Genomic DNA, 144,179 nt, shown 5'->3' on the forward strand with positions numbered 1-144,179 from the left:
TAAGCTTTGGTATAGGTCAAACATAACTGACGAGCTCGGCTGACTATGTGATTAGGGTATAGTATAAGAAGCACAGAGTCCTTTTAGTGAGATGTTTCGAGACAACCTAAGAGGATCGGAGGCTGCGGGCCTACAAACCAGTCTCTGTCAGCCCATGCCGGTTCGTGGCAGGTTGTCGTCCTGGGCGGGATGGCTCAAGGTTTCGGAGCGGCAATCTTGGGGTGAGGATCCCCTCCAGCCCCAGGCCTGTATAGAGGGTGGCATCTTCTTGCCACTGGCTCGAGAGCTCGGCGAGTTCAAGGCAGACCCTTTGTGGGTGTAGCGGACGCAGCCGGTGTTCAGTCGCCGCCAGCGGCGGGCAGTCTTCCCGCAGGGTGGCGTATGCTTCGGAGGCTCTCTCCGTGTGGCCCTCAGCCTGGGCGGGCAACGTGTGTGTGTGGTCAGCTTGGGGTTTGTCGTTCTGCCCGGAGTAGGGTGCCTCTTCCCCCCGACCACAGCCCCAGACTTGTGTGCTAGCGGGGGTAGGAGGTGAGAGCTCCGAGGAATCCATGTTCAGGGTCGTTAGCGCAGGGAGCGGCCGTCTCCCCATCACTCGACTCCCGTTAGGCCTCAGGGTGTGATGTGGGGTCCCCGGGGGTTGCATGCTCGTTCTGGGTATCTATGTGATCCTCCCGGTGTCCCTTTCATCATAGCTCCACTCCAGGGAGTAGGTGCGCCGTTCTTTAGGGGGATTATCCCCGAAATGTGCATGTGTAAGCGGGAGCTGAGGTTCAGCACAACCACTCAGCCTGGATGCTAGGCTCCGCCCCCAACACATTCCATTTTTACATTGTAGTAACGTAGCGACCCTGCACAATGCTAGTGAGCAGCTCATTTACAAGAGAAAACTTGAAGCAGGGGCGATGATTGGTGATTCAAGCTAATGTTTCAAGACGTTGCATTATAGGTTTGCTTAAGACCTAGGTTTCATTAGGCAAGTGAATAAATTGCAGTTATACAGGCTTATGCTTATATGGAACATTAGCTTATCTTAAGGTGAGTAGTGCCCTAACAAGTATGACTACATAATCTTAGTAATGCACTGGCTTGGGTATATCATAGTTTGCAGACTATGCTCGGCACATCACTTAAACTGTAGTTAACAAAGAGGAAATCATATTTAACACTTGTAAGGCATAGAACATAACTTTAGCTGTATACCAGTCAGAGTGTGAATTTTAAATGCTGTGGAGAGTAGAGGGGAGCAATATATCCGCTACTTGCACTAGATTACCGGGAAGACATCATCACTGCATTTGTGCCTGCAAGGGCACGTCCTGTCTCTGGTGTAATCCACCCCGTTCAGCCGATGCCAGCCCTGGAGGCTTGCTGAGTGGGCCAAGGACAGTAGTAGCGTAGGTGTTGCGGCAAAGGTCCTTGTCCCGTGTGCCCCTGAGGGGTTCTTCGCCCGTGCCTTTTGCTAGGAGGAGGCTGTGCTACCTTCCGGGCAACCTTACGGCGGTCATCGTGAGTTCTCGGTTGTGGAGTTGCGCTTCGGTGGTCGGAGGTTTCCGGTGCAGCCGAGTGGTAAGTGGGCTCTCCCTGGTATGTGTGAGGTCGTTCGTCGGCGCCTGAGGGACCAGTTGCCTCTTCCCACCCGTTTGTTCCCTGATTCTGGCTGGTGGTCGCTCTCGGGGCTCGAGGCAGATATCTGCCTAGGTGGCGCCGGGTAGCTAGGCGAATCCATGCCGCTGTCGCTCTCAGTGCTTGGCGGAGGGATCGGCCCATGTTACTGAGCTTTGTCCTTAGGCTGTGACTTAGCCGGGCAAAGAATTCTAGGGTGTTCCTGGGTGGCTTGGAGAGGGGGCTTTTTGGCGCCATCTTGCCTGGGCCCCTACAGTCCCAGTGAGGTGCAGGTTTGGTCGCTTGATTAGGCTGCTTTGCAGGGGTAATCGTCCCCAGCGAGGACCGGGATGACCCCCGCCGGTCCGGGGGGGGGGGGGGGGAGCAGGGCAGTACTCAGCGCTTGTTTTTCTTTGTTGTCGGCCGCCTCCCCCAGGCCTCGGGTCCCGCTTCAGTGTAGGCCGCGTGGTCGGTGCAAGTGCCTGTAGCGTGCAGTGGAGCTGGTTGAGCATCCTACTGTTCCTTGTGTGGTCCTGCACAATTTTGGGGGTAGTGTGCGTCAATATGTTGGTTGGTTCAGTCGTGATTTTCAGTTTTGTGCTTATTGCTGCAGGAGCTCTCCAAGAGCACGTCCGACCATCTTGGCTGTCAGGCCCCGCCCCCCATATAGGCAATTTTAAGTTGTCGGAAGCAACCTAACTTGTGATTTAATGCCTACTTTTGTGTAACGCTCAATTGTTGATAAGATGGAAACAACTGCAGATTTCTGAGTTTGATAATGTTTATTACTTTAAATAAAAAAGATAATCAAATTGAACTGTCTCTTTAATTCCTGGCAGGTTATAACCAGCAGCGGTGTTTGAAGTTGTTTTAGGATAAGGTAAATTTAACACAACCAGCGAGAAGTTCCAAATTAGGATGCAGATAATTAATAAGTCGGTGTTGGAAACAAGATTATGAGTTGATGTGGAGCAGATAGCGAACCACTTAGATTTAGGATGGTTATATATTAAGTTTGAGCCAATCTGGTTTACTTAACTTATGAAGGAGTGATAATCCAAATTGGTGATGGAGATTCCACAGAGAATCGAGGTTGCAGCAGGCAAGAGAATATCCAAAAACAGTCCGAGGTCGTAGGAGAGGAGAAGGAGGGTAATTGATTAAACAGTCCGGGTCCGATACACAGTAGAAGTAAATATTCAGGTTGAAGTTCGCGGGAGCTTTCGAGTTGATCAAGCACTGTGGTGTTGACGCGGACTCTCTATGAACCCTGGGAACGACCACGTCATAGGAGGGGGAGTGGCCGCGCTCCGAGAACCCGGAAGTCCACGGTTAGCGAATGTCGGAAGGTCTGACAGAACCCCCCTCATAAGAAGCAGCCACCGGATGCTGTCAACGAGGTCTGGATGGGTAGCGAGCATGGTACGCGTTGATAAGTCGACGAGCATGCACCGCGGAGGACGACACCCATGAGTCTTCGTCAACTCCGTAGCCCTTCCACCGGACAAGATATTGTAAGGAACCACGATGGATTCGTGAGTCGAGAATCCTCTGAACCTCGTATTCCTCTTCACCTTGTACCAGAATGGGATCAGGAGTGGTATGAACATCCCTCATGAAAGGGTCGGAGTGGTGTGGTTTAAGCAACGACACATGGAAGACGGGATGCAGTTTCATGGTAGGTGGAGGTTTCAATCTAACCACGTTTTCGTTGATGAGTGACAATATACGAAAAGGGCCAAGGAAGAGTGAACTTAGTTTCTTTGAGGGACGGTTGGTAACAATGTTTTTTGAAGAGAGCCATACTAGATCACCAACCTTGTAAGTAGGGGAAGGTCGTCTACCAGTATCGAAAAACTTTTTCTGAGCAGATGATGCATTTTTAAGGTTATCACGTAACCTGAGGAAGAGGGCAGACATGAACGAGTTATGGTTGGAGACGTATGGATTAGAAGAAGGAAGTCCTTGATCGGGGAATGAAGAAGGATGGAATCCAAAATTTGAGAAAAATGGAGTCATTTTGCTACTAGTGTGTACCGAGTTGTTGTATGAGAACTCTGCCATTGGTAACCACGTGATCCAATCATCTTGTAAATGAGAGCAATAACACCGCAAGTATTGTTCAAGACATTGGTTAACTCTCTCTGTTTGTCCGTTGGTTTGAGGATGATAGGCTGAAGATAATTTACGTTGAATGTTGAGGGAGGAACACATCTCATTCCAGAATTTGGAGGTGAACTGTGTTCCTCTGTCTGATATGATTTCTTCAGGAAGACCATGGAGTTTCACGATGTTGTTGATGAATACTTTTGCAAGTTCAGATGAAGAGGGTAATTTCTTTAAAGGAATAAAATGGGACATCTTGGTGAAACGGTCTACCACCACCAGAATGGTGGTATGATGTTGCGAAGGAGGGAGTTCTACCAAGAAATCCATTGAGATGGACTGCCAAGGTCTTTCTGGAACAGGTAGGCTCAGTAATTGACCGAATGGTGGATGATGGTCAGATTTTGATCTCAGACAGGTTGGGCAGTTTTTGACATAAGATTCTATGGTTCTGTCCTGGCGAGGCCACCAGTAATATCTTTTAGACAGCTCCAGTGTTTTTCTTGTACCAGGATGACCAGCCAGAGGGGAATCATGAATCAAGGAGAGTATTTTATTTCTAAACAAGGGAGGAATGTATAACCTGTCTTTGAAGTAGTACAACCCGTCCTTTTTTGATAGATTGTCTTGTTTGGGAAGTTCAAGATCTTCTTCTTTAAGATGTTTAATATCATCAGTTAATGACGAAATAATACCTATGATTTTAGGAGGTTGAGTTTCGTTTACAGGAAGATCTTGGTGAATTCTGGACAGGGCATCTGCCTTTTTATTTCTGGATCCAGGTCTGTAGATGATTTGAAAATTGAAACGGGAAAAGAAAAGATTCCAGCGTACTTGTCTGGCAGAGAGTGTTTTGTTGGAATGAAGATATTCAAGGTTCCTGTGGTCGGTATAAACAATTACAGGAGTGCGTGTGTCTTCAAGAATGTGACGCCAGTTTTCGAATGCAGCTTTAATACTTAATAATTCTTTTTCTCCTACAGGATAATTTCGTTCAGCAGGAGACAAAGATCGTGAAAAAAAAGCTACTGGATGGAGAGGATCTTGAGGCGTTTGGTGTTGAGAGAGGACAGCCCCGATAGCTGTATCAGAAGCATCCGTTTCCATGACGTAGAGAAAAGCAGGATTAGGTAGTTGAAGAATGGGAGCACTTGTGAATCTCCGTTTTAATTCATCAAAGGCTGCTTGAGCCTCTTCGTTCCAAGCAAAGGACCGTTTACTGCTATTGAGCAGGTTGAGGGGATGAGCAACCTTAGAGTAATTTTTAATGAACTTCCTATAGAAGTTGGCAAATCCCAAAAAACGTTGTAAGTCTTTAGTATTAGTAGGAGTAGACCAGTTGACAATGCAATCTATTTTGGAGGTATCCATACTTATTGAATGAGGGGAGATAACATATCCCAAAAAAGTGATTTCATTGACTTCAAATATACATTTTTCTGGTTTTGCGTATAATTTGTGTGTTCTTAATCTGGATAATACCCATCTCACGTGTTTTCTGTGTTCTTCAAGGTTGTTGGAGTAGATGAGAATATCATCTAAGTAAATGATGACACAAACGTCTAGGAGATCTCGGAAGATATCGTTGATGAAATGCTGAAAGGTTGCAGGGGCGTTACATAGCCCGAAGGGCATGACAAGATATTCGTAAAGACCATATCGGGTTCTGAACGCCGTTTTCCATTCATCATTGGCCTTGATTCTAACAAGGTTATATGCCCCACGAAGGTCAAGTTTAGTGTAGATGGTAGCTGTTCTTAATCTTTCAATCAACTCATTGATCAGGGGAAGAGGGTAACGATTCTTAATAGTTATTTTATTTAAAGACCTGTAATCGATGATGGGGCGTATAGTCTGGTCCTTGTTTCTCACAAAAAACATGCTGGAAGCGGCTGGTGAACAGGAAGGTCTAATGAACCCCTTCCGGAGGTTTTCATCTAGGTATTCCTTGAGGGTTTTTAGCTCTGATTCAGAGAGGGGATAAATATGTCCAAAAGGGATAGGAGCACCAGGAACAAGGTCAATCGGACAATCATAGGGTCGATGAGGAGGAAGTGTCTCTGCTTCCTTTTTACTGAACACATCAGCGAACTCCGAATAGCTGGAAGGTATAGTGGATTCCCTAGTAACATGCAAAATGGGGATGTGTTGTAGACATGTTTTCTGGCAATATGCAGAGTTAAACGTGAGAGAAAAAGGAGCCCAGGTAATAAGTGGGTTGTGAGTCCGTAACCAGTCTATCCCTAATATTATAGGATAAAGAGGAGAATTTATGACATCGAAAACAAGAAATTCAGAATGGACATCATTAGTAGTAGTCCTTAAAGGGACAGTTTCAAGGCGAATGGGCCCCGAGGAGATTAAGGAGCCATCAATAACTCTGACAGAGACGGAATTACGTTTTTGAACACAAGGAATTTTATTTTTTGTAACAAAGGATGAATCCAGGAACACCCCATTAGCACCGGAATCAATAATGGCCTTAGTCGTAATTCTTTCTTTGTCCCACTGTAATATGAGAGAGACAGAGGAGAAATGAGAGGTTGGTTTAGAAGGAAGTACACTCATTATAGTCGTGGTAGAACCATGCTTACCGCCTCTTGGACGTTTCAATAGGGGACAGTCTGGGACCACATGTTCTTGCGAAGCACAGTACATGCAGAGGTTCAGTTGTCTTCTTCTGGTTCTCTCTTCTAGAGTAAGAGGACTTCTCACAACCCCTATTTCCATAGGTTCAGCGGGAGTTATAGGTTTCTCCGGTGCCTTTGAAGAGGTGAAGGGTTTTTTCCATAGAGAGCTAGTGAGTGATTTCTCAGCTTTTCTTTCCCTAAGTCTTCTGTCGATACTGATTGACAGTTGAATAAGTGTATTTAGTGTAGTAGGTAGTTCAGTTCTGGAGAGCTCATCTTTGACAGCTTCAGATAACCCAATACGGAACTGGTTACGTAGAGTTATGTCATTCCACTGAGTTTCAGGTGCCCATCGTTTGAATTCAGCAATGTAATCTTCAACAGGCCGGTTTCTTTGCTGCAGTGTTCTAATGGTTAAATCTGCAGTCGCTTGTTTGTTTGGGTCTTCGTAAAGGAGAGACATGGCTTCAAAGAATTCATCCAGAGAATCCAATATGGGATCATCATTCTCAAGAAAGGAATGAGCCCAGGCCATGGGTTCACCTCTCAAAAATGAAATAACAGAACAAACTTTAGATCTTTCTGTGGGATATGATCGGGGTTTTAATGCAATCAACAACTTGCAGGAATTGATGAACTCTCGGTATTGGGACCTGTCTCCAGAGAATTTTTCGGGGTTGGAGACAGCAGGGTCACTAGCCGAGTGTGTAACTGTGTGAGGAGTATGGGTTTGCAAGTCCCTTACATAAGTAAGGATTCTTTCATTGGTGATCTGTAGATCTTGCATGCCTTGAGTGAGAGTATCCACCCTTTGGTTTAATCTGGTGATTTCAGAAGTGAGATCTGCTGTATCCATTAATTAGGCTTGATCAATCTGTAACGCTCAATTGTTGATAAGATGGAAACAACTGCAGATTTCTGAGTTTGATAATGTTTATTACTTTAAATAAAAAAGATAATCAAATTGAACTGTCTCTTTAATTCCTGGCAGGTTATAACCAGCAGCGGTGTTTGAAGTTGTTTTAGGATAAGGTAAATTTAACACAACCAGCGAGAAGTTCCAAATTAGGATGCAGATAATTAATAAGTCGGTGTTGGAAACAAGATTATGAGTTGATGTGGAGCAGATAGCGAACCACTTAGATTTAGGATGGTTATATATTAAGTTTGAGCCAATCTGGTTTACTTAACTTATGAAGGAGTGATAATCCAAATTGGTGATGGAGATTCCACAGAGAATCGAGGTTGCAGCAGGCAAGAGAATATCCAAAAACAGTCCGAGGTCGTAGGAGAGGAGAAGGAGGGTAATTGATTAAACAGTCCGGGTCCGATACACAGTAGAAGTAAATATTCAGGTTGAAGTTCGCGGGAGCTTTCGAGTTGATCAAGCACTGTGGTGTTGACGCGGACTCTCTATGAACCCTGGGAACGACCACGTCATAGGAGGGGGAGTGGCCGCGCTCCGAGAACCCGGAAGTCCACGGTTAGCGAATGTCGGAAGGTCTGACATTTTGTTTCATACTCTTCATGTCTAGTCAGTACTTTCAGAATGTTCAATTCAGCCTTGACGAACAAGTGCAGACTTAGACATGTTTGTTTAACCCCTTAAGGACCAAACTTCTGGAATAAAAGGGAATCATGACATGTCACACATGTCATGTGTCCTTAAGGGGTTAATGCTTACATTAAAAACCAAAAGTGTTGGATTTTCACAATGTCACATACAATAACTTTTCCGGTTATACCTGAATTGTTTGTTTTGATATGTTTCCGGATGCAAGTGCTGTTGTGGCATTGCAGGATTTTCTGTACTTTTCCATGCACAACCAAAATTAAAATAAAATTAAAAAGACTACCAGGATGATCCATTGAAATAAAAATTCAAAGTAAATTGAAAGTGAATTTCATATTTAAAATTTTAAGACTAAAATAGTCAAATTGGGAAAAAATTCCAAGTCACCTATCCAGTTTGGCAACTCTGGCCCTAAGTTTGAAATACACTTTAAAGTCTCACTTTAGTAAATAACGCCAACAATTTAAGCAATTACAGCGCTGTCGTGATTGGTTCAGTGACCCGTTAGGGGGAGTTAAACAGTGTTTGGAGTTAGACCCCTGGTCTTATATAGCTGGCAATATGGCTGCAGGCATACCTGGCCATTGGGTGAGTTTTCCTTCCCTTGCTTTAGGAATTGACTGAGTGTAGGAAGGCATGTCTCTTATTATGAGACACTTTGGCAGTTGTAGCGTCTATGGATGAGAGTAGTTTGTTTTGGGCTAGTGGGCTTGTATGATGGGTGGGGTTACTGTATCTTGGCCCCACCCCCTGACTTTTCTAATTTTCTAATTAATAGCCCCAGTAGAAGACTTTTTTTGTTTTTTTCTTTTGTAAAAAAAATGGGTGATGGGTGGTAATGGGTGATTAGAGTTTATTCTTAGATAGGATTAGGTAGTGAGACTGACCTGGTATGTAGGGGCTCCAGGCAGGGCAGTCTTCAACGTGGGGCAAACGGGGCAGCTGCCCCGGGCCCAGTCTTGGGAGGCCTGAAGCAGCTGCCCCGTGGGCCCCGCTGCCCTCAATGGGGCCTCCGACCCGCATATTAAAGAGGCCACCGGGTGGGTATTTGTAAGCAGGGGCCCGGTCACATGCTGTGGCCCTTCAACAGCGCGACTGGGTCCTTTGCTTTTCGGCAGTGCTGGGAGGAAGTGACGGCCACAAGTCACTTCCTCCCAATAAAGAGAGGAGCCACGCGGGAAACGAATGAGGGGGCCTGGGCCGGGAGAGGCAGATCTCAACTCCAAACAGCCTCAGCTTCCAGTCAGGACACTGGGGAAACCACCCTCCAAGTTAGGAAACTAGAAGGTGGGTTTAAAAGTATAAATTTATGTCAGTATGTCTGTGTGTGTATGCCAGTATGTCTGCGTGTGTATGTCAGTGTATGAGTCTGTGTTTTTGTCAGTATGTCTGTCAGTGTATAGGTTTATGTCAGTATATGTGTTTGTCTGTGTCAGTATGTCTGTCTGTGTATCTCAGTATGTCTGTCATTGTATGTGTGTCAGTATGTCTGTCAATATGTCTGTCAGTGTCTGTGTGTGTCTCAGTATGTCTCTCAATGTATGTCTCTGTGTATGTGTGTCAGTATGTCTGTCAATGTATGTGTCTGCGTGTGTGTCAGTATGTCTGTCAGTGTATGTCTCTGTGTATGTGTGTTAGTATGTGGGGCAGAGTCCAGGGGCCCCAAGCAAATGGTTGCCCAGGGTCCGGTCAATATTGAAGACGGCCCTGGCTCCAGGTGATCTATTTCTCTTGGTTCTGAGGTAAACTGTGTGTTCCTTTAGGGTACGGAAAGATCTGCAGTTTAACCAGCGAGTTACCTTGATCATGCAATTACCGATCAATTTCCCAGTTGTGCTTCTACTACCATGGCGATTAGTATTAAGGCATTTTCCCTGAAGTATTAGATTGTTGCCAAGGAACTTTACCAGGTTTGTTAATTTTTGCTACATTGTATTTTTTAAGTGTACCTTTGATCCACTGAGTTTTTTCTCAAGTATTATAAGTTTGATTGTAAGCAATTGGTTACAAAATGGATCCCGGGAGCCACCCAGCATGCAGTACTTGAACCAACACCTGTCCTTTAACAGCGGTATACAGGGTAGAAGTGCAATACTGTCAGGAATATATAGGGATCCAACACGCAGTGTTTAGTAAAAAGAATAACGTGTACTGGACCTTAGAGTGGCCGGGCTAATGTCACAAGGACAGAGAGTAAATAGGGACAAGCCGAGGTCAGGGAAGCCAGAAATCAGGAACAGCGAGAGTACAGAAGAGGAGTCAAAGAAGGTAGAATCAAACAAAGCCAAAGTCAGAACCAAGAATATACAATAGAAATAATGTGCTATTTGGAACAATAATGAACCACAACAGGTCAATGACTTATGCCCTTTATAGTGTGCTCTTTAAATTTGTAGCCATGCTCCCAAAACGTACGAATTTGACAGTTTTGGCGTGCTGTGACGCCACCAACATCATGACATCGGCGCACACACGCTGCATCATAAAAATGGGCGGGGCTAACGCAGCCAGAGTGAGAATTGCTGGAGAGAGAAAAGGGACTTCAGAAAAGGTCCCTCTCCATGTGCAGGACGTCTTCAGGTTGTGGTACAGTCTATGCCAGCACGCAAGGTACCCTGACAAATACTGGCATTAAGAGTGTTCTTGTGATTATATGCATGGTGTCTAGCTTTGTGTGCCTCTTATTGTTTATGTGCCTGTAACAGTGTGTGTGTCTGTAACTAGGTGACTGAGTGTATGTCGTGTGTGTGTGCACTTGTCAGCTTGTGTAATTGTATGACACATGTTGTATGTGTCTGACTGTGTGCACCTGACTCGTTGCGTGGATGTGTGACCGTGTGTGTGATTGTATGGCTGTGACTGTGCATTTTTGTTTGACTATGTACGTGTGACTGTGTGTGTGTATGTGACTTTTTGTCTAGGTATATGTACGTGTAAGTGACTGTGTATATAATCATGTATGTTGCGACGGTGTGTGATTATGTGTGTGTGACTGGGTGTGTCCATGTTTCTATGTGAGTGCATGTATTATTGAATGCATGCATGTGCATGCGCGTGAAAAGTGATTAGGAGAAACACACAAAAAGGGTTAGGGGGTACACGCAAAGGGATGAGTGAGTGCGAAAGTGGCAATTAAAAGTGTAAAATGGGGGTACAGGTTGTAAGGTTGATAGGTCAGCTTATGTTACCAGTCTATTAGTGGCCGCCCAGCTAACACTTCCTCATTTTGCACACCAGAAATAAACCAAATCCAGGAGTAAAGCTAGTTGAGAAGGAGGGAAGGGAGTGCGACTGTTGTGAGTGACAACAATGAAGGTGTTTCTATTACCAGGTATAAATCACCACTTTTATAAATTGTCACAAATAAGACAGTGTTTATTTAAAGCATCACTATAGTGTCAGGAAAACAAACCCGTTTTCCTGACACTAAGTCATTCTTGGGGCACCCTCAGGGTCCCCCTCCTCTGGCGCTAAAGGGGTAAAAACCCCTTCAGCAGCTTACCTTAATCCAGCGTCGGGCTCCCTCGGCGCTGGTGACCTCTCCTCCCCCACCAACGTCCGCTCCCGAGTGGAGCGGAATGCGCATGCGCAGCAAGAGCCTCGCGTGCATTCTAACAGTCCATAGGAAAGCATTTCTCAATTTCGCATCCAGCGTCGCAGAAGCACCGGTCAGGAAGACAGCCACCAGAGGTTTTCTCTGAAACTGCAATGTTTACATGTGTTGTAGAATTATTAACCCCTTAAGGACACAGCTTCAGAAGCTTGTCTTTCACTTAATGACACAAGCATTTTTTTGCATTTTTTGCTGTTTGCGTTCAACTGCAATTTGCATTTGACTAATTTATTGCACCGACGCATATTATATACCGTTTTTTAAAGGACAGAAAGGGCTTTAATTTGATGTAACATATATTTACATAAATGCTTATTTATTATTAAAAAAATACAGAAAAATGCAAAAAAATGAAAAATCTTGATTTTTTTACAGTTTTTGCAATAATAATGTGTGCACAATTAGTGCAGGTTACGGAAAGTAATTAAAAATAAATTCATTTAGTTGTTCTGAATTACAGAATATATAATGTGTCTGGGATTTTAAGTTTTTTTTGGTAGTTACAGGTCACAAAGCACAAGGAGTAAAATAAACTTTTAATGTGGAGCGATTTTAGAATTTGGTATGTTTGTCTTTTAAGCTTAATTGCCATAAAAGAAAACAAAATTGCCACACAAAAGTATATATTTATATAAAGTAGACACCACAGGCTATTTACCTAAGGTTGTTTTGACACTTTCTACGTAGCCATTTTACCGCCAACCTCTGCTAAATATTGGAGTAAAATTGTGTTTTTTGGGGGTTTTCGCACACAAACTTATAACAAAGAAATTCTCATGTGTATTTTGTAAAGTTGGTGTGTGCTATTCCTGTACAAAGTTTTATTATGTGTTCAGTTACTTCTGCTGAGTACAACGGTACCCCCATTGTATGTCTATGCCACTATTTCGTGAAGCTACAGTGCCATACAGGAGACCTGTCCTTTTCAGTATTAACAGTAGAATTTTGAGAGACGGATTTAATGAGCCTATGCTTCCATTTGGGGTATTATAACAGTTTGACTGTTCAAAAAAAACTCCACAAAGGCCTACCATTTGTAAAAGTAGACACTCCAGGGTATCTCATAAGGTGCATATTGTGCCTTAACATGCCCCCATTTTTTTACCATTACATGCCAAAGTATGTGGTAAAAAATAATTTTGTGATTTTTTTACATACGGATTGCATTTTTGCTGGGCATTTTGTATATTTCATATGTGCCACTAAGTTCAAAACCTCCAAATTATGCTCAGCTAAGTCTTCTGAGTAAAAAGACATCCCCAATGAATGTCTTTGGCACTATTTTGTGAAGCTACAGGGCCATATTGGAGACCAAGCCATATCAGCTTTTACAGAACTTTGAATTTTGACGCTGGGCCTATGTGCAATTTCCAAGCATCTTCGCAGGTTTTAAATTCAAACTACCCCACAAAGGCCTACCATTTCTAAAAGTAGACACCCCAGGGTATTTCAAAAGGCATATTTTGAACCTTGGCGTGGGATAATTTTTCCGCTAGCTTGTACCAGGTGTAGTGGTAATAAGCGTTTTTTCTGCCTTTTTGACACACAAAGTGAGTTTGCACAGTATATTTTGCAAACCTTATGTGTACCACCACTCTATAATACTTTATATGTTGCTCAGCTATGTCGGCTGAGTACAAAAATACCCCCGTATGTACCTTTGCCAGGTATATGTGGACATCGGAGGGGCACATTTGGGACACAGCCATTCCATTTTTTTCAAACTTTAAATTTTTACGCTGTGCCCATGTCCCATTTTAGAGTATTTTACCAGGCTATATAATCCAAATACCCCATAAAGCCATACCATTTCTTAAAGAAGACATCCCAGGGTATTTCAAAAGGCATATTTTGAACCTTAGTGTGGGATCATTTTTCCGCTAGCTTGTACCAGGTGTAGTGGTAATAAGCGTTTTTTCTGCCTTTTTGACACACAAAGTGAGTTTGCACAGTATATTTTGCAAACCTTATGTGTACCACCACTCTATAATACTTTATATGTTGCTCAGCTATGTCGGCTGAGTACAAAAATACCCCCGTATGTACCTTTGCCAGGTATATGTGGACATCGGAGGGGCACATTTGGGACACAGCCATTCCATTTTTTCATATTTTGAACCTTAGTGTGGGATCATTTTTCCGCTAGCTTGTACCAGGTGTAGTGGTAATGAGCGTTATTAAATGTATTTTTTTAACTTTTTAAAACATTTTTTACTTTTTAAAACTATTTTTTAAACTTTTGTTTTGCTTCTTAATTTTTTTTAAGTTTCCTAAACTTTCATAAAACTTTTTTTACAGATTTAAAATTTTTCTAAGCTTTTTCTTTTACTGTTAACCCCTAACTAGCAGTAAGCAGCACTAACAGTAAATTCCCCATTTTCCCATAACTCCCACCAACCCCAGCTAGCAAAATATTTAATTATACAATATTTAAATTAGTTAATTAAATAAATTTAACCCCTGAGGGTTAAAAAATAAATAAAAGTTCATCGTCAGGGGTTAAAAAAAAATTAGATCACAGTATAATACTGTGATCTGTATTTTGATCACTGTAGGCAGTGATAGACTGGCAGGGAAGGGGTTAATTTTTATTTGGACTGGGTAAAGGGTTTATTTATTTTTAATTTTTAACTTAAACGTTATTAAAACTTTTTTAAACTTTTTTTTTTTACTTTTAAAAGCTTATTTTAAAACTTTTTTTAACGTTAACCCCTAGTTAGCCTAACACTAAATCCCCCAATTCCCCACTAACTTCCACCCTCCCCAGCTAGCTAAATTTATAATTTTAAAATATTTAAATTAATTAATAAAATAAATTTAACCCCTGAGGGTTAAAAAAAAAGAATTAACCCTCAGGGGTTAAAAAAAAAAAATCAGATCATATTAAAATGTAATCCCTGCCAATTGATCACTGTAGTCAGTGATCAATTGGCAGGGAAGGGGTTAATTTTTTATTAAAATGGGTAAAGGGGGGTGGGATTTTAATTTTACTTTTTTTTTTTACAGCAGGGGGCAGGATCATCACTGATCCGTCTCCCTGCACTTCACAGTGAACCCGGAAGTGCAGGGAGGCGGAGGTAAGTATACAGAGCACATGTGCTCGCTCTGACATGCTGTCAGAGCGGGCACATGAGCTGGGACAGCCCGATCCGGTGCTCCCGGTCTGCCTCTAATGCAGAGGCAGACCGGAGCACCATTAACCCCGCGATCGCCGCGATTGCGGCGATCTGGGGTTAATTTTACCGCGTGACGGACGAGGTCCGTCACCCGTCATTAAGGGTATCCCCTGGATGACGGACCTCGTCCGTCACCCGTCCTGAAGGGGTTAAAACCTGTATTAAATTTCTCCATTAACTCCATCTAACTTCATTATATGACAGATTTTCCTAACAACATTTAGAATATTAGAAAGAGAATGTATTTTCTAGAAGAATATGACTAACACCGGAATTGTCAAGTTCCTGTAATATGAAACATTGTATGCCCTAGTTAGATCATGAGAAACTGCACTAATGAAATGTCCATTCACTAAAAAGCCTTGAACCTGACCTCGAATCTAACAGCACTAACTACTCAAAATGGCTGGCTGCCAGATCCCCCCTCCCATCGAGCGAGCCTCGTGCTAAACAGAATGGCGCTTGTATTTTATGTCCACTCCCTGTCAGAGATGACAACATCCCATGATGGGAGGATGCCCCACTAGCCACTTAACCCCTAAGCCAATTAATAATATAGATGGGAGGGCATTTAACTTACCACTTAACACACAGACCAATTAATGATGTTTATTTGTTGTTATCTTGATATTCAATGATGATGTAATATTGCTCTTATAAGGGTCTGCGAGCCCGCTTTTTAACCAGATGCCATTAAATTTTCTCGAAGTTCTTTTAACCTGAACTCCATGTGTCAGTGTGAATTTACTTCTGCGTATACGCAATTTAATCATCTCAGATTTGGACAGGAACAGATAGTCATTCAAACATATTTGTTTGCTTAAAATAATCTATGTCAATTTGGCGCATCCAACGTGGAGCTCTGGGTTATGACCTATCTGGCAGCCGTCCAAAGAAGACGCTGGGTGGATGAATCCTGGGGGAAGGAAGGAGATTGATCACCTCTGAATACACGGTAGAGTCTGCTGCAGCACCTTGGCCGGTATGTTCCTTTTCCCTGAGATTTAGCTGTCCCAGTGTCTGTGATTGGCTGCCAAGAGGACATCAAAGACAGGTAATATCTTGCCCAGAGAACCTATACCTTATTTGTTAATACCCATTTGTTACAAATCGCTATATGTAACTGGCCCTTTAAATGGAAAATTGCCCTGCTTCCCTGGATTGTGGAGAAGCCTATTTGCCAGCCTCCTTCCTCATGACTATGGCCCCTGGAAGATCGTGCCCCTGAAAACTTAACTTTTATTGGGTGTGTATGGCCCTTTAAGAACCGTCTGGGGACATATTGTGACTTTGCTGAACAATGCCCCTTTAAGACTATGTCCCCAGACCTGTAAAATAACTTGCCCCTGGCTCTCTTCCACTTGGTTCAGTAAATAGGGCTTACTGAACCAAGTACCACACAGGCGGACCACCCAGAAGTTAAAGTGTGCAGGCAATTTACCTCCCAGGCTGTGAGGTTACTGCAGGTTAATTGCACGTGGCGGCGGCCATCTTTGTTCATTCGAATGCGGTCAGCGGTGTATGCTAAAGATTCTGTGGAACTGAAATCGGCTACACATTTTGCCGAACACCGCTGACCCTTACCTTCTCCTACACTTCGTTTTTCAGCTCGAAATGGGACTTAGTCGTTTTTCGGCATGAAATTGACCGACCGCACAGCCCAAATCTATGGAACTGTTTTGGGCAGGAAATTGTGCTTGCGGTCGGTCATAAAGGGACCTCCAGCTAACTTTTGATTTTTGGAAGTGTTTATGTTTGATGTATGCTGAGTTCAAATATGTAATTTTTTTGGAGATTGGATGTATAGTTTTAAAGTTACAGTGTATGTGTGAAAACTGTATTTTTACTGTATGCTATAATTATGTTATATGTTTATCTGAGGGGAGGAGACGTGGGGGTGGTACCATGTATGTGATTGGTTAATTTCATCCTCCCCCTGGGAGTGTCCTGTATGTACCTTTTTGTAATAAAAAGCAGGCTGGGTGTTCCAGTCCTCAGTTCTTCTTCTCAGACCCTTCAAAACGTAGCCTTGTCTCGTTATTGGAGGGAATTGCTGTATCACACTGGGGATTGCTATGCTCTGCATATTCCCCTGAGCTTAATCACTTAGCTCTTTTAAGAGCTTGTCCCGGATACGCTCTCCTGGAGGAGAGGTCTTCCCCACACGGTCCTGGAGGACAGAAGCCGATCCAGGGTGGAAGGAAGACGGCACAGCTCCAGTTAAGCTACGGCGGTTGTGGAGTCTGCGGTGGTTGTGGTGTCGTCTGCAGTGCTTGGAGTCCTCTGTAAGCGCTAGGAGCATCCATCAACGGAGGGTACTCGGTTGGAGTACACGGAGCTCCGTTACACTATTTTACCTGCATTTTGACTATCTGTTGCCTGGGTGTGTTTGCCTTGTTTTGTTTTTAGCTTAGTGCCCGGGTAGAGTGAATGCCTGTTTACCCCTTTTAGGAGCCATGTGGCTGTGGCTGTAAGGAAAAAGGGGGGTGGACCTGTGGAGGTTTTCCTGGGGGTCCTCTGTTGCCTGTTTACCCCTTTTAGGAGCCACGTGGCTGTGGCTGTAGGGAAAAAGGGGGGTGGACCTGTGGAAGTTTTCCTGGGGGTCTTCTTTTGCCTGTTTACCTCTTTTAGGTGCTGGGTAGCTGCAGCAGTAAGGAAAAAGAGGTGGGGGGAGTCTGTGGAAGGGTGTAGACTCACTGCTTCCTGGGAATTCCCCATGGTGTCACTTTGATAGCCTAGCTAGCCTCATTGTGCACATTGCTCTGCTTGCATTCCAATTTTATTTGTGGCGCGTGGATTCGGGCAGGCATTGCTGTCTCCATCACCACGTGGTAGTGAGACTTACGGGTGGGTCCGTAGGGGCGCTACGGGAGTGAGGGAAGTGGTGGTCACGTTTATCGGACCGCTGTAACGGGGGAGGCATACGGATCTCGGGCCGGTGTTAGCCGTTTTCCGTGGCCGCTGGTAGTGAGACTTACGAAAGTCGTTCTCCGAGCGGGGACACTACGAGGTTGAGGGAGGTGGCTTTGGCCACATGAGTAAAGGAAAGGGACTACTGTTGAATTTATTTAACTGTGATGCATGCACTGTATTTCAATTGAATTGTTGTCTTAATTGGGAGTCATTCAAACTCCTGTGTCTGTCTATACTTTCACTTTTTACTTTTACTCTACTTCCTGTGCTATTTACACTTTCCCCTCCTATTTCTCTTGTGAGAGAAGTGATTGGTCACACACTTCTCACCTCGCTCCAATCCGTGGCTACCTCGGGTAGGCGGAATAAGTGACTAGTCTACGTTTTGGGAAGACGCACGTAGGGACCCACCCCTCACGTGGCAGTCGAGCATTGTAGACCCTCTGTTTCATTTCTTCCTCTATATCTGGGACGCCTTTTATAGGGGGAATGGGTCAGGGGTTAGATAAGCCCAGTAAGGGCTGGTTAGCGTGTGATCTAGTTGAAGACAGAGAGGGTGAAGAGATGGTTAAAGGAGTTGAAAATATTGTAGAATTGCTGTGCCTTCATGTGGTAGATTACAGCCAGAGAGCTGGCGCAGATTAATAACAGAGAAGAAAGGCAAGCTTACAGGGAAAGCGGATGAAGGGATTAAGAGAAGGGATTAAGAGATTCCGGGGCCACCATCACTCTGGTACGGAACCATCTAGTGGCCACAGAACATCTCACAGGGGACTGTATTGCAGTACGAGTTGCAGGGGGAGCTATTTACAAAGTGCCCACGGCTAAACTACATTTGGACTGGGGAGCGGGGGCAGGACAAATCGAAGTGGGGATGATGCAGGACTTGCCTGCGGATGTTATTTTGGGGAATGATTTGGGGGAGCTAACCTCCGCTTTTGTTACACGACCCCCTCCACAGGAGGCTTACCCAGTCGTCATCAACAGGCTCGCGCCACGGCACCACACATCGACTCTGAGGCTCAGGTAAGCCCGGCCCCTCCTAATCACAATGTGTTCCCCTGGGATGCCCCATTAGCCTTTGGTAGCGAGGTCGCCCTAGACCCGTCCTTACAGGTTTACAAAGACCGGATAGATAAAAACCAGAATGGCATAGAGGGGGAGAGATATGGTTGGGATAAGGGGTTATTATACCGGTATGCCGAAAAAGTAGTAGCCGGATCGATTCCCGTCCCCATCAAACAGTTAATTGTGCCTCGAAAGTATAGGCAAGAATTAATGCGAATTGCCCACGACATTCCCCTGTCCGGCCACCTAGGGATCAGCCGAACTAAACATCGGCTGCTGCAGAATTTCTTCTGGCCAGGGATATCCCAGGATATTAAGCATTACTGTAATACCTGTGATACCTGTCAGAGAGTGGGAAAAAGGGGGGACCGATACAAGGCCAAACTCCACACCCTACCCATAATCGAAGAGCCCTTTAGCAGGATAGCGGTAGACATAATCGGACCGCTGAAAAGACCGAGCCCCTCTGGTAAGAGATACATATTGACCGTAGTGGACTACGCCACCAGGTACCCCGAAGCAGTAGCCCTGACGAATGTGCACGCCGAGACCATAGTAGATGCCCTTATGCGCATATTTACCCGTATGGGGTTACCCCGGGAGATTATTTCGGATAGGGGTACCCAATTTACGGCCGAGGTCACTCACCAGCTTTGGAAAGTATGCAGGGTCCAAGCTATCCTTAACTCCCCGTACCACCCCCAGTCCAATGGCCTCTGCGAACGTTTCAATGGAACGCTAAAACAAATGATCCGCACGTTCGTAGACACCCAGAAGGACTGGGAGCGGTTTTTACCCCACCTACTGTTCGCCTACAGAGAAGTTCCACAAGAGTCCACCGGGTTCTCCCCTTTCGAATTGTTGTTCGGAAGGAGAGTAAGGGGTCCCCTAGACCTAATCAGAGAACACTGGGAGGGGGGAACGACCACTAACGGCACTCCTATCGTACCCTATGTGTTGGAGTTCCGGAACCGCTTGGAGGAATTGACCCAGGCTGTGCGTAACAACCTCCAGGCGGCTCAGCAACGCCAGTGCCGATGGTATGATAGGGGAGCCAGGGACCGCAGCTTTCAGGTCGGCCAGAAGGTGTTAATCCTACGACCCGTCCCTACTGATAAGCTGCAGGCTTCCTGGCAGGGCCCATTCAAGGTAGTAGAGCAAGTCTGCGATACCACCTATATAATTGGCCCCTGCGCCGGGACCGGAGGCAGACGCATGTTCCATGTGAACATGCTGAAACCCTACCGCGAGCGCACGGAGGAAGTATCCGCCATCTGCGCCTCGGCCGCTGAGGACGCAGATAACCTACCTCTCCCTGACATGCTAGCCCGAGGGACCCTACAAGAGGATCTAGCAGCCGTACAGTTAGGAGAACGCTTAAACCCTCAGAAGAAAGCCCAGGCCCAAAGTTTAATTAGGGAAAAAGGAACCACTTTTTCCAACCTCCCTGGATATACCCCGTTAGCTACCCATCGAGTGGAAACCCTAGATCCGACCCCGCTCCGTCAACCGCCCTACCGCATTCCCGAAGCAGTGAGGGGGAACATGTACAAGGAGCTGAAGGAAATGTTGCAGTTAGGGGTAATTGAGCCTTCGGATAGCCCCTGGGCATCCCCAGTGGTACTCGTGCCGAAGCGGGATGGAACTACCCGCTTCTGCGTAGATTACCGGAGGCTCAATGATAAAACCGTGTCCGACGCCTATCCCATGCCCCGGATAGACGAGCTATTAGACAAAATGGCCAGGGGTAAATACTTAACCACCATCGATCTTTGCAAGGGATATTGGCAAATCCCGCTGGCCGAGGACGCTATTCCCAAATCGGCCTTCGTCACCCCATTTGGCCTGTACCAATTCAAGGTCATGCCATTTGGGATGAAGAATGCCCTGGCCACCTTCCAGAGAATGGTGGACCGACTATTAGATGGATTTCAGGAATACGCTTGCGCCTATTTAGATGACATAGCCATCTTTAGTTATTCCTGGGCCGATCACCTGAACCATATAGGGGCCGTACTAGACCGCATCAGGGAAGCCGGACTAACCCTCAAACCCAGTAAATGTCATATAGGGATGGCAGAGGTCCAATACCTAGGACACCGAGTAGGCAGTGGCCAACAAAAACCCGAACCAGCCAAAATAGAGGCCGTAGCTAAATGGCCAACCCCCCGCACTAAAACCCAGGTACTAGCCTTTTTGGGGACTGCAGGGTATTACCGAAAGTTCGTACCTAATTACAGCGCCCTGGCCAAGCCCCTTACTGATTTAACCCGCAAGAACCTACCTAAGCTAATCGTATGGGCCCCAGAGTGTGAACAGGCATTCCAACTCCTGAAAAATGCTCTTGTTAATGCTCCGGTGTTAGCTGCTCCTGATCCAACTAAACGCTTTCACGTTCATACAGATGCTTCAATGTTTGGATTGGGAGCAGTACTGAGCCAGGTCGGAGCAGATGGCGGCGAACATCCGGTAGCTTACTTAAGCAGAAAACTTTTACCCAGGGAAGTAAGCTACGCCGCCATCGAAAAGGAATGCCCTGCCGTGGTGTGGGCCCTCAAGAAGCTGCAGCCCTATTTGTATGGGCAAACTTTCTCGCTGCTCACAGATCATAACCCGTTGGTCTGGCTGAACCGGGTGTCAGGGGACAATGCCAGGCTGCTGCGCTGGAGCTTAGCACTGCAGCCATTTGATTTCACCATCCAATATCGCCCGGGGAAGCTAAATGGAAATGCCGACGGGTTATCTCGACAAACTGAACTGGACAAGTGATCTGTGGGTACTCCTCCAGACATCCCCAAACCGATCCGTTGGGATCAGACTGTGTATGCTGGCTTGGTTCTGGGGGAGCATTGTGGCGGCAGCAGCCTTATTTAACCTGTATTTTTATTAAAACCTGTACGTATCCCTTTAAGAACCAAGGGTACGCCGTAGTATTGTACTGTATGTTTAACGTGTTCGCATGGTGGCGGTGTAAAACCCGTCGACATGCAGGTAATCGTTCCACGAACAGGGATTTCCATCCCTGTTCGTGAAACAAACAAACTGCCGAATGGAGACCACCCTCAGAGGATCGTGTGGCTCTCATTAAAGGTTGCAACATTGTTGCAAACGGTAAATTAGGAGGATTCCGGGTGGCCGTCGTTCGGCTACCGACCACGCGGCGGTCGGCCATCTTGGATCCTTTGTTAGCCCAGCGGTGTTCGGTCGTCGAGTGTCTGGAACTAAAATCGGACACTCGACGGTACGAATATCGCTGGACTTCCAAGCCGTTCGGGAGCCCCGGTCTTTCGGTATTGGGGTCTAGGGGCCCATTCGGTAGTTTAGGGAGAACTTTGAAAATAACTGTAATATGTGCGGCGTTCGGTTATTTAAGCTGGGATCGGAGCGGCACTTTCAGGGAATGTGCGCCCCGACCCCAGCTATCTGCCGAACGCCTGGTCGCCCAAATCTGCCGAATAATATTCTAAATATGTATTTTAGTGTAAAAGTATGTTTCTGCTGCACGAGGGGATAAGGCACTTATCGGTATATCCTGGTGGGAGGGTCCCTCTCGTGCAGCAGTGTATTATGGGGGAAAGGTCTCTCTGTTCCAGTTCCCCACGTAGTCCCCTGTTCCTTAACCCCTGTATTGTCTGTAGGGAAACCCCTTGCATGGGAATTCTCATAAATACTGCAAGTGTGCGAATAAAACCTCAGTTGACCTCCAAGCTATGTGTCGTCTAGTTCTTGGAGGGAAGGGATTGTAACTACGCTACCTGTCTTGGTTTACTGTTCCTTTCTACCAGCGGAGATACCGTGGATCGTACCTCTACTCCGCTACACTACCTGTCACCATGACTTGTTGTGCCTATACTCCAGATAACACAGGTCCATATGGTAATGTAAGCTTGCCTATTTTATGATGTCCCTCTGAAGAACTAAAAAGACTTTAAGAACCGTTACTTCATAGGGTTTTGTGCCTTTGGGCTAACATGTCTTCTGGAACTAACATATATAGTTTATCTTTTTAGTGCCTAACATTTCATAGGGGGGACTGTTGTACAATTATTAAAACCTGTATTAAATTTCTCCATTAACTCCATCTAACTTCATTATATGACAGATTTTCCTAACAACATTTAGAATATTAGAAAGAGAATGTATTTTCTAGAAGAATATGACTAACACCGGAATTGTCAAGTTCCTGTAATATGAAACATTGTATGCCCTAGTTAGATCATGAGAAACTGCACTAATGAAATGTCCATTCACTAAAAAGCCTTGAACCTGACCTCGAATCTAACAGCACTAACTACTCAAAATGGCTGGCTGCTAGATCCCCCCTCCCATCGAGCGAGCCTCGTGCTAAACAGAATGGCGCTTGTATTTTATGTCCACTCCCTGTCAGAGATGACGACATCCCATGATGGGAGGATGCCCCACTAGCCACTTAACCCCTAAGCCAATTAATAATATAGATGGGAGGGCATTTAACTTACCACTTAACACATAGACCAATTAATGATGTTTATTTGTTGTTATCTTGATATTCAATGATGATGTAATATTGCTCTTATAAGGGTCTGCGAGCGCGCTTTTTAACCAGATGCCATTAAATTTTCTCGAAGTTCTTTTAACCTGAACTCCATGTGTCAGTGTGAATTTACTTCTGCGTATACGCAATTTAATCATCTCAGATTTGGACAGGAACAGATAGTCATTCAAACATATTTGTTTGCTTAAAATAATCTATGTCACATGTGAAGGGTTAAAACCTGAGGGACCTGGCACCCAGACCACTTCATTGAGCTGAGTGACTATAGTGTCCCTTTAAGTTTGACAGATTATAATATATAAGAAACCGAATATCACCAGAATGACACCATTGTGCTTTATTATGTTATTACCCTAGGATTCATTAATAGCATCTGTAATTCTCTTGCAGCTGATCAGCACTCGTTACATGCTTCTCAGTCTCTCTTCAGCCTGCTTTCCTCCTTCTGGTGCTGTGAGTCAGCCCCAGCGTTGTGATAACACAACTGCCTAGTAAATTAATAGTTGCCTCATCGAGGGGTCACTGCCAGCAAGCCTGGATTCGAAGTATCTGAGATCCAGAAGTACCAAGAAGCAGAGTGCCAATGCCAGGTCCCAGAGACACCATGTAACCGTTTACCTTGGTTGGGAGTCTGTAGCGCAGATTATATGCTCACCCTTGCAATTAAACACAGGCCAAGGTGGTCAGGTAAGAACTCACCTGGCCTGTGAGTCTGTGCACGGGGGCTGTGCAGGTTAATGCTCCAAGTCGCAGTACAGATAGGACATAAACAGGAGAATCGTCGTGGGTAAGCCAGAGGATATCAGAAATCAGGATATAAGCCAAGGTCAGGAATCAACAGGAGAACACGAAACCTCAATACGAGAACCAGAGTCAATGAACTGCCACTGCCCTCTTATACCTGGCTAATGAGGCCATCAGCTTCAGGTGTGCTTGAGAATGTTGGAGAAGCCACAGAAGAAAGTCCAGCACCCAGTGCTGGATACAAGGCAAGATTATACTTCAGGCAATTGCTAGAGCTGTATAGTGGCTCAGAGGCAAAGCAGCAGGTCCAGGACTGCAAAGTACCCAGGTTCAAATCCCTCATTGGACACTTCTGGGGCGACCTTGTCTGGATGTCGCAGTGAGAACCGTGACACACCATCAACCCAGGTAGATAGAGTGAGGCACTGTTAAAGGGCCCCTGATCAGAGATATTCATCAAGTGTCTCCGATCTCTGGTGGGAGCTAAAGGTTTGAGTTGCTAAACGTCAGCCTTAATGACTTGGAGATTATCTGCAAAGAGGAGTGGAATAAAATCCCTACTGAGATGTGTGCAAACCTGGTAGCCAACTATAAGAAACGTCTGACCTCTGTGATTACCAATAAGTGTTTTGCTACTAAGTCGAAGAGGTCAGATACTTATGTCACTCATTGACATGCAAATCAATTTATAACTTTTTTGACATGCATTTTTCTGGATTTTTTTTGTTTTGTTATTCTGTCTCTCACTGTTAAAATACACCTACCATTAAAATTATAGACTGATCATTTCTTTGTTAGTGAACAAACGTTCAAAATCAGCAGGGGATCAAATACTTTTTTCCCTCACTGTAGATCTCTAAAATTGTACCAGTCAAAAATCTGGCAGTGATTAGTCATGTATTTATTATACATAGATTTCTACATTTTCAAATTAATGAAAAAATTATTGAGCCAATATTTCTCACAAGCCTGACTACTGCTTATAGTGGTAAAATTCACCTATTCAGGCGCACGTATAGTTTTGACAAAAAGTACAGTGATCTATACAGTTACTTAACTCTGTCATGAATCATAAATGTATTCATTTGGGGGGAATTCAACCTACTGAAGCAACACAAACATCTATTCATTGTGTTTCTGAATACAATGGATGTATTTTACGCTAAAAATCTGTAAAACGTGTATGTCCTAAATACTTTAAATATTAATATCTGACGTGTTTGATAGATCTGAATATTTGTCTGTTATACCACAGTCAAAGTTTTCATATCTAAAGAGTGTTCCAAAATAAATATAAAATTAGCATTATCATTTTAATGTTCATCACCTGAATTCAAATCATTGGTTCAATTTTAATTTTTTTTTTTAAATTCTTTATTTTTGCACTGATAGACATGCAATAATATGACAAAACAAGCTTATGCAAAAGTCATAATAAAGCCGTGGTGTCTTGTGTGTTACAGAAGAGAACGTTGTGTAGTTAGTATAATAGTCATCTTACATACATTGATCATCAATTGTTTGCAGTGTCATCAAGTGTTTTTTTTCCCCTCCAGTCTACATTAATTATATACAATGGCAGTATCTCGAGGAGTTGGCTGCGTCGGCTAATTACATTTAACAGATGCATACTTGGAGACAGGAATTATACAATTACAAGTGATCATGGCACATTCCTTCATTACGCATTGATTACAGCAGTCATTTTATGGAGCTTTAATCAGCGTACAACAATTTAGCTTAAGCCAACCGTATATAAAAGTCAGATTTCTGCCATTCCCCGCATCCTGCCGGGTTGCAAGTCTATTTTACTTGCGAAAAGAAGAGATTGGAAGAAAGAGAGTAACGGAAAAAGAAAACGTGAAGAAGAGAGACATGTGATCTCTTAGTTGGCCAAGTCCAGGATCGTATTGATGTTTCCTGTGAATCTTATTGGCCTGCGTCCTGAGTCTTAGCCTTGGCCAGATACCCTTCTATTAGTGGTGCCGCTGCCACACTTCGGGATCCTGGTGTGTCTATGTCAGCGTGATTGTATCCCAGCTGTTCTTGCTGTTAGTTGTTAGTGTGGATGCCGCCTCGCGTTGCGGGCCCGAGTCCCTACATATGGTATTGCTCCCGTAGATCCCATACCCTATTGAAAGCATTCAGAGTGTTCCTGACTTGGGCGGTGAGCTTGTCCGTCAGATAATTATCCCTTAGCTTTGCCTTAACTAGGGATATTTGGGGGAGTTCCAGGCACAACCACTTTTGTGCCAATGCTCTACGAGCTGCTAGATGAATCATGTTAAGGAGCTTTGTTCATGTTTGGTGAGACCCTCTGTGGGCCGTGATAACAGGCATGCCCACGGGTCTAGGGCCATTTTCCTCTGTAAGATCTTTGGGCTTAATTCCACTATTTTGTGCCAATATCCCGTCACCCGCGGGCACCCCCACCACATGTGTGTATATATGTGCCCCTCCTGCCGCATAGGTGCCAGCAGTTGTCTGAGGGGTTCAGTTTCATTTGTTTTTGTTTCACTGGGGTTGTGTTCCATCTGAATAATGTTTTGTATGATTGCTTCTGGAGCGTTACACATATTGTAGTTTTGGTACAGGCTTCCCAGATGTCTTGCTACTCTGTTCCCTCCAACACCTCCCCCAGGTCGGCCTTCCATTGGTCAGTGTATCGTAGCGCGCCCTCTTTGTAAGTAGCTGTATTTAGGTGATTGTATAGTAGTGTGATAAGTTTGGTTTGTGTGGTTTCGGTATAGCATAGTTTTCCAAAGAAGGTCATTGGTGTCGTGGCCGCTTCCTTGACTTCAGCTCTCTGTGCAAAGTCCGGGATTTGTAAGTATCTAAAGTAGTCCTGTGTCCTGAGTGTGGTTTTGGTGTTTAGGTGTGCGTACGTGACTATGTCTTTATCGACATACAGGTGGACATATCTCTGTAGCCACGTGGCCTCTATTCCTCCAAAGTCCCGGGCCCTCAGCCCCGGTGGGAATGCCCTGTTCCTTAGTACTGGTGTCATGGGGGACAAGGGGGTGCTTAGGGAGTATTTCCTTTTAGTCTGGTCCCATATTTGTATTGAGTGGAGTATAGCTGGGTTTGCAGTTCTCAGGATAGCGGTCTGGGTCCTGGGTACCCATATAAAGAATTGCGGAAGATCTACCCCTGTCATCAGGGACTCAAGATCTACCCAGCGCCTCCTGTCAGGCGGTGTGTGCCATTGTATAATCTGGGTTAATTGTGTTGCTAGATAGTAATTATATATATTGGGCAATCCCAGTCCCCCCCTCAGTTTGGGCCAGTATAGGAGAGTGCGTGCTAGCCTCGGGTGTTTATTGTGCCATATAAATGAATCTATCGCTCTCTGTATGCCCATAAGGTCTCCCCAGATAACTTGCACCAGGAATGATTGAAATAGGAATAATAGCCTTGGTAGTACGTTCATTTTAATGGAGTGTATATGTCCTAGCCAAGAGTTAGGTCTGTCCGTCCATTGGTCTAACTCTTTGATAAGGGTTTGGATCAGGGGGGTGTAGTTATGGGTGAAGAGGGTTGAGGTGTTCGCTGTCAGTCGGATGCCCAGATACACGAACTCCTCCGGGTTTATCCTTAAATGGTGTCTGCTGCGTATGAGCGCCACGTCCGGAGCTGCTAAATAAAAGGGCATAGCTACCGACTTGGTAAAGTTTACCTTGTAGCACGCTAAGCATCCGAACCGCTCCAGTAGGAGCCTTAAGTGGTGTACGGAGTTTATAGGGTCTCGAAGGTTTAATAGAACATCGTCAGTATAGGCGGACACTGTGAATAGTTTTCCCAGTACTTCCACTCCCTGGATGTGTGGGTGCTGCCTTACAGCTTGTATGAGCGGCTCCATTATCAGGGCAAATAGTAAGGGGGACAAGGGGCACCCCTGTCTGGTTCCTTTTCCAAGGGAGAACGGTGTATTCTTCGCTCCTGTTATGAGCGCCTGTGCGTGTATGTCCGTGTATAACGCATGAATCACTGTCACATAGTGACTGAAAGTGGAGCAAATGTAACAGGTACAGCCACAGCACCCTGTTAAACGCCTTCTCTGCGTCTAGAGAGAGCACCAGAGAAGGCATCCTGGATTCCCTCATGTACCATAGAATGTCCACCCCCTGTCGGGTGTTCTCATATAGCTGTCGCCCAGGCATGAAGCCAGTCTGGTCTGGGTGGATCAGGTGTGGAAGGAGGGGTGTGATTCTGGAGGATAATATTTTAAGTCAGTGTTTAGGAATGATATTGGCAATTTTTTTTTCATTTATAATTGTATCTTTGTATCTTCCAGGCTTAGAATTAAATAGCAAATGACTATACCATTAGATAATTGACAGTTTATTTTTTTCATTGAGCAAAAATAAATTTTCACAATGGTTTTCTAAAGAAGTATAATGTAAATCCAAATCTAGATGTAGAATGTAAATCCCAAAAGATGACTTTGATGAGAGGTGCGACCAATAGCCTTCTTGCTTAATCTTGAGCCATAATCTTGCTTTCTTCAATGAGCAGTCCAGTTAAATCTCTTCTCTTTCAATCCACAAATCTCTTGACTCAGCTCCCTCTGTGTATATAATTCTGGCTGTGTTTGATGTAGTTGTCTCAAATTTCAGCAGTGAAGTTTAGGCTTTTCTCCTTCAACCTATGAATCTCTTGACTCAGCTCCCTATGTGTATATAATTCTGGCTGTGTTTGATGCAGTTGCCTAAAATTTCAGCAGTGAAGTTTAGACTCTTCTCCTTTAACCCATGAATTTCTTGACACAGCTCCCTATGTGTACAGGATTTTGGCTGTGTTTGATGCTGTTGTCTCAGATATTCAAGCATAAGGATCCAGAGACTGGTAGTAAAATATATACACAGAAATTTACTGTTTACATAAACTAATTCTGATAAACATTTGATGATAACCACACTTTTTTAATATACCTAAAACATTCTGATAAAATGTTGTCAGAATTTTTCATTTGGAAGGCTAGATACTATTTAGATATCTGGTCTTAGGTTACACCATCAATTTAATCATATAATGAAATACAACAATTTGAAGAATGGACTTCATTCATTCATTATTATTTTTAATTCTGCAAACAAAATAAGCTATATATTAACATTATGTATATTATTTTTACTAGCATTTCATTATTAGCAGAATCAATTTTGTCCAAGTTTGAACACCATTCGATGGCTGAGTGTATCAAGGGCCAATAAGCAAAAAAGGATAATGAAGACTAATAATTTGGTTTCTAATATAGTAACAGAGAGACCCTTACCAGTTCCAGTCTCTGTGCAGTTAAATTGACTTCTCTCCTCTGGGAAACATTCCACTAAAATGGCAATAAAATAATCATATTTATTGATTGTGCTTGTTTTAACCCCTTAAGGACCGGACTTTTTTTGCGATGTTGTACATTTGCGACCAGGCATCTTTTTGACACTTTTGTGGTGTTTGTGTTTAGCTGTAATTTTCCGCTCTCTCATTTACTGTTCCCATACAAATTATATATTGTTTTTTTCAGGACAAAAGGGGCTTTCTTTACATACCATTATTTATATAATCTCATGTAATTTAATTTTAAAAAAATGAAAAAATATGATGAAAAATTGAAAAAAATACAAGTTTTTTGAATTTTATGTGAAAAATCTTTTACTCATCTACAAAAGTGAATGAAAAAAACTGCTAAATAGATTCAAAATGTTGTCCTGAGTTCAAAAATACCCAGTGTTTACATGCTTTTTGCATGTTATAGGGCTATAAGTACAAGTAGGATATTGCGGTTTCAAAACATACATTTTTAAAATGTATCAATAGTGACATTGTAACACTATTATCTGTCATAAATTGCTAAATAACACCCCACATGTACACATTTTTTTAAAAGTAGACAACCCAGGGTATTCAATATGGGGTATGTCCAGACTTTTTTAGTAGCCACTTAGTCGCAAACACTGGCCAAAGTTAGCGTTCATATTTGTTTGTGTGTGAAAAAAGTACAAAACTAAATTGAACGCTAATTTTGGCCAGTGTTTGTGACTAAGTGGTTACTAAAAAAGAATGGACATACCCCATTTGCAATACCTTGGGTTGCCTTCTTTTGCAAATGGTATGCCATCATGGGGGTAATTCTCATTCCTGGGCTACCATACGCTCTCAAAGGCAACGTAACCAACCTGGCCATTTTCAATGTAAAAATATTTGACCCTGTAACTTTCAAAAACGCTATAAAACCTGTACATGGGGGCTCCTGTTCTACTCAGGAGACTTTGCTGAACACAAATATTAGTGTTTCAAAACTGGAAAATGTATCACAACAATTATATCATCAGTAAAAGTGCTGTTTGTGTGTGAAAAATGCAAAAAAAGTCACTTTCACTGACAATATCATCGCTGTGATATGCTTTACTGTTTTGAATCACTAATATTTGTGTTCAGCGAAGTCTCCCGAGTAAAACAGTACCCCCCATGTACAGGTTTTAGGGTGTCGTAGAACGTTACAGGGTAAAATATAGTGATAGCAAATTAAATTCTCTGTACTTTCGGCCTGGGTTGGCAGGCAGGTCCCTTAAATTGCAATCAATAAAATAACTTAATTATGTAAAAATATTACATAAATACGCACGTAGAATTTAAATATATATATGCATATTTATATATTTGAAGTCTACGTGTATATTTATATAATTATTTATGTAATTTTGTATATGGACATATGAATAGTTTGCATTCTTTTTATTTATTTATATATACATAGATATATATACAATTTCATTCTAAGTGTATTTTGATATAAATATATATTAATATCAAAATACAGTTAGAATAAAATTTCGTATAGATATAATTTTTTTTAATTTTTATTATTATTTTTAATTTTTTAAATGTAATTTAAATTATTTATTCGTATTTTATAATAATATATATACAATATATATAGTTATTATATATATTATATATATATATACACGTGTGTAAATTAGTTATAAGTGTATTTTTATATTAATATATGTACATATTAATATAAAAATACACTTAGCATGACATTATATATATGATATATAGACATATATTATATAGGTATAATATATGTCTATATATCATATATATACACATATATAATAATTATTTTTTTTATTAACTATAACTTTAATTTTGTTTTTGATTTTACAGTTGCAGGGAGAGTGCCTGTCAGCACAGACAGTCCCCCTGCAGGCAGAGACTAGGACACCTATTGTGACCATGTGGTCGCCCTGTTGGGCGATCACATGGCCACAGGGGTCCTAAACCGCCATGGGGAGACTGTCTGGGCTGCAGGCAGTCTCCCCACACCGGGAGCACCGCCGATCGCCGCCGGGAGAACGACGGCGATCGGGTAAGTACATTGGACGGTTAGGACGGTTCAGGACCGTCACCGGTCGGCAACGCAAAAATGCCGATGACGGTCCTGAACCGTCCTCCGTCCTTAAGGGGTTAATGCATGTTGTTAATAAGCAGTTATTAAGAATTGTTATTATTTATTAAATCTTTCTTTTATTGAGGCATATTAGATGGGGTACAGAATAAAGAGAGGGGAATGCAATAATGGTTTACAGTCAAGGGTTAGTACATCAGCAATTGTGGAATATTAAATTTCCTGAATAGTGATGCCTCATTTTTTTAATGTTATCTAGTCGTGTAGCGAAACCATGTTATAACTGGTAGCGATGCCTATCTAGGTAGACTATTATATGAGAAACATCAGACTATGGAGCAGCTTAGGCACGCATTAAGTAGTTAAATTGTGAGGTCATATCAGAGCTTACAACACAAGGTAACAGTAGTATACATGCTAACATTCCTGAATATTTTGGTGGTTAACTTTGCAGTGTCGCTATGACGCCTAGGCAGCGACCAGCGTTTAGTGACGTGAGCATGAATTGTGCTACCAAGAACATGAGGCTTGGTGAGTGTGCCTTGTGTAGTGAGACTAGGTGTGGACTATAATGACTTAACATTTGGAATTGATGCTCTTATGCTTTACAGGGTGTGAGACTCAGTTAAGAGTGCTAGGCTGTGTGTGTCTTGTCGGTATCGGGATGTGTATCATAGTGGAGGGTGCAGAACATGTGTATGTTATGAGTGTCCGTTAGGCCAACCTACAAACAGTGGGATCCTGGCAGAGTTAACTGTACTAGACTGTCTAATCATCCGTGTATCAGCAAGTTCAAGACAGTCAGTGCAAGTTCCTGGAGGGTTACTTAGCCTACGCCAGCTGCAGGTATAGTATTGTCCCCCTGAGTGGTGTTGCTCATAGCTGCCAGCCAGTGCGGGAGTCGGCTGATCAGTGGGTGGTTGAGGCCTGTGGGTAGTCCGTTTAGGCTTGCAGAGCGTCGTAGCCAAGCGTCCCGCCCGGAGAGGCGCACCGCAGCTCTTGCGGTTCTGTTGATAAGGACTGTGGTGTGTGTGCCGCAGCAGCCTCCGCTCCAGCCCCAGGCCCTGTGGAAGGTCCGCACCTGTGTCCCACAGACTCTGGTATGCTGTGCAGCCGGGTCTTCCCTTTTACGGGCGCAGCGGAGGGTCCCGATGGAAAGGCGCCGACAGCGGCGGGCTGTCCTCCGGCGTCATGGATGATGCTGAGGAGATATACTCCTCTTGGCCTTCGGCCTAGGAAGGCGGGAAGCTTGGGCGGCGTGTGCTCCACACTGGGATCTGCCCGGACGGGGCTCGTTCTGCCCTTCCTCCACGGCTCCCTTCTCCTCCCTCACAGTCCTTGATGATTGTGGTGCCATAAGCTGTTCCAGTTGCTCCCAGAAGCACTGGAATGCCTTGTCTATGTGTCTTAGAGAACGCTCAATTGTGTCCTCGCCGGGGTCTGCATATGTAGTCGCCATTTGCGTTGTGGCCTGATTGCTAGGCCCGCCTCCTGCTGAGCCCAGACCATCGTGGGCAGTGAGAGTATGAGCAAAAACTTGTTGTTCGCTGGTGGGGCCCGGGATAACCCCCGCCGGTCCATAGGGGGGGGAACGGGTGTCCTTGCCGGCACATTGCTCTATTTGCCGCAACGGGAGAGCGTCCGTCTCTCCCACGCCTGACATATCTGCAGGCCGCAACTGTCGCTTGATTGATTCCGGCTCGGAGGTCTGCAAATTTGGTGTCAGCATGTAGGGCTTGTTATCCCTGTTCACGCGGCAGCTGGTAATAGGTTGGTGGTCGCTTATTGTGGTTTGTAATCTGTAATTACCGCCGCCCGGAGCAGGAGCTGTGTTAACATGCGGCTGTTTCGTTCCGAGGTCAGGCCCCGCCCCCCAGAATTGTTATTATTAACACCTGATAGGACTTTAAGGCTTCGAAATAGGATAGGTTTTCATGCTCCATCCCTGCATTTACCTTCTACAAGCAGCTCATGTCCAATTTCAAAAATGAAAAAAAACCTCATGGCTTGGTCCTCTTACAAATTCTTCTATCTGTAGAGATGGTCGTCTCTATTCTTTGAAACTACTGGGCAAAACAAATCATAATAAAAATCCTCTCACAACAAAGCACCAACCAATAATTATGGAGCGACACTGACACAGGAAGCCATTTATTTGGTTATGGATTCTCTATAAGTAAGTGTATTCTCCTACAAAAACGTCTGTTTCCAGACTCTGAAACTCAAGAAAAGAGGACACATTGCTCACCTGACATTACTAAACATCCACCAGTATGTAATCCATCTCTCCATACAGCATACAGTGACTTTTAAAATAATTGTGAAGCTGCAAACTAGCCAACAAGGCTCTTTTCCATCCTTTCTTATGTATATAGTCCAATCATTCTGTCTGTGAAGGTAGATGATCTCCTCTCTCCTTTGGAACTATTGGATACAGCACAACAACAACAACAGAAACAACCCTCCCACAACAACAATGCAATAACCCACCCTTATGGAGGAAACAATGCATTACATTTAAAGAAAAAAAAGAAACAGACCTGTCTTGTTAAAAGGATGTCCTCTCACATAATCCTCAGCCTGTGGATAATAGAGCAATCATCTCACATATTTCCATATCTCTTTGAAATCACATCAGCCATTTTTTTTTTATTGGGTTATGGATTCTCTCTCAATTTTAATTGCCTTCTCTTATATCAACGGCTGTTCCCAAACTCCTCAGGAGACTCTGAAACTCAAGAACAGAGGACACATTGCTCACCTGACAATTGCTGAAGATCTAACTGTAATGAATCCATAGCTCCATGCAGCGACTTTTAAAATAATTATGAAGCAGCAAACTAGCCAACAAGGCTCTTTTCCATTCGCTCTTATATATATGGTCCAATCATTGTGTCTGTGATGGTATAGTTACATAGTTACATAGCTGAAAAGAGACTTGCGTCCATCAAGTTCAGCCTTCCTCACATATGCTTTTGCTGTTGATCCAAAAGAAGGCAAAAAACCCAGTCTGAAGCGCTTCCAATTTTGCAACAAACTAGGAAAAAATTCCTTCTTGACCCCAAAATAGCAGTCAGATGTCTCCTTGGATCAAGCAGCTATTACCCCACTAATTAGAAATGATATCCCTGTATGTTATGTTTTTGCAAGTATTTATCCAATTGCAGTTTAAACATCGGTATAGACTGACAAAACCACCTCTTCAGGCAAATAATTCCATATCCTTATTGCTCTTACTGTAAAAAAACCTTTTCTTTGCCTTAGATGAAATCTCCTTTCTTCAAGCCTAAATGTGTGACCTCGTGTCCTATGTATAGCCCTGTTTATGAATAGATTTCCAGATAATGTTTTGTACTGGCCCCGAATATATTTGTATAATGTTATCATATCCCCTCTCAGGCGCCGTTTTTCCAATCTAAAGAGATTTACATTTTTTAACCTTTCTTCATAACTAAAATCTACATAAAATCCTTTTATCAATTTTGTAGCTCGTCTCTGCACTTTTTCTAGTGCCATTATATCCTTCTTTAGAACAGGTGCCCAAAATTGCACAGCATATTCAAGGTGTGGTCTTACCAGCGATTTATAAAGAGGCAAAATTATATTTTCATCTCGAGAATTTATGCCCCCTATTTATACATGACAAAACCTTACTGGCCTTAGCAACGGCAGATTGACATTGCATATTGCTACCTAATTTATTGTCTATAACAATTCCCAAATCCTTCTCGTGTGTGGTTATCCCTAGTTCACTACCATTTAGGGTGTAAATTGCTTGTGCATTCTTAACCCCGAAGTGCATAACTTTGCCTTTTTCTACGTTAAATTTCATCTGCCATTTTAGTGCCCAGTCCCCCAATCTATCCAAATCCCTCTGCAGCAAGGCAATATCCTGCTCACATTTTATTACTTTACAAAGTTTTGTGTCATCTGCAAACACGGATACATGGCTTTCAATGCCCATTTCAAGATCATTTATAAATATGTTAAATAGAAGCGGTCCCAAAACAGAACCCTGAGGGACACCACTTACCACTTTTGTCCAGCTTGAAAATTTACCATTTATGACAACTCGTTGTACTCTATCCTTAAGCCAATGTTCTACCCAAGAACAAGAATATTCATCTAAACCAATTTCTTTTAGTTTGAAGACTAACCTATTGTGAGGAACCGTATCAAATGCCTTGTCAAAATCCAAGTAGATCACATCCACTGCAACACCCTGATCTATATTTCTACTTACTTCTTCGTAGAATGCAATTAGGTTAGTGTGACATGACCTATGTTTCAAAAAACCATGCTGATTATTGCTAATAACACAGTTCTTCCCAATGAATTCCTGAATATTATCCCTTAATAGCCGTTCAAATAATTTCCCAGTCACAGAAGTTAAGCTCACAGTCACAGGTCTATAATTTCCAGGCAAGGATTTTGAACCCTTTTTAAATATAGGAACAACATCTGCCTTCCTCCAATCCTCCGGTACAATACCTGAAACAAAAGAATCTTGAAAAATTAAATACAGAGGTTCACTTATTTCCCCACTTAGCTCCTTAAGTACTCGTGGGTGGATACCGTCAGGCCCCGCAGCTTTATTTACATTAATTTTCTTTAATAGCTGTAGCACCTTGTCTCGAGTTATCCAATCACAAGTTATCTGCAAGTTTGTTGCATAATCTTCTCTCTCCTAAAATCTATTGGATAAAGCACAACAACAGAAACACCCTCCCCCCCCCCCCCCCCACATGTATGGACAAAACAATGCATTACATTTAACCCCTTCAGGACGGAGTCAATAGTACACTTTCTGATCAAAACAAAACGTAAACAAAAACTGGAATTTGCGCTATATGTCTGTTCACCCGTAGTTCCCCTCTTTCATATTATATGCACCCACACTTATTATATATCATTTTGTTCAGGAGAAACCGGGCTTTCATTTCATATAAAATATTTGTATATGAAACAATTTATTATGAATAAAATTAAAAAAAACTGTGAGAATTTTTTTTTTTTTTTTAATTTTTAGTTCCGCCTCACATTTTAGCTGTAAATGTCATAATACTGTTACAGGGTCAAATATAGAACGTTCCATTTTCAAATTGAAAACCTTTGAGACGGTGTGGTAGCCCAGGAATGAGAATTACCCCCATAATGGCATACCATTTGAAAAAGTAGACAACCCAAGGTATTGAACGTGGGGTATGTTTAGTTTTTTTTAGTAGCCACTTAGTCACAAACACTGGCCAAAGTTAACGTTCATATTTGTTTTTGTGTGAAAAAAAGCAAAAAACTAATATTTGGCCAGTGTTTGTGACTAAGTGGCTACTAAAAATGACTGGACATACCCCATTTGCAATACCTTGGTTTGTCTACTTTTGCAAATGGTATGCCATCATGGGGGTAATTCTTATTCCTGGGCTACCATACGGTCTCAAAGGCAACATAACTAATCTGGCAAATTTCAATGTCAAAAAAATGAATTGCAAGCCTTATATGTGACTCTCTAACTTTCCAAAACACCATAAAACCTGTACATGGGGGGTACTGTTATTCTCGGGAGATTTCACTAAACACAAATATTAGTGTTTTAAAACAGTAAAACATATTACAACAATAATATAGTCCATAAAAGTGCCGTTTGTTTGTAAAAAATGCAAAAAACGTAACTTTTACTTAAAATATCATCGTTGTAATACAATTTACCAGTTTTAAACACTAATATTTGAGTTCAGCGAAGTCTCCCGAGTAAAACAGTACCCCCTATATACAGGTTTTATGGTGTCTTGGAGAGTTACAGGGTCAAATATAGTGCTTGCGAATTAAATTCTCTGCACTTTCTCCCTGTGTCGACTTTATGCACGGTTACACTGACAATTTGCTAACGCATGTTGTCAGGCATGTCAATCAAATTTTAATTAATCAAATGACATAATTATGTTAAAAAATTACTTAAATATACACGTAGAATTTTAATATATATGCATTTATAGGTATATAAATTCTACGTGTATACTAATGTAATCTTTTATGTAATTATATGTATTTATCTCTCTATATATATATTTGCGGTTATTTGTATTTTATATATAGATAGATATATATATATATAGAATGTCATTCTAAGTGTATTCTGTTTCCAATATATATATATTAATAACAAAATACAGTTAGAATGAAATTACATATGAATATATAATTTATTTTAAATTTTGTTTCAATATTTTAATTTATTTAATTATTTTATTTATTTATTATTGTAATTATACGTATATATATATATATAATATATATATGTAGATCTATTATATATATAATATATATACATATTATATATATGTAACGTCATTCTAAGTGTATTTTAATACTAATATATATACTAATATTAAAATACATTACGTATGACGTTACATATATATAATATGTATATATATTATATATATAATATATATATATATATATACATATTATATATATAAAAAGGCATTTAATTTATTTTATAACATTTTAATATTTTTTTTTTTACCCTACCTATCAGCAGGGGGACTGTCTAATATTTTAGACAGTCCCCCTGCTGGCAGATCCATAGCCAGCTATAGGGGGCCATGTGATCGCTCTTTGAGAGCGATCACATGGCCCCCGGGGGCCTCATTTGCCGGAGGGGGGCTGCCTGGGCTCTCAGGCAGCCCCCCAGAAGAGGATCGCGGCGGAGGTGAGTACACAGTACCTCCTGGGGCTGCAAGCCGTTACGGCGTTCTATGCCGCCGCAACGGCTTTAAAGCCCTTTAAAGCCGCGACGGCATAGAACGCCGTAACGGCGTTAAGGGGTTAAAGAAGAAAATAAACTGACCTGTCTTGTTAAAAGGATGTCCTCTCAAATAATCCTCAGCCTGCGCATGATAGACCAATCAAAATAATTCCCCACATCTCACATATTTCCATATCTCTATAAATTCATATCAGCCATTTATTTTTATTGGGTTATGGATTCTCTCTCAATTTTATGTGTGTTCTCCTACATCAATGGCTATTCCCAAACTCCTCAGAGACTCTGAAACTCGAGAAAAGAGGACACATTGCTTACCTCACATTACTGAAGATCCACCAGTATGTAATCCATTTCTCCATACAGCATACAGTGACTTTTAAAATAATTGTGAAGCAGCAAACTAGTCAACAAGGCTCTTTTCCTTCCTCTCTTATGTATATAGTCCAATCATTCTGTCTGTAAAGGTAGATGATCTCCTCTCTCCTCGAAACTATTGGATAAAGCACATCAACAACAGAAACATCCCTCCCACAACAACAATGCAATAACCCACATGCAGGGCCGGTGCAAGGATTTTTGGGTACATAGGCGAAGATGCATTTTTCCGCCCCCCCCTTCTAAAATTAACATCTTCACCTATGTGCCTCCTAACCAGCCCCTCTCTCTTCCCTGTCCCTTAGTGTTCCTCTCCCCTCCCCCTCTTTTCCCTGTCCCTTGGTGTTTCTCTCCCCTCCCCTCTCTGTCCCTTGGTGCACCCCCCACCCTCTCAGCGGTCACACTCCCCTTCCTGGTGTGCCTCCTACCTGTCTTGTAGTGTTGCGGAGCAGATCCTCTACAGGAGCTTCAGTTTTCTGCACCTGGCTGGACTGACAGGAAGTCCTCTTTCAGTGAGCAGTTCCTGACAGTCTGGCCGGGTACAGGAAACAGAAGCTCCTGTACTGCGCTCCTCTCCGCCACGCTACACTCAGTGGTGTATACACACTAACAGCCACACACACTCAATGACAAACACACAGACGTCACTGACAGACACAGACTCACTGATCTGACACACACTCATTCATTGACAGACACACGCTCAATCACAAACATACTCTCACTGATTTGACAGACCCTCACAAACACACACTGATAGACACACTCACACTGACAAAACACACTCATACACTGACAGACACACACATTCATACAATCATTCACAGACACACACACACTCACTCACAAATGCATAAACACACACTTACATACACATACTCACAGGCAAACACATACACAAACAGACACATACACACACTCACACATAACAGAAAAAACTCCACCTGTGTAGAGGGGTCCTAAAAAATTAGGATCTGTCCTGCTGGTGGAGGTACACCTAGTTGGACACTCCAGGGGTGTCCTGGGGCATAACCCCTATTAGAGATAAAGTAAATGTACTCAGAAAGTTGGGAAATCCAACCTCGCTGAGTAGAAACTGGAATATAGATCAGATTAATAATGTAAATAGATATATGTACCAATAAACTGTATATTGATAGGGATTGGCTAGGAATGTGGATAGAGACACTATAATAAAGAGCAATCCAGCCTTAATGGCTTACCTCCAAAGTATCCCAGTGACGAATACTAACTCACTATGCTCCTAATTGGCGACTGACTAGAGACTTTAATAAACTGTATATGGTCAAGTCTAGTCGCTCTGAGCTTGTGAGATAGGTCACTTAGGAGACTGGTCAATAAAAAAACACCTGATTGGAGTGTGCTGTGTGAATAATGATGGCGTAATAAGGGCTTGTCGCCTATAGGTGCACATCATATACCACAATAGTCAGCCATACCCAAAAGCCGGTTAAATGGAACAAATAGCTGCTTAGTTGCTAGATTAATGTGGATAAGGTATCTGTGAAAAGTGGGTAGTGCACCTTTAAATGATGGTGCATTGGCTAGTCCACTAAACAGTTAGAACCTCTAGATAGTATGCAACTGGCAGTTAATAATTATGTCCCAGACTGAGCAATGTCAAAATAAGTCAGTCTAAACAGTAAGGTAGTCACCAGTTAGGAGGTACAAAGAAAGAGAGGAAAAGAAAAATTAAAGTGACTATGTGCAGAACCATACTTAGGATGTTGGTTACCTGCACATAGTGATAGATAGCCCTAGTGAGAAAGAATAGGGAGAGCTTAGAGCCTGACGCGCGTTTCGGTGCTTTTTATAATGCACCTTACATTTACTTTACACACTCACACATACACAGACACACACACACTCACAGACAAACACATACAGAGACACACACACACTCACAGACAAACACATACACAGACACACACATACACGGACACACACTCACAGACAAACACGTACACAGACACACACACTCACAGACATACACATACACAGACACACACTCACAGACAAACACACACTCACACAGACAAACACACACAAATTATTAATAATATCCACCCAGCCTCCCTACCTGGAGAGCTGGCGTGGATCTGTCCCTGGGGTCCAGTGGGGCTTTAGTGCGGCGGGCGGCAGTGTTCTAATGAGAGGCGGCGAGGGAGCTCTAACCTGTCTGCTCTGCTCCCTCGCGGGCTGTCTACTGATGCCGGGAGCCGGATTATGACATCATATTCCGGCTCCCGCAGAATCAGCAAACGGCGCTCGAGGGAGCAGAGCAGACAGGTTAGAGCTCCCTCGCCGCCTCTCATTAGATCACTGCCGACCACCGGGGGTCCAGAAGGTGACCTGGCAGGAGGGAGCGCTTCCCTCCTGCCGGTCACTGAAATCTTGCGCCCCAGAGCCGCCTTATGGACGCGCCGGCCCTGCCCACATGTATGGATAAAACAATGCATTACATTTAAAGAAGAAAAGATACAGACCTGTCTTGTTAAAAGGATGTCCTCTCACATAATCATCAGCCTGTGCATAATAGACCAATCAAAATAATTCCCCACATCTCACATATTTCCATATCTCTATAAATTCATATCAGCCATTTATTTTTATTGGGTTATGGATTCTCTCTCAATTTTATGTGTGTTCTCATACATCAATGGCTATTCCCAAACTCCTCAGAGACTCTGAAACTGAAGAAAAGAGGACACATTGCTTACGTAATTGTACTGAAGATCTAACTGTAATGAATCCATAGCTCCATGCAGCGACTTTTAAAGTAATTGTGAAACAAGGCTCTTTTCCATTCTCTCTTATATATAGTCCAATCATTCTGTCTGTGAAGGTAGATGCTATCTTCTCTCTCCTTTGAAACTATTGGATAAAGCACATCAACAACAGAAACATCCCGTCCAAAAGAACAATGCAATAACCCACATGTATGGATAAAACAACGCATTACATTACTGAAGATCCACCAGTATGTAATCCATTTCTCCATACAGCATACAGTGACTTTGAAAATAATCGTGAAGCAGCAAACTAGCCAACAAGGCTCTTTTCCACCCTCTCTTATATATATATAGTCCAATCATTCTGTCTGTGAAGGTAGATGGTCTCCTCTCTCCTTTGGAACTATTGGATAAAGCACAACAACAACAACAGAAACAACCCTCCCACAACAACAATGCAATAACTCTCACTTATTTAGGAAACAATGCATTACATTTAAAGAATAAAAGAAACAGACCTGTTTTGTTAGAAGGATGTTCTCTCAAATAATCCTCAGCCTGTGCATGATAGACCAATGAAAATAATTCCCCACATCTCACATAATTCCATATCTCTATAAATTCACATCAGCCATATATTTTTATTGGGTTATGGATTCTCTCTCAATTTTAATTGCCTTCTCTTCTATCAATGGCTGTTCCCAAACTCCTTAGGAGACTCTGAAACTCAAGAAGAGAGGACGCATTGCTCACCTGACATTACTGAAGATCCACCAGTTTGTAATCCATTTCTCCATACAGCATACAGTGACTTTTAAAATAATCGTGAAGCAGCAAACTAGCCAACAACTAGCCAACTAGCCAACGAGGCTCATTTCCATTCTCTCTTATGTATATAGTCCAATTATTCTGTCTGTGAAGGTAGATGATCTCCTCTCTCCTTTGAAACTAATGGATAAAGCACAACAACAGAAACAACCCTACCACAACAACAATGCAATAACCCCCCAAAGGGATCAACAGGGACTTGGGTACAATAGGGACCTAAGAAAGTATCTTGCCCACACTACGGGAATGGCCTACCAAAATACCCCCCCACGGGTCCTCACACAGAACTGCAGGGGCCTCAATATACCTGAACGCAGGACCCACTTGTTGAGGGAACTGAAGAAAAAGCACATAGCAGTGGCCATGATCCAGGAAACCCACTTCAAGGAAGGTGCGGTACCTAAACTACAAAACAGGCACTACCCAAACAATTTCTTCTCCAACCATTCGACGGCTCACAAAGCAGGAACGGCCATCATACTAGCGGCTGAGCTTGAATTCAAAGAACTTGAGCGAGCACAAGACTCACAAGGACGATACCTCTTCCTAAAAGGGGTCATAGCAGATAGGATATACACTTTGGCCAATATCTATGTTCCTAATCGAAGACAAGCCCCCTTCCTCCGGAATACACTGCACATACTGGAGGACTTCATGGATGGAATACTGATTGTGGGGGGGGACTTCAACGTACCCCTGGACCCAGTGCTAGACTCATCATCGGGACATAGTTCTATTCCACAGGGCAGCATACGGTCTATTCGAAGATCGCTGGAAGACCTGAGGCTGGTTGACTGTTGGAGGACGCTCAACCCATCGGTGAAGGACTATACCTACTATTCTGCCCTTCACAACCGCTAATCGCGCATAGATTACCTCTTCATCACACAAGAGGGACTTGCCCACCTACTTAGATCCGACATCGACCCAGCCACGTGGTCAGATCACGGCTCGGTTAGAATGGAATTGGAGTCTCCTCTGTTCCGTCCATCATCCTGGACCTGGAGACTTAACGAGGCGCTCCTACTAGACCCTGCCACAAAAGACCAAATAAACCAAGAGCTGGAACACTATTTCAGAGAAAATGGCCTGCCGGAGGCATCTCCGATAACCGTATGGGAAGCTCATAAAAGCGTCATCTGCGGTATACTTATTCTGTCAGGGTATTTATATCGGCAGACATTTTGTGCTATGATAGAAATACAAAGTGTATATTCTGAAGTCATTGCTGAACAGACCAGACTCCATTTTGTTATTCTCAAGTTAACAAAGACACAACATTTCTTTCCTTTCTCTATTTCTGACCGCTTAGCCAGAGCTGAATGGAATGTGTATATAAACAAACCAAATAGATAAGACATTGAGAATGGGGGTAGACAGACTGTCAGATTACTAATGGAATATAATAAATTCTATTCCCAGACTTAGGTGACAGAGGATTAAATAATTAAACTTTACTTTCGATATTGTACAACGTCCCATTATAGTTTAAGGTGAAACTTAGTTCACAAACTATCAATTTTAGGAATTATAGCAGAACTTGCAGACGCATGGTCTGGACAAAACTGAGAAAGACCCTGTGATCTGACAGATAAAATAAATTATTGGATACATAAAGATAACGTAAATGACGTCAAAAATAGCCACCAGGAAAAGTTAACTCCTTCCTGGATAGGTATGTGTAGTGGAACAAGGCTGCCCTCTTGAGTTCGAATATTAAAATGATTACCTAGAAGGCAACCACACCCCACATTTGTGATTGGCTATCACCTAAGGAATTTTTCCCTTTAAAAAGTTAAGACAAGGGAAGAGAGGGAGATTCAGAAATTCGGAGATTCAAAGATTGAAGAGAGACACATTACGACACTCTGGGGATTCAGAGAGATCCAGGCAGAATCGGGCGACCAGAGTAACCAAGAAACTCTCACACTCCATGCAGAGAAAGAGATCTATGACATTTAGCTACCTGGGGATATCTGATGAGAAAATATCTACATAACTGGTAAATATACAGGCATTTAATTAATTAATTTAAATTAATTAAAATTAATAGCATGATATATGACTGGATAAATCATGTTTGATTTCATATTTAGAAATCGTAATTATTAAAGAATATATATATGGTTATAGCACCCCATCTGCAGCTGGGAGTAATATAGCCATTAATGTATTTGTGTGATTAATATCACGTTAGCATATCATGACCATTTATCCAGCTGTATTGATTGGCTCTAAAATAAGATAAAATATCTATTTAGACAAATTAATTAAAATATCAGCTAATACAACATAACAGATTTCTCTCATTTGATAAAATCAAGGAAATGGTTGATGACTGGTTAAATGTTATTTATTAATATTACATAGGAGTAGATCTTAAATCCCTAGAAGAGGTCTAGCCAGCATTGAAAGGGTTATTTCTAACTGCTAGCTAAGTTCTATTGCCCTACACTGAAAGTTTCTTTCCGATCTCTGCACACTGAAACTTCACATTCTTTGTCTCTGTGAAGCCCATCGTAAATCAATCTCGACAACTAATGCTTTAGACTTAAACTACGTCTTAGTCATTAGGAAATGTTGTTTTAAATTACCATATTGTATTACATATTTATGTTATACTAGAATTCCATTGATTATTATCATGCATGTTACTCATCATTATTATTTAAATTGTTAAGAAATAAATATCTATTTTTATAACAATTTGTGATTTTTAATTACCGGTATATGGTTATACATTTCATTTAACACGATAACGATTAAGGATCTGAGAATTGAAAATCGTGGGCAATTCTCATCTGTTTACATTATTATCCCATAAATATCCCCACAAATTGGAGGCACTGCTGAGATCGTTTAAGTTGAAATTATATTCCATATACAATAATAATATTTGTGTAATTCATGCAATTAATCTTAATATAGAAAAGAGTTTTGTATTGAGATTAAATCACTGTATAAAATATGGGCAGCGATACATCTGTAACAGATAATACTGAAATAATTGAAGACCTAAGAAAACATGCTTTAATCAATATTCATACACATATGAAAAATGATTTAAGCTATGACGTTTGGTTAAAGAGCGTAGAATGGGATGCTAAACGGACGCTTATGACTGATGAACACATACTGAAACAACTTAAAGTAATTGCTGAACAAAAGAACATAGAGAAAAAGATGGGGTACATAATACAATCCTGGCCTTTCTTTATGACAGCACTTCTTAAGGCGTTAGATGAAAACAAGGTATTGAATACCAAACTGGACACGTACAGTGAACAATTTGGCATTCAAGATGGGAAACTCCAAGATTTACTTGCTGAGCATAAAACTCGTCAGGCTGATCATGAAAAAGAAATGACAGCTTTGATGGACAAATATGCACAGGAAATAAATCAGCTCAAAATGCAATTGGATAAATATGAAGAGGAGAGTCTGAAATCAGGCAGTGAGGTTGATAGCCATCATTCTGTGCCAAAAAGTTGCACAAAAATGAAAGAAAAGACTATCTATAAATCCCCTCCTTGTCATGATTTTCCCACACCAGACCAGGTTTTCATAAAACAGTCTGTAAGGAATGAGGTGAGTAATTCAGGAATATCACCTGTGAAACAGAATTCTCCATCTCCTGGCATTGCCAAACAACCTTGGCAATCTTGGGCAGAACAGTTTGAAAAAGCTGTCTTGGCCAAACTTGAGAGGGAGAGTCCAGTTCAAGGTGATAGGAATGAAAACAGACATGGTTCTGTACACTGGCAGGATTCTGATGCTGATCAGAATTGTGACAGTGAACAAGAAGCTCAGAGTGATGGGAGTGAAAGTGATTGCACTGTCCACTCTGAAGGCCATGTGACTGATATGCCATCTGCACTGTTGTACGGGTCTAATTCCTCTTCGGCAGACAGATCGCATAGACGTTTAAACAGAAACAGAAGTCGTAAATCAACGACGCCTGTTTATGAATCGCCAAAGGTTGTTAAGTTCCTTAGAGAGACTGTCCCACAATTTTCTAGAGGTTCAGGAAACATTTCTGAACATCTGGAAAATTATGATAGAGCAATGAATTCATTGGGCATGTATGATGACATTCAAAAGAAATGGTTCATTACATGGACCTTTGATTCAATGTGCCGTGTTCATCTTGAAAGTCTTCAAGCTATGCAATTAATGTCCTGGTCCAAAATGAAATATGAAATAATCATGGAATATGGTAAGTATAAAACCGTTGCTTCTGCAAAGAAGGCGCTTTATAACTTAAAGTGCCGTCCAGATCAAAGCCCCAGAGAATTTTTAGTAATTCTTAAAAATGCATACTCCGTGGCCCAAAGAAAACCCAGGTATGAAAGCACAGACTTCAAAGATCTGTATTTTCATGCCATGCCGGTAAGTATACAAATGAATCTAGCAAGAGATTATGATTGTAAACTACCATTAGAATGGCTAGTCAGTCAGTGCATGAAATTGTATACCATACACCATGCACATGACGAAAATCAGCCAAAGGTTAAGAAACCTGGTGATAAAATGGTGTCAGAGACTAAAATTCAGTTAGGTTTAGAAACCCAACAGAAAAAGAGGACCTATTCTGAGGTTTTGAAAACACCAAAGCCTCAGAAACAGGAAAACGCCAGAAGCAATTCTGCAAACTCCTCTGACAATAACTCTGAAAAATCCAATTCCAATGGGAATAAACGCCCCTGGGTCAATAAAAACCAAGGCAATTCCCAATGGAGAAGGAATCCTCAGGGAAATAGGAGATATGGAAACAGAAACAACCAATCTGCTTCCAATAACTCCCAACAGTCTCAGCCATCCCAGCCAAATTCTAATGGGCAAAGACAAAAGGGCAATGGGGGAAATAATTTGCGTCGTCAGGTTGGTCAATTGACAGACCAGATGGGCAAATTAATGGAGCAAATAACAAAGATTAACCAAGTCTTTGCTATCAATCCTTTTTTAGGAGCAGCTCAAATTACAGAGACACCTGTGCAATTGCAACAGCAACAACAAATACCGCAGCCACAATAGCTACAGTGACTAAACAGGATAGGTTGTCAGTAGATGTAATGCCTAACCCTGTTTCCCTTCCAGGTACTAACAGTCAAATAAACAATAGTTGTGTTAGGAAACCTATTGCCAATCCCGTCACTTCACTTCCGGGTGAAGGAGGCGCAACGTGTTCCTCTGTTTTTTCATTTCAGCCAAAGGCTAAAATAGCCCCAGCAACCACTAGTTTCCAGGATCCAGACCTGAAAGGGTTAACTGATGAGATGCCGACCACTAGTTCCCGCTTGACAGTTCAAGATAATCCTAAAAAGGATGGGCCTGTGGGTAAGACTGAGCATTCCTCAGTACAGGTAGAAACTACTGCTGTGACCGGTAATGTATGGAAAACAAGTAATATGTTGACACATTCTAAATTCTTATGTGAATTAGAAGAACATGAAGGAAGGTACTACATGTCTGTAGAAATACAGGATTCGCTACCCCAGCCTTTCAAAGGGTTAATAGATACTGGTTCACAAGCCACGATCTTATCCAATACCTACTTCCAGCAGGTAATGGACTTAGCAACGGATAAGCCGAAGCTAAGAGATTTCCCCAATGCTCTGTTGAGTGTTGGAGGGAATGCACTTCATGTTATTGGCAATACTTGGTTAAAGTTTAAAATAGGTAACAAAACCTTTAGACACCCGGTGATAGTGGTAGATCTCCCCTATAACCGACTGATTCTGGGTATAGACATACTCAGAAGACTTAACACAATTATTGACTGTGTGAATGGAATTGTATGGTCACAAGCTAAGGTTCCTATAACCTATGAGAAATCACATGTACAATCTGATCGTAACTGCCATGTGATAGAAGAAAGACCTGACTCGATTGAGGTACATTTTAGGAATAGTCAGTCACCTGACGTGACTATCCTGCAGGTGAATGACGCAATCGCACCTGTAGATGAGCATTCCGTAAGAATTGCTCCAGAGAGAATCCAGAATGTCTCTCTGGAAGGTGATGTTTTAACCATTTCTCTCCACAGGGACTATGTTGAATCTGTCGATCTGGCAGGTCATGCTCAATTCCTTGCCAGAATTGAAAGGGTTAATAACAACTTATTCTTTCCTATTCAGATAAATGACTTAGGAAGAAATAGGAATGCAAAGCTGGTCCTACAGAGTGAGAACAGCTATATTAGCAGAGGTCTGTTAAAGCAGATCGCTAGTCCTAAAATGATCAGGTACGCTTCCCCACATGACAGGTGGATCCAGAACCTGGATGGCGAATCAGAGAGTCACAATGTGATAGCAAAATGTTTACTATCTATTTCCATTGGAAATAAGACAGTTAAACATTTATTCCTAGTGATAGATGAACCTCGCTATCAGGTTTACATTGGCAATGATGTCATACATCGCTTTGCCATACACCTTGACCTGATTAATTCCAACTTGTGGACAAGGTTAAAAGGTAATCCTTGTGGATACCTACACGAGGAAAACGCCCTGCAATCAGGACAAATACTCCCATATGCGGTAAGTATCCAAGTACCTGATGACATAACCATTCCACAAGGGACAAGTAATTTTCTTTTACCCCTACAGGTCAAGGAGGGTCAGAGATTAGAAAACTCTGATGCCCTAATCTGTTTATCCAACAGGATACAACGATTAGGGATGGTGGTAACACATACACCAATGGTAAGTATTGGTAAGAATCCCACCTGTATAATGGTTAACAATGTTACACCCAATAGTGTTACTTTACCAAAAGGAACATTATTAGGTCTAGCATTGGATGCTGAGTACTATACATTTGGTTTCCAAAACCAAATTATAGGCCTCATCCCTGAAGAATACTTAACTGAGGACGAAATTGTCGATCAAATATTCCATTCCTCCCCAGAAGGATTATTCACTATCCTATCTGTATATCCCTTCAACGTCGAAGACGGCTCGTGTAAAATCGAAGAAGCATCAATCACCTTCGATCATCCGCTCAATGAGCAGGAATCACAAGAGTATCACGACCAAAGAGAAAAGGTAAGTCAACACCGAACTGACCTAACTTCTAGGCTTGAAGAAGCTTATGAGATAGGCCAGCCTGAAATCTTTCCAGGATTTCAGGAAAGGCTAGTAGAGCAAATATCTTTAGCTGACGGTTGCTCCAACGATGCTGAGCGGCAGCAGCTAAAGGAAATCCTTTTGGAATTCCAAGATATTTTTGCCAAAGATTCCTACGACTGTGGGTTAACTAACCTCCACGTAGCCAGAATACAAACTGATCCAAATTTACCACCTGTATTCATCAAACAATACTCCCATTAGCGTCATACGATGGTCTACAAGACATCATTCAGAATCTAAAGGAAAGGGGTATTATACGTCCAGTGCACAGTTCGTATAATAATCCGATCTTGGGGATTCTGAAACCTAATGGACAATGGCGTTTATGCGCTGACTTACGACAGCTAAATAAACGCGTCTATATGTCTGGTTGGCCAGTGCCATACATAGACCAATGTTTGGTACAAATGCAGGGATCCAAAATATTCACTGCCATTGACTGTGCGCAGGGATATTGGACTGTCCCAGTCCATAATGAAGACCAATACAAATTGGCCTTCACATTTGGAAAGCAGCAGTATACCTGGACCCGTATGCCTTTCGGTTACATAAACTCTGGTCATGAATTTGCTGTGTTCATGCATAAAGCTATGCCTGACGCACTAGAGAGAGGAACGTTATCATATGTCGACGATGTCTTGCTGAAAAGCACTTCCTTTGATAAGCATATCATAGAGATTAGACATGTTCTCACTCAGTTGAGAGAGGCAGGGATTAAACTGTCTTTACAAAAGGCGCAATGGTGTCGCACCCATGTCAATTTCCTCGGACATGAGGTAACCTCTGAAGGATTAAATCCCCAGAGGAAGAAGGTTGAAGCCGTACTGAAGGCTAAAACACCTTCAAATATCAGGGAATTAAGATCGTTCCTTGGAATGACTAATTACTCCCGTAAGTTTATAGATAACTATGCAGAAATAACGAAACCAATCTTACACCTGCTTAAAAAGGATACTACCTGGAACTGGGGGGAGCCTCAGGACCTAGCGGTAAGTGAACTGAGGAGGAAGCTCACTCAGGCACCCTGTTTAGCATACCCAGAGGGGGGTAAACCCTTCTATCTGGAGACAGGATATACCGATTTAAGCATAAGTGCTGTTCTGTATCAGAAGCAGGACAGTATAAACAAAGTTATTGCATATGCTAGCAAGACTTTGTCACCTGTTGAAGTTAAATTCAACACGTGTGAGAAGGCGTTATTGTCGACTGTTTGGGCACTACAAAATTTTCGCAGCTATATCCAAGGTGAGAAAATAATTGTAGAAACAGCTCACCAACCTCTACAGTATCTGCAGAGTGAAAGAATTAGAGACGGTAATCTCTCTAACAGTCGAATTACTGCATGGACTCTATCCTTACAGGGATGGCCGTTAGAAGTCCGTTATAAACATAATAAGAGAAGCCCAGTTGCCCAAGGTTTAGCAGAATTACATGACTGTACTGCTCCATCTCTGGATGATAATGACACCGGAGATGACTTCCTAGAAGAGCAATTGTTATCCCCTTATAAAGTTTATGACGAGGAATACTGTCGACCACTACCGTGGGTATACATTGATGGTTGTTCATATCACCACGTCGCTGGTGCTGAACGGAAGTTAGTTGCAGGTATCGGAATCGCCTGGATAGGTGATTATCCCAATGTATCTATAGGATACAATATTGGTCCCAAAAGCAGTCAGATAGCCGAACTCTGTGCAGTATATAAGACCATTCAAATGGCAATAGAATATAGTATCAAAGAATTTGTTATCATAACTGATTCCAACTATGTTCGCAACAGTTTCGTTGAATATCTGCCTAGCTGGAAACGTAACCAAATGCTTAAAAGCAATAACAAACCTGTTAAACATGGGAAATTGTTTTGTAAAATCGATGAGTTGGTTAAGGAACATGGTTTAACCATATATTGGAAGAAAACCAAAGGCCATTCTAAAATAGAAGGTATTGACAAGGATGGTAATGACTTAGCCGATTCACTGGCAAAACAAGCAGCCATCAATGGTGAAACCCTAAACATTGATGATCTTATGGGTTCAATTCACGTTGAAGCCATAACTAGACGACAGGCTAGAGATAATGCCGACTTAAATGTCGTGCAATGGAGTCAAGAAGCTCCTAGTGAGGACCTGATTACCAGTCAGAAGAATGATCCTGTCATAAGTATATTATATAAACATATAGAAGACCCTACTGTCAATCCCATCACAGATGAGGATTGCAAAGATAATGAAGATTTACGAATCTTGATGAGATATAAAGTCCAATTTAGTATCATGGATGGGTTGCTGGTCAGAACTTCTAAACATGGTATTCAACAATGGGTAGTCCCAACTGTATACCGAGGGTTAATGCTCCAACACGCACATGATGCACCTACATCTGGGCATCGTGGTGATAAGATCACATATGAGATATTGCGTGATTATGCATATTGGCCACACATGTTAAGAGATGTTAAGACATACTGTCAGGGATGCTTGATTTGTCCGCAATATCAACCCCATGGTCCAACCCATCGTGCACCACTTCAGAAGAGGGGGGTGTCATTACCCTGGTCTGATATCCAAATTGACTTTATAGGTCCTGTAACAAGATCTTCAAGAGGTAACAAATACATGTTAACCGTTACATGTATGTACACAAAGTGGATAGAATGTTTGCCTTGTAAAGAGAACACGAGTACCGTGTGCGCCACTTTGTTGATTAACCATGTCTTTTCCAGGTTCGGTCTGCCTCAAAGAATTGAGTCAGACAGAGGTAGTCATTTTACCAGTGAAGTAATGGCTAAGATGTGGAATATTCTAGGTGTTAAACGAAAGCTACATATTGCATACCGCGCTGCGTCTAGCGGGGGGGTAGAGCGATATAACCAGTCTATCGTCAATATTCTGAAAAAGTACGTTAAGGAGTCTGGTAAAGACTGGGACATTAAATTGCCCCTAGTTTTAATGGCGATTAGAGCTACACCTAGCACTGCTACCAAATTGTCACCTTTTGAATTGATGACAGGAAGAAAGATGGTTTTACCACAGCATTTACTATATCGTACTTCAGATCATAATTTGATCAATGCTGCCACTACGCATCAGTATATTGAAGATTTGCGCAAGCATTTACAGCATGCGTTTGCTTTTGCCCAAAAGAATCTAGAGAAAGCAGCAACAGGGGTTAAAACCTATTACGATTTAAAAACCACGAAAAAGGAATATGAGATAACAGATCAAGTCTATCTGTATAATTTTGCGCGAAATCAAGTCAAGGAAAAGAAATTTTTACCTTCTTGGAAAGGGCCATATGTCATCATTGACAAAATTTCCCCAGTAGCGTACAAAATAAAAATTCCTAAGGATGGCGATTTTATTGAAAAGTGGGTTCACATTAACCAGTTGCGTGCTTGTCATCCTAAATCTCAATTAAGGATTATAGGTGTGGATTCAGATGCAGAAGGGTGAACGACTAACCTGGATGAATGCTTGATTCACGTGGTATAGTATGATGTGAAATGTTGTGATGTGTCATGATCTCATGTACGTTCATGTCATTAACCATTTCCTTGCCATCCAATAACTACATTTTTAAGCAGGTTAATAGCTTGTTTAATTGCTATAGGCATATTGCTGAGGAGTCAGTAATAAATGTAGTGAGGGATGAAGTTATAAAAATAGAATTAGAGAGAATACATATGTTGATGAATCGTAATAATGTGTTGTCCTAGGCCAAGTGATGTCACACTGTTATAAGTTTGTATACTTAACAAACCTTGAATCATTAGTAGATAAGTCTGAAACGAGTTCCTGATCCGTGACTGTCGAAAGATGTCCAAGAAGGATGTGGCGTGTTTCTGGATCGTACTGCTCCTGTGCCAAGAGCTACGGACCGACCCGATCGCAGAGATGGGACCATCCTCCGGCATCCTGATTCAAGAGACACCAGGGTTCATCTTGACAGAGAAGAGGATCCTTACCCGACGTGTGTTCGTCAGCTTGGACCCCAAGATTTCCATCGAGAAGGCGTACAACATTTCATCGATGCAGCTTCCTGAGTTACAGACTTGGTACCAGATGCACCTCCAAAGAGCACAGGACCGTGTGCGAAACATCTTGGAGCAAGCCCGGAAACCATTTGTATCCAGTTCTGTTTCGATGAGCAACCGACCCAAAAGGTTCCTCACCGCTATAATTGTTGCATTAGTTTGTGCCACTGTCGGTGCAGTTGTCGCAACTGGAATGTCTGCAGCCAACTCTATTACTGTCCAAAAGCTGGATATGGAAATCTATGCGCTAAAGCAACACATTAACGATATTCATCAGGTGATAAAAGAGCAAAGAACACTTCTCCAAGACGTGTTAACTATTGTGGAAGACACAGTTGTTACAACAAATTTGCATTCGGAGTTAATTGCCAAATCCACTGAGTTGCACCAAAGTCATGACTTATTTAAGCGTGAACTTCCATTTCTGCATGACCCGATATTGTTCCACACACTTGCTTTTCTCGACGAAGTGCAAACTGGAATGACCGAATTGGCAGGGGGACGCATACCTCTGTATTTTGTATCCAAGGATATTGTTCATGCGATGCTTGCCAATGTGGATGGAGAAACAATTGAGCCTATGCAATTAAATCTGGCCTTTGAGATGGGGAGCGCTATACCTCTCTTAATTGATCCGGAACGTATGGAGATTTGCTTTTTATTGGCCATACCATATGTAACTCCCAAAAACATTTTTCAAATGAAAACAATTTACAATGTTGGTACATGGAAGGACAATATCCATGTCAAAGTCCAAACCCCAGATGTTTTGGCTTTTCAACCGTGGATACCAGATTGGTATTCAATACCCATTTTGAATGACTGTGAAAAATTCAAAGACAATAATTTCCAATGTGATGGAAAACCTTTTGTGTACGATTCTACCAATGCTTTGTGTGGGATCGAGTACCTTAAACATGGCTCTGAAACATGTCAAGTGACTATGTCAAAAACCGACAGTAATGCGTTAGTGCATGCTATCTTAGTAAAAGATAAATGGTTGGTAAGCACGTGTCTTAAAAACATGAGTGTTTTTCGCAGGGACCAGGTGACTAATAAAGTAATTGCCTTACCAGCACCTGTATCACTGATCAAGGTACCCCACGACTCTCGTATCACCATCGGTGACGTTACGCTATACCCAGTGTACACTGACGTCCTCGAAAGTGCTATTGAGATGGTGGATCCCTTCCAGAATCTAGATATCCCTCTAGATCCTAATCTAAAGTTCTTGCTGGACCATAAGCCCAACCACACTATCCAAATGTCAATCAAGAAAGATAACATTTCTGTGGACACATTTAAATACTCTGAGTTAGATACTGACCTTATTGATCGTGTTGACTGGTTCATCCATGTTAAGATTGTTATTGGGTGTGTTATGATAATGATGTTATTATGGTTGATTGTACTAAGCATAAAGTTCAAAACACTTACAGGTACAAATATATACAAACATGTTCATTCCACGCATGAGCCTATGTTAGAAATGATGTGATTGCACAATATGTCTTGTGACTTCCATAGTGCCTACTCATAAGCTAAATTACTTGGCTATGATATCCACTAAAGGGGGGTTATGTCAGGGTATTTATATCGGCAGACATTTTGTGCTATGATAGAAATACAAAGTGTATATTCTGAAGTCATTGCTGAACAGACCAGACTCCATTTTGTTATTCTCAAGTTAACAAAGACACAACATTTCTTTCCTTTCTCTATTTCTGACCGCTTAGCCAGAGCTGAATGGAATGTGTATATAAACAAACCAAATAGATAAGACATTGAGAATGGGGGTAGACAGACTGTCAGATTACTAATGGAATATAATAAATTCTATTCCCAGACTTAGGTGACAGAGGATTAAATAATTAAACTTTACTTTCGATATTGTACAACGTCCCATTATAGTTTAAGGTGAAACTTAGTTCACAAACTATCAATTTTAGGAATTATAGCAGAACTTGCAGACGCATGGTCTGGACAAAACTGAGAAAGACCCTGTGATCTGACAGATAAAATAAATTATTGGATACATAAAGATAACGTAAATGACGTCAAAAATAGCCACCAGGAAAAGTTAACTCCTTCCTGGATAGGTATGTGTAGTGGAACAAGGCTGCCCTCTTGAGTTCGAATATTAAAATGATTACCTAGAAGGCAACCACACCCCACATTTGTGATTGGCTATCACCTAAGGAATTTTTCCCTTTAAAAAGTTAAGACAAGGGAAGAGAGGGAGATTCAGAAATTCGGAGATTCAAAGATTGAAGAGAGACACATTACGACACTCTGGGGATTCAGAGAGATCCAGGCAGAATCGGGCGACCAGAGTAACCAAGAAACTCTCACACTCCATGCAGAGAAAGAGATCTATGACATTTAGCTACCTGGGGATATCTGATGAGAAAATATCTACATAACTGGTAAATATACAGGCATTTAATTAATTAATTTAAATTAATTAAAATTAATAGCATGATATATGACTGGATAAATCATGTTTGATTTCATATTTAGAAATCGTAATTATTAAAGAATATATATATGGTTATAGCACCCCATCTGCAGCTGGGAGTAATATAGCCATTAATGTATTTGTGTGATTAATATCACGTTAGCATATCATGACCATTTATCCAGCTGTATTGATTGGCTCTAAAATAAGATAAAATATCTATTTAGACAAATTAATTAAAATATCAGCTAATACAACATAACAGATTTCTCTCATTTGATAAAATCAAGGAAATGGTTGATGACTGGTTAAATGTTATTTATTAATATTACATAGGAGTAGATCTTAAATCCCTAGAAGAGGTCTAGCCAGCATTGAAAGGGTTATTTCTAACTGCTAGCTAAGTTCTATTGCCCTACACTGAAAGTTTCTTTCCGATCTCTGCACACTGAAACTTCACATTCTTTGTCTCTGTGAAGCCCATCGTAAATCAATCTCGACAACTAATGCTTTAGACTTAAACTACGTCTTAGTCATTAGGAAATGTTGTTTTAAATTACCATATTGTATTACATATTTATGTTATACTAGAATTCCATTGATTATTATCATGCATGTTACTCATCATTATTATTTAAATTGTTAAGAAATAAATATCTATTTTTATAACAATTTGTGATTTTTAATTACCGGTATATGGTTATACATTTCATTTAACACGATAACGATTAAGGATCTGAGAATTGAAAATCATGGGCAATTCTCATCTGTTTACATTATTATCCCATAAATATCCCCACAATTCGCATTGCATCGCAGAAACGAGAAGCGAATATATGATCGAGATGACCAACCTGTACCAGAAGATAGCAACACTGGAAAGTCAGCACAAAAGGTCCCAAATGAATGGAGTTTACGGGGAACTGATGGAACACAGAAGAAAACTTAAAGACCTCATCACAAGAAAGCACCTCCGAAATCTACAACGTACAAAAGGATTTTATTATGCCCACGCTAACAAAGGGGGGAAATACTTGGCTAGGCTACTAAAGGGCCCTATGCCCCGTAGACAAATACGCAAACTGCGCCTTGCCTCGGGAGAAGTGACCCCCTTTCCAAAGAAGATAGCCAAAGCGTTCAGGATTTTTTACCAGACCCTTTACAATCTACATCCACACCCTAGGTCAGCTCGTGACGACAGCCACACCACGCGGATAAGAGACTACTTGTCCAACACGATTAGCCAGGATTCAGCGTCCACGCTTGACGCACCGATCAGCACAGAAGAGCTGGCAGCGGCACTCAAAGTGTCCAAATTGGGCAAGGCACCGGGTCTAGACGGCTTCTCGACTGGATATTATAAGAGTTTCTCCAGCCTTCTGCTGCCATGGCTAACCAAAGCGATCAACGTAGTGTGTGACAGAGAGAGCCTAGGCGCGGAATCCCTGGCTGCGACCATCACAGTCTTGCTTAAGCCAGGAAAAGACCCACTACTCTGCGGCAGCTGCCGCCCCATCTCATTGTTAAAACGGGATGCCAAGTTATTCACAAAAGTCATAGCAAGTAGGCTTAACCACCTACTCCCAGACCTGATACATGTGGATCAGACTGACTTCATCCCGGGTAGGGAGGCTAGGGATAGTACATTGCGGTTATTCTCAATCCAACAACACGCAAGTACGACAAAGACTCGACTACTTCTATTATCAACTGATGCGGAAAAAGAATTTGATAGAGTCGACTAGACGTACTAGACAGCCACCTTACAACAGATGGGATGTGGGCAGAGGCTCCTCGCGTGGATATCGGCCCTTTATAGCAAACCACACACGACTGTGAGAGTCAACGGGGCCACGACTGCTGACTTCGCCATCAGCAACAGAACCCGTCAGGGCTGCCCCTCTCACCACTCCTGTTCGCAATGTCCTTGGAACCACTACTTCAGGCAATTCGCCTAAACCCAAACATTCAAGGGTACAGCTGGCAAGAAACACACCATAAGGTAGCCGCATATGCGGACGATCTCCTGTTTTTCATACAGAACCCTGGAACAACACTGCCGTGTCTTCGCTCAGAATTTGACGAATTCGGAAAAATCTCGGGCTTCAAGCTTAATCTCTCAAAATGCGAAGTCTTGAACATCACGATCCCTACAGAAGAATACATATCCCTAGACTCGCTATTCCCATTCCGCTGGTGTTACGGTAAGATGAAATACCCGGGCATATGGGTGGCTACAGACCCAGAAGATACATATTGACTCAACTTCGCGCCCCTTCTAAAGACAATCCTGGCTGACCTGACTAGATGGTCGTACCCATAACATGGCACGGAAGAGTGGCGGTACTCAAAATGAACGTTTTACCGAGGATCCTATACCTCATGCAGACAATCCCACTAGCTATACCAGGGACCTTTTTCTCCACCCTAAAAACGGCGATAATTACATTTGTATGGCGCAGCGAACGTTCCCGAATTCAACATGACATACTTTGCCGACCAAGGAACCATGGGGGACTAGCACTACCGGATATTAAAAAATATCACCAAGCCATGGTTATGCAACGGATACTAGATTGGCACCTGGAACCTACGACGAAACAATGGGTAGAACTAGACAAAGGCCTCATCGGACCAACACTTGAAACACAAAGGCCTCATCGGACAACAATAACGAGGGGCCAATACAGCAAACGCTTCTCGGCTGGAGGTCGTTGAGGAACCAGAGTCACATATCGCCTACCCCCAGCCCAATGATCCCGCTCACACATAACGAGACCATCGGAGGGGGACTCCCATCGGGGGCATGGCCCATCACGAGTGCAAGGAAATATATCCCCATCTATAAAGCTCTTGAAGGGGGCAGGCTACGGGACCTAACCTCGTTGCTGGGAGCAGAACCTAGGACCCCCCTCACGGTACTCAGATACCTACAACTCGAACATTATTACGACACGATGCCACATAAAGACCGCCTGCATCGGGATCTCACCTGGTTCGAGGGCCTATGCGACCGAGGCGTCCCATTGGACCACGCAATCTCAGCACTCTTCCAACACTTCATTATAGGAGATACAACTCAGGCCTCCACCTTCCGTCGACAATGGGAAAGACAACTCGGAAAGACACTAACAACTTCGCAATGGGATACGGCATTGCTATGGCAGCAGAAAAGTTCTATGAGTTCGTATTATCAGGAGATAAACTACAAACTGCTTTCCTTATGGTACAGAACACCGTCCCTGCTACACCAGATCTTCCCATTGATATCCCCAATATGCTGGAGATGCCAGGCAGAACGTGGCACACTGATACACATATGGTGGGAATGCAGAGAGACATCCTGGGAGACATACCGGAATGGTATGCAGAGCTGGCCCTGCTACACATCTCGACACAACCCATCCAGACGTACAAAAAATCTATACTGCATCACCTGCTAAATGCGGCCAAAGCTAACATACCGGCACACTGGAAAAAGCGTGAAACACCGACAAAGAAAGAATGGATCCGCAGGGTGGAAGACATACATGGAGCGGAAGACATTCATGCCTCCCTGACAGGGCGTGAAACAAAACATACAGAGATGTTGCTCCCATGGTTTCTATCAGGCCCGGACTGGCCATCGGGCAAACCGGGCAAATGCTCGGTGGGCCGCGATGGCCACGGGCCGAGGCCGGGGAGATCAAGGCGGTCTATGCAGGGCCGGCGCTATCCGAGCGCCGGCCCCGCTGTGTTGCATGAAGGGCCGGTGGGGAGATCAAAGATCTCCCTCACTGGCCCACATGCTCTCAAATGCGGCCGCTGGCGGGGGAGAGAGAGGGGGGAGCCAGCCTGGAGAGGCGGACCCGGCAGAGCTCTAACTTGCAGCTCCGCAGGGTTTCTCTCGCAAGATCCGGGCTACAGGTAAGAAGGGAAGGGGGGGGGGGATATAATCTATTTATTTTTATAATTAAAAAAAAACCAACTCAATATTGGCATTTACCTGCCTCCCCCCAATACACAATCCTTGCAAACACACACATCACCCTCACCCAGCACCCTAACACTCACACAGCACCCTAACATACTCACACAGCACCCAGCACCCTAACATACTCACACAGCACCCTAACATACTCACACAGCACCCTAACATACTCACCCAGCACCCTAACATACTCACACAGCACCCTAACATACTCGCCCAGCACCCTAACATACTCACCCAGCACCCTAACATACTCACCCAGCACCCTAACATACTCACACAGCACCCTAACATACTCGCCCAGCACCCTAACATACTCGCCCAGCACCCTAACATACTCGCCCAGCACCCTAACATACTCACCCAGCACCCTAACATACTCACCCAGCACCCTAACATACTCACACAGCACCCAGCACCCTAACATACTCACCCAGCACCCTAACACTCACCCAGCACCCTAACATACTCACCCAGCGCCCTAACATACTCACCCAGCACCCTAACACTCACCCAGCACCCTAACGTACTCAGCCAGCACCCTAACGTACTCAGCCAGCACCCTAACGTACTCACCAAGCACCCTAACATGCTCAAACAGCACCCTAGCTCAAACAGCACCCTAGCTCTCACACAGCACCCTCACTCACATAGCACCCTAACACACACAGAACCCTCACACAGCACCCTAACACACACACACACACACACACCACCTTCACACAGCACCCTAACACATAGCACCCACACACAGTGCCCACACACACACATACTGAACCCTCACACACACATTCTGCACCCTCACACACACACATACTGCACCCTCACACACACATACTGCACCCTCACACACACATACTGCACCATCCCACACACATACTGCACCTTCCCACACACATACTGCACCTTCCCACACACATACTGCACCTTCCCACACACACTATACTCCTCACAAATGCACACTACACCCCTCACACACACACAGCAGCCCCCAAACATGCTGCACCACTCACACACACACTCACTAGATCTCCTATACGCACTCCTTCACACACACAGACGCTGCACCACCTACACACACACACACACACACTACATTTCTGACATACACACTCTGGATATCCTATGCACACACTAGATTCCATTTAAGCAAACACATAGTGTCTCCATAAATGGGATACCGTGAGTATCCCAATTATGGAAACCCCTGAGACAAGTTTCAAGCAAACACAACGCAAGCATGTTATTAAATTTGCTTGCGCTGTGCAGAACAAATACAGGGCCCTTTTCTCATGCCCTGGAAGAGCATTGAGCCAACATGCTCACTTTGAGATGGGGCGTGCTTGTCATTGGGGATGACAAAACACACCCTATCTGGCCCCACCCCCTTTTTAGTGGGCTGCTGTGAATAAAAAATGCCCGGGCCGAATTTTTTCCCCAGTCCGGCCCTGGTTTCTATACATTACCCGGTATAGACAAGCAGAGGATGCTCCTGAACCCACTAACGGAGCGGCAGCAGACACGAACCCCACTTGACGCAGATCAACCCACCATGTACCCTTCCTTCTATACCTAAATCCTGCTCACCCTTCTCCAATTTTCCAACCATCAGACTAACGGGTTCTGGGGCCTGGGGGAATGGGGCAGGGTTCTGAGGGAAACAACATTAGACATGCGACATGCTAAACTCCGAAACCAGACATGCTCTCAACCCTCGTGTGACGCGGACGGCTGTCCGATTCCTTGGAAACACGGGATGGACCTAGCTGCTCGTACCTTCACCGAACGAGTAGATGTAAGGGACAACACACATTTAAGGCATACGGTCCTGTATCACGTAGACCTACACCGTACTCACCTTGAGATTATACTGATACACACACTAATGACACAGTAAAGAAATTTACACTCGACATCAACACTACCAGCAATAACAACATGTAACACACGTCCAGGGATCCACGCGAACCGCAGGCTCTGCCGGGAGGGTTAGCGACAATGCCCATAGCCAAGCATATTAGAAAAACTGAGTCTAGGGCATCTTCCACACGGGCTGATAGCCAACGCATGGAAACTATTTCCCACGATTAGAGTCCAGAGGGAGATTTTGACCCGAAATACTATGCATAGATAAACGGGTGAATACCTGATGACTATGACGCTAGTAACGAAACATGACCCAATAAATTCAACCAGGGGCGTGGCCTGATCACCGACCAAGATGGCCGCTTAACTCCGGAGCTCCGCACCGCTAAACCCCAAAACGCGATCCACAACCAGCTACAGTGCACAGATGGGCCGCAACCGCGGCACGGAGCACTCCCAAAACCCCAGGGAGCCGCAACCGGACCCCCAACAAGGCACCATGGACGGATTCCTGCACCCGCCGCGCGGGACTGATGGCGGCCCGGACAGCCCTGGCCTAGCTCCCAGGTCTCCTACCTCCACGGCGGGCGGCGACCCCGCGACCCTGGAGCGGATCGGAGACGAACGGAGGACCATTGCAGCAGCCATGGCCACCAAGGCAGACTTGCTGACCCTCACAACCACCATACAAGACGCTCTGAGGGCGGAGATGGCGGGAATCAGAACAGAGGTTAGTGCGCACACAGGCCGCATAGAGGCCCTAGAAGCCTCCACTGACGCCCAAGCTGCTAGACAAGTGGCCTCTGACTCTGAAATAGCCAAACAGGGAGATCTACTTCTCCAGATGCGCAGACACCTTGAAGACCTTGACAACAGAGGTCGGAGGTGCAATATTCGGATTAGGGGGGTCCCTGAATCTGACAGGGGTGAAAATGCAGTGGAACTCCTCACAGAATTATTCCAGCATATTTTACAAGCAGACGCCCCCATAAACTTTGAATTTGAGAGAGCACATAGGGCCCTGAGACCACGCTCTGTTGAAGAGGGTCCCAGAGACATGATCTGCTGTCTCCGCTCCTTCCCCATGAAGGACGCCATCATGAGGAAGGCCAGAGAACAACCCACTTGGCTATTTCAGGGGGCCCAGGTGTCCCTATTTAATGACTTGTCCCCATATACGCTGGACGCCAGGCGGGCGCTCAGACCAGTTACGGCAGCGCTTCGTGATCATAATATACCCTATAAGTGGGGGTTCCCGTTCGCACTAATGGCCCGCCATCATGACACGTGGCTGGCAGCTAGATGGCCTGAGGAAGTTCCACGTTTTCTTGAGGAACTCAATTTGCCGCCTACCCCAGTCGCTGACTGGGTCCTGGGCCAGTTGGGACCGCCACCGAGACTACAACGGGGAGCCCGCAGACGTGGAGGCAGATCCCCACCAGGGCGGCCGCCCCAGAGACGCAGACAGGGTCCTGGAAACCCTGCGGAGTAAGTACCTCACTAGCCCACCAGAACCCGACCGTCCACCCCTCCAGCACTATTTGGGCCCCTGACGGATGGTACGAGTGTCTCACCCTACATAGCTGAAACCGCAACGATTGGGGGGCTTATGACGAGACTCCTTTGGGAGGGCCGGGCGTGGGCACTACACGGGGTATTGACACGCTCCAAACTTTGACTGAAGAGCATAATATTGACAGCCCAACTGGATAAAATTCGACCGTCCCCCTTGGGAGTGGTGAACGCTCCCCACGCTTATCTAGGGTTATATACGTTTTGAAGGCCCCTCTGACGACAGCCTAGCTGCCTGGTAACCAGAGTTTTGGGTGGGGGGATTTGGGGGGTCCACTGCCCGCCCCTACATATGCTCCTGGCGAAGGCAGTGGCCGACTGACCCGGAGACTAGAGACAGCCAACACGTGGTGCCATACCCCTAACGCCCTGGGTATCCCAATGGGGGAATTGGGGACAGCGTCTACTAGTCCACTGCCCGTGCGCGGAGCACAGCACAATTGAGCCGGCACACCCCCCCAGCTTCAAGGCAAGACAAGAAAGCTCTTCTACCACCACTGGCAATGTTAACCACCTCACACAGAAGTTACTGTAGACTCTATGTACAATAATTCACACATGCCATGCATGCATTGTTTCGCTGCCTGCTAAAGCAATGGGGATTGGTGGGGAGATAATTGCGTATGGAGCTGTCTTTTGAAACTTGCAGTCCCTCAATGTGATTGTGTACGAATGCTAGGGGTGACGTGACAGGGAGCCATTACTAATACAGCGGACTGGGTAGGTCTGCAGGGACATGACGGACTCAATACTGGCCTATAGCCGAATGTGAGGGCGACACGTAGGGTTATCCACCTGTAGAATACACTCGTGGGAGACCGTGTTCCCTGGGGGGTGACCCATACCCATGTTACCCGTACGGTCTTACACCACATACGCTCACACACTGTGCTGGATGGTTCCCTGACAAAACACTCCCCGAGCCACTGATATCATTTATGCCACCACCTGACAAACTACACGTTGCCCACCCGGACGTTGCTCCGCAACACTCAATCGAAGTGCACGTTACGCAACAGGGAAAGAGACGAGAGCCACCGTGGGGGGGGACAACATTAGGACATGAGACTGCTAGAACTCACGGGTTGCTAGAATTAGTCGGATGGACCGGACACCGAGCTAACAAAGGGGAGGGGACTGACAAAGCGGGTCGGGGGGAGGTGGGATTGTGGGTACATTATGATTGGAGGGCGGGGGGGAAGAAATACCTAAAGAAGTTTGCATTGTTGTATTGTTCATATGTTATCTCTGTTGCACTGTTATACGTTCAAGCTCATAATCGCTATGGATCACCTTACACATTAATCAATGATTGCTTTGATGGGGGGGGCGGAGGGAAAACTCTGCCCATTGACTCTCATATTCTTACATTGTGACCGGTTTCAGGCCACGTACCTCAACCCACACTCGTGCTTCACTTTGTACGGCAGAGCCCTGAGGGTCCCCGCTACCTGGTCTGGTTACCGGGGCGGGGCCTCAGCGCTTTCTGTTGTAGCACGAGGCATCTACCAGAGCGACGGACACACCTGCTCCGAGACCTGAGGAAACAGCACATATCGGTCGCACTGTTACAGGAAACACACTTCCGAAAGGACATGGCTCCCAAGCTACGAAACAAATTCTACCCGACGAATTACTTTAGTGACCACCCAACGGCACGAAAGGCAGGTGTTGCTATCCTGTTGGCGGCGGACTTGGGGTTCCAGGTCCTGGACTGCCTTGCGGACACCCAGGGTCGCTTCGTATATGCGAAAGGGCTCATCGCTGGTACAATATACACCTTCGCCAATCTCTATTTGCCGAATAGACGACAAGCGCAATTCCTCAGGAGTGCACTGAATAAACTGCGCACCTTCGCTGAAGGGGCCCTCGTCCTGGGAGGGGATTTCAACGTTACTCTGGACCCTATTATGGACTCCTCAACGGGTCACAGCAGCGTCTCACAACTCCATCTACGCTCCATGAAGAGAGCTCTCGGCGACTTGGAACTGGTGGACTGTTGGAGGACTCTCCACCCGACCACCAAAGACTTCACACACTACTCTGCCTTACATGATCGATACTCCCGTATTGACTACATCTTCATCCGACAAGTGGGTCTTCAGCGGCTGATCTCGGCTAAGATAGCTCCAGCCACGTGGTCGGACCATGGCTCGGTCAGGGTGGAACTAGACTCGCCCCTCTACCTGGACGTGGCGGCTCAATGAGGCTCTCCTTCTCGATTTGGATACTCGCGAGCAAGTCACCCAGGCACTGAACAACTATTTTCAGGACAACGACGGGCAGGGAACTTCCCCGATCTCAATTTGGGAGGCACATAAGTGTGTAATTCGTGGCACTCTTATTCGCATCGCATCACAAAAGAAAAAGAGGGCGATGCAAGAAATGGCGGACCTGTATAAGAAGATTGCGGTATTGGAGCAACAACACAAGCGATCCCAGCTGATGGAAACATATGGGGAACTAATGCAAGCTAGACGGGACCTGCGAGACATCCTCACAAAACGCTATCTCAGGTCCTTACAACGATCCAAAGGCTTCATTTATACCCATGCCAACAAAGGGGGTAAATACTTGGCACACCTCCTAAAGGGGAATGTCCCCCGTACACAGGTGCGTAGCCTGCGCCTCTCGTCAGGGGTCGTATCGAACTCCCCGAGCAAAATAGCGGAGGAATTCAAGGTCTACTACCAAACTCTCTACAACATCCACGCAAGGGATAGACAGGACGAAGCAGACGTGGACAGCGCGCAAATTCGGGACTACCTGGAAAAGGCTGACCTGACCACGATCGGCCCGGACGAGGCGGAAATGCTGGAGGCCCCGATCACGACAGATGACATCGCAGCAGCCCTGAAATCGACCAAAACGGGCAAAGCACCGGGACCGGATGGATTCTCCGCGGGGTACTACAAAACATTCTCATCGATCTTGCTACCGTGGTTCACAAAAGCTGTTAATAATATAGCGGACGGAGGGGCTCTGGGATCAGAATCTTTGGCGGCTATAATAACTGTCCTGCCGAAGCCGGGAAAGGATCCGATGGAATGTGGTAACTATCGACCTATTTCTTTACTAAATGTGGACACCAAACTGTTCACGAGGGTCTTAGCCACAAGACTCCAAACAATCCTGCCCGCTTTGACGCACATAGACCAAACCGGATTTGTACCCGGACGGGAGGCGAGGGACAGCACCTTACGGACGTTTGCGATACAACATAGAGCGAGAGCATCACAACATCCCCTCCTGCTCCTCTCCACGGATGCCGAAAAGGCATTCGACCGGGTGAAGTGGCCCTACATGATCACGACCCTGACTAAAATGAGACTGGGACACAGGCTGCTCACCTGGATCGGAGCGCTCTACAACAACCCACGAGCGACGGTACGGATTAACGGAGCCCTCACCACAGCCTTTGCGATCACAAACAGCACAAGGCAAGGCTGCCCGCTGTCTCCGCTGCTCTTCGCCATGTATCTGGAACCCCTGCTCCGCACCATCAGACAACATCCTGACATCCGGGGATTCCCTTGGGGCGAGGTGGAACACAAGGTCGCCGCGGACGATCTCCTATTCTATGTCTCATCACCCCGCATCACATTGCCCTGCCTATTGTTAGCCTTTGACGGGTTTGGCAAGATCTCAGGGCTTAAACTTAACCTGTCTAAATGTGAAGTACTCAACATCACCGTCCCACAAGAGGAATTCGCAGCCCTGGAGGGCCTTTTTCCCTTCCGATGGTGCTCCCAGAAAATGAAATACTTGGGAATATGGGTAACGACCGATCCGGAAACTCTCTACTCGCACAACTTCATCCCATTACTGAGAACGATCCTGGCGGACTTGAATAAATGGGCTTATCCGCATATTTCCTGGCATGGTCGGATCGCTGTTCTCAAAATGAATATCCTACCCAGGCTTCTATACCCTTTTCAGACGCTACCACTCGCCATACCCGCACCCTTCTTCTCCACATTAAAGTCAGCGGTCATTCACTATGTCTGGAGGGGGGAGAGGTGACATCCCCATTCTCTGCCTGCCACGTCATCGAGGGGGACTAGCATTGCCCGATTTTAAACGGTATCACCAAGCCACGGTTCTACAGCGCATTCTGGAATGGAACATACGCACATCCCCCAAACCATGGGTAGCCCTGACCAGGGACAGACGTGGGGCTCACCTACAGGCCACCGTTTGGACGGGAGGGGCGAGAAATGGCTACACTAAAGAGGGCACAAACCTGATAGCGCAAACGCTCACTAGCTGGAGAAACCTGAGGGACCAACCGCACATCTCACCCATACCCAGCCCTTTGATCTCTATCACAGACAACGAGACAATCGGAGGAGGTATCCCATCGACGACGTGGCCTTTTGCAGAAGGAAGAGAACATGTCCCCATCTCCACAATCCTGAGAGGGGGTACCCTGCGGACCCTGGAATCCCTCCTGGGAGATTCACCTCGCTCGCCTTTATTGGTTCTACGATACATGCAGATTAGGCATTATTATAACTCAATACGCAACAACCAACGCTTACATAGAGAACTCACTTGGTTCGAAGCCATATGCCAAAGAGGCCTACCCCTAGGGAAGGCGATATCCACGCTCTACCAGCACGTCCTGGTGGGACATCTGGCGGAAAACAACACCTTCCGACGGCAATGGGAAACTATGTTAGACACCTCCTTCACGCCCCAAGAGTGGGAAAATGCACTGTTGTGGCAACACAAGAGCTCTACCAGCTCGCAATACCAAGAAACTAACTATAAGTTGCTCACACTGTGGTACAGGACACCAACGTTACTACACAGGATCTTCCCAACGATTCCACCGACGTGCTGGAGGTGTGAAGTGGAGAGGGGCACGACGTTGCATATTTGGTGGGAATGTAACTTGATTGTGCCATTTTGGAACATGATTCGGCAGGAATGCAATGAAGTCCTGGGGGAGACACCGGGATGGTCAGCGGCTCTTTCGTTGCTACACATTTCGGAGATGTCAATAGCAAGGTACAAGAAATCGATCTTGCGCCACCTACTCAACGCGGCGAAGGCCCTGATCCCGGCATATTGGAAAAAGAAAGACACCTCGACTTGAAGACTGGATCTGCAGGGTGGAGGACATTCGGGGGGCAGAGGCCTTACAAGCATCCCTGCTGGGGAGAGGGGACAAACATGCTGAGAGGTGGCAACCATGGGTTGTCTATAGGTCCCAAAATCGTTAGTCCGTTAGATAGGGTAAGCAGCTGGAGGAGGGACTCACGAGTGGGCATGGTCGGTCTGTACACCCATCCCATCCGGGGTGCCCACGGGGGGGACCTGCGGGATGCTGAGCCCTGATGCCGCTCAGGGAGTACCGGAGCTCTGGTGACAATACTCATCTCTCTACCCTTTCTTGCTCCTTCTCTTCTCTACTCCTATTATACCCACTACCTTTTCATCCTACTATGCACACCACGAAACACCATGACAGATAACGATATACGTGACCGGCAAGGAAGCGAGCCGGATACACATGGGTAATATATCCTAATACTCCCCCACTCTTGAAAGCCATATGCTCGCCCCCAGCCCATCGGACACGCCTAGACGCCATGAGAAATGCCGCACTGAGAATCCATATGGTTCATGGGAAAAGCCCAATGTTCTAGTGGGGGCAATAGGAGGAATCAGGGGTGAGCGTTCAGACGATCCGAGCAGTGTCACGACCTTTGAAAGTTCATTGTACATAGGCTTGATTAGCAATCACCTGCATGACGTTTCTACCCACCCAGTACATCCACGACAGGTCCTCCTGCCTTACTACTGAATCGGGCTTGCATGCCCATAATTACGTGTACCTCTGTCATGTTTTGTATGCCTATTCTGATTCCTGACATGCCAACTGACATCAGAGACCCAGGGGATATATCGTACGTATGATTGTTCTTGAGAGACCTGCGTGTCTCCCTTTTCTAGGGGTACCAGAGAGATCTGTGTATCTCAATTGATCTACTGTTATATTACTCTACCAATTATTTGAAACCTGTGCGTTTCTAAGCAGTGATTTTCGTGATCTTCATATCTTTCCTTGTATCACCTAACAATTTCAAATAAAAAAAAGATTTCAAAAAAAAAATAAATAATAAATTCAACCACTCCCGCATGGTAATGTGTACCTGGCAACACCAATGTGGACCTGTGAGTCCGAATTCAACACGGGCCTGCGAGCCGCCTTGCTTACAATCACTCTGATATCCCGTCAATTTGTACACATAGCGTATTGTTGAACTGTATACGTATTATGATTGTGGAGGCCTGCGAGTCTTGATGTTATACCCAGATAACCTTCGCGAATACTGAATCCACATTTGAAAAATAATGTTTATTTTTTGCACCACACGTGTTATATTGTATAATGGTAACACATGGTAATGTTGTACAGCTGTAATTTTGAACACATGCGCAATAAAGAAATTTACAAAAAAAAACAATGCAATAACCCACACTTATGAAGGAAATAATGCATTACATTTCTTAAAGAAGAAAAGAAACAGACCTGTCTTGTTAAAAGGATGTCCTCTCAAATAATCCTCAGCCTGTGCATGATAGACCAATCACAATAATTCCCCACATCTCACATATTCCCATATCTCTATAAATTCACATCAGCCATTAATTTTTATTGGGTTATGGATTCTCTCTCAATTTTAATTGCCTTCTCTTATATCAACGGCTCTTCCCAAACTCCTTAGGAGACTCTGAAACTCAAGAAGAGAGGACACATTGCTCACCTGACATTACTGAAGATCCACCAGTTTGTAATCCATTTCTCCATACAGCATACAGTGACTTTTAAAATAATCGTGAAGCAGCAAACTAGCCAACAACTAGCCAACTAGCCAACAAGGCTCATTTCCATTCTCTCTTATGTATATAGTCCAATCATTCTGTCTGTGAAGGTAGATGATCTCCTCTCTCCTTTGAAACTAATCAATAAAGCACAACAACAGAAACAACCCTACCACAACAACAATGCAATAACCCACACTTATGAAGGAAAGAATGCATTACATTTCTTAAAGAAGAAAAGAAACAGACCTGTCTTGTTAAAAGGATGTCCTCTCAAATAATCCTCAGCCTGTGCACGATAGACCAATGAAAATAATTCCCCACATCTCACATATTTCCATATCTCTATAAATTCACATCAGCCATTAATTTTTATTGGGTTATGGATTCTCGCTCAATTTTAATTGCCTTCTCCTATATCAACGGCTCTTCCCAAACTCCTTAGGAGACTCTGAAACTCAAGAAGAGAGGACACATTGCTCACCTGACATTACTGAAGATCCACCAGTTTGTAATCCATTTCTGCATATAGCATACAGTGACTTTTAAAATAATTGTGAAGCAGCAAACTAGCCAACAAGGCTATTTTCCATCCTTTCTTATGTATATAGTCCAATCATTCTGTCTGTGAAGGTAGATGATCTCCTCTCTCCTTTGAAACTAATCAATAAAGCACAACAACAGAAACAACCCTACCACAACAACAATGCAATAACCCACACTTATGAAGGAAAGAATGCATTACATTTCTTAAAGAAGAAAAGAAACAGACCTGTCTTGTTAAAAGGATGTCCTCTCAAATAATCCTCAGCCTGCACATGATAGACCAATCAAAATAATTCCCCACATATCACACATTTCCATATCTCTATAAATTCACATCAGCCATTTATTTTTATTGGGTTATGGATTCTCTCTCAATTTTATTTGCCTTCTCTTATATCAACGGCTCTTCCCAAACTCCTCAGGAGACTCTGAAACTCAAGAAAAGAGGACACATTGCTCACCTTACAATTGCTGAAGATCTAACTGTAATGAATCCATATCTCAATACAGCAACTTTTTACATAATTGTGAAGCAGCAAACTAGCCAACAAGGCTCCTTTCCATCCTCTTATGTATATAGTCCAATCATTCTGTCTGTGAAGGTAGATGATCTCCTCTCTCCTTTCAAACTAATGGATAAAGCACAACAACAACAGAAACAACCCTCCCACAACAACAATGCAATAACCCACACTTATGGAGGAAACAATGCATTACATTTAAAGAAAAAAAAAAAAGAAACTGACCTGTCTTGTTAAAAGGATGTCCTCTCAAATAATCCTCAGCCTGCGCATGATAGACCAATCACAATAATTCCCCACATCTCACATATTTCCATATCTCTATAAATTCACATCAGCCACTTATTTTTATTGGGTTATGGATTCTCTCTCAATTTTATGTGTGTTCTCCAAAATCAATGGCTATTTCCAAACTCCTCAGAGACTCTGAAACTCAAGAAGAGAGGACACATTGCTCACCTGACATTACTGAAGATCCACCAGTATGTAATCCATTTCTCCATACAGCATACAGTGACTTTGAAAATAATTGTGAAGCAGCAAACTAGCCAACAAGGCTCTTTTCCATCCTCTCTTATGTATATAGTTCAATCATTCTGTCTGTGAAGGTAGATGATCTCCTCTCTCCGTTGGAACTATTGGATAAAGCACAACAACAGAAACAACCCTCCCACAACAACAATGCAATAACCCACACGTATTTAGGAAACAATGCATTACATTTAAACAAGAAAAGAAACAGACCTGTCTTGTTAAAAGGATGTTCTCTCAAATAATCCTCAGCCTGTGCATGATAGACCAATGGAAATAATTCCCCACATATCACATATTTCCATATCTCTATAAATTCACATCAGCCATTTATTTTTATTGGGTTATGGATTCTCTCTCAATTTTAATTGCCTTCTCTTATATCAACGGCTGTTCCCAAACTTCTTAGGAGACTCTGAAACTCAAGAAAAGAGGACACATTGCTCACCTGACAATTACTGAAGATCTAACTGTAATGAATCCATAGCTCCATACAGCAACTTTTTAAATAATTGTGAAGCAGCAAACTAGCCAACAAGGCTTTTTTCCATCCTTTCTTATGTATATAGTCCAATCATTCTGTCTGTGAAGGTAGATGATCTCCTCTCTCCTTTGGAACTATTGGATACAGCACAACAACAACAACAGAAACAACCCTCCCACAACAACAATGCAATAACCCACACTTATTTAGGAAACAATGCATTACATTTAAAGAAGAAAAGAAACAGACCTGTCTTGTTAAAAGGATGTTCTCTCAAATAATCCTCAGCCTGCACATGATAGACCAATCAAAATAATTCCCCACATATCACATATTTCCATATCTCTATAAATTCACATCAGCCATTTATTTTTATTGGGTTATGGATTCTCTCTCAATTTTAATTGCCTTCTCTTATATCAAAGGCTGTTCCCAAACTTCTTAGGAGACTCTGAAACTCAAGAAAAGAGGACACATTGCTCACCTGACAATTACTGAAGATCTAACTGTAATGAATCCATAGCTCCATACAGCGACCATGAAAATAATTGTGCAGCAGCAAACTAGCCAACAAGGCTCTTTTCCATTCTCTCTTATATATATATATATATATAGTCCAATCACTCTGTCTGTGAAGTTAGATGCTCTTCTCTCTCCTTTGAAACTATTGGATAAAGCACAACAACAACAGAAACATCCCTCCCACAAGAACAATGCAATAACCCACATGTATGGATAAAACAACGCATTACATTTAAAGAAGAAAAGAAATTGACCTGTCTTGTTAAAAGGATGTCCTCTCAAATAATCCTCGGCCTGCGCAAGATAGACCAATCACAATAATTCCCCACATCTCACATATTCCCATATCTCTATAAATTCACATCAGCCACTTATTTTTATTGGGTTATGGATTCTCTCTCAATTTTATTTGCCTTCTCTTATATCAACGGCTCTTCCCAAACTCCTCAGGAGACTCTGAAACTCAAGAAAAGAGGACACATTGCTCACCTTACAATTGCTGAAGATCTAACTGTAATGAATCCATATCTCAATACAGCAACTTTTTAAATAATTGTGAAGCAGCAAACTAGCCAACAAGGCTCTTTTCCATCCTCTTATGTATATAGTCCAATCATTCTGTCTGTGAAGGTAGATGATCTCCTCTCTCCTTTCAAACTAATGGATAAAGCACAACAACAACAGAAACAACCCTCCCACAACAACAATGCAATAACCCACACTTATTTAGGAAACAATGCATTACATTTAAAGAAGAAAAGAAACAGACCTGTCTTGTTAAAAGGATGTTCTCTCAAATAATCATCAGCCTGTGCATGATAGACCAATGGAAATAATTCCCCACATCTCACATATTTCCATATCTCTATAAATTCACATCAGCCATTTATTTTTATTGGGTTATGGATTCTCTCTCAATTTTAATTGCCTTCTCTTATATCAAAGGCTGTTCCCAAACTTCTTAGGAGACTCTGAAACTCAAGAAAAGAGGACACATTGCTCACCTGACAATTACTGAAGATCTAACTGTAATGAATCCATAGCTCCATACAGCGACCATGAAAATAATTGTGTAGCAGCAAACTAGCCAACAAGGCTCTTTTCCATTCTCTCTTATTTATATATATATATATATATATATATATATAGTCCAATCACTCTGTCTGTGAAGGTAGATGCTCTTCTCTCTCCTTTGAAACTATTGGATAAAGCACAACAACAGAAACATCCCTCCCACAAGAACAATGCAATAACCCACATGTATGGATAAAACAACGCATTACATTTAAAGAAGAAAAGAAATTGACCTGTCTTGTTAAAAGGATGTCCTCTCAAATAATCCTCGGCCTGCGCATGATAGACCAATCACAATAATTCCCCACATCTCACATATTCCCATATCTCTATAAATTCACATCAGCCACTTATTTTTATTGGGTTATGGATTCTCTCTCAATTTTATGTGTGTTCTCCAAAATCAATGGCTATTTCCAAACTCCTCAGAGACTCTGAAACTCAAGAAGAGAGGACACATTGCCCACCTCACATTACTGAAGATCCACCAGTATGTAATCCATTTCTCCATACAGCATACAGTGACCTTGAAAATAATTGTGAAGCAGCAAACTAGCCAACAAGGCTCTTTTCCATCCTTTCTTATGTATATAGTCCATTCATTCTGTCTGTGAAGGTAGATGATCTCCTCTCTCCTTTGGAACTATTGGATACAGCACAACAACAACAACAGAAACAATCCTCCCACAACAACAATGCAATAACCCACACTTATTTAGGAAACAATGCATTACATTTAAAGAAGAAAAGAAACAGACCTGTCTTGTTAAAAGGATGTTCTCTCAAATAATCCTCAGCCTGCACATGATAGACCAATCAAAATAATTCCCCACATATGACATATTTCCATATCTCTATAAATTCACATCAGCCATTTATTTTTATTGGGTTATGGATTCTCTCTCAATTTTATTTGCCTTCTCTTATATCAACGGCTCTTCCCAAACTCCTCAGGAGACTCTGAAACTCAAGAAAAGAGGACACATTGCTCACCTTACAATTGCTGAAGATCTAACTGTAATGAATCCATATCTCAATACAGCAACTTTTTACATAATTGTGAAGCAGCAAACTAGCCAACAAGGCTCCTTTCCATCCTCTTATGTATATAGTCCAATCATTCTGTCTGTGAAGGTAGATGATCTCCTCTCTCCTTTCAAACTAATGGATAAAGCACAACAACAACAGAAACAACCCTCCCACAACAACAATGCAATAACCCACACTTATGGAGGAAACAATGCATTACATTTAAAGAAAAAAAAAAAAGAAACTGACCTGTCTTGTTAAAAGGATGTCCTCTCAAATAATCCTCAGCCTGCGCATGATAGACCAATCACAATAATTCCCCACATCTCACATATTTCCATATCTCTATAAATTCACATCAGCCACTTATTTTTATTGGGTTATGGATTCTCTCTCAATTTTATGTGTGTTCTCCAAAATCAATGGCTATTTCCAAACTCCTCAGAGACTCTGAAACTCAAGAAGAGAGGACACATTGCTCACCTGACATTACTGAAGATCCACCAGTATGTAATCCATTTCTCCATACAGCATACAGTGACTTTGAAAATAATTGTGAAGCAGCAAACTAGCCAACAAGGCTCTTTTCCATCCTCTCTTATGTATATAGTTCAATCATTCTGTCTGTGAAGGTAGATGATCTCCTCTCTCCGTTGGAACTATTGGATAAAGCACAACAACAGAAACAACCCTCCCACAACAACAATGCAATAACCCACACGTATTTAGGAAACAATGCATTACATTTAAACAAGAAAAGAAACAGACCTGTCTTGTTAAAAGGATGTTCTCTCAAATAATCCTCAGCCTGTGCATGATAGACCAATGGAAATAATTCCCCACATATCACATATTTCCATATCTCTATAAATTCACATCAGCCATTTATTTTTATTGGGTTATGGATTCTCTCTCAATTTTAATTGCCTTCTCTTATATCAACGGCTGTTCCCAAACTTCTTAGGAGACTCTGAAACTCAAGAAAAGAGGACACATTGCTCACCTGACAATTACTGAAGATCTAACTGTAATGAATCCATAGCTCCATACAGCAACTTTTTAAATAATTGTGAAGCAGCAAACTAGCCAACAAGGCTTTTTTCCATCCTTTCTTATGTATATAGTCCAATCATTCTGTCTGTGAAGGTAGATGATCTCCTCTCTCCTTTGGAACTATTGGATACAGCACAACAACAACAACAGAAACAACCCTCCCACAACAACAATGCAATAACCCACACTTATTTAGGAAACAATGCATTACATTTAAAGAAGAAAAGAAACAGACCTGTCTTGTTAAAAGGATGTTCTCTCAAATAATCCTCAGCCTGCACATGATAGACCAATCAAAATAATTCCCCACATATCACATATTTCCATATCTCTATAAATTCACATCAGCCATTTATTTTTATTGGGTTATGGATTCTCTCTCAATTTTAATTGCCTTCTCTTATATCAAAGGCTGTTCCCAAACTTCTTAGGAGACTCTGAAACTCAAGAAAAGAGGACACATTGCTCACCTGACAATTACTGAAGATCTAACTGTAATGAATCCATAGCTCCATACAGCGACCATGAAAATAATTGTGCAGCAGCAAACTAGCCAACAAGGCTCTTTTCCATTCTCTCTTATATATATATATATATATAGTCCAATCACTCTGTCTGTGAAGTTAGATGCTCTTCTCTCTCCTTTGAAACTATTGGATAAAGCACAACAACAACAGAAACATCCCTCCCACAAGAACAATGCAATAACCCACATGTATGGATAAAACAACGCATTACATTTAAAGAAGAAAAGAAATTGACCTGTCTTGTTAAAAGGATGTCCTCTCAAATAATCCTCGGCCTGCGCAAGATAGACCAATCACAATAATTCCCCACATCTCACATATTCCCATATCTCTATAAATTCACATCAGCCACTTATTTTTATTGGGTTATGGATTCTCTCTCAATTTTATTTGCCTTCTCTTATATCAACGGCTCTTCCCAAACTCCTCAGGAGACTCTGAAACTCAAGAAAAGAGGACACATTGCTCACCTTACAATTGCTGAAGATCTAACTGTAATGAATCCATATCTCAATACAGCAACTTTTTAAATAATTGTGAAGCAGCAAACTAGCCAACAAGGCTCTTTTCCATCCTCTTATGTATATAGTCCAATCATTCTGTCTGTGAAGGTAGATGATCTCCTCTCTCCTTTCAAACTAATGGATAAAGCACAACAACAACAGAAACAACCCTCCCACAACAACAATGCAATAACCCACACTTATGGAGGGAACAATGCATTACATTTAAAGAAAAAAAAAAAAGAAACTGACCTGTCTTGTTAAAAGGATGTCCTCTCAAATAATCCTCAGCCTGCGCATGATAGACCAATCACAATAATTCCCCACATCTCACATATTTCCATATCTCTATAAATTCACATCAGCCACTTATTTTTATTGGGTTATGGATTCTCTCTCAATTTTATGTGTGTTCTCCAAAATCAATGGCTATTTCCAAACTCCTCAGAGACTCTGAAACTCAAGAAGAGAGGACACATTGCTCACCTGACATTACTGAAGATCCACCAGTATGTAATCCATTTCTCCATACAGCATTCAGTGACTTTGAAAATAATTGTGAAGCAGCAAACTAGCCAACAAGGCTCTTTTCCATCCTCTCTTATGTATATAGTTCAATCATTCTGTCTGTGAAGGTAGATGATCTCCTCTCTCCGTTGGAACTATTGGATAAAGCACAACAACAGAAACAACCCTCCCACAACAACAATGCAATAACCCACACTTATTTAGGAAACAATGCATTACATTTAAACAAGAAAAGAAACAGACCTGTCTTGTTAAAAGGATGTTCTCTCAAATAATCCTCAGCCTGTGCATGATAGACCAATGGAAATAATTCCCCACATATCACATATTTCCATATCTCTATAAATTCACATCAGCCATTTATTTTTATTGGGTTATGGATTCTCTCTCAATTTTAATTGCCTTCTCTTATATCAACGGCTGTTCCCAAACTTCTTAGGAGACTCTGAAACTCAAGAAAAGAGGACACATTGCTCACCTGACAATTACTGAAGATCTAACTGTAATGATTCCATAGCTCCATACAGCAACTTTTTAAATAATTGTGAAGCAGCAAACTAGCCAACAAGGCTCTTTTCCATCCTTTCTTATGTATATAGTCCAATCATTCTGTCTGTGAAGGTAGATGATCTCCTCTCTCCTTTGGAACTATTGGATACAGCACAACAACAACAACAACAGAAACAACCCTCCCACAACAACAATGCAATAACCCACACTTATTTAGGAAACAATGCATTACATTTAACCCCTTAAGGACTGGACTTTTTTTGCGATGTTGTACATTTGCGACCAGGCATCTTTTTGACACTTTTGTGGTGTTTGTGTTTAGCTGTAATTTTCCGCTCTCTCATTTACTATTCCCATACAAATTATATATTGTTTTTTTCAGGACAAAAGGGGCTTTCTTTACATACCATTATTTATATAATCTCATCTAATTTAATTTAAAAAAAATGAAAAAATATGATGAAAAATTGAAAAAAATACACGTTTTTTGAATTTTATGTGAAAAATCTTTTACTCATCTACAAAAGCGAATGAAAAAAACTGCTAAATAGATTCAAAATGTTGTCCTGAGTTCAAAAATACCCAGTGTTTACATGCTTTTTGCTTTTTTTTTGCATGTTATAGGGCTATAAGTACAAGTAGGATATTGCGGTTTCAAAACATACATTTTTAAAATGTATCAATAGTGACATTGTAACACTGTTATCTGTCATAAATTGCTAAATAACACCCCACATGTACATATTTTTTTAAAAGTAGACAACCCAGGGTATTCAATATGGGGTATGTCCAGACTTTTTTAGTAGCCACTTAGTCGCAAACACTGGCCAAAGTTAGCGTTCATATTTGTTTGTGTGTGAAAAAAGTAAAAAACTAAATTGAACGCTAATTTTGGCCAGTGTTTGTGACTAAGTGGTTACTAAAAACGACTGGACTTACCCCATTTGCAATACCTTGGGTTGTCTTCTTTTGCAAATGGTATGCCATCATGGGGGTAATTCTCATTCCTGGGCTACCATATGCTCTCAAAGGCAACGTAACCAACCTGGCCATTTTCAATGTAAAAATATTTGACCTATATATTTGACCCTGTAACTTTCAAAAACGCTATAAAACCTGTACATGGGGGGTCCTGTTCTACTCAGGAGACTTTGCTGAACACAAATATTAGTGTTTCAAAACTGGAAAATGTATCACAACAATTATATCATCAGTAAAAGTGCTGTTTGTGTGTGAAAAATGCAAAAAAAGTCACTTTCACTGACAATATCATCGCTGTGATATGTTTTACTGTTTTGAATCACTAATATTTGTGTTCAGCGAAGTCTCCCGAGTAAAACAGTACCCCCCATGTACATGTTTTAGGGTGTCATAGAACGTTACAGGGTAAAATACAGTGATAGCAAATTAAATTCTCTGGTCTTTCGGCCTGGGTTGGCAGGCAGGTCCCTTAAATTGCAATCAATAAAATAACTTAATTATGTCAAAATATTACCTAAATACGCACGTAGAATTTAAATATATATGCATATTTATATATTTGAAGTCTACGTGTATATTTATATAATTATTTATGTAATTTTGTATATCGACATATGAATAGTTCGCATTCTTTTTATTTATTTAAATATACATAGATATATATACAATTTCATTCTAAGTGTATTTTGATATAAATATATATATATTAATATCAAAATACAGTTAGAATAAAATTTCGTATAGATATATAATTTTTTTTCAATTTTTTATTATTATTTTTAATTTTTTTAATTTAATTTAAATTATTTATTATTCGTATTTTATAATAATATATATATACAATATATATAGTTATTATATATATTATATATATACGTGTGCAAATTAATTATAAGTGTATTTTTATATTAATATATGTACATATTAATATAAAAATACACTTAGCATGACATTATATATATGATATATAGACATATATTATATAGGTATAATATATGTCTATATATCATATATATACACATATATAATAATATATATTTTTTTTATTAACTATAACTTTAAATTTTTTTATGATTTTACAGCAGCAGGGAGACTGCCTGTCAGCACAGACAGTCCCCCTGCAGGCAGAGTCTAGGACACCTATTGTGACCATGTGGTCGCCCTGTTGGGCGATCACATGGCCCCAGGGGTCCTAAACCGCCATGGGGAGACTGTCTGGGCTGCAGGCAGTCTCCCCACACCGGGAGCACCGCCGATCGCCGCCGGGGGAACGACGGCGATCGGGTAAGTACATTTTAAATTTAGGACGGTTCAGGACCGTCGTCGGTCGGCAACGCAAAAATGCCGATGACGGTCCTGAACCGTCCTGCGTCCTCAAGGGGTTAAAGAAGAAAAGAAACAGACCTGTCTTGTTAAAAGGATGTTCTCTCAAATAATCCTCAGCCTGCACATGATAGACCAATCAAAATAATTCCCCACATATCACATATTTCCATTTCTCTATAAATTCACATCAGCCATTTATTTTTATTGGGTTATGGATTCTCTCTCAATTTTATTTGCCTTCTCTTATATCAACGGCTCTTCCCAAACTCCTCAGGAGACTCTGAAACTCAAGAAAAGAGGACACATTGCTCACCTTACAATTGCTGAAGATCTAACTGTAATGAATCCATATCTCCATACAGCAACTTTTTAAATAATTGTGAAGCAGCAAACTAGCCAACAAGGCTCTTTTCCATCCTTTCTTATGTATATAGTCCAATCATTCTGTCTGTGAAGGTAGATGATCTCCTCTCTCCTTTGGAACTATTGGATACAGCACAAAGACAACAACAGAAACAACCCTCCCACAACAACAATGCAATAACCCACACTTATTTAGGAAACAATGCATTACATTTAAAGAAGAAAAGAAACAGACCTGTCTTGTTAAAAGGATGTTCTCTCAAATAATCCTCAGCCTGCACATGATAGACCAATCAAAATAATTCCCCACATATGACATATTTCCATATCTCTATAAATTCACATCAGCCATTTATTTTTATTGGGTTATGGATTCTCTCTCAATTTTAATTGCCTTCTCTTATATCAAAGGCTGTTCCCAAACTTCTTAGGAGACTCTGAAACTCAAGAAAAGAGGACACATTGCTCACCTGACAATTACTGAAGATCTAACTGTAATGAATCCATAGCTCCATACAGCGACCATGAAAATAATTGTGCAGCAGCAAACTAGCCAACAAGGCTCTTTTCCATTCTCTCTTATATATATATATATATATATAGTCCAATCACTCTGTCTGTGAAGTTAGATGCTCTTCTCTCTCCTTTGAAACTATTGGATAAAGCACAACAACAACAGAAACATCCCTCCCACAAGAACAATGCAATAACCCACATGTATGGATAAAACAACGCATTACATTTAAAGAAGAAAAGAAATTGACCTGTCTTGTTAAAAGGATGTCCTCTCAAATAATCCTCGGCCTGCGCATGATAGACCAATCACAATAATTCCCCACATCTCACATATTCCCATATCTCTATAAATTCACATCAGCCACTTATTTTTATTGGGTTATGGATTCTCTCTCAATTTTATGTGTGTTCTCCAAAATCAATGGCTATTTCCAAACTCCTCAGAGACTCTGAAACTCAAGAAGAGAGGACACATTGCCCACCTGACATTACTGAAGATCCACCAGTATGTAATCCATTTCTCCATACAGCATACAGTGACCTTGAAAAAAATTGTGAAGCAGCAAACTAGCCAACAAGGCTCTTTTCCATCCTCTCTTATGTATATAGTTCAATCATTCTGTCTGTGAAGGTAGATGATCTCCTCTCTCCATTGGAACTATTGGATAAAGCACAACAACAGAAACAACCCTCCCACAACAACAATGCAATAACCCACACTTATTTAGGAAACAATGCATTACATTTAAAGAAGAAAAGAAACAGACCTGTCTTGTTAAAAGGATGTTCTCTCAAATAATCCTCAGCCTGCACATGATAGACCAATCAAAATAATTCCCCACATATGACATATTTCCATATCTCTATAAATTCACATCAGCCATTTATTTTTATTGGGTTATGGATTCTCTCTCAATTTTATTTGTGTTCTCCAAAATCAATGGCTATTTCCAAACTCCTCAGAGACTCTGAAACTCAAGAAGAGAGGACACATTGCTCACCTGACATTACTGAAGATCCACCAGTATGTAATCCATTTCTCCATACAGCATACAGTGACTTTGAAAATAATTGTGAAGCAGCAAACTAGCCAACAAGGCTCTTTTCCATCCTCTCTTATGTATATAGTTCAATCATTCTGTCTGTGAAGGTAGATGATCTCCTCTCTCCGTTGGAACTATTGGATAAAGCACAACAACAGAAACAACCCTCCCACAACAACAATGCAATAACCCACACTTATTTAGGAAACAATGCATTACATTTAAACAAGAAAAGAAACAGACCTGTCTTGTTAAAAGGATGTTCTCTCAAATAATCCTCAGCCTGTGCATGATAGACCAATGGAAATAATTCCCCACATCTCACATATTTCCATATCTCTATAAATTCACATCAGCCATTTATTTTTATTGGGTTATGGATTCTCTCTCAATTTTAATTGCCTTCTCTTATATCAACGGCTGTTCCCAAACTTCTTAGGAGACTCTGAAACTCAAGAAAAGAGGACACATTGCTCACCTGACAATTACTGAAGATCTAACTGTAATGAATCCATAGCTCCATACAGCGACCATGAAAATAATTGTGTAGCAGCAAACTAGCCAACAAGGCTCTTTTCCATTCTCTCTTATATATATATATATATATAGTCCAATCACTCTGTCTGTGAAGTTAGATGCTCTTCTATCTCCTTTGAAACTATTGGATAAAGCACAACAACAACAGAAACATCCCTCCCACAAGAACAATGCAATAACCCACATGTATGGATAAAACAACGCATTACATTTAAAGAAGAAAAGAAACTGACCTGTCTTGTTAAAAGGATGTCCTCTCAAATAATCCTCGGCCTGCGCATGATAGACCAATCACAATAATTCCCCACATCTCACATATTCCCATATCTCTATAAATTCACATCAGCCACTTATTTTTATTGGGTTATGGATTCTCTCTCAATTTTATGTGTGTTCTCCAAAATCAATGGCTATTTCCAAACTCCTCAGAGACTCTGAAACTCAAAAGAGAGGACACATTGCCCACCTCACATTACTGAAGATCCACCAGTATGTAATCCATTTCTCCATACAGCATACAGTGACCTTGAAAATAATTGTGAAGCAGCAAACTAGCCAACAAGGCTCTTTTCCATCCTTTCTTATGTATATAGTCCAATCATTCTGTCTGTGAAGGTAGATGATCTCCTCTCTCCTTTGGAACTATTGGATAGAGCACAACAACAACAACAGAAACAATCCTCCCACAACAACAATGCAATAACCCACACTTATTTAGGAAACAATGCATTACATTTAAAGAAGAAAAGAAACAGACCTGTCTTGTTAAAAGGATGTTCTCTCAAATAATCCTCAGCCTGCACATGATAGACCAATCAAAATAATTCCCCACATATCACATATTTCCATATCTCTATAAATTCACATCAGCCATTTATTTTTATTGGGTTATGGATTCTCTCTCAATTTTATTTGCCTTCTCTTATATCAACGGCTCTTCCCAAACTCCTCAGGAGACTCTGAAACTCAAGAAAAGAGGACACATTGCTCACCTTACAATTGCTGAAGATCTAACTGTAATGAATCCATATCTCCATACAGCAACATTTTAAATAATTGTGAAGCAGCAAACTAGCCAACAAGGCTCTTTTCCATCCTCTTATGTATATAGTCCAATCATTCTGTCTGTGAAGGTAGATGATCTCCTCTCTCCTTTCAAACTAATGGATAAAGCACAACAACAACAGAAACAACCCTCCCACAACAACAATGCAATAACCCACACTTATGGAGGAAACAATGCATTACATTTAAAGAAAAAAAAAAGAAACTGACCTGTCTTGTTAAAAGGATGTCCTCTCAAATAATCCTCAGCCTGCGCATGATAGACCAATCACAATAATTCCCCACATCTCACATATTTCCATATCTCTATAAATTCACATCAGCCACTTATTTTTATTGGGTTATGGATTCTCTCTCAATTTTATGTGTGTTCTCCAAAATCAATGGCTATTTCCAAACTCCTCAGAGACTCTGAAACTCAAGAAGAGAGGACACATTGCCCACCTCACATTACTGAAGATCCACCAGTATGTAATCCATTTCTCCATACAGCATACAGTGACTTTGAAAATAATTGTGAAGCAGCAAACTAGCCAACAAGGCTCTTTTCCATTCTCTCTTATGTATATAGTCCAATCATTCTGTCTGTGAAGGTAGATGATCTCCTCTCTCCTTTGAACTATTGGATAAAGCAGAACAACAACTGAGGTTCCCTGGTGGCCCTGGAGTTGGGATCAAGCCTCTGGCCTCCACACTGGGTATAGGCTGATCGATAAGAACCCCCTGGATCTGCCCTTCTACACCCTGAAACGGAACCTGAGGGCATAGCCAACAGTAAATTTTGATTGTGTCGTTTCCCTCCACATTGTGTGCTCTAATATTGTATTACTTGTTGCATGTGCCCCCACAGGGCTATTATATTCGATTTCGTGTTAATATCAACTGCCCCACATAGTATGAGGGAAAGTAGTTCCCTCGACAAGCTTTCAGCCACTGAGATCGAGCACATGATCTTACTGCCCTACATTAACCTAACATATACTCCTGCTTTTAACATTTTTATTTCCCACAAATCTTTTTTACATCTGTCAGTCACTCAACAGTTTCACTTAGCAAGATCTAGCATGTTTAAGCTCAGCAAGTAATGTCATAATCGCTGCTTTAGATTGGCTTGTCTAACTAGCCTTACTGGCAACCAACCTGTGATAATAGGTCATGCTAGCCAGGACTCAAACAGTCTTGTTTCTCATCTTAGAGATCTATCGCAAATGGCTAGCTTGTGTCTCTTGATTATTATTTTATCTTTTAAAGCGTGCACCTTAACCAGACACTCAAGGACCTAACCTAAGAAATGTTAATCGGTTTAGAATGTAATTGTCTCGCACCTGAAATGCCTTCTTCTTAATGCAATGCCTAAGACTTACAAACCTCAGCGCTACTAGTCATTGTCAAATGCACGTTCAGTCTAGCATGCTAAACTATACTACCTTTATGTTTAACTGCCTGTATTCCTCATGTATGTGCTGTCTACACTGCAAAATGTTACGAAAATGCGTGCAGAGGCTGTCATAGCTCTGCGTGCTTGTTGTTAATCTGAGCACATGAAAAATAAAGAATGAAAAAAAAACCAAAACACTATAGCATGTAATAGCTAAATAGTTGAAAAAAAACTATTTGTAGTAGCCACTTAGTCACAAACACTGGCCAAGTATTTGTTTTTTGCTTTTTTCACACAAAAACAAATATGAGTGCTAACTTTGGCCAGTGTTTGTGACTACTACAAAAGACTGGACATACCCCACTTGCAATACCTTGGGTAGTCTACTTTTGCAAATAGTATGCCATCATGGGGGTAAATCTCATTTCTGGGCTACCACACAGTCTCAAAGGTAACATTACACATTGGCAAATTTCAATGTAAAAAAACAGAAAAATGGAATGTGCTATATTTGACCCTTTAACTTTCCAAAACACCATAAAAACGGTTAACGGGGGCTACTGTTGAATTCGTAAGACTTTGCTGAATCCAAATATGTGCTTTTTTTGCAGTAAAAGCTAACAGTATTATGACATTTACAGCTAAAATGTGAGGCAGAACTACAAATTTTTAAAGATTTTTTTAATTTCTCAGTTTTTTTTTTCTTTTTTCATAATAAATTATGTTTCATATCTAAATATTTCATATGAAACGAAAGCCCTGTTTCTCCTGAACAAACTGATATATACCGTATATACTCGAGTATAAGCCGAGTTTTTCAGCAAATTTTTTGTGCTGAAAAACCCCAACTCGGCTTATACTCGAGTCATAGTCTGTATTATGGCAATTTGCATTGCCATAATACAGACTGGGGGAGAGGGGTGCTGGCAGAGCTGTACTTACCTTTCCTGCAGCTCCTGTCAGCTCTCTCCTCCTCCGCGCCGTCCATTCAGCACCTCGGTCAGCTCCCAGTGTAAGTCTCGCGAGAGCCGCGGCTCTCGCGAGACTTACACTGGGAGCTGACAGAGGGAGCTGCACAGACCGGAGGAGGAGAGAGCTGACAGGAGCTGCAGGAAAGGTAAGTACAGCTCTGCCAGCACCCCTCTCCCCCCACTGAACTACCAATGACACTGGACCACCAGGGAAGGAGCCCCCCTCCCTGGCCAGCTAGCAAGCAGGGAGACGAAAAAAAAAAAGATAATGAAAAAAAAAAATTAATAATAATTAAATAATAAATAATAATAAAAAAATAATAATAATATAATAAAAAAAAAAAATTATAATTAATAATATATCAAATGCCCACCCCCACCAACACACACACAAACACACACTGCACTCACACACACACACACTGCACTCACACACACACACTGCACTCACACACACACACTGCACTCACACACACACACTGCACTCACACACACACACTGCACTCACACACACACACTGCACTCATACACACACACTGCACTCATACACACTGCACTCATACACACACTGCATTCACACACACACTGCATTCACACACACTGCATTCACACACACTGCATTCATTATATACACACTGGAAATAAATATTCAATTAATATATACGCACACACACTGCACTCATACACACACACACTGCACTCATACACTGCACTCATACACACTGCACTCATACACACACACACACACTGCACTCGCACACTGCATTCATACACGCACTGCACACACACTGCACTCACGCACTGCACTCATCCACACACTGCATTCATTATATACACACACTGTACATAAATATTCAATTAATATAATTTTTTGAGGATCTAATTTTATTTAGAAATTTACCAGTAGCTGCTGCATTTCCCACCCTAGTCTTATACTCGAGTCAATACGTTTTCCCAGTTTTTTGGGGTAAAATTAGGGGCCTCGGCTTATATTCGGGTCGGCTTATACTCGAGTATATACGGTAATAAGTCTGGGTGCACTTAATATGAAAGAGGTGGATTACAGTTGAACAGACATATAGCACAAATTCCAGTTTTTGTTTACATTTTGTTTTGATCAGAACGTGTACTATTGACTCCGTCCTGAAGGGGTTAAAGAAGAAAATAAACAGACCTGTCTTGTTAAAAGGATGTCCTCTCAAATAATCCTTAGCCTGCGGATGATAGACCAATCAAAATGTTTCCCCACATCTCACATATTTCCATATCTCCATAAATCCAAATGAGCCTTATTTTTAATCGTGTTATGGATTGTCTCTCAATTTTAAGTGTATTATCCTACATCAACGGCTGTTCCCAAAATCCTCAGGAGACTCTAAAACTCAAGAATAAAGGACACATTGCTCACAAGATTTTGTTATCTAGGCCCTGGAAATTATTTTAAAAATAAAAACATTAATAATGTTGCGGCTGGCCAGCATTTGCCAGCCAGCTGCCATATGAAAAAACAATAAAAATACATTTTAAAAAATCCAACGGGGGTCAGTAAGACCTCCTATTGCTTTAATGGAGTTAAAAAGTCCCAACCTACCACTGACACTTACCGTCTGATGTCTTCTAATTCTTCTATCTTCAGCCCCAAAAGAGGTCATATGAATATCCATGATTCCCGATGCCACTAATTAAAATAAAATAAGGCTCAATTGCAAAAATAAAATCAGCTGCAAAAAGAAAAACGGCACCACAACAAACTATGAGTCAACTTCACTCATGCAGGGCTTGCTGCAGAATGGTCACTTCTAGAGGGGAATCCCTTCTACAGGCTTCCCACGCTATGCCAAGTATCGCAAAACGTGGGGAAAGGGTTTGCAATATTATCAGGAACTGTCTGATCGGTTGAGCATCAGGAGTTATGGATTTTCATTTGGCCTTTTTTGGAGCTGAAGCCAGACAAATTAGAAAAAAAAGATCTGTGTATGTATATATATATATATATATATATATATATATATATCTTTTTACAGGTTTCAGATTGAGTTCTTGGGCAGCTCCTCACTATTATTAGGGTGAGGAAAGGTACATTTTATTTTAGGGTGGCTAGAGGATTCTGGACTCCTAGCCACTGGGGTGGGGCAACATACTTTTATTTGGGGTGGTGGACAATGGTTATTTAATAAACATTGGGACAAATCCGGTGAAAAAGACAGACAGAAATTGTTTGTTTTCATTGGATTTTGTCTGAACGTTTAGTGAATAAGCCTATAGACTTTACAATGAAATTTTCCTCAAATTTTATCTTTAATATTCTAACATAGAACTGGAAATTCTTCTCTCTGTGACGTCATCTTCTTCTAATTTCAAAGTATTAACATACTTATAATAAGCACAATAACAATGCAATAACCCATAATTGTGGAGAAAAAATTCCATTACATTTAAGGAAGAAAGCAAAAAAGACCTCTCTTTTCTCTCTACCACCAGGGCATACACTCCACCTGTAAAAGCTCTTCTGACTCGCAGCCAGGTCCACCTCTACACCCAGATAGAGAGAAAGGCCATATCTTTGCTAGGATGCACAATATCAGCATGAATTTTAACAAGGTTCTGTAGTCTAAAACTAATCCTGTTGGCTAGCCAGACACCCGGATACCACCAGCATACGTAGGTTCTACAGCGTGTACCAGCCCTGGACTACAAACCACACTATCCCGCCGCTCAGCAGCCTCACCTCTTACAAGTATATGAAATAAAGTAAAAATTGGACAAATGCTGTATAGAATATGTCCCTGAAAGGATAGGCAGAAAACTGGATTCTCTTTGGAGGGGTTGTAGGTTCATACATAATGGGGGAGAAGTTGGGTTGGCCCTTATTACCTATATTACATTTGTAGTGATAACTCCTGGCTGTCCTGAAGAAATACATGGAGGAAAATCCCTGTTCTGGTACTGCCGCTATCCGTAAGGAATAAAACCTGAACTATATGGGCTTTCATTGTAAAATTTCAAATATGTTTTTTTTTTTTTTTTTAAATCTACGAATAAAACTGTAGTCAGTGTTTGGCAGACACAACATCACAATCACATCCACATTAATCCATCTCTGCTACACTCCCACCTTCTCTCATCTCACGCCCTGCACTAATTTCTCTATTCTTTCTCTCTGGCTCCCACCCAATCTCATCTTAGATCCCACCCATATAAAACCCATTCACACCTCCTGTCAATATTTCTCCTCCTATTTCTAGCAGCTGGTGACGTTTCTCTCAACCCAGTGCACTTCATCTCGTCTGCTCACACTAAAACAACTAGAAATCCCACAAACCTCATCCAAATACCCAGCAGTTTATCCTCCTCTAACAACATTCACTGTGTACTCTGGAACGCCCGTTCCATCTGTGGCAATATAAAATCAACAACCATACACAACCTCTTCATCTCTAATTCCCTCACTGAGACCACTACTCCGGCTTCTTTATTTTTTGGTGGACTACAATTCTCCCACATTCCCAGACTCAACTGTAAAGGCGGTGGTGTCCTTCTCTCCCTGCAATGGACCTTTCAACCTATCCTCCCTGCCCCTGCCCTATCCTTTACTTCCTTTGAAGTTCCCACTGTCCGCATATTTAAGCCCACTCTTTTAAGAATTGCCATCATCTATCGCCCCCCCCCCCCCCCCCGTCATTCAAGGCTATTCATCGAACACTTTTCTTCCTGGCTACCCCACTTTCTCTCCTCTAGCACTCCTTCCCTCATACTTGAGATTTTAACATCCCAATCAACAGCCTCTACTGCCCTGATGACTCTCGTCTGCTCTCCTCCTTAGGCCTCACACAGTGGTCTACTTCAGAAACTCATACAGCAGGAAACACTCTTGACATCATCTTCACCAATCTCTGTGCCACCTCTAATCTCTCCATTGTTCCATTTCCTTTATCTGACCATCTTCTGCTAAACTTTGACATTGGCATATTCCATACCCAAATCTCACGACCCTCAACTCTCCAATCTTGCAGAAACCTCCACAGCCTTGATGTCCAACATTTCTCCACCAAACTTCAAACTCTCCATTTACCCATCTCAAATCTCACTTGCCCTAACTCTGCAACCTCACTGTACTACTCCACTCTCTCCTCTCAACTAGACATCATGGCACCTCCTACATTTAAACCCAGCAAGTGTTCCCAATTAAAACCCTGGCACACCAAGCTGACCCGATGTCTCCAAAAATGTTCCAGAACTGCTGAACGCTGTTGGAGAAAGTCTCACTCTGCACCTGACTTCATCCACTATAAATTTATGCTGCGCTCCTAGACTCTTGCTCTTTCCTCTGCAAAAGTAAATTACTTCAACACCCTCATAAGCACACTGTCCCGCCAACCCAAATGCCTATTTCACACTTTTAATGCTCTGCTTCGCCCTGTTGCTCCCCCTCCTCCTACCACCCTGTCCGCCTCAAACTTTGCAACTTACTTCACTGAGATTTCTACAAACAGAGAAGAGATCTCTAATCTCTCTCCCTCCCCTTCCAATACATCACCCAACCCCACTCACTCCACTGTTCTATGCTCATTCGCAGTTACTACAACAGAGGAGGTTTCCACCCTGCTACGGTCCTCTCTCCTCATCACTTGTTCCCTCAATCCTATTCCCTCATATTTCATCCGCACTCTGTCTCCCTCTCTTGCTTTTCCTCTCACTAAAGTTTTCAATCTCTCCCTTTCCTCCAGGACATTTCCTTCACCCTTCAATCATGCAACCATAACGCTAATTCTGAAAAAGCCCAACCTCGACCCCAACTCCCCATCCAACTACTGCCCTATAGCGCTACTGCCGTTTGCCTCCAAGATCCTTGAGAGAGTTGTGTATGCGAGATTGAAAGACTTCCTCTAATCCAACTCTCTGCTTGACCTGATTCAGTCTGGAATTTTGCGCTCGTCACCATGTTGAAACAGCTGTGACCAAAGTAGCAAACGATTTAATCGCTGCTAAATCTCGCGGCCATTACTCTATCCTAAATCTCCTTGATCTTTCTGCTGCCTTTGACACTGTTGATCATTAACAGCTTCTTCTCATTCTCCATAATCTCAGTCTACAAGATACTGCTCTCTCCTGGTGCCCCTCCTACCTTTCCCAGCGCTTTTTCAGTGTTTCTTTCTCTGGCTCTGCCTCTTCGCTCCAACCCCTTTCTGTTGGTGTCCCCCAAGGTTCAGTGATTGGTCCCCTATTGTCCTCCATCTATACTGCCTCCTTTGGCTTCTATTATCATTTATATGCAGATGACACATAAATCTACCTTGTCCTCTCCGCCCATCCTGACTTGTGTCTCTGACTGCCTCTCCACGATTTCTAATTGGATGGCTGCTCACTTCCTTAACCCCTTAAGGACACATGACGTGTGAGACACGTCATGATTGCCTTTTATTCCAGAAGTTTGGTCCTTAAGGGGTTAAAAGCAACCTGTCCAAAACAAAACTTCTGGTCTTTCCTCTCTCAAGTGTTGTTACTCCCGGGTCGGTCTCCCTCCAAGTCAACAGCTCCACCGTCACCTCTACCTCGCAGGCTCGCTGCCTAGGTGTTCTCTTTGACTCCGACCTCTGGCTCACCCCTCATGTCCAGTTGATCGCCAAATCCTGTCGCTTCCATCTCAAAAACATAGCTCACATCCGCCTCTATTTAACACCAGACGCGGCTATGGTGATGGTCCATGCCGTTCTTCTTTCTTGTCTTGACTACTGCAATCCCCTTCTCTGTGGTCTTACGTGTTCCCAGACTGCACCGCTGCAATCTATAATGAATGCAGCGGCAAGGCTCATTTTCCTATACACCTGCACCTCCCCACTCTGCCAGTCCCTAAATTGGCTTCCAGTTAGACATAGGGCTCAATTTAAGATTCTGGTGCTTGCTTACAAGTCCCTACATAATGCTGCTCTAACCTACCTATCCTCCCTAATACACAAGTATGTCCCGTCGAGGCCCCTGCACTCTGTCCGTACTCCCACATCTGATGCTCGCCTCCAAGACTTCTCCAGGGCTGCACCTTTTCTGTGGAACTCCCTTCCTTTCTCTGTGTGAGTTTCACCCAGTCTCCTCTCCTTCAAAAAAACTTTAAAAACACACTTCTTCGGGAAAGCATATCTTTTAAACTGTTAGCGGATTTTCATCCTCTCCCCAATCCCCTCCATGACTTCTCCCCTGCAACTGTCAAAAAGAACCTACTAGGTTTCCAGTGAATACTTTTCTAGCAACCTATTTTATTACCCCTGCCCCTGGATAAGGTAATGGCTTTTCGCTGCGCTGCGTGAAAGTTTTTCTTTGTCTCTGAAGTACCCTCATAAATCTTGTCTTGACAATTGACTGTGTTAACCATTGGAATGTGTATTGCCATTGTATTGCATACTATATAATATTATACTAAATATTCATTGATTATTATCACGCATGTTACATATTATTATTAATTTGTCACAATAAATTGTATCTATTTTTATAACAAACTGATTTTATTTGTATGGAATACATTTCACTTACATGATAACGATCTTTGGGATCTAGAGAATTGAAATAGTGGGCAATTCTCGACTGTTTACTATTATCATCTCATAAATTTCCCCACAATATGAGTATGCTAATCTGTTGAATATATTAATATATGTCGTCCAAGTACACTATTACAAATGTGTGAATAAACTCTTGTAAGACGTCATTAATAAATTCTTGAAACACTGCTGGGGCATTACAAAGACCAAATGGCATCACAGTGTACTCGTAATGACCAGTGTTAGTATTGAATGCAGTTTTCCATTCATGATCCTTCTTTATACGTATTAGATTGTATGCACCTCTAAGGTCCAGTTTAGTAAATACAGTAGCGTGTTTGAGCCTGTCAAATAATTATGTGATTAAAGGTATAGGGTAAGCATTTTTTATGGTGATTTTATTTAGACCCCTATAATCGACACAAGGTCTCAAAGCGCCCTCCTTTTTCGACACAAAGAAGAACCCTGCCCCTGCCGGAGAAGAGGATCTCCTTATAAACCCCTTTTGTAGAGATTCTTTAATATATTCCTCCATGACACGGCTTTCTTGAGGAGATAAAGGATACACCCTACCTTTGGGAGGTATAGTGCCAGGCAATAAATCGATAGAACAATCGTAGGGTCTATGAGGCGGTAATTTGTCAGCCTCCCTTTTATCGAAGACAGACTTGAGAGATAAGTAAAAAATGGGATTGTGAGAACGTAACCATGGGTACCCTAACACGATGTGAGAGGAAGGAGAGGTAATGACCTGAAACCGAATGGTTTCCAAGTTTAAAATCCCTGTATACATATGCAACGGTTCGGTTTCATGAGTAATCACTGGGGAGCATAATGGTCTACCATCTATGGCCTTAACGGCCAAGGGTGTCTTCTTCTCTCTAATGGGTATGTTGTTTTCCCTAACAAAACCAGAATCTATGAAATTCTCAGCTGCCCCTGAATCGACCAGGGCTAGTATGTTCCCAGCTATGCAATTTTTTTCCATATGCAGAGAAACAGGGAGAAGTAATCGGTTAAGAGGCAATTTTGGGGACTTCGATATCACACCCAAGGCCAGTGCCCTATATGGTCTTAGGTGCGATAGTTTTCCGGAAGCACGGGACATTCTTTTAGCATATGGCCCTTCCTACCACAATACAGGCAAAGTCCCTCCTTTCTCCTATACAATTTTTCAGCATCAGAGAGTTTGGCAACCCCTAATTGCATGGGTTCCTCCTCTGATACCTTGAAACTCTCAGGATTAGTAACTCTAGGAGTATTTAATGTAACAAAACGTCTATTCCTATTCTTAGTATAGAGTCTGTCACGAATCCTATTGTCTATATCAATGAGATAGTCGATAAGGTTCTCTAATGGGATAGGAAGATCCCTAGCCGCTACCTCATCCAATATAGTGTCAGATAAACCTTCCGTAAATGCAGTAGTTAGCCCATTGTTGGTCCAATCTACCTGTGAAGCAAGGGTACGAAACTGAATAGCATAGTCAGCAACAGACCTAGATCCCTGTTTGATTCTCATTAATGCTCTGGCGGCATTCTTCGACCTTTTAGTTGTGTCAAAGGTTCTACGAAAAGCCATAAGGAAGCTATTGAAATCATGCACCATAGGTCCATTAGCCTCCCAAATAGGATTTGCCCACTCAAGTGCTTTATCAGTAAGTTGGTGTCACGATTCCCGGGAACCCAACACGCTAACAGACACACACACACACACAAAAGGTGCCGTACCGGACCTTAGAGTGGCCGGGCTAAGCACACACAGAATAGTCAGGAGACAAGCCGAGTCAGGGAAACCAGAAGACAGGATAACGATAAACAAGCCGAGGTCAAAGGGTAGGAGAAAGTCACAAAGTCAGTATAACAAGCCAGAGAGTATGTAACCAGAAATCACAAGTTCAGAATCAATACTATACAGCAAAGACCACAACAGGGCAGGGAGGAACAGGAAAGGTAAGTATAAATACCCTAGGTTTAATTCTGATTGGATACATCAATGATGATGTAATTTCGCTCTTATAAGGGTCTGCAAGCCCGCTTTTCATCAGATGCCATTACATTTTCTCGAAGTGCTTTTAACCTGAACTCCATGTGTCAGTGTGAATTTGCTTCTGCGTATACGCAATTTAATCATCTCAGATTTGGACAGGAACAGATAGTCATTCAAACATATTTGTTTATTTCTAAATTAATCTACATCAATTTGGCGCCCAACGTGGGGCTTGGGTTATGACCTATCTGGCAGCCGTCCAAGAAGACCTGGGGGGGTGAATCCTAGGGGAAAGATGGAGATTGATCACCGCTAAATACACGGTGGAGACTGACTGCAGCAGCCCGGTATGTTTCTTTCCCCTTTGATTTATCTATTCAAGTGTCTGTGACTGCTGCCAAGAGGACATCAAAGACAGGTAATATCTTGCCCAGAGAGCCTATACCTTATTTGTTAATACTTTTTACCTGCATTTTTGACTATCTGTTGCCTGGGTGTGTTTGTATGTCTTTAGCTTAAGTGCCCGGGTAGAGTGTTTATCTGTGTACCCCTTTTGGGATAAAGGGGGGTGGACCTGTGGGTGTTTGCCTGGGGGTCCTCTGTTGCCTGTTTACTCCTTTTAGGAGCCACGTGGCTGTGGCTGTAGGGAAAAAGGGGGGTGGACCTGTGGAAGTTTTCCTGGGGGTCTTCTTTGCCTGTTTACCTCTTTTAGGTGCTGGGTAGCTGCAGCAGTAAGGAAAAAGAGGTTGGGGGAATCTGTGGAGGGGGTGTAGACTCATTGCTTCCTGGGGATTCCCCATGGTGTCACTTTGATAGCCTAGCTAGCCTCATTGTGCACATAGCTCTGCTTGCAGAGAGGTGGTACCCTCCAGCTTCGAGCGCTGAGGCTGGTGGCATTCCAATTTTTATTTGTGGTGCGTGGATTCGGGCAGGCATTGCTGTCTCCATCACCACAGGGTAGTGAGACTTATGAGTGGGTTCATAGGGGCGCTACGAGGGTGAGGATAGTGGTGGCCACACTTAGTGGACTGCTGTAACGAGGGAGGCATATGGATTTCGGACCGGTGTTAGCTGTTATCCTTGGCCGCTGGTAGTGAGACTTGAGGAAGTCATTCTCCGAGCGGGGACACTACGAGGTTGAGGGAGGTGACTTTGGTCACATGAGTAAAGGAAAGGGATTACTGTTGATTTTATTTGAACTGTGATGCATGCACTGTATTTCAATTGAATTGTTGTTCTTTTTGTTAAATTGGGAGTCATTCAAACTCCTGTGTCTGTCTCTAAATTTCACTTTACTTTTACTTTTACTCTACTTCCTGTGTTATTTACACTATCCACTCCTATTTCTCTTGTGAGAGAAGTGATTGGTCACACACTTCTCACCTCGCTTCTAGGCGGAATTAGTGACTAGTCTACGTTTTGGGAAGACGCACCCTTTCTGAGTGGCAGCCGACCATTGTAGACAGACACTCTGTTTCATCTTCTTTCCCCTATATCTGGGACGCCTTTTATAGGGGGTATGGGACAGGGATTGGGAAAGCCCGGTAAGGGCTGGCTAAAGTGTGTGAAATTGCTGTGCCTTCATGTGGTAGATTGCAGCCAGAGAGCTGGCGTAGATTACTGACAGAGAAGAAAGCAAGCTTACAGTTAATGCTTTACTGGTACAGAGTAGCAAGAGCTATTCAGCAGGAAGGTTGGGTTGAGGAAGAACTAGATCACAAAGGGTTAAGAATGTATGTATATCATAATAATTGTTCATGCATTTTGTGTTAGCCATTATATGGCAGAGGGCCACCCTGGTAGAGGGTGGGAGTTTTGTATTGAGTTTCACCGAGAGTATTACTAAATGTTGTGTTTTTGTGTCTCTTTGCTTTTGCAATAATTGTAACGTAGCTATCCTTCTGTCTTGTTACTGTACAGCATTGACATGGTTAAAGAGATTCTGCTTGCAGTCTCTCTCTCTCTCTCTTGTTCCTCACTCCCACTTCCCCCGCCTCTCTCTCCTTGCCTTCTGTGAGACGCGGGGGGGGGGGGATGGGAGGGGGGTTGCAATTCAGATTTGTTTCTTCCGTAGAGTTATTCAGAAAATACTGAGTTGGCAGTGGAAGTTTTTTGTGTTTTTTTTTGCTAGAAAATATTCTAATTGTGTATTTTGCTACTTACATAGGAGTGATGTGTCGTATAGGAGGTTTCTAGGGTTTGTATATTGTTATTGTTGTTGCCATTTATATGACGCCAACAGATTCCGTAGCATTATATATATATTTGGACGTGTTAAGTGATTAATGGCTGGTGAATGATGGGGGAGGTTAGTTGCATCCCGTGAGTTTATTTTTGCATCATGTTGTTTTAAAGTATAGAGACAGCTTCACGGGCTGTTAAATGTATAATGTTTTAAACTGTCTTATTTAATCCGTCAAGTCTGTCCACAGTTTAGTATTTCATTTTGCCGAACAGAATGTTGCTTCTCTGATTTATTTTATTAGGCTATAACTTAGTGTAAAGCTGAAATGCCCTAAAAGAAAATGGCCCCTAGAACAAAAGAAGGTTGTCCTTAAGAGACATGTCAGTCCTGGCTCCTGCCCTCACTCTGCCCTTACCATATATCGTGTCATGCTCATCCCATCTTAAGACATGCTGTTTTCCTTAAATTCCCGCATATTATGAACAAGAAAGTTACAATTACTATAATAATCCTGCTATTAGTTTCCCTATATCAGAAAAGTGTCTGTGACAAGTGATGGTTAATATGTAGTTAGAATATATATATATATCGATTCACGTGTAAGTAACAAATGTGTTTTAACTTTGTGTACAAAAAATGATAACATGCTGGAAGAAGGGTTATCTTAAAGAACATTTACTAAAAGAAATTTCTAATAAAGAAAGATTTCTTGAACAAATGGTAATACAATTAAGGATTGGTTTCAAAATGTTTTGATCTAATTGAAAAGGAACCAGTAAACATTATAAGCCTAAATATTAACAAATGGATAAGGTGGGAGTGTGTTCCAATCTGTCTTTATTGGATAATGATTGCCTCCAAGATTAAAGACTGACTAACGTAATTTTTGTTGTAAGCCCAGATATTTTATTATTGCATATGCATAGAAGTTGAGACTTTGGGCATTATAGTGTATTGATTCTAGATCTGTTACTAGCAGCAAGTGCTTGGCCTTATGCCTATCCCACGCATGCTTAAACATTTTTACTGTGTTAACCTCTACCACTCCAGTTGGAAGGCTATTCCATGCATCCACTACCCTCTCAGTAATGTAATACTTCCTGATATTATTTTTAAACCTTTGTCCCTCTAATTTTAGACTATGTCCTCTTGCTGTGGTAGTTTTCCTTCTTTTAAATATAGTCTCCACTTTTACTGTGTTGATTCCCTTTATGTATTTAAAATGCTTTTATCATATTTCCCCTGTCTCGTCTTTCCACCAAGCTATACCTGTTAAGATCCTTTAACCTTTCCTGGTAAATTTTATCCTACAATCCATGAACCAGTTTAGTAGCCCTTCTTTGAACTCTCTTTAAGGTATCCATATCCTTCTGAAGAGATGGTCTCCAGTACTGTATCCAGTACTCTAAGTGAGGTCTCACCAGTGTTCTGTACAATGGCATGAGCATTTCCCTCTTCCTACTGCCAATACCTCTCCCTATGCAACCAAGCATTCTGCTAGCATTTTCTGCTGCTCTATTACATTGTACATTGTCATTAACAGCCAGAAACTGGAAAACAAGAAATGTGAATTAATATATAGCTATTTATAAGCTTAACAAAATCTCCATTATCTTTTTCATTTATTTCGCAGAAGACAATGTTATTTGTCTATTTTGTATGTTTTAAAAATACATTATCAGTGAAGAGTAGAATAAATTTTATCCCATTTGCGAGACATAAAATTGTGATAATGTATATTTGTGATATACGTAAGAATTACATTTTGAGAAGTTAGATATAAATAAAATAAAGAACGAGAGTCAGGGATAGCGTCTGTCTCCACGGGCACAAGTCTGGTGTGGGAGAAGTAGTGGGCTAGCCACTGCGGGGCACCCACGGAGTGAAACGTTCGAGGCCTGTGCAGACAAGATGAGCATGTTAGCCTTTTATTATTTTCCTCTAGGGAAAGCATAGGGCCAGTTAATAGTTGTTGTACATGGGCTATTTGCAGCCTCCATTGCATTTCTACCTAGTCTTGATTTCTGATGTATCCTCCATTGCTACATCACCTGTCTGCTCCCTTACCTGCCCACCCCCGCTTACTCCTTCCACCGATCCCTCCCCTTCATCTACAGTCCCCCACTTTCTCCTCCTACTCCTCCCTCTACTCCACCTTCTCCTCTCTCCTCCTACTTCTCCTCTACTCCTCCTCCTACTCCTCCCTCTACTCCACCTTCTCCTCCTCCTCCCTCCTCTTTCTACTCCTCCCTCTACTACACTTTCTCCTCCTACTCCTCCCTCTACTCCACCTTCTCCTCTCTCCTCCTACTTCTCCTCTACTCCTCCTCCTACTCCTTCCTCCTGCTCTTACTCCTCCCTCCTCTTTCTACTCCTCCCACTACTCCACTTTCTCCTCCTACTCCTCCCTCTACTCCACCTTCTCCTCCTACTCCTCCCTCTACTCCTCCTACTCCACCTTCTCCTCCTTCTACTCCTCCCTCCTCCTCCTCTCTCTACTCCACCTTGTCCTCTTCCCCTCCTCCTACTCCTCCCTCTACTCCACCTTCTCCTCTTCCTACTTCCCCTGTCCTTCCTAATCCACCTTCTTCCCCTCTCGCTCTATCCACTACTCATTCCTCCATCTCCCCACTACCATATCTATATCCTTTATATGCTTCCTCCCTTCTTATTCCTTACCAATTTCCTCCGCTCATAGACAACTCTGCCTCTACCTGACAACATTATATTTTAAAGAAAAGTTGCTCTGGCCACTCTTCCGCCACTTCCCAGGGGGGACCACACGAACGAAAAATTATTCAGACTGGTGGAGGTGCACTTCATCATGAAAGACCTGTTTTGGGGACTCTCAAGGAAATAGTGCGGTCCTGACCCAGATTCCCATGGAAGTAAGACACCTGTATAATCACTGGGAGGTGGCTAAACCTCTTCTACTGCTCCTCATGGTTGCTTTGAACAGATGAAAGAAGAAACAAGACACCTCTCAACAGGGCATGCAGTAGCTTTACCAGATCCTAACTCCACTCTGTTTGCGGATAAAGAGGAAAGGTACCATACTGGATTTGCTGTTGCTACAGAAGATCAGGTACGTCAAGCATCTTCACTTTCCTCACCCACATCTGCTCAAGACGCTGAATTGACAGCCTTCTCAGTGGCATACAAAATGCCTGAAGGAAGACATGCCAACACCTACATTGACTCAAGATATGCCCTGGGTGCGGCACATGATTTTGGATCAATCTGGAAGATAAGAAGCACCACTCAGCTGACTAAGCTGCCAACCAAGCCACAAGTGCACCAAGGGAAGTGGACAGAAGGGTGTCCGCTGAAGAAACTTCTATACTCACCATGTAGATCCTATCCACAGATCTCAAGCTTCTGAAAGAATGACAAGCAGCTGCTGACCCTGAAGAAATACAAAGCTGGAAAACAGAAAGGGGCAACCCTTGAAGACGGGCTGTACTCCAACACTCTCAAGTTCTGTTTACCCAAAAACATGTACTGGGCACTGGGCCCATGGAACTTTATACCTATCCAAGACCCTCATGAACTCTTTGATCTCTAAATACTCTGAAGCACCTAGAATTACTCCTCTAATCATCAGTTACTGCCGATCCTGTGTCATTTGTGCCAAGGACAGCTCCGGCAGAAGAGGAGGAGAATCCTAAGCACCTAGCTAACTCTCACTATCCCTTTCAAGAATCCAAGTGACTATATCCAGGTGCCAAAGAGCTGCCGGGTCAAATATGCACTAGTTATAATAGACATTTTGTCAGGATGGCCAGAAGCCTAGCCGGTCATCAATGTGACAACCAAGACCATATACCCAATAGTGCATTGTGAAAGTTGCAGAGATCACTCAGTGGATTCACTGTTCCAGATTCAAGACTCTCTCTGCAACATGGGAAGTAACATTTGTTGATTTTGACAAACTTTTGACTCTAAAGGGAAAATGACTTGTTAAAAAAACAAAAAGATACCAACAAGTAGGTGTTTGATGGCCATAATAATGCCTGACCACCTGCCATCGATGGAAAGCCGAGGACCCCAAAAGGAGACCTCGTGAAGCTAAAGAGATCCAAACGCCAAGCTTCCTCAGGATTATTTGCCCATCCTGAGTTTGTGGTGATATTAATATTGACTAAATGATCCGAGTCCACCTACACTGATGTAGCGTGGGACAGGTTTAATACTATGATGAATAAGCAAATGTGCCCTAGCCAAGGTTATTATGTCCATACACATAAAACATGACAAGGTACTCTTGACACACCACATTCATGCTTCAGAACACAAAGAGGAGCACCCCTCTAAAGGGAAGTTTGACACATATATATATTGATGCCATAGGTGTGCCAAGGGGGGTACCAGATGATTTTGCAGTTAAAGAAAAGTTTGAGTCCTTTTTCCCAACCGTCACTGATAATAATATTTTGATTTGCATTTATTATATCTATTGCAACCAACAACGTTTACCTGTCACCATGACTTGTTGTGCCTATACTCCAAATAACACAGGTCCATATGGTAATGTAAGCTTGTCTATTTTATGATGTCCCTCTGAAGAACTAAGAAGACTTTAAGAACCGTTACTTCATAGGGTTTTGTGCCTTTGGGCTAACATGTCTTCTGGAACTAACCAATAAAGTTTATCTTTTTTTTAGAATCTAACATTTCATAGGGGGGACTGATGTAGAATTATTAAAAATCTTTATTGAACCTGTATTGAATTATTGTACTAACTCCATTTTAACTTCATATTATGACAAATCCTCCATTTTAACTACATTACATGACAGAATTTCCTAACAGCATTTAGTATAATGAATAGAGACTGTATTTTCTAGAAAGACATGACTAACCCCGGAATTATTGAATCTCCTGTAACATGCAACAAAGTATAACCAAGGCCATGGGAAGCTGGCCTAATGAAATGTTCTATTCATAAAAAGAACACTGAATCTGACCACGAGTCTGACATCACTAACTACCCAAAAACGGTGCCAAGTACTCAAAATGGCTAGCTGCCAGATTCCCCCTCCCATCGAGTAAAGCCTCGTGCTAAAGAGCAATGGCGACTGAATCCTGGTCAGAAATTACGACATCCCATGATGGGAGGATGCCCCACTAGTCACTCAAATCCCTGAGCCAATTAATAATATTGATGGGTGGACATTGACATAGCCACTTAACATTTAATCCAATTAATGATGTTTATTTACTGATATCTCGATAATCAATGATGATGTAATTTCGCTCTTATAAGGGTCTGCGAGCCCGCTTTTCATCAGATGCCATTAAATTTTCTCGAAGTGCTTTTAACCTGAACTCCATGTGTCAGTGTGAATTTGCTTCTGCGTATACGCAATTTAATCATCTCAGATTTGGACAGGAACAGATAGTCATTCAAACATATTTGTTTATTTCTAAATTAATCTACATCAGTACTGTTGCTTTAACGCCGGGTCACTCACGTGACCCCGGCGTTTGCATAAATTAACGGCCTTCCAGCGTGCAGCGTTATAAATGCTGCCGCTGGGAGGCGTAATGGATGCGAGCGGCGGAGAGGAGATGCCGCTCGCCGACAGGTAGGAGGAGGGGAGACCTGACAGTTGGTGCATAAGGAACCCAACTTTAGACCTATCAGTGGGAAAAGAACGTGAATTCCACTTGATTAATGAATCCCCTGCATGTCTTTGCTTCCCCTCCATACCTAGGAGGAGGGGTTAAATGTGCAGAGTGCATTAGGCATGGTAGATAGATCTGGGACAAGAGGTGCAGGAGGATCTGGTACGGTTATCGGAGTAGTTCTAGATAAAAGTGTCTGGAGGGCCTGGGCTATCTGATCCATACAGTGATCCTGCTCTACAAATCTAGCCTCATGAGAAGCCATTTGCTGAGCTAAATCTGCGGGGTCCATGGCCCTATCGTAATGTCACGGTAGTTTACCCCAACTCGCAAGATTTAGTCAAACAATTGACAATAAAGAGCAGAGATACGTCTTACTCGACCTTAGAATGGCCGGACTAGACGTAGAGGAGAGAAATACAGAGTAGGAACGATCCAAGGTCATGGGTACAAAGAGACAGCGAAAACAAGAACTAGCCACGGTCTGGTACACAGTAATCAGTAAGCCGGCAAACAGGACAAAACAGGGATAAAGAGATAAACTGAGTCAAATACAAAGCCAAGGTCAAGTACGAGAAATACCAACTGAACACAACAAGCGCTAAAGGGAACTGAAACAGAAACCAGGATAGGGCAGGGAGTTAAGGGAGAGGTAAGTATAAATACCCTAACATTTATTTTGATTGACCCCTGTCATATCCACGCCCCCAAAATGTGAGTGTATGGGGAATGTGGGATGACAGGGGCCAATGGGAGACCGTTTTAGTTATTGGCTCCCACTTCCCCTTTAAGAATGTGCCCGAGACGCACGGCACGCTCTTGGAGCTAGGCGGGACACGTGACCGCATCCCGCGGTCAGTGCCCGCCGTCATTCGAGCCCCGAGCGAGCCGCGCGCGGCGGGAACTGAGGACCTCGGCCGGCCCCCGGATAAGGTAAGTACCGCTACATAGTGTTTCAAAACAGGAAAACGTATCACAACAATATTATCAGTAAAAGTTCTGTTTGTGTGTGAAAAATGCAAAAAAAATCACTTTCACTGACAATATCATCGCTGTGATATGTTTTACTGTTTTGAATCACTAATATTTGTGTTCAGCGAAGTCTCCCGAGTAAAACAGTACCCCCCCATGTACAGGTTTTAGGGTGTCCTAGAACGTTAAAGGGTAAAATACAGTGCTAGCAAATTTAATTCTCTGGACTTTTGGCCTGGGTTGGCAGGCAGGTCCCTCAAATTGCATGCACTATGACCATTGACGAAGGAACTCATTGCCCATAAGATACCGTACCGCTGGGGAGCACCAAGAAGCCTAACATACCAAGAGAAAATGGCGACCTAAAAATCACTAATGCTGCTGATATACCCGAGACTGTGCAGACCCTTGGACTATCCGGGAAAACGACCACAGTTTCTTCTCAGCCACCACCTTCCACTTCCATACAGTGGGATCCAGCGAAGGTGCGCCCTTTCGTACCAGCAGCTCACCAAGGAGACCCGTCGTGAACCCTAGGGTCATGAACTACATGCAATATCCCACAACACTTTATAGGACTTGATGCAATTTAAGTATTTTTCTTCCTTTTCGTTATCTCCATTTGCGTTAAAAGTTTACCGTGTGATTTTATAATTTACATAACCCCCTGCGAGGAGTTCCTAGGAACACAGTATACGGCCCGTACTATATACACACAGTTAATTGCCTCCTAGCAAAATATTTCACCCAGCTTCTTAACCCTTATCATAAGTCTGGGTAGTTTATACTGAAAGTCTAAGTTGTCTTATCTAAACCACAGACATGTCTAGTTAATATGTAAAATTACTATCTGATTAAAAATGTTCTGAGACATATTTACTCAAAATGCATATACTAACAAAAATGTTGCCATCCCTGCAAGCCACGATACTGTTCTTTCTTTATTGTACTATTCATTTAGCCCGTACCAGCTGTTGTGGCGATACGAGCTTGTTTGTATTACTTGCGCACTGCAAAAATAAAGAATATAAAAAATAAAATAAAAAAAATAAAAATTACTTAATTATGTAAAAATATTACATGGTGGTCGGTATTCGGTAGTTTTATCTACTGAACGAGGAAAATCAAAGGGAAATAAACAAAAGGTGTAGTTTCTTCACATCCTCCAGCGATAACAACACATACCTGGCAAAAAGCACTGCTATTGCTCAGTCCTTGGGGGGATAGAGACTGGAAACATGGCCAATGGAAAAGAAGAAAGGGGCTGGAAACTTGGCTGGCTAATTGCTGTCCCAATAATGAAGGGACGTGTCTAAGGGACACACATACATGCACTAAAACATTTAACACACACATGAAACAGGCACTCAGTCTATATGCGTGTGTATATATATATATATATATATATATATATATATATATATACACATATATATAACAATTTAAAAAAATTATAATTTTAAATGTCAAATTTTCCTTTGATTAGAGTGGGAGGTGAGGAATTGAGGGCACTTGGGAAGTCTGTACCTACAAGCAGAGGCATAAATAGAAACAATGCGGCCCCGGTTTGAAAATTGTCCTTGAAACCCCCCCATGTGCGACCGTGGTAGTTACGCCATTGCCTACAGGCGCTCGTGATGTAACTCTGACCATGTATCCATACTATGATGACATTTCACTGTGAAAGTGCACTAGGACTGGGCACGCAAAATTATCTTTTGTTATGTGTCATGCAATTGGTGTTTCCAACAGAGGATTACAAAAAATAGTAGCCTTTACAGTAAAAGACAGGGTCACTCCCCATGCCCCTCCAAGTGTCTTATTCTCTCCCCCAACCCCTCCATATGTCTACTCCCCACCAGCCATTTATGTGTCTCTTTCTCTTCCCCTTAAAGCCCATGTGTCTCATTCCCTCCCCCCAGCTCCTCCATGTGTATCATTCCCTCTTCATCAGCCCCTCCATGTGTATCATTCCCTCTTCATCAGCTCCTCCATGTGTCTCATTCCCTCCCCCCAACCCTCCATATGTCTCATCACCCTCAGCCTCTTCATGGTTTTCATCCCCATAGCAGTGGTGTATCCTGGTTTTGTGCTGCCCTAGGCATGCCAAAACTCAGGCACCCCCCCCCCTTCTAAATACACACACACACACACACACACATTCACTGACAGACACACATACACTAGCTAACAGACATACACACTCACTAGCAGACACAAGCATTCACTAAGACACATACACTCTCACTAACAGACACACACATAGTAACACACTCCCTGACATACACTCACTAACAGACACACACACTAACAGTCCCACACACACACACACATTAACACACTCTTTTTAAAAATCATTTTAAAAATCTAACCCCCCCAACTCCTTACCTTCAGGAATGCTGGGGGGGGGGGGGGTTCTTCATCTCCCTGGTGGTCCAGTGGCTGCTTGGCGGGCGGCGCTGGCGAGGGAGCACTTTCCCCTGAGCTCTTTGCTCAGCTCCCTTGAGCGCCACCCGCAGAGTGATGCCGGGAGCCGGAATATGACGTCATATTCCGGCTCCAGGCATCACTCTGCGGGCGGCGCACGAGGGAGCTGAGCAGAGAGCTCAGGGGAAAGTGCTCCCTCGCCAGCGCCGCCCCGCATGGATTTTTACCTAGCCGCCCGCCTGCCTGGACTGTTAGCCTCGCGGCTAATACGTCCCTGCCCATCAGCCCTTTATGTATTTCATTCCCTCCCCCCACCCCAGCCCCATGTGTCTCATTCCCCTTGCCCCTCCATGTCTCTCATTCCCACTGCAACAGCCCTTCCATGTGTCTCATCCATCCATGTGTCTAATTTTCTCCCCCCAGCCGTCTCATTCCCTCCCCACAAGCCCCTCCATGTGTCTCATTTTCCTCCCCCCAGCCCCAACATGTGTCTAATTCCCTACCCCCCAGGTGTCTCATTACCTCCCCACCAGCCTCTCCATGTGTCTCTTTCCCTCCATGTGTATCATTCCCTCCCCACAAGCCCCTCCATGTGTCTCATTTACCTCCCAGCCCCTCCAAGTGTCTCATTTCCCCCACAGCATCTCCATGTGTCTCATTCCCCAACCCATGTGTCTTATTACCTCCCCACCAAAGCAAGAAAAAAATGGAGTAATGCGCAGCTGATATTTAAAGTGCACACCCGGGTGCTACCATATTTATTGGGAGGACCATATACAAGTTGCAAACGTTTTGGGCGATTGCCCTTTATCAATGCTAATGTCCTTTATCATCCCCTTCATGGTTTTCATCCCCATCAACCCTTTATGTGTTTCATTCCCCCCCCCCGCCCCATGTGTCTCAATCCCCTTGCCACTTCATGTGTCTCATTACCTCCCCCAGACCCTCCGTGTCTCTCATTCCCACCGCAACAGCCCTTCCATGTGTCTCATTCCCTTTCCAACAGCCCCTACATGTGTCATTTCCTCCCCCCAGCCCCTTTATGTGTCTTTTTCCCTCCCCCCAGCACCTCCCCGTGTCTAATTACCCCCCCAGCCCCTCCCTGTGGCTAATTCCCTCCCTCCCGACTCACCATGTGTCTAATTCCCTCCCCACACGCCCCTCCATGTGGCTCATTTCCCTCCCAGCCACTCCATGTGGCTTATTCCCTTCCGTGTCTCATTTCCCCCCCAGCCTCTCCATGTGTCCCCTTCCCCAACCCATGTGTCTTATTACCTCCCCACCAGCCCCTCCATGTATCTTATTCCCTCCCCCCAGCCCCTCCACCCGGCAAACATGGGCCCTGGACACGTGAGGACATGCATCGGCCATGAAGGTATGCAGACGGACCACGGACGTAGGGGCAAGCGCTGCCTCAACCCCTGCGACCGTGGTAGTTACGCCACTACCTACAACCGCTCGTAATGTAAATCTGGTCATGTATCCATACTATGATGACATTTCACTGTGAAAGTGCACTAGGACTGGGTATGCAAAATGATCTTTTGTTATGTGTCATGCAATTGGTGTTTCCAACAGAGCATCACAAAAAATAGTAGCTTTTGCTGTAAAAGTCAAGGTAGTTGCATTAAAAGTAGACACACACGTTAAACAAGTAAAAGAAATGCCTAACAACATAAATGAACCGACATCAAACTATACTGATCGGTTCGAGACATTTTAAATAATTTTCTCCCCCCTTATTGCATAAAGCTATTCAGGCAGATATAACTGCAAAGCCAATTTATGTTACCTGTATTGAATGATTTGCATTATCTTGCAGGTACTGGAACTGTGATGCTAATATAACACTTCCAGTATTGTAAACCTTATTGACATTTGCAATCTAGAAATGGAACCCTTGTAAGGTTAAACAAAAGAAGCATTCCCATACCTGAATTCCTTTGAGACAGATGAACTGTTCAATACTTGTAGACGAATACGCGCACCTAACAAATGCTGATATTAGCCTTCTGGAACTGACTTGGTAGTACGGACCTCTGGGCTGGGCCTTGAATCTACAGATTTTTGTTGGCAGACACCTAATCGCAGTTTAGGAATCCCTACAAGGGATACCAGATTCTCCTAGTGGAGCAGTTTCTAAAGTGCCCCACATATCCACAAGTTATATTAACCCAAGACTGACCATAATGTTCCTTACATGGTTTGATAAAGTAAGTATTCCTATTGATATGATGGGAAAGGTAAAAGCAAATGTAGAAGCACAATATTTAGAGATAAACACCCATTAATTCCACCCTGCAGAGTGACATACAGGTACTTAACAGCCAACCTTTGAAAAATACCTTTTAAATGCTTCATATGACTTGTTAAATGTAGTGTAAACCTTATTAAAGCATCTTTCTTATTCAGAACTGTGTTCCTCTTATTGTGAATGGACTATGGTGAAACCAGGGGGAAAAAAATAAGATTCATGAAAAATTATTTTCTATTTCTGTAAGAACTGGCAAACCTCATCTACATATTTACAAACATAGCACAGAACAGATTCACTTGGCAATATATAAGGGGGACAAAAATGATGGAGCCACTTTAAATTGAAACATTCAAAGACTGCAAACCTAACTGGACCAAAAGCATTTTCTGGAGAAGAAAAAAAATGCCAGAAGACCAATAACGGAATTTAAAAATGTAGAGGGATTAAAACATAGACTTTTCCCCTTCCCCCATCTCCTCTGTGTCTTTCCCCCAGCAACTTGTCTCTTTCTCCCCTTCCACTCTGTGCATCTTACTCCCCCAAGTCCCGTTGTGTTTCTCTTTTCCCCTTTACCAGCCTTTTTTGTGTCTCTTTCTCCACTTCCCCAGCCCCTTTGGTGTTTCTCTGTGTCTTCCTCCCCAGTCTCCTTCCTGTACTTACCTCCATGTAGCATGGCTGCTCGGACCGCAGTAGAGGATATTATCCTCTACCTGGTCTGACAGGACGGTGCTCTTCCTATCAGACAGGGTAGAGGAAAAATATGATCCTCTGCCGCAATCCATTGGCCATGCTACATTGAGTGACTGGCAGGAGGGGGAGCGCATTGCTGCCGGTCACTTGGACCTTGCACCACCGGCTTGTACCTCACCTTACATCAGCCCTGTACCTCACCAAGCATGCAGAATTTCCAAGATGATGTGGAATTAATTTTAGGAAAAACTATATGCTGATAGCTAAATGGTTATCAGAAATATTGGAAAAGAGTTTTAACTCAGAGTTGGAGTGAGGCTGGGTTTAAAAGGAAGGATGGCTATAGTCAGGTTTTACACAAATGCTATTCTCATTCAGTTGATATGTAGGCACAAATGTCATATATGAATTACAACATGAAACAAAAGTAAGCAATATGTTAAAACATATTCACAGGTTGTTCAACCTATACATCAATGAATTTAAAATCAATACTCTTATTACAAAATTGCACGCAACAAAATGTAAAGCAGGTTGCCACATTTGCTTGAAAAACTGGGGCAAAAATACCAGCTGTTATATTAATTTCTCGCTTTGCAGATATTCAATACAAAAATGAGCAGCAGCTGACTTTCCAGCTGATGAAGGTCATCATTTTTTGTCTTTAGAAAGCTCATATCAGTAACAAATAAAGTATTTGTGTTAGAAACTCCCAATGCTTGACATGTTTCATCAGTCGATGCTTGGTGATTAAGCAATTAAAGCACAGGTACACTTAGCCATTTTAAAGCTCTTTAACCCCTTAAGGACACATGACATGTGTGACATGTCATGATTCCCTATTATTCCAGAAGTTTGGTCCTTAACCCCTTAAGGACCAAACTTCTGGAATAAAAGGGAATCATGACATGTCACACATGCCATGTGTCCTTAAGGGGTTAAGGGGTTAAATTTATACTAGCTTCCAGCTGCTTCAAAATAACACTTCATCACCTTTACTTTAGGTCTGTAGTCTTCAAATTCAGCAGAATTTCATTGGATGTGGCAAGAGAATTACAGTAAAACTAATTGTAGGGTGATACATTGATATAGGAAATAGATTGTATATGTAATGCCCAAAATCCACTCAATTCTTTTCCTAGCTTGTTGCAAAATTGTGCTTCAAACTGGGTTTTTTTGCCTTCTTTTGGATCAACAGCAAAAAAACAAATGTGAGGAAGGCTGAACTTGATGGACGCAAGTCTCTTTTCAGCTATGTAACTCTCTGTAGAGCTATAGCAAGCTCCCTGACCATTCCAATTTCCATAGACAGAGATTGTACTGTGCACACCTGCTGCTCTATATACATTTTTTTTTTGCATTACATATACCGGTACTATTTTCTATATAGATGTATTACCCTACAATTAGTTATACAGTGATTCTCTTTACATTCTATGAGAATTCTGCTTATTTGGTAGCTCACTTTTTCGGTTTAGTCACAATTTGTGGAGGTTCCTTGTGTTGGTTCGCTGACGTCTCCCCCCCCCCCCCCCGCTCCCCCTCCCTCCATTTTTATAGTGCAGCACCCTTATTTGTGTATTTTTATATTATACCCAGTGATTGAGATTCCCTTCATACATTCCATCTATAACATGTAGCTCCCTCCATACATTCTATCTATTATTATTATTGGTATTTATATAGTGCCAACTAATTCCGCAGTGGTTTACAATATTATTAAAGGGGGAAATTTACAATAAATTAGACAATTACACATTGACATAGGAACAATAGGTAGATGAGGGGCCTGCTCAAACGAAATTACAGTCTAGAGCAGCGGTTCCCAAACTGTGTGCCGCGGCGCCCCGGGGTGCAGTGACGGGCACACAGGGGAGCCGCGTGTTATTTTCCCAGTGCTATGATGATAGCAGAGATCTCCCACTCCAGCCCGCTAGCACTCTGCTGACAGCCGGCAGGGGAGGGAGAGAGGACCCGGGGGAGCTCTAACATGCAGCTCCTCCGGGTTCTCCTCTCGCGAGCTCGAAGCATTGCAGCACCACGGCAACACTCCGAATCTTGCGAGAGTGAACTCTAGCAGCTCCTGAGGCTGCTAGAGTTCACGGTCACCACCAGGACCACCAGGGATCAGTACTGTCCCACCCAGGCAAAGGTAAGCAAAATAATTATTTTTAGTTAAATAAATATATATATCTACAAATTTGCCCTCCTACCCCACAGACCCACAATAACTCCCCACATACACACACACTGCACCCCTCACACAACCTGCCGCCCACACACACTGCCCCCCCATACACACATATATTGCACCCCTCACACGCACTACTGTCCCTACCCCTTCTACAGCCCCTATCCCAGCAGATCCCAGGTAAGTTGTCAAACTGTTCTTAAACAGTTTGACTACTTACTCTGGGAGGGCACTACCGCACTACTGGCACCATAACTACTACAAAGTGCTGTAGTGGTTATTGTGCCTGGATTGTTTCTTTAAATAATCTACCAGTGCTTCTCCCACGATTAGGTTCTGGATCTGCACTTGAACGGCAAGCATTTCTGCCGAACAGGAGCCCAGTATATGCCGTTGCGCTGTACATATATACAACCTAGAAAATGTTTTGACTTGGGGCACCTTGGGAAAATATAAAAATTCTAAGGGTGCCTTGAACCTAAAAAGTTTGGGAACCACTGGTCTAGAGGATATAACACGTGACCCCCTCCATCCATTCCGTCTATAACACGTTGATGTAGAATTATTAAAAACCTGTATTGAACCTGTGTTGAATTTTTGCACTAACTCCATTTTAAACCACATTACCTGACAGATCCTCCATTTTAGACTACATTACATGACAGAATTTCCTAACAGCATTTAGTGTAATGAATAGAGACTGTATTTTCTATAAAGACATGACTAACCCCGGAATTATTGAATCTCCTGTAACATGCAACAAAGTATAACCAAGGCCATAGCCAAGGCCATGAGAAGCTGGCCTAATGAAATGTTCTATTCATAAAAAGAACCCTGCACCTGACCACGAGTCTGACATCACTAACTACCCAAAATGACGCTCAAGCCCCCCTTCCCACCGAGTAAGCCTCGTGCTGGGTAAGATGGCGCTTGAGCCATCTGTCCACACCCGTGTCCAGAACAATACCACCTCCCGGTGGGAGGACACCTAGCTAACCACTTCGTTCTTGAGCCAATAACTAATATTGATGGGTGGACATTGACATAGCCACTTAACACATAATCCAATTAATGATGTTTATTTACTGATATCTCGATAATCAATGATGATGTAATTTCGCTCTTATAAGGGTCTGCGAGCCCGCTTTTAATCAGATGCCATTAAATTTTCTCGAAGTTATTTTAACCTGAACTCCGTGTGTCAGTGTGAATTTACTTCTGCGTATACGCAATTTAATCATCTCAGATTTGGACAGGAACAGATAGATTTTTAAACATATTTGTTTATTTCTAAATTAATCTACATCAATTTGGCGCCCAGAACGTGGGGCACCGGGCTATGGCCTCTGGCCGGTAAGCCGTCCTAAGGAAGACGCTGTTAGACGGAGGAATCCGGGGGGAAGGAAAGGAGATTGATCACCTCCCTGTAAACGGTAGAGACTACTGCAGAGTTTATCCGGTATGTTCCAGCCCCTTTGATTGACCCGTCCACGTGTCTGTGACTGCTACCGGGGGGACATCAAAGACAGGTAATATCTTGCCCGGTGTCTTGTTGTTACCCCCCTGTTTACCTGCATTTAGTCTATCTGTTGCCTGGGAGTGTTTGTACTGGCTTGTTTAGCTTAAGTGCCCGGGTGGAGTGTTTGTCTGTGTGCCCCTTTTGGGATAAAGGGGGGTGGACCTGTGGTGTTTGCCTGGGGGTCCTCTGTTGCCTGTTTACCCCTTTTAGGAGCCACGTGGCTGTGGCTGTAGGGAAAAAGGGGGGTGGACCTGTGGAAGTTTTCCTGGGGGTCTTCTTTGCCTGTTTACCTCTTTTAGGTGCTGGATAGCTGCAGCAGTAAGGAAAAAGAGATGGGGGGAATCTGTGGAGGGGGTGTAGACTCATTGCTTCCTGGGGATTCCCCATGGTGTCACTTTGATAGCCTAGCTAGCCTCATTGTGCACATAACTCTGCTTGCAGAGAGGTGGTACCCTCCAGCTACGAGCGCTGAGGCTGGTGGAATTCCAATTTTATTTGTGGCGGGTGGATTCAAGCAGGCATTGCTGTCTCCAGCACCACGTGGTAGTGAGACTTACGGGTGGGTCCGTAGGGGCGCTACGGGGGTGAGGATAGTGGTAGCCACACTTAGTGGACTGCTGTAACAAGGGAGGCTATACAGGATTCGGGTCGGAGATGGTTGCTGTTTCCTGTGGCCGCTGGTAGTGAGACTTGAGGAAGTCATTCTCCGAGCGGGGACACTACGAGGTTGAGGGAGGTGACTTTGGTCACATGAGTAAAGGAAAGGGATTACTGTTGATTTTATTTGAACTGTGATGCATGCACTGTATTTCAATTGAATTGTTGTTTTTGTTTAATTGGGAGTCATTCAAACTCCTGTGTCTGTCTCTAAATTTCACTTTACTTTTACTCTACTTCCTGTATTATTTACACTATCCACTCCTATTTCTCTTGTGAGAGAAGTGATTGGTCACACACTTCTCACCTCGCTCCTAGGCGGGATTAGTGACTAGTCTACGTTTTGGGAAGACGCACTTGGGGGGGACCCACCCCTCCTGAGTGGCAGTCGAGCATTGTAGACGTTCTGTTTCATTTTCCTTTCCCTATATCTGGGACGCCTTTTATAGGGGGATATGGGACAGGGATTGAGTAAGCCCGGTAAGGGCTGGTTAGCGTGCGATCTCGTTGAAGATAGAGAGGGTGAGGAAATGGTTAAAGGGGTTGAAAAGATTGCTAAAGTGTGAAAAAATTCTGTGCCTTCATGTGGCAGATTGCAGCCAGAAAGCTGGCGTCGATTACTGACAGAGAAGAAAAGCAAGCTTACAGATAATGATTTATTACGTACTGCTGAAGCATGGTACAGAGTAGCGAAAGCTATTCAGCAGGAAGGTTAGGTTGAGGAAGAAATAGATCACAAAGGTGTAAAATTGTTTGTGTATCATAATAATTGTGTTGCTGGGGCATTCCCTCAGCCAGCGCCCCAAAATGGCGCCCAGGGGATGTCCATTCCCAAGGTTCAGTCAGCAATAAGTGACAGCCAGCTGACCATGTTCCCCACTCCCAATCCTCCCAGCACCCATCCCGTCATTTCCCCTGTTTGTCCGGTCCTGAATTCTGATGGATCATTATTTTCCCCATCATCCCTAACATTCCCATCATCCTCATCCATCTCTGCACTACCTTCTCTGCCTAATCCAAGCATTTCATCCGCCATTCCTTCTCTACGCTCTCTCTCCGTCAATAATCCTACCCTCCCGTCTGCATCCACCCAGTTCACTAACCCCTCCTCTCTTGCTACTGTCAATCCTACTACACCCGCTCCGGCTCCTCCTACTACACCTGCCTCTGCTAATCATCTCCGCTCTCTCCCCTTCCCACTCCTCCCACAGCCCAGGTTCCCACCCCTTCAGTTTCATATCCGTATCCCGGATGTCCCACCTCCTTTCCTAATCCCTGCCCAACTAACCCACCCTCCCCAGGTTCCGCACAAAACCCTACCCAGTTGTCTTGGCCCTACCCCTTCCCTTACCCCTTGGCCCTGCCCTATCCAAACCAAGCCTACTTCCTTTCCCAAGCCACTCCCCAGACCCCGGTCATGCCCAGTCCGGCACAGTCTGCCCCGGATGTGCCCACATCCAACATGGCCGCCACTTCTTCCCTTAACCCTAACGCAGCTTCCTTTCACGCCTCCAATATGGCGGCCCCCAGTCATCCAGCACCCTTAATGCCGGTACTTCCCGGGGATTACTCATAATCCACTGGCCACTCCAGCTTCTGGGATTCCCTCATTTCCCCCGGTTCTGACACCTCAAATGGCCCCATTAATCAGAGGGGTCCAGGTCACAGATGAAGAGGAGTATGAGGAGGGATCCCAGGGCTCACAGGATGCCACGGGGCCCCCACCCCGCCGTTCCCTCGATGATCCTTTCGGACATACGGGCCGGGGGGGGATCGGGCCCCTCCTAAATATGTAGCTTTTAATCCTACTCAGGCTAGTGCCCTGATGAAATCACTCCCTGACCCAGAAAAGCAACCTATGCCTTTTTACCGAGGAATAGTTCAGATTCAAAAGACTTATTCTGCAGCATGGCGTGATTTACTGAGCATTTGTGCTATTAAAGCCGGGGATGCATACTGGCCCAGCATGGCCCGCCACCTCAGTACAGATCTGCTTATAAGTGACATTGATTACCCCTCCGGAGTAACTTTTTGTAACCAACTAAAAGAATGGGCTAAGGACAAACTTGCAGATCAGGCTGCTGGCCTTACTGATATTGTACAAGACAAAGGAGAATCAGTGGAAAGGTTTCATGCAAGACTGTTTTAAATGTTTACAGATTTAGGATTTGATCTTACAGACAAGATCCATTCTCAAATGCTGTCTGGTGCATTTGTCCAAGGTGTTAAAGACTCCATACGCAAGGGAATCATTGCTGCACGCCCTGAATATAAGGTAGTCCCTCTGGATACCTTACTCTTAGTTGCTAGGGGTCTGGAATCTGCCCAGACTCCTAGAAGGCCCAGTTCAGCTCCCCTCATGGTGTCCCGCACCGGACCTGTCCCAAAAGGCACCAAACCTGAGGATGGACATTGCTTTAATTGTGGTGCTAAAGGACATTTCAGAGGTGAATGCCCAGAGTCCAAGAAAGAGCCCAAGAAAGTGACAAAGGCTGCACCTGTCCCCAAAGCCCCAAAAACAGTTCCAATTGTTGAGGAACCAGATGATTAGGAAATTGGCAAGCCTGTGTCATTAACCCCTGTCATGGCAGTGTCTTCAGGGGATAAGGGGGGGCCACTTGCCACTGTGACTCTACCCATTGAAGAACAACCTACTACATTTCTTGTTCACACAGGTGCAGCCCCAAGTGTTCTACGAGAACAAGACCTGCCAGACCCATCATTTCTGTCAAATATCGATGTCTCTTGTGTAGGAGTGGATGGCCAACCAAGACACAATCCCTTAACAACTCCATTACGAGTTGGCAACTACCCTAGCTTGCTTGCTCGTTTTGTGGTATCCTCCACATGCCCAATTAATCTGTAAGGCGCTGATGTCCTCTCACGCCTGCAGGCATCTATCATCTTCACTCCAGATGGACAGGTAGAACTATCTACGCCCCTATCTGTATCAGACACCTCTGCCTTGTGCTACCTGCCTCTGATGCTGCATTTAGAAGAACCCCGTGGGGAAGCAAAGGAACAGAGGTCCAATTTTCCAGATGCACTAAAGACAAAGGTACCTGCAAAATTATGGTCCTAAGGCCCAGAGGACATAGGTCACCTAAAGGTTCCACCTGTGGTGGTAAAGCTCATTCCAGGAGCAAAGTTACCAAGAAAACCACAATATCCTTTAACCCCTTAAGGACACATGACATGTGTGACATGTCATGATTCCCTTTTATTCCAGAAGTTTGGTCCTTAAGGGGTTAAAACCAGCTCAAGCTGCAGCTATTTCAATTCAAATCAAAGCACTCTTGGAGAAGGGTGCTCTTGTGAAATGTGAATCAAAATGCAACACCCCATTATTTCCTGTGAAGAAGAAAACTCCAAAAGGAGAACCAGAGAAGTACAGAATGGTTCAGGATCTAAGTGCAGTGAATGAAGCAACAGTCCTGGACACCCCTATTGTGCCAAACCCACACACTCTGCTCTCTGGGGTCCCACTCTCTGCAAAATACTTCACAGTCATTGATCTGGCCAATGCCTTCTTCAGTGTACCATTGGATCCAATTTGCCAATACCTGTTTGCTTTCACACATGAAATGCAACAGTACACATGGACTGTCATGCCCCAAGGGGCACAAAACTCTCCAAGTCAGTTTGCAAAGGCCATGTGCTCTATCCTTGATCCATGGCAAGCAGATCATCCAAAAGTTGTCCTGCTCCAGTATGTGGATGATTTACTGCTCTGTGGAGATGACATACCTACAACTGAAGAATGTTCAATTAGTCTCCTTTGCTATTTGGCAGAACAAGGATGCAAAGCTTCACTTCTCAAGCTGCAATTCTGTCAGAACAATATTTGCGGTGCTATATTAGTTACCTGCAGGATGACTGGCTGGATTTTCTACCCACGGCGGAATTTGCCTATAACAATGCCCAACACTGCTCCACTTCTCTGAGCCCATTTTTTGCTAATTATGGTTACCATCCAACCTTTCTAGTGAGTCTCCCAATTACTACTTCCATTCCTGCAGTCACTGACCGGCTAACCGCCTTACGAGATTCCCAAGAACTGTTGAAGAAGACTCTTTCGGAGGCTCAGGAATGTTACAAAAGAGCTGCTGATAGGCATAGAAAGGAGGCCCCAGTTTATCATGTTGGTGACAAGGTTTGGCTGTCAACAAAGAATCTTAAACTTAGGATTCCTTCTCATAAATTGGGTCAAAAGTTCATGGGACCTTTTGAGATCATCGCTCAGATCAATGCTGTCACCTTCCGTCTGCAACTTCCAGATTCCATGAAAATACATCCAGTGTTTCACGTTGCACTGCTTAAACCTTTTCATGAAAATACTTTCCCTGGTCGAGCCCTGCCTGCCCCACCACCAGTCCTCGTGGATGGTGAAGATGAATACGAGGTGGAAAAAATTCTTGACTCCAGGATATTCCGCAACAAGCTTCAATATTTGGTTCTTTGGAAAGGCTATGGTGAAGAGGATAGATCATGGGAACCAGTGGACAATATTCATGCTCCTGATCTTCTTCAGTCTTTCCATGCACAGTACCCTGCTAAACCAGGAAATAGGGCATCCAGAGGTGCCTGTAGAGGTGGGAGTAATGTGAGGAACTGACTCTGCTGGGTTTCGAACCCTGGTTTACATGCTGCTAAACCTCTTCCTTACCACTACACCACCCTGCCTTTTGCAAATGTACCTGAGATCTGGTAACCTTGACTCTATAAGCATTGGTATCAGTGACAAGTCTCTTCAGCTGTGTCTGGTCATGTGTCTGGTTCTTGGCCTATAAAAGCCACTTCCTGTCTCTGTACCTTTGCCAGATTATTGTGGTTCCTGTACTCTCTAATCAAGCTTGTTCCTGTTTCTCCTACCTGTTGCTGATTTTGGACCGTTTTGACTTTGCTGCTTCTCCTTCCCACTGGCCTCACTACGATTATCATCTCTCTGTTCCAGTCTCCCATCTCTGCTTAAGACCAGAAGGCCACTCAAGGCTCAGGGGCTCAACCACCTGGGTAACGAGTGGCTACCTCTGGCAGAAAACATTGCTGATCTGGCTACTGGACTCCAAAACTTTGTAACATCAATATCATTACACAAATACTTGTACCGTCATTGGGATACTGCCATTCCACATGTCCCTGTCACCAAGTTGAAAACAAAATCATGGAATGATCTTGGGCCCATGGCAAAATTATGGGCCACCATGGATGAATGACAGCTACAGGAAAATGGCATTGTCAAATACCCAACAACTGACCATCTTGAAGCATGGCCACGCCACTTTCTGGAAAATGAATTTCAAGATCTGGTCATAGTGAATGATTATAACCCAGAGACACCCCATGACTGTTTTGAACAGATGAAAATGGAGACAATACACCTACCAACTATACATGAGAATCCATTAACAAATCCTGATTTCACTCTGTTTGTGGACGGTTCAAGATATGCTGATGAAGAGGGAAAATACCACACAGGATATGCCGTAACCACAACAGATTAAGTTATCAAATCATCATCTTTACCACCAGCAATGTCTGCACAAGAAGCTGAATTGCAAGCCCTGACTTCAGCATGCAAAATCTCCGAAGGAAAACGTGCCAACATCTACACAGATTCAAGATACGCTCTGGGTGTGGCACATGACTTCGGCCTAATTTGGAAAACAAGAGGATTTCTTACCACTGCCGGTACACCAGTCAAACACAGCTCTGCAATCAAGGAACTAATGGATGCCCTCCTACTCACTGAAGAAGTGGCCATCTTGAAAGTGAAGGCACATGGGAAGTTGGATACAGATGAAGCAAGGGGCAAACATTTGGCTGATCAGGCTGCTAAGCAAGCAGCAAGAAAATTGCAGGAAGTGGATGAAGAAGTGTCCGGACACGAAGAAATTCCTATTTTTACCTTGCAGACTCTTCCTACTGACCTAAGAATCTTACGGGAACAGCAAGCTACAACTACCCCCGAAGAAATACAGAAGTGGAAGAAGAAAGGAGCAGTCCTAAAGGATGGAGTATATTACAACAACTTTAGATTCTGCCTTCCTAAGAATTTATATCCAGCAGTTGTCCAATGGGCACATGGACCTGCACACCTGTCAAAAGACTTAATGGCCGCCCTCATACAAAAGTATTATGAAGCACCTGGAATCACAACATTGATCAACAGCTTCTGTAGGGCCTGTGTCATTTGTGCAAAATGCAACCCAGGAAAACCAACCAAGGTGCCCTTGAAACACCTGGCTAAGCCCATGTACCCATTCCAGAAAATTCAGATTGATCACATACAAATGCCCAAGAGTCGGCCTCATGAGTATGCACTAGTAATAGTGGACATGTTCTCAGGCTGGCCAGAAGCCTACCCAGTGGCCAATATCACTGCAAAAAAACTGCAAGACGCCTACTTACAGATATTGTATGTAGATTTGGACTTCCAGAAGTCATTGAAAGTGACCAGGGCCCAGCCTTTACAGCAACAGTGACTAAAGAAATTTGGACTGCTCTGGGGGTGACCCTAGCCTTTCACACCCCTTACCACCCACAAAGTAGTGGCAAAGTGGAACGCATTAATGGCACCCTAAAAGCCAGAATGCTAAAAATGTCACAGGAAACAAAGATGCCCTGGCCAGAAAGCCTGTCAATAGCTTTATTCAGCGTTAGGAACACACCTAGAGGGAAGCACTCATTATCCCCATATGAGATTTTATTTGGGACTGCACCCAGACTAGGTTGTTATTACCCGCAACAGTTGCAGCTTCAAACTGATGTTTTAGTAGACTATGTAACTGAACTTGCAAATGTCTTGAACAAAATACATGCCCAAGTTTTCTCTTCAATTCCAGATCCCGAATCTGATACGGGTACCCACAACCTGCTTCCCGGAGATTGGGTTCTGGTCAAGAAATTTGTGCGGAAACATACCCTGGAACCAAGATTTGACGGGCCATTCCAAGTTCTCCTGATCACTGCAACCTCCGTCAAATTGGCCGGCAGGCCACATTGGATCCACGCTTCCCATTGCAAGAAAGCTCCTGCCCCAGAGGAAGCAGATACCGCACAACCATGTACCTCTGGTACATCTTCTCCTTAGTTAGCCTAACTAAGACCCAGCAAGTAGCCATTACCAAAGATGCCAGTGGGTATACCTTCTGGTACAATTCTTCATGTACCCGTGTGGCTACTTATACTTTTGATTACTGTGACATTGTAGAATGCCCATTCCCTACATCACAGATTCAAAATATCTATAGAGATATTCCTCATTCAAAGGACCCCTATGTTTGTGTAGTTGACAAACAATGGGGGCATAATTGTAACCATTGGGGGGCGGCGGGATGGAATGCCGGGCCTGCCTGGGGTTACAAACCAAAAAGTGCCTTATCTAAAGTAGATGATCATGGTAGATTCCTCCTCCAAAGAATGACCTTAAGGAAGCCTGGAGGAGGTACACCCATGAAATTAATCCTAAATATTGAGCATCCCAGCCCAACAGATGCAGACCAGTATGTAATGGGAATGTATTGGAAGAAAGGTTCCTATAACAAGCTAGGGCACTTCTACCTTAAAGATATGTGCCACTCTCCAGAGTGGCAAGGGGCCACCCATATGGTCTCAAATCCATTAAAACCACACATCCAGTCCTTTAAAGACATGATGGCCATTGCAAACCGCACCTTTGAAGATACCATGGCCGCTGAAACAGGTTTTAATGATGTTAATCTATGGTTGGAATGGATGAAATATAATGCCAACAAACATAACAGAACCGCATGCTATGTGTGTGGTGGTGCCCGGCCTCACCTCGGCACCGTACCTTTAACCTTGCCAGTAGATATAGAAGAATGTGTTTTGAGTCTTTTTGCCTACCACTACAATTTCAATAGGTCCCTCTGCAAAGCATGGACAGTGGAATATCCTCTCTTAGCCAAGGATGTCAAACCCCCAGATGGTGTTACAGTTTATAAAGGTAACTACACTTGTTATGCTAATTATGATGGAATTGGTAAATTCTTGGGTAACTTCTCCAAAGGGTATTGTGCCACCTACAGAACTGTCTCCATGAACCTGCTGCAATTCCATACTAGGTCATTGGGGGATATTTACTGGTTGTGTGGGGATTTACAGCTAAGATCCAGGATGGACAAGGAATGGTGGGGGGAGTGTAGTCTGGCTAAAGCTATCATGCCTATACATATTATCTCTGACACACACCCTGACACACATGAGTCCAAACACACACCAGCCAAGGTTAAGCGTGAAGCCCCAGTAAAGGGCAGTTTTGACCCTCACATCTATATTGATGCCATTGGGGTGCCTAGGGGGGTGCCCAATGAATTTAAAGCAAGAGATGAAGTTGCTGCAGGATTTGAATCACTTTTTAACATAGTTACTGCAAACAAGAATTTGAATTGGATAAATTACATTTATTACAACCAACAACGCTTTGTTAACTACACCAGGGATGCCCTCCAGGGATTAGCCGAACAGCTGCAGGCTACATCCCAAATGTCCTTCCAGAATAGAATGGCCTTAGACATGATTCTAGCTGAAAAAGGGGGTGTATGTAAAATTTTGCCCGACACCATGACATGTTGTACGTACATCCCAGAAAACACAGGCCCTAATGGTAAAGTCACCTTAGCCATAGAAAAATTAAATGAGCTCTCTGAAGAGTTAAAAAGGAATTCTGGGATAAAAGATCCCTGGGAAAGATGGTTTGGTTGGATGACAGGATGGCAAAAAGCTTTAATGCATATTGTTATGGCAATACTAATTTCTCTTTTTATCTTTGCTCTTCTTGTTTGTTGTGTCCTCCCTTGTCTGAGAAAATTCCTACAGAAGACTGTAGACCAAGCAACACCAACTTTTGCACATCTGGCAGTTGATGACCAAGATTTTCAAGATCTCAACTCACCCTGTATACCGCTGCAAACTATCCCTTTTGTTGGTAAAGTGCAAGAGTTCTAGGAAGGGACCAGCTTAGGGACAGCATCCGTCTGTAATGGGTAAAGTCTCCCGTGTGGAGAAGTGGTGGACAAGCCACCGTGGGCCACCCATGGGAGTGAAGCGTTCGAGAGCCATGCTGACGGATGAGTTAGCCTACTAGGGTCAGATTAAGGGACAGAATTGCACTTTGCATTAACACCCAGCTAGCGGCCACAGGGTTTCTGTGCCTTTGGGCTAACACGTCTTCTGGTATTAACAAATAAAGTTTCTTTTTTAGAATCTAACATTTCATAGGGGGGACTGATGTAGAATTATTAAAAACCTGTATTGAACCTGTGTTGAATTTTTGCACTAACTCCATTTTAAACCACATTACCTGACAGATCCTCCATTTTAGACTACATTACATGACAGAATTTCCTAACAGCATTTAGTGTAATGAATAGAGACTGTATTTTCTATAAAGACATGACTAACCCCGGAATTATTGAATCTCCTGTAACATGCAACAAAGTATAACCAAGGCCATAGCCAAGGCCATGAGAAGCTGGCCTAATGAAATGTTCTATTCATAAAAAGAACCCTGCACCTGACCACGAGTCTGACATCACTAACTACCCAAAATGACGCTCAAGCCCCCCTTCCCACTGAGTAAGCCTCGTGCTGGGTAAGATGGCACTTGAGCCATCTGTCCACACCCGTGTCCAGAACAATACCACCTCCCGGTGGGAGGACACCTAGCTAACCACTTCGTTCTTGAGCCAATAACTAATATTGATGGGTGGACATTGACATAGCCACTTAACACATAATCCAATTAATTATGTTTATTTACTGATATCTCGATAATCAATGATGATGGAATTTCGCTCTTATAAGGGTCTGCGAGCCCGCTTTTAATCAGATGCCATTAAATTTTCTCGAAGTTATTTTAACCTGAACTCCGTGTGTCAGTGTGAATTTACTTCTGCGTATACGCAATTTAATCATCTCAGATTTGGAAAGGAACAGATAGATTTTTAAACATATTTGTTTATTTCTAAATTAATCTACATCAACGTGACCCCCTCCATCCATTCCATCTATAACACGTGACCCCCTCCATCCATTCCGTCTATAACACGTGACCCCCTCCATCCATTCCGTCTATAACACGTGACCCCCTCCATCTATTCCGTCTATAACGCGTGACCCCCTCCATACATTCTGTCTATAACGCGTGACCCCCTCCATACATTCTGTCTATAACGCGTGACCCCCTCCATACATTCTGTCTATAACGCGTGACCCCCTCCATACATTCTGTCTATAACGCGTGACCCCCTCCATACATTCTGTCTATAACGCGTGACCCCCTCCATACATTCTGTCTATAACGCGTGACCCCCTCCATACATTCTGTCTATAACGCGTGACCCCCTCCATACATTCTGTCTATAACGCGTGACCCCCTCCATACATTCTGTCTATAACGCGTGACCCCCTCCATACATTCTGTCTATAACGCGTGACCCCCTCCATACATTCTGTCTATAACGCGTGACCCCCTCCATACATTCTGTCTATAACGCGTGACAAGCTCCATACATTCTGTCTATAACGCGTGACCCCCTCCATACATTCTGTCTATAACGCGTGACCCCCTCCATACATTCTGTCTATAACGCGTGACCCCCTCCATACATTCTGTCTATAACGCGTGACCCCCTCCATACATTCTGTCTATAACGCGTGACCCCCTCCATACATTCTGTCTATAAAGCGTGACCCCCTCCATACATTCTGTCTATAACGCGTGACCCCCTCCATACATTCTGTCTATAACGCGTGACCCCCTCCATACATTCTGTCTATAACGCGTGACCCCCTCCATACATTCTGTCTATAACGCGTGACCCCCTCCATACATTCTGTCTATAACGCGTGACCCCCTCCATACATTCTGTCTATAACGCGTGACCCCCTCCATACATTCTGTCTATAACGCGTGACCCCCTCCATACATTCTGTCTATAACGCGTGACCCCCTCCATACATTCTGTCTATAACGCGTGACCCCCTCCATACATTCTGTCTATAACGCGTGACCCCCTCCATACATTCTGTCTATAACGCGTGACCCCTCCATACATTCTGTCTATAACGCGTGACCCCCTCCATACATTCTGTCTATAACGCGTGACCCCCTCCATACATTCTGTCTATAATGCGTGACCCCCTCCATACATTCTGTCTATAACGCGTGACCCCCTCCATACATTCTGTCTATAACGCGTGACCCCCTCCATACATTCTGTCTATAACGCGTGACCCCCTCCATACATTCTGTCTATAACGCGTGACCCCCTCCATACATTCTGTCTATAACGCGTGACCCCCTCCATACATTCTGTCTATAACGCGTGACCCCCTCCATACATTCTGTCTATAACGCGTGACCCCCTCCATACATTCTGTCTATAACGTGTGACCTCCTCCATACATTCTGTCTATAACGTGTGACCTCCTCCATACATTCTGTCTATAACGTGTGACCTCCTCCATACATTCTATCTATAACGTATAACACGTAACCCCTTCCATACATTCTGTCTATAACACGCAACCCCTCCATATAATATATATTTATTCATTCCATACAGTTTATATAATATTTAGTCCCTCCATTCAGTATATAGATAATATTTAGCCCTCCATACAGTATATAGATAATATTTAGCCCTCCATACAATATATAGATAATATTTAGCCCTCCGTACAATATATATATATATATATATATATATATATAGTCCCTCCATACACTATATATATTATATTTAGCCCTCCGTACAGTATATATATAATATTTAGCCCCTCCATACACACTATATATATATATATATAGTCCCTCCATACACTATATATATATATATTATATTTAGTCCCTCCATACACGATATATATATTATATTTAGCCCTCCATACAGTATAACCATATATATATATATATAATATTTAGCCCCTCCATACAGTATATATTATATTCAGACCCTCCATACACTATATATATTAATATTTAGCCCTCCATACAGTATATATAATATTTAGCCCCTCCATACAATATATATTATATTAATTCCCTCCATACAGTATATACAATATTAATATTATTTCCCTCCATACAGTATATATAATATTAATATTATTTCCCCCCCCATACAGTATATATAATATTAATATTTCCCTTCACACAGTATATATACACACACACTATTTCCCTCCATACAGTATATATAATAATATTAATTCCCTCCATACAGTATATATAATATTATTTCCCTCCATACAGTATATATAATATTAATATTATTTCCCCCCATACAGTATATATAATATTAATATTTCCCTTCACACAGTATATATATATACACTGTTTCCCTCCATACAGTATATATAATATTAATATTAATTCCCTCCATACAGTATATATTATATAATATTAATATTTAGCCCCTCCGTTATATATAGATCCGATGATGACGTATTGTGAGGTCATTGTTATAATTTGAGCAGCTGGAAATCAATGTAAATACCTAGTTAGACTATAAGCGGGGATGGTTGGGGTAAACCAGCGGATAATTCATGTTATTAGTGACGGAGATAGGAGCAGCCGCCGGAGGAACCTCCTCTCAGTCCGGAGAGACGCGGTATGACCTCAATGCTACGTCATTGCTAAGCAGCGCGTACTGTGACGTTGCTTATGACCACTTGTCTGTGACGTTGTGAAAGCTTTTCCCTCAATAACGTGTCTCTCCGCAGCGAGCCGCCTGTCTGTGACGGAGAAAAGACGTATCACTCACTAACGTTTCCTTCCGCAGCCAGCCTCAGTGAGGGACTGATAAAGTAGTGCCCAGTGTGTTATCGTGCAGTTGTCCTAACCTAAAAAGAATCACACTTCACTTAGATTAGTTTGAGAAATCTGTTTGGGACTTATGATACCGGAGAAACTGACGGAAGCCAAGCACAGAGAGATGGACACAGGTTTCTTCAGGAAGGAAGAGATTCTTTATTGGATCACCGATCGGGACTCAGAGGGACTAGCGTCACCAAAATACAGCAAGTTCTGAGCCCCGGACAATAGTGCAGGCTCCTTATATAGGCATATAACTCCTCCCATATTAAGCTCCACCCGCACATTCTCTTAACCAATCAACACAAATAAGAATTAACTTCCTGTTTGACCGCATGGCTTGTCCAGCACAATGGAGGAGGGGGAATACTATATCCTGTATTCTTGCACATGCTCCGTACACTACTGATCGTATCTTGCCACGTGCAACCAACTGATCGATACGTCAGCATATGCACGTACACATGCCACGTGGTAATCTCGGCCTACTAAATTTATTTTTACCGAGATTCCACCACATTCCCCCCTTTGATGCCTCTTGATATTTTACAATTACTTGAGGCATCACATAACCTTAGTTTTGCTTACACCGCAAGTTACCTTGAACCAGACCAGACTTATCTTATGATGTGAATCTTTTAACACTCATCTTCCTGCATTGATTCTCCTTGATCTAAAGCCTTATACTTATAAATCGCCATTATCTGTGCAGCAGCCTTCCTCTCTGCTATACTTCCTATCAGGCTTTGCACAGACCTAACTACTAAGGGTATAAGACACGGTAGGAGTAGACACAACAATAAAATCAGTAGGACTCCACCTACCACTGCCTTAAGCCCTCCAAACCACTCATACCAGCTACCAAACCAACTACTTGGATTGTACCCTTTCCATACCTGAGTAGGCACATGCGCTAGTTTAACCATATGGCTAGTAAGCTCAGCTATTGCTTGCCCTTCGTCGTCTATTTGAAGACAGCAATTGCTCAGGTTAAACTTCCCACATACACCTCCCTCTACTGCCAAAAGGTAATCCAAGGCTAATCTATTTTGGTAGACTGCTGTCCTCATCCTGGTGTTATGCTTCGCTAGAAGATTGAGCGCTTGTGATGTCTCATTTGTGATAATCTCAACCACCGCCTGTAATCTTATAATACGGTTGAGCATATAAATAGGGGTTCTATAACCAAAGGTACCATCCTCAGCCCACGTGGCTGGCCCATAATAGTCTATGATACGCTGGGGAGGCCATTCATTATCTTCCCAGGTGCCTATCTCTATGGGTCCCCTTTTCTTCCTATGATTCACATCATACACTTTAACACCTAAAGTCTCACCTGTTTCAATCGGTAACAAGAAGAAGGATGGTTTGAGCATACCCAACACACATGCCCCTTCCCAGTCCTGTGGCAGCTCCGAATAGGCTTTCTTACCACAGATCCAGTACAAATTTGCTGGGGCTCTCCAGGTAGATGTGATGGATAGATCAAACCACACGTCCTTTAAATTGGCATATCTAGCAAACGGGTTTGATGGTTCTGAGACATTTGAAGCCGACCACCAAGTTGTATTCTTTGTATCATCATCATAAGCTTTTTGCCCTAGACAAGTTAATTCTCCTACAGAAGTATTATACATTATTCATTTCCTTGCTATGCAAACATAACCTATGATGGAGGTCTTTAATCTCCACTCAGATTTACCTCTAACACTCATATGATAATCGGCTTGTGTAGATATTAATTGGTCAACTGCCTCAGAACCGGACATTACCTCCTTTGCTTCCCAAGGCCATTGGTCTCCCATGTTAGTACCTCCACACACATAGCAGTTGGTAACATTAAGACTACCGGCAATACTTTCAGCTAGATCGATGAACAGGTTTTTAGCATTATGGGGGATCTTATTATCTATACTCATCTCTTCATAAAAGGAATGGTATACTTGATGAGTCTGGGAGGATACCGTATCAGTCTCTATCCCTATAAACAATAATGTCCCAGGATCTAAACCCGTCCCGTATATCTGAAACCCAAATAAATTGCCATACTTATCTAGGAACTTGTCGGGGTTATTAATAAGTATATGGACTGGGTTACATTCCATAGACTTACAATAAGGGCTAGTCGGCAACTTAGTCACTATCATGTCTTTATCTACTGTCTGTCCCCAAGTCGCCCACCCCACACAAGACCAATATGGACAAAAGTTATAGTCTTTATTTGGGCATCTAGGACTTACATATTTATTTTTGCTACTGGGACAAATGTATTTATCGTTAGACCCATACGTCCTCTCCCATCTAAGATCCCCACATACATTCCACGGCTTTCTACCACTAGATATCGCTTTACACGCATCAAATAGCAGAACACCCGAAGAATGTACGGATTCTAACACCGTCTTATTAATTAGGGTCCCCTGAGGATCTCCATTCCTGAGAGTCAACCAAATTGTACGAGGCTGATACTCTGGACTGAAGCACTTAGGTTCTCCTACTCCTAAATGGCACACACTATAGTCTATATTTAAGTATCTACATCTCGATACATCTCCTTTACACTCGTATTGTGAATGCCAGATTAGGGTTTGGGAAATATGGTTACCTGTTCTCGTAGTCTTAATGCATACCTCACAGCTAGGAGTGTCGGTACCTCTACCTTCCTGAATATAAAAACACATGTAAATAAACACAATCAAAAGCACATCTTTCGCCATCATCCTCAGTCTTCGTCCGTGCGATGGAACCTCAGCTTCCAGGATGTGAGGGCTGCAGGGAATGGAGTTCTGCTCGTCTTCACAGGTGTCCCTTCGAGACTTTCCTGGCTTATACACTATGTGATGGTAAGCGGACAGGCTTTATTATGGCCTTCTCACTCACACCTGTAACAATAAAATTTGTAATCCACAATAATTCCTCGTTACTCCGACTGAGTAGTGCGTTTCAACCGGATCTTGCAGGGATTCTCTGGATCTGCTGTAACTTGCCAAGAATCGACTGCTGCTGGCTTAACCCTGGAGTGATGTATCCACGGAGTCACTTCTGCTACTTTTATCGCTGTAGGGGTAGACAAAAGAACAACATAAGGACCTCTCCACTTGGGCCCTAACGGTACATTATTCCACTCTTTAATCCACACTTGGTCTCCTGGATGATAACTATGAACAGGGGGATAAATATTCACAGGTAATCTATCTTGTACCCATTTCTGTACCTCCTCCATAGTCTTACCCAACTCTACAACCTGCTGCCGGGTAATTCCTTCTCCCAACTGACTCAAATCCCCCCTTAAGTTACCAAGTACGGGAGGTGGTCGCCCATACATAATTTCAAAAGGAGAGAGGCCCATCCTTCTGGTAGGGGTACTGCGGATTCGCAATAGAGCTATAGGTAAGAGAACGTTCCACTTAAGTTGGGTTTCCTGACACATTTTAGCCAACTGGTTCTTTATAGTTCTATTCATTCTCTCTACCTTACCAGAACTCTGGGGTCTATATGCAGTATGAAGCCTCCACTTTATACCAAGCATATGAGTCAGTTGTTGTAGGCACTGGTGAACAAAAGCTGGACCATTGTCCGATCCTATAGAACAGGGTAGTCCATATCGGGGTATTATTTCTCGTAGCAGGAATCTCACAACTTCTCCTGCTTTCTCTGTACGAGTAGGACATGCTTCTACCCAGCCTGAATAGGTGCACACAATTACCAGCAGGTAACGATGTCCACCCGATTTAGGCATCACTGTAAAGTCTATTTGTAGATCGGACATGGGGAGTCCCCCCATAAACTGGACTCCTGTGGCTTTACTGGTCCTTGTCTTGCATTATTCTTAGCACACGTTACACATCTGCGTACAATGGCCTGAGTCAAGTTGGACAATCTTGGTATGTAGAAATGTTTCCTGAGAGATTCTTCAGTACTGTCTCTCCCAGAATGTGTCCCGTTATGATAATTTTGGACAATTTCTACCGCTAGCGATGCTGGTATAACTATTCTTCCATCTTCTAGCTGATACCACTTGTTCTCCAGATACTTTCCCGGTTCAGTCTTTAACCACTCCTCTTCTTGAGCTGTATAAACTGGAGTCCATTGGGACAGTGGAGTTGGTATAAGAGCAGCTATATGCCCCACATACTCCTGTCTTCCTGATTCAGCAGCACGCTTAGCTGCACTATCTGCCATCCGATTTCCCTTGGTTACATCACCATCTCCTCTCAGATGCGCTCGACAATGTATGATACCGACTTCTTTCGGCTCCCACACTGCTTCCAATAGTTGTAGGATTTCAGCTGCGTATTTGATTTCTTTGCCTTCTGAATTCAGTAGTCCTCTTTCTTTATACAAAGCTCCGTGGGCATGAGTGGTTAAGAACGCATACTTAGAGTCCGTATAGATGTTTACTCTTAAACCTTCAGCCAATTGTAACGCTCGTGTTAGTGCTATTAATTCTGCCTTTTGTGCTGATGTTCCTTTTGCCAGTGGCCGAGCTTCTATCACCTTGTCTATTGTTGTTACTGCATATCCTGCATAGCGGATCCCTTCTTTCACATAACTACTGCCGTCGGTGTAATATTGAACATCGGGGTTCTGGATGGGAAAATCACGAAGATCTGGTCTACTTGAAAATACTTCATCCATTACTTCCAAACAATCATGTTGACTTTCAGTAGGTTGTGGCAAAAGGGTAGCTGGATTTAAGGTGTTTACAGTCTCTAAATGCACTCTTGGGTTTTCACACAACATTGCTTGATACTTGGTCATACGGCTGTTACTAAACCAATGATTTCCTTTGTAATCCAACAACGTCTGTACTGCATGTGGGACTCGTACATAAAGTTCTTGACCCAGAGTGAGTTTATCGGCTTCAGCTACTAGCAGGGCGGCTGCAGCTACGGCTCTTAGACAAGGTGGAAGTCCGCTGGCCACTGCATCCAGTTGCTTAGACATGTAGGCAACAGGTCTTTGCCATGATCCCAAGTACTGTGTCAATACTCCCACAGCCATTCTTCTTTGCTCGTGTACATATAAGTAGAATGGTCGTGTGTGATCAGGTAGACCTAATGCTGGGGCACTCATCAAAGCCTTCTTCACATCTTCAAATGCCGTTTGCTGTTCTTGGGTCCATAAGAAGGGGTCGTGCTCTGTACCTTTGATGGCTGCGTACAGAGGTTTTGCTAGTATCGCATAGCTGGGAATCCATATCCTACAGAAGCCTGCTGCCCCCAAGAATTCTCGCACTTGTCTTCTATTCTTGGGTATTGGTATTTGGCAGACAGCTTCTTTTCTCTCTGGCCCCATAATCCTTTGACCTTCAGAGATATGGAATCCCAGATACTTGACAGTTGGCAAACACAACTGAGCCTTCTTTCTAGACACCTTGTATCCTGCCTTCCAGAGAATATGTAGTAGATCGTGCGTTGCTTGCTGACAGATTTCCTTTGTAACTGCTGCTATCAACAAGTCATCTACATATTGTAACAAGACACACTCTCCTGGGATGGACTCGAAATCCAATAGATCTTGACTTAGGGCTGAACCAAATAGGGTAGGTGAATTTTTAAACCCTTGGGGCAGTCTTGTCCAAGTCATTTGGCGTTTTGAGCCCGTTACAGCGTTCTCCCATTGGAAAGCGAAAATACATTGACTTTCTGCGGCAATTCGGAGGCAAAAGAAGGCATCTTTGAGATCTAAGACTGTGAAGTAAGTAGCCCCGCCCGGAATTAAAGCAAGCAGGTTATATGGATTGGGTACAACTGGATGTATACTAACAACCGCATCATTGACTGCTCTTAAGTCCTGCACAGGTCGATACTCATCTGTACCGGGCTTTTGAACAGGCAGCAATGGGGTGTTCCAGGGGGAGGTACAGAATTTTAGGATACCATACCGTATGAACTTATCCAGATAGGATTGGATGTTCTTCTTAGCCTTCTGTGGGATGTGGTATTGTCTTAGGCTCACTGGATAAACCCCATGTTTCAGTTCAATTTTTATAGGTGGAATATTGCGGGCCAGTCCTGGTGGGTTGTTCTCTGCCCAAACTCCTGGTATGTTAAACAATGTCTCATCACTCCTAGGGTTTTGGCTAGTCAACACTGTATAAAGTCGCCACTCTTCTTCCTTTGGTACGGATAAAGTCATAATACCTGAAGGTCCATTAAACTTTAAGGATGTTGTTCCATTTGGTAGGAACGTAATCTGCGCTTGTAATTTTGATAGCATATCACGTCCCAGCAATTGGACTGGACATTCAGGCATATAAAGGAATTGGTGTTTTACTACGTGGCCTCCCAATGTACAGAGTCGACTTTTAAGAACCGGTCTTTCAGCACTTCTTCCAGTTGCTCCTATCACAGTAATAGTCCTTCCAGATGGAGGAGCAACTAGATTAGTCACCACTGAATGTTCAGCACCAGTGTCGATCATGAACGCACTCCTTTTCCCCCCTATTGATACATCGACCATAGGCTCCGCTCGACCAAGGGGGATGGAGCCCGGTCGGTATCAATAGTCCTCCATGACCGTGTCAGCCAATCCTACGAAGTCCCTACCTTCTCTATCGCGGGACCTTTGCGCTGCTGGAATATACCTGTCTTCCCTAACACTTCCTCTGTTCCCATTACTCCCTCTATAACCATTACTCCCTCCGGGACCTCCTCTACCTCTCGCTCTGCCTCTAAAGTTTCCGTAGCCTGCCCTGGGTTGGTCTCTCTCGTACTGCTCTCTTTGCGGACATTCGTTCCTCCAATGCCCTTCTTCCTTGCAATACGCACACTGATCCCTACTCAAAGGCTCCCTACTCCATCTATTATTGCCTCTATCTGGGCCCTGTTTATCTACACCTGCGATCGCTACCGCTAGCATATCAGCCTTTTTACGCATCTTGCGCTCTTCCTCTTTCTTGCTTTCTGTATCCCTGTTCATGTAAACCTTATTAGCTACCTCCATTAGTTGGGTGATGGACATACCTGCAAACCCTTCTAACTTTTGTAGCTTGCGCTTAATATCTCCGTATGCTTGGCTGACAAAGGCGGAGTTAACCATTCGGGAATTATCTGCGTCTTCCGGATTAAAGGGGGTATACAAGCGGTATGCCTCCAATAATCGGTCATAAAAGACACTGGGCGCTTCATCGCTTTTCTGAATCACCTCAACTGTCTTCGACATGTTAATGGCTTTCTTTCCTCCGGCTTTCATGCCAGCAATTATAGCGTCTCTATAGGCTCTGAGTTGAACCATATCAGCACCATTTACGTTCCAATCGGGATCGGTATTGGGATAATGTGTTGCGGCCCATGCTGCTGGATTAGCTTGGTTCAAAGCACGGGCTCTATCTTCTAATGCTTTAATGGCTGCTTGATTTATTCTTGTCCTTTCCTCATTGTTAAATAAAGTCATTAGTAACTGCTGGCAATCAGCCCATGTCGGATTATGCGTCTGTACTATTGAGGTGAACAGATCAGTCATGGCTTGTGGTTTCTCAGTATACGAGGAATTATGGGTCTTCCAGTTTAAAAGGTCGGTAGTGGTAAATGGGACATATACGAAGACTGGGTCAGCGTGTGCCATTTGACCTGCGGCATCGATATAAGCTGACCCGGGATTTAGGCGAAGAGGCATCTGATAGTGCTTTAATTGTTGGGCACCAGTCAACTGTCGGGTTTGGATAGGGCTACGTAGAGAGGCGTCAGTCATGGGTTCCGGTCGGGGAGAGATAGGGTATGGGGATGTGGGAGGTTGGTTTTGGGAAAAGGTGGTAAATAGAACACTTCGGGCCGAGCTAGATGAAGCTTGACCGGAAGTCTGAAGTGGCGCCAAATCAGGATATTCGTTTTTAATGGGGGTGGGTTCTGGTTCCGGAAGGGGAGATTTAGTACGAGGGGGGGTGGATCCTGTACTGGAGGAGGAAGCGGAAGTGGATGAGGGTAATGAGGGGAGGGGTGCAGGACTTCCTGCGTTTGCGTCACTTCTTCTTAACGGAAAGTAAGGGGGCGGCAAAGGGATCTCGGACTCAGGGGGCGTGTCCAAAATGGGCCTAACACCAGTCCTACTGGACGAACAAGTCCTAGCTACCATGAGGCGACACTGCTCCTCGTGGCATGTCTGGAGCCATTTTGGCGAGTCATTTACGGCCTGTCTCCAACAGTCAATATAAGGAAACTGGCCGTAAAGTTCAGGCCTACCTGATACAGCCACGTGTAAGCGCTGTACCAGAGTTGGATCCAAACTGCCACGTGGCGGCCATGCCGCAACCAAAGTAGGCCACTCCCTAGTACACAAAGTGACCAAACGTACAGGAGACATCTTTACCCCAAAATCACAAACTTTGAATCCCTTTTTAAAATTCTTAACCATACATCCTAAGGGATCCGGAATCGTTGACTGCGACGCACCCATATTTAACAATGGAACGTCGTCGACAACGATTACTATGCACGCGTACTATTCAACAGTCACACCCGTTTCCTCTGGCAACAGCACCACGTGGTACGGTTACCAAGTGAAACGTACACAATAACAATAAACACTCAGGGAATTCCCGTACACACACAGCTGTTACACCAGTCACTATATAATCAATATTATGCCCTTTGGCGTAACTATACAGTCACCCACGCTATAATTCTCTATATACGAATTACCCGTCTATAACACACCCCAGTAACATCGTCTTTTACAAATAGCGGTTACAGTACGGTTAGCATAGGTCAAAGCACAAGTTAAGGTCACAATACAATTATTAGTGGTTATGGTGTTAAAACATGCAATTGACGACAATGATTAGTACTTATATACAGTGTCAGTAAATATACAGGGTTATGGTACCGTGCACTATAATACAGCAACACACTATTAACACTCTCGCTAGACGGCTGAGCTCGCGCTATCTAACAAGATATACACTTTACTAAAACAATCGTTAACACATTTACAACTCCCAACTAAACTATTGGCCAGTACCTTGAATGGACTACCTAAAAACAATCTACATACGTTTTGGTTAGCCACACTGCCCAATCACCACATATATAGCGAGCTAGAGAACCGAATTTACACAGACGCCTCTTAGTCGCACTATACAACGAGCTAGAGGACCGAATTTACACAGACGCCTCTTAGTCGTACTATCAAAAGTCTAGTGGGTTCCAAATTTACACGCCTTCCCACTTAGCCCAGATAGGATGAGAACTAGCGAACCGGATTTACACAGACGCCGCTTAGTCTCCCGGTCCCTCCGACCTAGCGAACAAAATATACACCCTAGAACGCTAGTCTAGACAAGACACCGGTGTCCGGCTAGGGCTTATTTTACACCAGAGCGCCCTGCCTGACTAACCAAATCAAACGGTCTGACTAAAGAGCGTTCGATCGAGCGGTGCGCCTTCGCTCCTTCCCTCCGACAGAGGGGGCAGATACAGATTCAAAAACCCCTTTGGGCCTACCGCACAATCGGTATACCCCTAGCGGGTCCTGCCGTCTAAAACAGCAGTTGTCTTACCTCCTCGTTCCTGAACCTGAGTTCACACTCATCGACGGGGACACCCCAGCACTTCTCACGTAGAGGCCGATGATCTCCTGGACAACAGACCAGTGGCGCCGAGACGAAGGGAGGTCCACGCAGAAGTTCAGGGGTGCAGCCGTAGAGAACGTGGGCAAAGATAGACCGTCTCACGCCTCTGCCTCTCAGCTACCGTTGAACGATGAGCTTCCCGGCCAATGCACCAAATGATACCGGAGAAACTGACGGAAGCCAAGCACAGAGAGATGGACACAGGTTTCTTCAGGAAGGAAGAGATTCTTTATTGGATCACCGATCGGGACTCAGAGGGACTAGCGTCACCAAAATACAGCAAGTTCTGAGCCCCGGACAATAGTGCAGGCTCCTTATATAGGCATATAACTCCTCCCATATTAAGCTCCACCCGCACATTCTCTTAACCAATCAACACAAATAAGAATTAACTTCCTGTTTGACCGCATGGCTTGTCCAGCACAATGGAGGAGGGGGAATACTATATCCTGTATTCTTGCACATGCTCCGTACACTACTGATCGTATCTTGCCACGTGCAACCAACTGATCGATACGTCAGCATATGCACGTACACATGCCACGTGGTAATCTCGGCCTACTAAATTTATTTTTACCGAGATTCCACCACACTTATACAAACTAATGACAATGATTTCCCAAACATTATTACATTTGTAAATAGGAAATAGTTCGAATTTACTCATTAAAATTGTAAAACTATGGTTAAAGATAAAACATTTAGTAGAATTAAACATTTACACTTTCTATTTTAGTTGACATTCAAACATCAATAACCACAGTAAATAACATCAGTCCTAACCACATCAACCATGAAACATATTAAAAAGAATCTTCATCCAGAAATGTTGCAGAACTTAAAGCGGCCCTGTCATGGCCACATTCCTTTTTTTTTTTTTTTTTAACCGCCTCCTAACTGCAATACATCTTATTGTCCCATTTGGGAATTTGGAGGCCAAGGTAACACCTTGAACTCTTTGTAAATTTTTGCGGTGTTGTAGGGTGCATTAACCTGCTGAAAGAGGCCAATGCTATCAGGGAACAAAATTGCCATGAAGGGGTGTATATGGTCTGCAACAATCTCTAGGACTGGGTACTTGGTATGTGTCAAAGTAATATCTACATGAATGCCAAGGTTACTCTGCAGAGCGTTGCTCTGAGTTTAACACTGCCTCCGTCAGCCTTGCCTTTTTGAAACTCAATCTCTCTAAAACTGAATTCCTTGTCTTTCCTCCTCCTAATACTGATCCTCCTCCTTCACTCTCCCTTTAAGTTAGCGGTACCCACATCAGTCCATCCTTGCAAGCACGCTGTCTTGGCGTTATACATGATTCTGTAACCAAATCCTGTAGATTCCACCTTAAAAACATAGCCCGCACCTTCCCCTTTCTTACGCAAGATGCTACTAAGGAGCTTGTCCATGCTCTAGTAATCACTCCCATGGTGTTGCGGTCACCGGCCCGCCGAGCCTCACGGCCGTGCCCGACCGGCACGACCGTACCGACTACACGAGCTTACCTGCTCGTCGGCGAGCCGGGAACCGCGCACTCACTTCTTCCGGGCATCACGCCCGAATCCAATATGGCGCCGACCACGTGGTCGCGTCTATGGATAGCCCCGCCCCCGAGAGCTATACCAACGTGTGCGTGACGTCACGACGTCAACGCACAGGCACGTTTTGGGGTCAGAGGTCGCCCTCTGACCAATCATAGCCTAGAGAGGGGTATTTAAACCCCTAGCTTTTCCCAGAACTTTGCCCTGTCGTGGTTTCAGTTTCCTGGTTTCCCGAGAGTGCTATTTCCGTGTTTCTGATTTCCTGGTATCCTGATCCTTGGCGTTTCCCTGATTATTCTGATCTCTGGTTTCCCTGACTTGGCTTGTTTTATCGGTATTGAGTATTTTCTGGCTTCCTTGACCTCGGCTTTCCCTTTGACCATTCTCTGTCTCTAGCGTATTAGTCCGGCCATTCTAAGGTCCGGTTTACGCTCTATCCTGTTATTTTCCTTTTCTTACTTATGTATATATTTACATAGTTTCTGCGTGCTGGACCACATAGTTAGTCGTGACATTACGACAGGGCCCTCTGGATACTGCAGAACTATGCAAACATATGATCGCCTGTGAAAATAGGGTGGAGGATATGGACCACAGGTTAGACCAATTTGCCCAGGCATTTCAGACCTTGCTCCAGAGGACTGCCTATTTAGAGGTCCCTCCTGTACCACCTGTGGTTCCGCCACCTGTAGTGGTTCCCGTACCACATAAACCACCGTCCATAACCCTGTCACCTCCCCCTCGTTATGGAGGTGATTCTAAAGAATTCAGAGGTTTTTTAAACCAAATTGAATACCACATTGAGGCATCCCCAGGTTCATTCCCAACAGATAGATCAAAAATAGGCTATCTGATGAACCAATTAACTGGAAAAGCCTTAACCTGGGCTAACCCCTTATGGGAAAGTGGTGACGCAGTAGCCCGTGATTACAGTGCCTTTCTCACAGCTTTTAAGGCTACGTTTGAACCTAAAGGCAGGGAGAAGAACGCTGCCAAAGCCCTTATGAGAATAAAGCAAGGCAGTCGTTCTGTAGCCGATTATGCCATAGAGTTCAGGACATTGGCGTCTGAGGTTGATTGGACCAATAGCGGTCTGGTGGCTGCTTTCTCTGAAGGTCTAGCTGAGAGTATACAAGATGAGACCGCAGCTAGAGACCTTCCGGTTAATCTTAATGAGTTTATTGCCTACATGATAGACATTGATAACCGGCTCAGAGAGAGAGAGAAAAACAAGCAACGTAACCGACGTTCTAATTTGTCCATAGCTCCTTGTTTCTCTAACCCAGTGGTGAGTAGCCAAGCGCCTCTTCCAGAACCTGAACCCATGCAATTGGGTAGCGCTAAACTCACTGAGGCAGAGAGACAACACAGACGTAACGAGGGGTTATGTATGTATTGTGGCAAGAAGGGACATCAAAGATGGTCATGCCCGGTTCGGCCGGAAAACTTGCACACCTAAGGCACGTACGGGGACCGACCTTAGGTGTGATGTATATGTCCCCTAAATTGACTAAGAACCGTTTCCTTGTCAAAGTTACCTTGTCTTTTAAAAAGACTACTATCCAGTGTGAGGCTATGATTGACTCTGGGGCAGCGGAGAATTTCCTAGACAAAGAGTTCTCTGCTAAACATCTCCTGCCCTTAAGACAAAAAGAGAAACCTATAGCAGTCGAGGCCATTGATGGAAGGCCTCTTTCCCAGCCTTTCATCACACACGAAACCCTGCCAATCACTGTCTCAGTGGGTATTCTCCACTCTGAAGAAATTACCTTTCAAATCATATCTTCCCCTACATGTCCGATAATACTCGGTTTCCCTTGGCTCCTGAAACACAATCCACGTTTGGATTGGATTGAAGGAGAGATTGTGAGTTGGGGTGAGAGATGCAAAGGTGTGTGCTTGAAGCAAATCCCACAACCTATTGGCATCATTACTGTTCCTATTACACCTCCCTTGACCACACAAAAACCACCGCAGTATATGGATTTAAAAGAGGTATTTAACAAGGTCCAGTCAGAAGGGTTACCTCCTCATAGACCTTATGACTGTACTATAAATTTATTACCAGGGACTATGCCTCCCAAGGGAGGAGTTTATGCCTTGTCCCCCCAAGAAAATCTTTGTTTGGAAGAATACATAAAGGATGCTCTCAAAAAGGATCATATCCGTAGATCCTCCTCACCAGCCGGGGCTGGGTTCTTCTTTGTCTCTAAAAAAGAAGGAGAGCTACGCCCCTGTATCGATTATAGGGGTTTGAATAGGATTACCATAAAAAATGCCTACCCTATTCCCCTTATATCAGAGCTGTTTGACAGATTGAAAGGAGCTCGAGTCTTTACCAAGCTCGATCTCCGAAGTGCTTACAATCTAGTCAGAATTAAGGACGGTCACGAATGGATGACCGCATTTAACACCAGAATGGGACATTACGAATACCTGGTTATGCCGTTTGGATTATGTAACGCTCCAGCGGTATTCCAGGATTTTATTAACGATGTCCTAAGAGAGTACCTTCACATGTTCGTTCTAGTGTACTTGGACGACATTCTCATCTATTCCCCAGACCTAGAGACACATCACGAACATGTGAGAATTGTACTGAAAACCCTGTTACAGAACGGCCTTTACTGTAAACTGGAGAAATGGCAGTTTGACCAAACGGAGATACAATTCCTTGGATACGTTATATCTCCGTCTGGTTTCCAGATGGATCCCCGCAAACTGGAGGCAGTCTTACAGCAGTGGCCATTACCCAAGGGCCTTAAAGCTACTCAACGCTTTATAGGTTTTGCGAATTACTACCGCAAATTCATAAAGGGATTTTCCTCCGTGATTGCCCCTATAACAAATTTAACCAAAAAAGGAGCAAATTGTATATCTTGGCCCAAAGAAGCAAGAGAGGCATTTGAACGGTTAAAATCTTTATTTTCCTCAGCACCTGTCCTGACCCATCCTGATCCAACCAAACCATTTATCCTAGAGGTGGATGCGTCAGAAACAGGAGTTGGAGCCATTCTGTCTCAAAGAGAAAATCCTGATACGCCTTTACATCCCTGTGGATTTTACTCTCGCAAACTCACACCTGCAGAGAAGAATTATGACATAGGGAATAGGGAACTTTTGGCCATTGTACTTGCCCTTAAGGAATGGAGGCATCTCTTGGAAGGTTCCAAAGAGCCACTTTTGATCTTTACTGATCATAAGAATTTGGCTTATATTGGGGACGCTAAGAGATTGTCCTCTCGTCAGGCTAGGTGGTCATTGTTCCTCTCCCGATTCAATTTCGTAATTACGTACAGGCCTGGTACTAAAAACACCAAGGCAGATGCACTTTCTAGGCAGTTTGAGACAGATGAAGTTCCGGAACAGGTGATATATCCTATTATACCTCCTGAATGCCTCATTGCCACTACAGTTTCCGAAGTGTCTTCTCCACTCTTCTGTGCCATAATAGCAGATCAAACTCAGGCACCTGTGGGAAAACCTCCGGACAAACTGTATGTGTCACCTCAGTTTCGAAAAAAGGTATTAGATATGTTCCATGACAACCTCACAGCGGGCCATCCTGGAGTCCATAAAACTCTCTCTGCCATCTCCCGGAGGTTTTGGTGGCCTGCTCTTAGAAACGATATCAAAGATTATGTTGGGGCATGTCAAATATGTGCCGTTTCTAAAGTTCCTCCTAGGTCACCTCCTGGACTGTTACAACCACTGCCCATACCTAGTGCTCCATGGACCCACTTGGCCATGGATTTCATTGTGGATCTACCCAGTTCAAACGGGTTTAATACAGTCCTTATGGTTATTGATAGATTCACGAAGATGGCACATTTTGTCCCACTTAAAAAATTACCATCTGCTCAAGATCTAGTTCAAATATTCTTGAGAGAAATCTTTCGGTTGCACGGTGTACCCAAAAACATAGTATCTGACAGAGGCACCCAGTTTGTCTCTAGGTTCTGGCGTTCCTTCTGTAAACAATTGGGCATCAAACTCTCCTTTTCATCAGCATATCACCCTCAAACAAATGGAGCAGCAGAGAGGGCGAATCAGTCTTTAGAAGCCTATTTACGTTGCTTTATAAATGCCAATCAGTCTAACTGGTATGAACTCTTACCCATGGCTGAGTTCGCCAGGAACAACGCCACTCATGAATCTTCTAATCATAGTCCATTCTTTGTAAATCAGGGTTTTCACCCCGCTGTTTTTCCTTCTGAATTCTCAGACACGGAAATTCCTGCTTTGAACACCCGTTTAGAATCTATTCATGATACCTGGGATTCCGTCCATTCAGCTCTGCAAAAAGCCTCATTACGAGCAAAGGTCCAAGCTGACAAAAAACGGGGCGCTAATCCTGTCTATCTTCCAGGTGACAGGGTGTGGCTCTCCACAAAACATATCAAGCTCAAGGTCCCGTCCATGAAATTTGCCCCTCGATACATAGGTCCCTTTCGAGTTACCCAACGTATTAATCCAGTGACCTATTCTTTGGCACTACCGGCTCATATGAGAATTGCAAATACTTTCCATGTGTCTCTGCTCAAGCCCCTTACTTGCAATCGCTACACCAAGTTATCCACTCCTCCTCCGCCCTTGGTAGTAGGTGATCAAGAAGAATATGAAGTCCGTTCTATCATGGACTCCAAGTTATCCAGAGGTGTCTTGTCCTATCTCGTTGACTGGAAGGGTTATGGCCCCGAGGAACGTTGTTGGGTTCCTGCTGACCGGGTCCATGCGCCCCGTCTTATCCGGTCATTTCACAACCGCTTTCCTCTTAAGCCGGGTCCTTCCCGCCCGGTGCGCGGTCTTCGAGTGGGGGGTACTGTTGCGGTCACCGGCCCGCCGAGCCTCACGGCCGTGCCCGACTGGCACGACCGTACCGACTACACGAGCTTACCTGCTTGTCGGCGAGCCGGGAACCGCGCACTCACTTCTTCCGGGCATCACGCCCGAATCCAATATGGCGCCGACCACGTGGTCGCGTCTATGGATAGCCCCGCCCCCGAGAGTTATACCAACGTGTGCGTGACGTCACGACGTCAACGCACACGCACGTTTTGGGGTCAGAGGTCGCCCTCTGACCAATCATAGCCTAGAGAGGGGTATTTAAACCCCTAGCTTTTCCCAGAACTTTGCCCTGTCGTGGTTTCAATTTCCTGGTTTCCCGAGAGTGCTATTTCCGTGTTTCTGATTTCCTGGTATCCTGATCCTTGGCGTTTCCCTGATTATTCTGATCTCTGGTTTCCCTGACTTGGCTTGTTTTATCGGTATTGAGTATTTTCTGGCTTCCTTGACCTCGGCTTTCCCTTTGACCATTCTCTGTCTCTAGCGTATTAGTCCGGCCATTCTAAGGTCCGGTTTACGCTCTATCCTGTTATTTTCCTTTTCTTACTTATGTATATATTTACATAGTTTCTGCGTGCTGGACCACATAGTTAGTCGTGACACATGGATTATTGTAACTCTCTCCTAATAGGTCTTCCCACAAGTCGCATTGCCCAGCTACAGTCTGTAATGAATGCGGCCGCTAGACTGATTTTCCTCTCCTGTCGCTCCTCTCACACCTCTCACCTCTGTCAGTCCTTACATTGGCTTCCTGTATCCCATAGGAGTCAATTCAAGGTACTAATCCACACCTATAATGCACTGAACAATTCTAGCCCCTCTTATATCTCTTCACTGATCCGCAGGTATGCCCCTTCTCGGTCTCTCCGCTCTGCCCATGACCTTCTCCTGTCTGCTGCTCGCACCCATACGACCAACTCACGCTTGAAGTAGAGCCTACCTACAACCAGGGGCGTACCTAGAGCATATGGCACCCGGGGCGGGTCCTAGTTTTGGCACCCCCCCCCCCCGCACTTGTACAAAACACCCACATTTTTTTTAATGTATGTAGCATTGAGCAGTGCTTGCATGTTTCAATGTAAGCATGCTTTTGTATGGAGTAAGTGTGAGTGAATGAATGGGTGTGTTTGTATGTAGTGTTGGCATTTTAATGCAGGCATGCTTTTGTGTGTAGTGTTGGCGAGATGCAGTGGTGTGGTTATATATAATGGTGATGTTTTAAAGGACCACTCTAGGCACCCAGACCACTTCAGCTTAATGAAGTGGTCTGGGTGCCAGGTCCAGCTAGGGTTAACTAATTGTTTTATAAACATAGCAGTTTCAGAGAAACTGCTATGTTTATCAATTAGTTAAGCCTTCCCCCTAATCCTCTAGTGGCTGTCTCACTGACAGCCGCTAGAGGCGCTTGCGTGATTCTCACTGTGAAAATCACAGTGAGAGCACGCAAGCGTCCATAGGAAAGCATTATGAATGCTTTCCTATGTGACCGGCTGACTGCGCGCGCAGCTCGTGCCGTGCGTGCGCATTCAGCCGACGGGGAGGAACGGAGGCGGAGAGGAGGAGGAGAGCTCCCCGCCCAGCGCTGGAAAAAGGTAAGTTTTTACCCCTTTCCCGTTTCCAGAGCCCGGCGGGAGTGGGTCCCTGAGGGTGGGGGCACCCTCAGGGTACTCTAGTGCCAGGAAAACGAGTATGCTTTCCTGGCACTAGAGTGGTCCTTTAATACAGAGGTGTGTTTGTATGTAGTGTTTGCACTGGAATGCAGGGATGTGTGTAGTGATGGCAAGATGCTGAGATGTGGGATTTCCATATTTAAGGACACCAAATAAGGGAGCTATCTGCTAAACAGCACCCTAATTCGGTATCTTTACATATGGAATCTCACATAAGGGCACCAATTTAGGGAATTCTCTACTAAATAGCTAAAAGATCAAAATTTAAAAAGCCTTTTTCTTAATTTTAATCTTTAGGTTGTTTAGTAGATAACTCACTTATTTGTTATCCTTATGTGGGATTGACATATTTAAGGACACCAAATTAGGGAGCTATCTACTAAACATATACACAACCACAGATATACAAACGCATTTAGTTATTAAGAGGTCCAACCAACCTCCCTACCTTACTCTGGGAGTGACAAGCGGTTGCTGCTGGGCTGGGATCTCTGTGCTCTTCCTTCACAGCTCACTTGCACGACCAGTAGTGATGCCGATGCCAGGATGACGTCATACTCCGGCTGCCGGCTTACTGCAGGGCGTACACAAACTCCTATATGGTCCATAAAAATGTTTAATCTCACTGCCTTCCAGTATATATCTGTCCTATCTGTCTGGGGGAATGTGACAACGTGGATGTATATGTAAGTGGGTG

The 144,179-nt window shown here is 43.3% G+C and overlaps 1 long non-coding RNA gene across 1 annotated transcript; it reads right to left on the minus strand.

The window, feature by feature from the left end:
- Nucleotides 1-28,316: 28,316 nt before the first annotated feature.
- Nucleotides 28,317-71,614, minus strand: LOC134578658 (uncharacterized). The gene is made up of 4 exons (XR_010086118.1): nucleotides 71,488-71,614; nucleotides 33,326-33,433; nucleotides 29,235-29,288; nucleotides 28,317-28,801 (listed from the first exon to the last, which is right to left on the minus strand). It is a non-coding gene; the product is annotated as an uncharacterized LOC134578658 (long non-coding RNA).
- Nucleotides 71,615-144,179: the final 72,565 nt, after the last annotated feature.

The sequence above is a fragment of the Pelobates fuscus genome, chromosome 12 (genome assembly GCF_036172605.1).
Source record: "Pelobates fuscus isolate aPelFus1 chromosome 12, aPelFus1.pri, whole genome shotgun sequence".
NCBI lineage: Eukaryota > Metazoa > Chordata > Amphibia > Anura > Pelobatidae > Pelobates > Pelobates fuscus.